This window comes from Pungitius pungitius, chromosome 21 (assembly GCF_949316345.1).
Source record: "Pungitius pungitius chromosome 21, fPunPun2.1, whole genome shotgun sequence".
NCBI lineage: Eukaryota > Metazoa > Chordata > Actinopteri > Perciformes > Gasterosteidae > Pungitius > Pungitius pungitius.
Genome location: NC_084920.1, coordinates 14844262 through 14957151, shown reverse-complemented (window position 1 = coordinate 14957151; position 112890 = coordinate 14844262). Strand labels below are relative to the sequence as shown.

General features: G+C 47.5%; 7 protein-coding genes and 1 long non-coding RNA gene across 15 annotated transcripts in view; 5 read left to right on the top strand and 3 right to left on the bottom strand.

Annotated features, from left to right (window-relative positions):
- Positions 1 to 500: 500 nt before the first annotated feature.
- Positions 501 to 3921, bottom strand: cdk5r1b (cyclin dependent kinase 5, regulatory subunit 1b (p35)). Of its 2 annotated transcripts, none has more exons than XM_037464715.2 (2): positions 3415 to 3921; positions 501 to 2425 (listed from the first exon to the last, which is right to left on the bottom strand). In XM_037464715.2, the coding sequence occupies exon 2, from the start codon at positions 2196 to 2198 to the stop codon at positions 1290 to 1292; it is 909 nt and encodes a 302-aa protein (XP_037320612.1). In that variant the 5' UTR covers positions 2199 to 2425; positions 3415 to 3921; the 3' UTR covers positions 501 to 1289. The 2 variants fall into 2 exon arrangements, with proteins under 2 accessions (XP_037320612.1, XP_037320613.1); XM_037464716.2 differs by having other exon boundaries at positions 501 to 2422.
- A 731-nt stretch (positions 3922 to 4652) lies between these two features.
- psmd11b (proteasome 26S subunit, non-ATPase 11b) lies at positions 4653 to 11856 on the top strand. Its single transcript, XM_037464197.2, has 13 exons — positions 4653 to 4796; positions 5912 to 6013; positions 6133 to 6329; positions 7815 to 7872; positions 8087 to 8281; positions 9087 to 9231; positions 9324 to 9384; positions 9500 to 9562; positions 9772 to 9897; positions 10063 to 10098; positions 10195 to 10246; positions 10350 to 10492; positions 10584 to 11856. Exons 1-12 carry the CDS (start codon positions 4706 to 4708, stop codon positions 10490 to 10492), a joined length of 1269 nt encoding a protein of 422 aa, XP_037320094.1. The 5' UTR covers positions 4653 to 4705; the 3' UTR covers positions 10584 to 11856.
- Positions 11857 to 12575: 719 nt separating this feature from the next.
- Positions 12576 to 25184, top strand: LOC119213121 (vesicle-fusing ATPase-like). Of its 3 annotated transcripts, none has more exons than XM_037464172.2 (22): positions 12576 to 12691; positions 13744 to 13829; positions 13918 to 14014; positions 14645 to 14684; positions 15543 to 15709; positions 15927 to 16034; positions 16294 to 16369; positions 16843 to 16998; positions 17844 to 18043; positions 19230 to 19395; positions 19473 to 19547; positions 19656 to 19843; positions 20228 to 20323; positions 20427 to 20583; positions 20709 to 20842; positions 21116 to 21182; positions 21299 to 21378; positions 22641 to 22775; positions 22978 to 23091; positions 23833 to 23888; positions 24036 to 24093; positions 24633 to 25184. In XM_037464172.2, the coding sequence occupies exons 1-21, from the start codon at positions 12680 to 12682 to the stop codon at positions 24070 to 24072; spliced, it is 2247 nt and encodes a 748-aa protein (XP_037320069.2). In that variant the 5' UTR covers positions 12576 to 12679; the 3' UTR covers positions 24073 to 24093; positions 24633 to 25184. The 3 variants fall into 3 exon arrangements, with proteins under 3 accessions (XP_037320069.2, XP_037320070.2, XP_062416112.1); XM_037464173.2 differs by lacking the exon at positions 12576 to 12691 and adding an exon at positions 12702 to 12803; XM_062560128.1 differs by lacking the exons at positions 12576 to 12691; positions 13744 to 13829; positions 13918 to 14014 and adding an exon at positions 14060 to 14352.
- A 2538-nt stretch (positions 25185 to 27722) lies between these two features.
- Positions 27723 to 44548, bottom strand: LOC119213387 (proto-oncogene Wnt-3). Its single transcript, XM_037464637.2, is given in 6 exon segments — positions 27723 to 28027; positions 28030 to 28284; positions 28287 to 28296; positions 29634 to 29899; positions 32263 to 32504; positions 44088 to 44548. Coding segments are annotated over 6 exon segments (1062 nt in total). The 5' UTR covers positions 44168 to 44548; the 3' UTR covers positions 27723 to 27818.
- Positions 41301 to 44609, top strand: LOC119213388 (uncharacterized). 2 transcript variants are annotated; one of them, XR_009942882.1, is made up of 4 exons: positions 41301 to 41424; positions 42471 to 42678; positions 44054 to 44170; positions 44589 to 44609. It is a non-coding gene; the product is annotated as an uncharacterized LOC119213388 (long non-coding RNA). The 2 variants fall into 2 exon arrangements; XR_005119895.2 differs by lacking the exon at positions 44589 to 44609 and having other exon boundaries at positions 44054 to 44181.
- Positions 44610 to 49284: 4675 nt separating this feature from the next.
- On the top strand, positions 49285 to 55938 carry ormdl3 (ORMDL sphingolipid biosynthesis regulator 3). Of its 2 annotated transcripts, none has more exons than XM_037463809.2 (4): positions 49285 to 50496; positions 51163 to 51444; positions 52180 to 52331; positions 53315 to 55938. In XM_037463809.2, the coding sequence occupies exons 2-4, from the start codon at positions 51271 to 51273 to the stop codon at positions 53448 to 53450; spliced, it is 462 nt and encodes a 153-aa protein (XP_037319706.1). In that variant the 5' UTR covers positions 49285 to 50496; positions 51163 to 51270; the 3' UTR covers positions 53451 to 55938. The 2 variants fall into 2 exon arrangements, with proteins under 2 accessions (XP_037319706.1, XP_037319705.1); XM_037463808.2 differs by having other exon boundaries at positions 51160 to 51444.
- Positions 55939 to 68257: 12319 nt separating this feature from the next.
- LOC134107864 (ciliary rootlet coiled-coil protein 2-like) lies at positions 68258 to 70120 on the bottom strand. The gene has a single exon (XM_062559896.1). It carries the CDS (start codon positions 69991 to 69993, stop codon positions 68434 to 68436), a length of 1560 nt encoding a protein of 519 aa, XP_062415880.1. The 5' UTR covers positions 69994 to 70120; the 3' UTR covers positions 68258 to 68433.
- Positions 70121 to 82856: 12736 nt separating this feature from the next.
- LOC119212913 (thyroid hormone receptor alpha-B) overlaps positions 82857 to 112890 on the top strand; it is a 54408-nt gene continuing 24374 nt past the window's right edge. For 2 of the 3 annotated variants that reach the window (XM_062559898.1, XM_037463782.2), the window contains exons 1-2: positions 82857 to 83401; positions 104277 to 104328. The gene's annotated coding sequence lies outside the window, so the exon portion shown is untranslated. The remainder of the gene's footprint in view (positions 83402 to 104276; positions 104329 to 112890) is intronic. The other variant, XM_037463783.2, reaches the window with a different exon arrangement.

Sequence of the window (112890 nt, the reverse complement as noted above, 5' to 3'; positions counted from 1 at the left end):
AAGAATTTCCCTGGTAAACAAATAGCCTATTTTAGCAAGCAGAGCTAAATAAACTAGTGTCACTTGGTTCACAGCATTCTCTAATGCAGATGCAGTTAGTTTACAAATCAAGTAAAAAGAAGAAAAGTAACGGTTGTTCCATCCGTCCCGGAAAACGCTGTAAATTTGCATGGCACACGTGCAAAACATTACATTTCTAAGTTTTAAAAAAAAAGAGAGAAAAAAGCTAAATCAAAGAAAACTTGTTCCATAAAAGCAATAAATAAGCCGCCATCGGTGTGAGCCTCTGGTGGAGTAAAACATCCATTAACTTGATTTTTTTGTCTAGAGGAAAATAAGTGGGTCCTTCTGCACACACTCATCATACATCCTCTGGCCTTTGAAGTCCCACAATGCAGTGTTTGCCTCTTGCCTCCCCATCGGATAGAAGACCAGTTGTGGAGCCACAGACCGAAAACCCACGAAAATATGGATCCAGCATATTGATGCCCCCCCCCCCCCCCCCCCCCCCCTGCTGCTCTTTCAGATATGCATCGCTGCAACGGAAACAAAAATGGAGGGGAGGTGGCATTTCCCGAAGAGCCAGAGTTTGCAGCTGGGGGGGGGGTGATGGTGGTGGCGTGGGATAGGGGGGGGGGGGGGGGGCGCCTGTGATGTATGAAGAAAGCTAGTCAGGCGATAGCCGTCACCCTCCTGCAGCATAGGCAGTGCACATGGCGTGGTCAGGCAGTCAGAAGGTCACCGGTGGGGATCCTCTCCACATTCAACGCCGTAGATGCTTCCTCTGCTAATCTCTGTCTTTCCGCCTGAATTGTTGTCTTTTTGTGTGTTTTTCTTAAAAACGTTTTCTGTTTGTCATCTTTCCGTTAGCAAAGGATTTACCCAAGTCTGGCATTTTATTTAAATATATATAATTGTTTAATTTCACTCTCGGGGGTTCACAGAAAACACCTCCTTTGCTAGTTGGAAAATAGAATTTGGCCTCGATAGTAATAATAGCTTCAAGAGGCTCGAGAGTGCTTTTGCTTTTTAAACCCTACGGCCCTGTATTTAGGTGATGATTACATTTGTTATCTCCCCAACATTGTCAACCTGTGAAAATCACAGAGCCCCCCCCTTAAGATTCCTTCCCCCTCGATGTTTAGTTGTTATAAATATTAAATATTTGTCATATAATTAACCAATAGCATCCCAGATAATCCTTCAGACTTGTCAAAATGCCAGACTGGAGTAGGCCCCGCCTCCCCTGACCCGTCTGCCCCCACCCCCCCTCTCCTCCCTGCGCCCCCTCACCGGTCCAGGCCAATGAGCAGGCGGCTCCTCTCCTCCTCCTTCTGGCTCTCGTTCTTCAGGTCGGCAAACACCTGAGTGAAGTAGTGCGGGTCAGAGTTGATCTGGAGCATCTTGGCGCTCATCAGGTTGATGATGGAAAGGCAGCGGTCCCAGAAGGTCTCCTTGGAGCTCTCCACCAGGAAGGGCTTGAGAGGGTAGGAGATCTCGTTGCCCATGTAGGAGTAAGACAGGTAGAGGCAGGTGAGCAGCACGGCCTGCAGCTCGTGCTCCGTGGCCACCTCGGAGGAGACCACGTCCCGGCAGAGCATGTAGACAAAGACCACGTTTGCGGGGGTGATGAACCCCTGGTCCTGCCACCCCTGGAGCAGCAGGGAACGGTCCACGCTGCGCAGCCACAGCACCGGGTCGGTGGGGGAAAGGTGCTTCAGCCTGTAACAGCGCCGGCACAGAAACTCCCCGAGACAGCGCAGCAGCTCGCTGGTGGAGGCCTGGACGATCACCCTTTTGGGGGTCCCGGGGACTGCGTTGGAGTTGGTCAGCGGGGCCTTCTTGACGGACGACACGGCGTTGTTGGAGGCCTTGGTGAGAGCCGGGGTGCTCTGATCCTGGGCGAAGGTGGACAGGTTGGCGCACGACTGCGACTTCTTCAGGTTTTCGTTGTTCAGCTGGGTGACATTGTTCTGGTAGTTGCCGTTGGGCTGCACCTTCTTGGAGCCCTTCTTCTTGGCCGACACGGCTACGATTCGCTTCCACGGGAGCACGTTGATGAGCGAGTGGCGCTTCAGGTTCTTGTCTTTGGCGTTCTTGCTGTTCTGGACGGCCGTGTAGTGGCCCACGGTGGCCGGCCCATCCTCAAAGAGGGCCGCCTTTCGGTAGCTGGGCGACAAAGACAGCACGGTTCCCATGGTGACTGAGGGTATGCGTCCAGGGGCTTCAGCCGCACTGGGTCAGAAGAGGGTCTGCCAGGGGGAAAGCCTCTTAATGCTTCAGGGAGCAGCGAGTCCCGGGCTACAGGCTGCCGCTGCAGGGCCTGGGCGGAAAAGGTTCCTCTCTGAGGGGATAGCGATCACCTCGACTCAAAACTGCCTCTGCTGGATTTCAGCCCTCTGTCTGCGGCTTCCAATGCCCGCTGCTGCAAGAAAAGATCAATAATCAGAATGCAAATTACCAGCGAAAGCATCTCATACCCATGGATGTTTGCAGAAAGAAAAAAAATGTATTAGAGATCATATTAGATCTTTCGTTCAGCTGAAAGGTCAGATGATATCACGGTTATCAGCCCTGTAATGGTCTCATGAATGTGTGCCTGAGCGGCTTATCTGACCTTACCTCAGGCTCATTAGTGCTATTGATCCGACCCAGTAAGTGCAATGGATCAGCACATAGCTTATTCCAATTAATTCCAACGGTATAAATCCCTGCCAATGATCAATGATGAATGTAATAAGCATTGTAACGTCAGATGCATGTGTTGTATGATCTGCTGCAGATCATAGGGAATACATAATAACATCCATTTTAGAAGCAATTCTAGTCCACACTAAATCTAATGCCTCTGCGGCAAATTCATGAAGATCCCATAACTAGGGAGACATATTTTCATAGGCAATGGCCGACGAATCAGAATGAACCACGCGCCACCGCTCTCCTCTAAAATGGAAGACATAAACACCTTAATAACAGGTGAAGGTCGCGTGTGGTGCACATTAGAGCACGAATCCAAACGACATCATCGAAGAGACTCGAGAGTATTCGTCCGTGCTGCGGCACAAGCAGACCACCGATGGATCCGCTCCATCCCTTATCGATGTGACTCATCGGCGGGGGACACAATTCCACAACACCAGCTTTTAATGGGACTTCGCTCGGCGTGAAATGAAGGGCGCTCTCCGCGGTGCTGAAACGGAGCGTCTGCGTCCAAATGGAAAAGCTGCGTGGCCACGAGAGGCGGTGGTTTGGAAATGAAGGAAATCCTCATCATTCCGTGTAATCCGTTGGGGGTTTTTTTACGTATTGACATATTTTCCTCATTGCGCATTATCCGTTTTCATATATAATGGTTTAACGCATCTGCGTTTTTCGGTACCGATATGATCAAAATAAATCACGAAAGAGACTCACCAGTTATCCTGCTCAATGAGATTATAATCGCGCTGTGCCGACGATGCTTCGTGGTATGTTTTAGTTTGTTTTCCTTACAGGTTGCGATTAAAACACATAACCATCTGAAAAAAAGAAATGAAACAATGAAAAAAAAAATCCAAGACGAGGCACCCTATAAAAAAGAAGAAGCAAGCGTTGGATGAACACGCCCGGTGTCTTCGGTGTGCAGACGATGGGAGGCAGTTGTGCAATGGATGCTCAGATGAAGATGTGCTCCTGGTCCTCCTGGCCGAGAGAGATGCTGCGACGGGCTGATGTGTGGCGTGTTTGTGTGAGCAAGGGTTGACGCAAAGGCGGTGGTGTGGCGCCCCTGTGCGCTCGGTGCGGGGGTGAAACGACTCCGCCTGTATGCGGCCGAGCACATATAGTATATGGCGCATATGAAAACATGCCACCGTGAACGCTGTGAACTCCGAGGCTGTTACTTTCTCCCTTAGTGCCACTCTAATCAGCCCCATTTATCTGTAGGCGCTGAAGGGAGTCGATGGTTCTAGCAGATATACAGAAATCTCAGTCTATTCCTGTTAGTGTGGTATTTTCTTTTGTCTTTGGTACAGAAATTATTTTTTGCTGTCTGTGCATATATTTGCGTATACTTTATCAAATATAAATATGAATGGGATTACCAAATAAAAAATCCTATATATATATATATATATATATATATATATATTTTTTTTTTTAATATATTTTTTTACAATTTATAGACTATTTTTTATTTTCTGTATTTTTAGATGCTTTTGAAATGGAATGTTATCTCTAAAACTATTTGATATTGCCAAAAAATATTGGCTTTGCAAAGTTCTGAGGCCTACCTCTGCGATAAATGTGGGTACAATAACAATTAAACGCACGAGACATACCGTAACCTACAATTTATCTCATTCGCCGATGCATTTTAAATAATTGCAGAATATTGATTGGTTATAGAATTAAACAATTAAAGCATGATTTAAAGATTATTATCTATCATAACGGTTGGTCCACATTCATGGTTTAATAAGCTAAATTCGTCCTATTACTATAATAACAGTAATAACAGTGACTACTTCAACAAAGAAATGCATTTCCACACGGAAATAAATCAACTGCGCACCTAAAGCAGCGTTTACGACCCTAATTGCAAAATGACTACATTTCCCATATGCTTATAACTCCCAGCATGCCCGACACACGATGACGTCACGATACGCTAGGTAACGTAGTCCCGGCACGTAATTTTCATTCAAGCAGCATTTGAATAACGAAGATGGCGGCCGCAGCAGTGGTTGAGTTTCAGAGAGCTCAGTCTCTCATTAGCACGGACCGCAACGCATCAATCGACATTCTCCATTCAATAGGTAAGGTGTTTGGCCGAGGATTCGCGATGGACACGATTCATCCGACCACCGTAGTTAGCGATTTCTCGGTCAGTGTCAAACGGCCGAGGTTAGCATGCTAGCTAGTGGCTTTCAGTAGCAAGAGCCGGTGGTGTGCCGTGCTGACTCACTGCTGAACGGTGGACAACGGCCACTATTGGTGGATGTAAGCGAGTTAGCGAGTTAGCAACTTCAGGCCTGGGCGTAAAATATGTTAGTAGTTATCAGTAATGTTATGTTTTGACAATGTAGTTTGTCATTGTGGCGTGTCATTGCTGTTTCTAAGCTGACTAACTACCACTAGCTCAATTGAGGACTGTCATGTTAGCATGTTAGCTATTGTGGCTAAGGTCTTTAGCTTGTTGTTAAAAGCTCTTTCGTCAACACAGTAACACACAATTTCAACAACTTCTACTTATTAATATTAATGGGACATGGTATTGTTAATCGGCCAGTGTACGCTTGTGTGTGAATGGTTGTGCTAACACGACGGAATTGAAAGTGTATCACGATATAGAGTAACGTTAATGGCTAACGTTACAGTAAACAGGTGTTGTAATCCCATAGGCATCCCTGCGCTCAAACTGCCTTGTCACTTCAGCCCAATATCTGTCAAGTTGTCAGTCTTTGCGGTTTGTTTTCCTCAAGTATGACCGTCGTGACAAGCTATCGATTTCTTCTACCCTGATATCAATCGGACAGAAAAGGTGTATAACTCCATGATCGTATAACCCGTCACACATACAGCTGAATTGTTGCTTCGTTGCGCATTATTTAGTATTGAGTACAATATATATGTATTTATTACATTCTAAGAGAACATTACAATCATTCATTGTAGACCTAAATAATATTTACAAAAAACGTAGTTGTTGGTTTGAACCATAGTTTTCAGATGATTCTGTGGACCGAATATTGAGTAATAGTGAGATGATATAAATATGACGGATGATGCAACAACAACATGGTTGGTAAACAGTCCAGGCTTCGCTCTACGTTAATAAGTGATTTCATTTTGTCATCAGGATATATTGCATTCAGTGAGAATACCATTTTTAATGTGTTACTGATGACAACTTGTTGCCTTTCTTTAACAGTGAGAAGAGATGTGCAGGAGAACGATGAGGAAGCTGTCCGGGTTAAAGAACAGAGTATCCTGGAGCTGGGGACACTGCTGGCCAAGACGGGACAGGCTGCAGGTAAACATTAAACTTTGATGTCCAATACTTTCAAACTAAGTTTACAGTCAACCCAATGGAACTAATGTCATATTTATACTTTGCAAATATTTTATCTGTGTGTGTGTGTTTGTCTCCAGAACTCGGGGGTCTGCTAAAATTTGTGAGGCCTTTTCTGATTTCGATCAGCAAGGCCAAGGCGGCCCGGCTGGTCCGCTCCCTGCTGGACCTCTTTCTTGACATGGAGGCGGCGACGGGGCAGGAAGTTGAGCTGTGCCTTGAATGCATCGAGTGGGCCAAGACCGAGAAGAGAACCTTCCTTCGACAGGCTCTGGAGGTACACCAGTCCAAAATAACGTTCAAAATGCAACCAAATTTACTTTATGTAGCTTAGTATGCCATACTGTATTTTCTTAAAACAATCCAATATTGGCACGTCCCACTGCTGGAATCCCACAATATGGGGCGCTCTTTTCCTTCTGGAAACCATCACTTCTTCAACTGGGTAACGCTCATGTACTAAGTAGAGAACACCTGCGGCGGATATCGCTGAGCTGTTATTGCGTAGTTTGATGATGTTGTGGAGGCAACATGATCAGGCTATCAAAGGTTTTTGCAGAAACTTCATCATCAAGCATCAGCATCAATTATGCAGTCAGAGCCTTTTTATTTGCATTTAAAACCTTGATTGAAGATGAGGCAGAACTATTTGATTAAACTCCCACCAGCTGATTTACAATGTCACCCAATATTGAGATCACAATTATTTTTCATGATTACTCATTCATTTTAGGGACATTTGTTTAAATGAACAATAACACTGCTTGGTCTTTCATTGTTGTGCTACATTCTGGCTAATGTACACATGTGCGCTCTTCAGGTGCGTCGTGGGGAACATGTTATGAGGGGTGGTGGTGGTAGTAATAGTAGGGAAGGAGGGGAGAGAGAGATATTGATCTACTTGGATCTGCCATAAAACATTGTTGTGAGGAGCAGCCTTTCGGGACGTGTGCGTGTTTGTTTTTTGAGGCCAATCTGGAGATAACATGAGATCAGTTTGAGATATGTAATGAAGCTTTCTTTTTCCAAAGCGTTGGTGCTGAGCGTCGGGTTCATGCATCACCCTTCTAAAAACAAACAGAAAACAATTCTCATCACACTTGCTATTCAACACTTTTTAACACACATTGTTGTCGTCCACAGTGAGCAGTAATGGAACGCTGCTTCACAAGGCTGCATTTCAAATCAAATGATTATTGTGTCACAGTTGTTTCACCTTTCAACGAGACATTCTAGAAAGTGTTGAAACGTGTCTTTAATTTAGCAAGTTCTTTCAAGAAGTTAGCGAGTGGCATTTCGACATCCCGCTTGTTCCCAAAGGATTGATTCATAGCGCTTCACATCTCAAGAGGGCTCGCTGAGACGTATCTACTTCATCATACGAGTCTCAATGTCAGCAAAGCTATTTGAGCATCTTTATGTTTGCTTCAGTTACTTGTAGACTGAAAATGAAATACTGCAGCTATAGCTGACGCAAAACATCTTTTCTCTTCATATGAGATTCATGTTTTTGCTCCACGACCATTTAATGTTATAAACTAAACTTTGTTTTGAAACCATGGGTTGTGTGGGAAAACAAGGTTGTAAATGTGTCATGTTTAGGGCTTTAAAATAAGTTGTATTTGCTAGTGTTTCCTACATTTGGAGGTTTTAGAGTTCATATTACGGGTATAAGTTCTTGATCCTGGTAGCTTTTTGTATTTCATGTGATTAGATTAGCACGGCTGCTCTGTTTGTCTGACAGCTTTCTCCCTCCTTTCAGGCACGACTGATCTCGCTCTATTTCGACACCAAAAGATACCAGGAGGCCTTGGCGCTTGGTGAGTGTTTGGACACAAAATATCTATCTTCTGCTTCAGAGACTTTCCAGATTCATGCTTCTGTACAAAGGGTTAGAAAATGTGTTTTACTTCTATCAAGAGGAGAGAAACAGCACATAGCAGCACTGCAACTGCACATTTCCCATCTAGCGGGTTAGTTATTGCAGCAGTTAAAGTCCGTGGCATTAACTCCCGTCGGTTCTGTTTCCCACAGGCACCCAGCTGCTCATGGAGCTGAAAAAGATGGATGATAAAGCTCTCCTGGTCGAGGTCCAGCTGCTGGAAAGTAAGACGTACCACGCTCTTAGTAATCTGCCAAAGGCCCGCGCAGCCCTCACCTCCGCCAGGACGACCGCCAACGCCATCTACTGTCCTCCCAAGCTCCAGGCAGCCCTGGACATGCAGTCAGGTCGGTTCCCTACTCTCACTCTGTGTGTGTCGGATCAGTGGGAAACGGAGTATGTAGTTTTCACAGTATAAGAATTGCTATTTTTACAATAGGCGTTTCCAAATATGTATATTATTGAAAAACAAAACATTGGTCACTTTTTGCACTGACCCTTTGACCCTCCTACATTCGGTCAATTTACTACTAGTATTTGTGAAACTGCCACTGGTGGGCGCCAGGCAAAATGATGTGCAAAGCTCAAATACTAGTCATTTCTAGTTTGATGATGTCGTGCAGTAGTTAATATTTCTCATCCTTTTGAATGGAGAGACAGTTCTGCTTGTATTTTTCTATTATGCTTATCATATTGATGATCAATTGTAGTTTACAAATATTAAAATTGCATGCAAATTGATTGATGCATCTGCTGTAGCAGAACAGCTTAAGTCAAAGACAAAATGCACAGTCTCCTTTGTATTCAATTAGCGGTGAGATAAAAAAAAAAGGGATCCAATTCCAATAAAATCTTCTGTACACGCTGCTCACCGGAGGGAGCTTTCTCTTTCCACTTTACACTTTTGTGGTTGCCATGTGAAACACAATCACAAAGTATTACGGTGGGTTTGTGCATCATAGTTAATGTGAGACTCTTCAGTGGCTTGAAGAGTATGACGTGTGTTCTGCAGACTCGGCGCATTTTATGCCGATGACCCTCTCAAAGCCACGCAGTTCACCAGTGTGACTGCAGCAGACCTATGATGGTGATTATGATGTCACGCCGCGGATTGTGTTGGCCTGGAGATGATCACTGTTGTCTGTGTTGCAGGGATCATCCACGCAGCGGAGGAGAAGGACTGGAAGACGGCCTACTCCTATTTCTTTGAGGCCTTCGAGGGCTACGACTCTATCGACCACCCCAGGGCCATCACGTCGCTCAAATACATGCTTCTGTGCAAGATCGTCCTCAACTTGTGAGCAGCGCTTCCCGCTTAAACCGCTAATCTCACTGAGTCTGTGTGTGTGTGTGTGTGTCATTGATGTTTCTCTTCCCTGACTCTTTCAGACCCGAGGAGGTCCAAGGCCTAATCAGTGGGAAACTGGGGCTGCGACATGCCGGCCGACAGGCAAGTAGCAAGCTTGATTCTTTTCATGTCTTTCTAAAATAAGAGTGATATTAATCTCTGCTTTCTTAGTGAGTTGGTGTCTGTGAATTGACATAAATCTTCTGTGTCCCTCCAGACCGATGCGATGAAAAGCGTCGCCCAGGCCTGCAAGAACCGATCATTAGCAGACTTTGAAAAGGTAAGAATCCTTTCAGCAGAAAGGTTTGTCCTCTGCTCCTTGTCTTCCTGAGGGGTCAAATCTGCTGCTCACACAGATGTGTACATATCTTCCTTGATTATAATTTTTGATGATCCAGAACCTTTTTTCCCCAAGTGTTGCTCAAACCTTTTTTCTGGAGTCTGCTTGCACACAAATGGTCTGACTGGTCGTAAATGTTTGTCCTCCAGGCCCTAACGGAGTACAGAGCAGAGCTGAGAGACGATCCCATCATCAGCACTCACCTGGCCAAGCTGTACGACAACCTGCTGGAACAGAACCTCATCCGAGTCATCGAACCCTTCTCCAGAGTACAGGTACGAGGAGAACTAGGCACCGTGAGGTAATGGAAGTATGCAGGAGAACCTTTTAGTACCAGGTCCTAAATCTTTCTCTCTCCCCCGCTCTGTGTTTTGTGAATCAAATGGCAATCACAGTTTGGAGTTGGATCATATTTAATCTTCGTCTCTCACTGTTTTCAGATGGAACACATATCGGGTCTAATCAAACTGTCAAAGGTATGTGTATTTGTAGTCAATCAATTTATCCTCAGTTTTGAAAATCATCATATACATCTCAATAAATGAGGGTTGTTATTATTTTTCTTTTCTTAGGGGGATGTTGAGAGAAAATTATCACAGATGATTCTGGATGAAAAGTTTCACGGTAATTGATCCTATGAACCCGAATCCCAGAGGTGTGCACGTGATGGGCGGGATAAGAGTCTTCGTCTCACCGTGATATGTTTCTGTGACACGTTGTCCCTCAGGCATCCTCGACCAAGGTGAAGGCGTCCTGATCATTTTCGAAGAGCCCCCGGTGGACAAAACGTACGGCGCGGCTTTGGAGACGATTCAGAACATGAGCAAAGTCGTGGACTCACTTTACAACAAAGCCAAGAAGCTCACATAGGTAAGGAAAGTGCACTTGACAAAGGGGCTGAGGGCTTGTTCTCCCTGTCCTCTCTTCAGTCCCCGCTAAACGTGTCGTCTTTGGTCCTCAGAGCTGCTTGCAGTGCGACGGAGGATCTGTGTGCGTTTGAGCAGCGTGTGTAACATTTTAAGAAGGGGGAGAGCGGCGAAGAAGGTCCCACGAACTGCAACAAACAGAATCTCCCCCCCCCCTCTCCCTCCATGGACAATTTCATCACTTCTCTTGGTTTTTTTTGTTGTTGTTGTTTGTTCCTCCTCCTCCTGTTCATTTTGATATCTCTTCAGGATTCTGTATAACGCTCAGCGGCCAAATCAGGCCATCAGGGATTATTGTACAACCACAATAAAAAAAAAGACAAGATGAAAAGGTTTAAGAATACATATATGTTTATATCTGCTACAAGGTCGGGCTCGCCAAGCCTTAAGCTGACTTCCTCTGCGTTGACCTCTGACTCTGCTGTCAAGATCTTTGCTCCTCGTCTTTCAGAAGCACAGCGTTTTTGGAAGGTTGGGAGTCTCTTTAGGAAACTGAATCTAAGTGGAAGAGCCCCCAACCCTTTTTTTTTTCCTCACCATATCGACGCCAACCGTTAAGTCCCTTAAGTCTGTATTTCAGATACGTATTAAACTTAGTTTTGTTTTTTTTTGGGTTGTGTTTTTGTTAAAAAAGGAAAAATCCGATTGTTGCCACATGTCTGCCCGCCGTGCTTATGTAAGTTTGAAAACCGACCCGGATGCCATTTCACCACTAGTGCCACTTTTTGGGCGCTTCGGTTAGCCTCAGTGTTTGGGTGCGACATGAGAGAGAGAGAGAAGAGGGGTGGGGGGGGGGGGGGTGGTAGTCATCACTTTTGTGCGTTACCCCCCAACGAGTGATTCTCCTTCGTTAGTTCCTAGCACTAGTGTGGTATGCTAGTAACCAAACAATTTGTATGGTTTTGATTTGGGTTTGATCGTTTTTTTTTCCTCTTATGAAGACATTTTCAAAATAAATTTTGTATTTTAAGGATTTTTTTGTCTGGGTTCTTGAAGGAAAAAAAGAAAAGAAATGGCTGATGGTAATTTAACGTAACTCGCGCAGCTATGTTTTAACAGGGTGAGGCGGCGAAGACGGGATTCACGTGTTTGCAGAGTGTCTCTGAAATGCGATAAAGAGTAATTGCAGTGTGACCCCCGAAAATGTATCAAGTAAAATCGGAGGGAAGTTTTCAACTCGAGGAACTGTCCTCTGACGCTATGAAATACAGAATTCACCCGAGAGTCTCTTCATCTTACTGCTGCTATCTTTGTCACTAATTTGAAAAAGCAACTTGCATCAAAGGGCATTAAATCAATTCAAACGTACAGTTTGGAATTGTCTTTTATTTTGATTTGTGGGCATGACCATGACCAACATGTTTTTTGCAAGAGGGTAAAAGAACATCTGTGGGTCGCAGGGTGTAAGCTTTGCACTCAAATCCTTTTACGTTTTAGCATACCGTTCAAACCAATGGTACACAGTGCAGGATTTATTAAGTAATAAAGGCCTCAAACATTTCATTAAATATTTCATGCTCACTTTTTGTCCACGACCGTACAGCCTTTCACTCCGACCCTTTTAAGCATCGGCAAAATATATTTTACATCTGCTTTCTAACTATAACTACCTTTTATCTTTCGCATTACAATTTTGAAAATGTTAATGCTTCACAGATCTCCATTTCAACATTTGGATTATTAAACTTTTCTGTGTACAAATATTACATAAGTACTCAACATATTGGTAGAATAATTTGTGTATAAAAAAAACGTATAAATGGCATAAATACATTTCAGTATTCTACTTGTTATATTATTAGTATTACAAGTATTTCCGGTTTGTGTTTTAAGGAGTTATTCCTTAAATTCACAAATCTAAAATAGTGCTAACTTTTTTAAATTTTATTTTATATTAACGTTAACATTGTTAGAATTTGGTGAAATCAAGATTTGTTGGATCTGCGTTGTCACATTTGTACGCGTGGTACTCGCTACACGCATTACGTTTCTTGTGCGTGATGACGTCTCACCACGTCGGTAGATCCCGCCTCCGAACACGTCACTTTCTCGTTCTCGCTGTCCTGTCAGCGTCGGGTTTTATGTTGAGTTGCAATTGAACCGGAGTAAAACGACTAAGAAAAGTACAAAAATGACCGAGCGGGTGAGTTTATTCGAAGCGAATATTAAAACGTACACTCACGAAGAACTCCCGGCACTGTGAACTGCACCCTAACGTGTACTTTGAGGACCGAACGCTGTCTTTTTTTAAACACGTATGTATGTAGCGAGTAGAATCAGGTGTCACTCCAAACTTCGTAGGCAGCCCGGAAGTAGAATGGAGCATCTTATGACCACTGCTAGCATGTAGCACTGTTAGCATTGTTACTCTGGGTTTCAACTGATTAAACCTCTTAACAGCTACAGGCACTAAATTGTATTATTGCCATTAGCTTTATGAAGTTGGACATGTTCCCACGGGAAGAAACGTCACAATTAGCTTTTAAAAGGTTTGACGTTAAATCACTCAATCAATGAAGGAAGGAAGCGTTGGCGGCTCGTGTATCTTTAAAAACCGGTTACTTGTTAAACTATTCTTGGTTGTTAGGTTTCATCTTTTTGTTGTTTTGTTGCCTTCTCTTGTAAATTCAAAGCAACACTTTCCTCTTCAGCACACTGACAAGAGAGTTGCTCTTGCATTCTGATCAATGCACAACTTTGATCCACGGCTCGCGTTTCAAACTGCAAATTGTTTTAGTGTTATTCAAATAATTACAAAAAATAAAGGTTTGTTGGGACCAGAGGAAGAAAACATGAATAAATATCAGGTCAGGTTGTGTGGCACCTGTTCGTCAACCATCTGTCCTACAGCAGCCGATCTAATGTGTCGATGACGTGTTTCATGTTTTTGAGAACATCTATAACACTCATTCATTCAAACTGGTTTAAATCCGAATCTACACACTGGGATATTCTGGTGGGGCAGACTATTTTGACTTGTTAGGATTACCAGCTCAGTAGACCAGGAGAGAAAACAAGTCGCACTTAGAAAATAGAATTGATCACCCGATTTTAATGCTCTCTCTTAACCCCTTTTAAGCCTTTCAAAAGCAATACCTTTTAAGGGGCCAAAAAAAAAACCTTGAATGGCTCATTTTCTACTTCCTAAAGTTGGAGTAGCAGCTTCAAAAATCACACCCTTCTGTGTCTTTTCAGATGATGCAAGCGGCTCGATGCCCAACGGACGAACTCTCGTTGACCAACTGCGCCGTCATCAATGAGAAGGAGCCCCAGTTCGAACAGTGAGTGGGAGGACCGGTGACATCTGAGGGTCACGCCACCTCTGCGCCACACTAAATCCCCTTTTTCCAAATTCTCATCTCTGCGCAGGCACGTTACCGTGCGCAACTTAGCCCGCACGTACGTGTTCACCTTGAAGAAGCACCCCAGCGTGAGCCCCGGGACCATCGCCTTCGGCCTGCCGCAGGTAGGCTTCAGTGTCACGAGTAGCGTCACGAGTAGCCAACAATTGTTCCTCAATGCGTTCTGTTCTTTCAAATAAGTGATGTATTTTCTTAACAACGTACTGGTGAACACATGCATGGTGTTGAATGTAGGCATCAGTTTTTACTTTTTTAGTCCCCAAAATTCCATTCAAAATGAAAATACCAGTATGTGAGGTGATATTTTTAATTCAAGATGTTCTCTAAGCGCTGTGTCGTGCTCTTTTCATCTTCTTTTTGTCTCAATCTGTCTGTTACTGCTCTTTTTTTCCTTGTTTTTTGCCTGCTCTTCCTCACTTGGGCAGCCCGCCACGGCACAAAGGTACTTCTGTAACCTCCTCGAGACGGTCTTATTTCTCCACAAGAATTACTCCGTGTTGTCCATTGACTGACTCATATTTGACGTGTCAAAAACGCAGCTTGTGCAACCAACCCCTTGAAGAACTGAGTGATGCATTTTATTGTTGTGACATAAGACCACGTTGCAGAGGAACGTTACGCTGATGTCTCCGAAGCATGTAGCTGTCCCTTGTTCTGATGTCTGTGTCCTTCTGGATTAACGTAGCGGTGACGTGTGACGAGAGGAACTAAATCTCTGTTCTTCCTCCATGCAGAGAAAGTGGGCCGGCCTATCGATTGGACAGGAAGTTAAAGGTACGCTTCACGTGTCAAGTGCACGACTAAACAAATCCCACAATGAATTGCTCCGACTCAAAGGTGCCGTCTGATACTTTTTTATTCCTCTGTGACATTAAGCCACTTTGACCGTGTTTTTAATGCACAAAATAATCACTTTTTTACCCTCAAGTGTATTATATTTCACTAATACACCTGTTTGCATGCAGCCCATCATGCTGTAATGTACCATCATTTGCAGATGCAAGAGCAACTTGCCAATTCATTTTATTTCTTCTATGGGAATATGTACAATAATTTTAGCAAAGAAAAGAAAACGGCGTGCGGTCCCTGCGAGCCGGACAGACTTCGGATTGTTCTACGATCGTTCGGAGCCTTTTTGTGATTTTCAGGACCACTCGCCGGTTTGTGAAGGCTGCACCCCGCGGGTTACCAGCTGTATGGGATGGTGGTGGGGGGCACGAGGGTGGTGTGGCTATTATCAAGGTGTCAGCCGAAGTGGGGGGGGGCACACGAGAGGCGGTGTAACAATGCGGCCGAGTGGTGTCACTGCACATCTGTCTGAGCCACTGGCCGGCGTCCAGAGAAAGACGAGAACTGTTCCTTTGATGAAATATTTTGATGCCTCCAAACGACGGGCCGCCATCAAAACGCTGTGTGCTCATCGGGGCTTAGACGAGGGAGTGAGAATATAATCCACTGAGTGAAAGAGCCGGGAGGCCGCCTTCGTCTTTCATGACAGTGTCTTTGAAAAAAAATTTTTTTTTTTTATACAGCCGTGAAGCAGCTTTTGTATCACTTGCTGATAAAATTCCAGATGACTTTGTCTTATCTCGAAACCTCACCGCCTATGTTGTATTTTTTACCTCTTTCCAGTAACAAACTACAAGTTTGACAAGTCCAAACAGTGTATAAGCAGCATGACGGTGGAGATTGACTTCCTGCAGAAGAAGTGTGTGGACAGCAACCCGTACAACTCCGACAGCATGGCCACAGAGTTCCTCCAGCACTTCAACAACCAGGCCTTCAGCGTGGGCCAGCAGGTGATCATGAGGGCTCCATCCAAGCCATCTGAGCTTCTCTTCCTGTTCATCTCATACGTTTACAAGGAAATGAATGAAAGAATGCAAAGTGTGTTCACAGTAGAAGCACCTTGCATTAATGTGCCTTCATTTCTTTGTGAATTTTACTCTAGACTCGTACAACTTTGTTCCATTTTTTGTTGTCATTGAGTGGTTTTTTTTTCTTCTCTTGTTCTAGGTTGTGTTTAGTTTCAGTGATAAGTTGTTTGGATTAGTAATAAAAGATATTGAGGCCATGGACCCGAGCATCCTGAAGGGAGAACAAGGCACTGGCAAGAAACCAAAGGTATCCGGCAGACGATTTTTGTGATGTTTAGTGCCATTAGAGGCTTTTATACATGAAAATCATTGATTTATTATTCAATTGTTTTTGTATATTTTAAAATTTATTTTTTATATTATTAAATATGTTTATGTGTGTGTGTATATATAAAATTCTCAACTCAATATTTTTTCCATACATTCATCCCATAGTTTGATTGAACCCAATGAATTCTGTGCTGTAGTCTGATGTCGATTGTCACCTGTATGGTTTCTCTCCTCAGATTGAGATTGGGTTGTTGCTGGGAAACAGTCAGGTGATTTTCGAGAAGTCAGAGACGTCATCCATGACTCTGATTGGTGAGTGTCATCAAAATAAAGTCATCCGCCTGCACCATCCGAGGTAGAGATCATTTCTAAAGAAAGATGAGCCTGCAGAACGAATCTCCTTAAAGCCACAAGGTGGCGCACTTTACTCATCTTTCTTTTCATTTGTCACGACATCCGTGTCCATCGGACGAGCAGGTTACCTCCATGTGACATATTCTACTTGTATGATTATTGCAATAAATCATTCAACCTGTCACTCAGGGACAAGGATTAAATCTTGACGTTACCAACAATATAACAACAACAATATATCAACTATTTAATTAAAACAAGACGAGCGAAACAGGTTTTTCAATGTATTTATTTTGTCTAATCTTTATTTATTGAATTAACATATTGTGACGATATGCTGCCTTTCTGTAAATCACCTCAAGCTTAACTTTTCCCGTGTTTTCTTCTTCTTCTTCTTTCTTTTTTTTTTTTTTTTTTGTTGCACCCTCCAGGGAAAGCCAAGACCAGGGAGTCCCGCCAGTCCATCATCAGCCCGGACTGGAACTTCGAGAGGATGGGCATTGGCGGCCTCGACAAGGAGTTCTCCGACATCTTCCGCAGAGCCTTCGCCTCGCGAGTCTTCCCCCCCGACATCGTGGAGCAGCTGGGTGAGTTTCTCTTTCCTTCTCTTTTTTTCTGATTTTTTCTTCTGATTTATAATAAGCAACCACTTGCCCGAGATTGACAAACACACACACTCGCCCCTCGAACCCGGCGCGCGCTGGTTAGCGCGGCTAAGCTAACTGGCGGCGCGGCGGGGGTCCGTCCGGAGACCTTTCAGCCGGGGTGTCGGCCAGCTGGCCGGCGTAATGAGATTGCCGGGCTGCGATAGCGCGTCCAGCGAAAGGTAGAGCTGTAATTGGCAGGCGTGGGGAGCCCCCCTGAGAGCAGGTGCTGACAGGTGTTTTCTCTTCTTTCTTTTTTTTCTTTGTGGTGCAGCAGAAGTCTGAGAGTTTCACCTCGTCTCCCCTTTGCTCCCAGAGGGTGAAGCAGGACAGACGGACGCTTCAGTGTTTTCTCTACCAACCACATTAGTTTATTTTTTTTCCTTTTTTTTCTGCAGCCTTGTTGAAGCCCCATATCCCCCCCCCCCCCCCACCCACCTACCTGCCATCCTTCAGCAGGCCCAAATGGCAGCTCAGATGGTTATCGTGGGCCTCTCAATTAGTCTGAGCCAAATGTCATTAAGCAGGTGCAAAAGGCCATTAAAAGACCTACAGTGTAAACCTGAGGTGGGGGGGGGGGGGTGCAGGCGCCACACTTGATCTTTACGGAGGAGAAGTAAAACAAACTGGCAGCAGAATGTTAGTTTATTTGAGTTTGCGTATGTATGTGTGAGCGCAGATACCATTTTGCCTTGTGTGAGCTCCTGCACCGGGTTTAACTTCTCTCCCTCTCCTCCCTGTGTGTGTTGTGTGTGTTTGTGTGTGTGTGTGTGTGCGCGCTCCTCCAGGCGGTAAGCATGTGAAGGGGATCCTGCTGTTCGGACCCCCGGGCTGCGGTAAGACCTTGATGGCGCGACAGATCGGCACGATGCTGAGGGCCCGCGAGCCCAAGATCGTCAACGGCCCCGAGATCCTAAACAAGTACGTCGGGGAGTCCGAGGCCAACGTCAGGAAGCTGTTTGCGGACGCGGAGGAGGAGCAGAAGAGGGTGAGCGGCGGAAGCACACACACACACACACACACACACACACACTTTATACATTCAAACAACTGCACTTCTGAACTTCATCGGGGACCCGGAACCTTTTCAGGAACTCGTACTGTTGGGTCTAGATTCAGTTTTGAGGGTCAGACGTGGTGCTCTCTGAAGGTACAGGGGCTTTGTGAGTGTCGTTATTTTAATTCGCCCACTCATTCCCAACTCATTTAGTGTTTTTGTTTGGATTGTTAGTTACTTTCTAAAAGCAGAAATTAATTACTCTCAAAGAAGATTCACGCTCAAAGTTTTCCTTCTCCAGTCGCTTCGTCCGGTTTGCATCTATAAGTAAAGTAAATTCAAAATGATTCAAGGAATATTTAGTACCAGGACTAGAAATGACCGGGAAGTCGTTAACTTTCAAGATGTTTTATTATGTAAAATAAAAACAACAAAAAGCCCAAACGGTGTTGCTGACTTAAGTCTGTTTTCATATTGACTCCCAGATGCGTCGCTCACACCTGCTTTGACTGCTTAACTTCTTAAAGTTTGTAAAATAAGAAAAACTAATTTCTCCAGGAGAGGAGAGATCTGCCCTTTAGCCAGACGTAGCTGTAATAACTGGTGAAGTTCTGGTGTGTGTGTGTGTGTGTGTGTGTGTGTGAGTGTGGACGTTTGTGCATTGAAACCCAGCAGTGATGGTCTGTTTGGATGGAGAGACACTAACGTTGAGCCTCACTCTTCACCACCTAATGAGGGGCTGGGCTGCCTTTGACCCCCCCCCCCCCCCCCCCCCCCCCCCACCCTCCAACTAGACCTCCCTCCCCACACACACACAAACCGTCCAGTGTGTAATAAGGACAGATCCACACCTGCTTTAAATGCTACGGCTGAGTCTGGCGGTCTGTAGATGGAGGGATAACCCCCCACCCTGCTGATCCCTCCCCTCTTTTCCATCTGGCTCTCAGTCAAGGGTCAGTGTTGGTTTTCGGGTGAGGATGAAAGATTAAACATCAGCTATGTCCTCGTCTTCATTATAGACACGGTTATATGTAGTAATACTGTCATTGTCTCTCTTATCCAAATGTACATGTCCCAGACTCTGAAATCTGCTTTAAGCTCCTAGTGTGTAAAGGACAATAGTGGACGACTCATATTTCTTTGCCCCCCCCCCCCCCACTCCCTTCTGCTTTCGCAGCTCGGCGCGAACAGCGGCCTCCACATCATCATATTGGACGAGATTGACGCCATCTGCAAGCAGCGCGGCAGCATGGCCGGCAGTACGGGGGTCCACGACACCGTGGTCAACCAGCTGCTGTCCAAGATCGACGGCGTGGAGCAGCTCAACAACATCCTGATCATAGGTGCTCCTACGGCCATAAACCCGCACAGGCTCTCCCCCGCTCTGGACTCATCCCCTCTCACTTGGTTTATCCCTCAGGTATGACCAACAGGCCCGACCTGATCGACGACGCCCTGCTGAGGCCGGGCAGGCTGGAGGTGAAGATGGAGATCGGTGAGAAAGTGTAGAAAGGCACCCGATTTTAAAACGAAGGTCTTTTTGTTTCAAGTGTCACACCCGCGTGTCCTCCTCCCTTCGCCCCCCCCCCCCCCCCCCCCCCAGGGTTACCGGATGAGAGGGGCCGCATCCAGATCCTCCACATCCACACCGGCAAGATGCGTCAGAACCAGCTGCTGGCCGCCGACGTGGACATCAAGGAGATGGCGGCGGAGACCAAGAACTACAGCGGCGCAGAGCTGGAGGGCCTGGTCAGGGCGGCGCAGTCCAACGCCATGAACCGACACATCAAGGTGCTGCCCCGACTCTCCCGGAAACACAACTCGGCCGACTTGTACACTGCTCAGTTACACACACAGACACACACAGACGCAGCAGCAGATATTGGAGGGTGATGATAAACGACAGACAAGGGCCTTACACACAGTGACGTTTCTCTTCACTCCTCCAAACACTTCTTCACTCCTCCTCCTCCTCCTCCTCCATCTCTCCATCTGACCTTTCTGCTCTGAGGGAGTACATTGTCTGCTGACACGTTGCGCAATCTAAACGTGCAATACATCATGTAATGGGTTTCATTAACAGAGATTTGGGAGGCGGGGGGGGGGGGAGGGGAACAAAAGCACCTCACGACCTGCTTGTCGTTCACGTTGCGTGTGTTTGTGTGTTTGTCGCAGGCCAGCAACACGTTGGAGGTGAACATCGAGACGGCCGAGAAGCTGCAGGTCAGCAGACTCGACTTCATGACCTCGCTGAATAACGACATCAAACCTGTAAGTTTTTGCTTGCAAGATTTAACTCTTTTTGGTGCTACTGCTGCCATCTCCTTTCATTGGAAATGCATAATATCTCTCTCTCTCTCTCTCTCATGTGCAGGCGTTCGGCACCAACCAGGAGGACTACGCCAGCTACATCATGAACGGGATAGTCCGGTGGGGCGACCCGGTGTCGGCGGTCCTGGAGGACGGGGAGCTGCTGGTGCAGCAGACGAAGAACAGCGAGCGCACGCCGCTGGTGTCTGTGCTCCTGGAGGGTAAGGACCCTCTCGCACGCACGCCAACCAGAGGCCACGCAGGCACACCATAAATGAGAAAAAAAAACTGCGAACAAAGCGGAAGGCCGTTGGTGATCAGTTCTCTTCTCCCCCCCCCCCCCCAGGTCCACCCAACAGTGGGAAAACGGCGCTGGCCGCTAAGATCTCGGAAGACTCCCAGTTCCCCTTCATCAAGATCTGCTCCCCCGACAACATGATCGGACACTCGGAGATCGCCAAGTGCCAAGCCATCAAAAAGGTAACTTCACAATGTAAAAAAAGGCTGTACCCTGCTGCTTTAAGCAGAGCTGAGGCTGATGGGAATAAAAATCTTACACACTTTTTAAACTACAGTCTGGAAGGCCTCCGTTCGGGTCCTCTTACCGCTCTTGGCCATAGTTAAATTATTTAAATGATTTTTAAATCCTCAAACCGCCACAAGGAACGTGACAACAACTAAATCACCAGGTGTTTACTTTTTTTTCTGCTCACCTGAACCAGTTTTGTACTAATTCCCCGTGGTATTTGACAGATATTTGAAGATGCCTACAAGTCCCAGCTGAGCTGCGTGGTCGTGGATGACATTGAGCGGTTGTTAGGTACGTCGCCGCAAGGAGGCGGGCAACGGGTTCAATTACATTTCAAAGACGTATTTTTTTAATTGAATGAGACGTTCAAGTTAAAATGCGGATGTTCCTGTAATCCCTCTCATCAGACTACGTCCCCATTGGCCCCCGCTTCTCCAACCTGGTGTTGCAAGCTCTGCTGGTGCTGCTGAAGAAGCCCCCCCCGAAGGTAACAAGCGCTTTTTTTTTTCTTTTCTTTCAATAATGGCGGTCCCAGAGTTTGCAGAAAGAGGGCAGCAGATCTTCTGCGAGTGCTGCGAGGAACCGTCGGAGGTCTGAGCGTGTGTGTGAGCGTGTGTGTGTGAGCGTGTGTGTGTGTGTGTGTGTGTGTGTGTGAGTGTGTGTGTGTTTATTAACGAGTGTTTTGGGCCTGGCCCCGTTGTGCTCTCATTGAATGGTGGTGGTAGGGACCCATTTCTCATAGTTTCTTTGGTTGTTGTGTGTGTGTGTGTGTGTGTGTGTGTGTGTGTCTGTTGTTGACGGGGGTTTGTGAATGAGAGCACAGCCCCACTATGTGGCTGCATGTGCATGAGAAGTGGCGCTGAATGCCTGGCTGCGGCGCTCCTTCTGGGGTTGTAAAGCGATGGGCCCAGCGGGGTGCCCGGGGGGGCCGGGTGGTGTTGGTGGTGGTGGGTCGGGGGGGGGACGCGGAGGAGAATGGGCTCTGTGAGAAGAGCAAGGACCTGGCAGCGCCGCCGCCTGTGTGGCACCTCATCTGCATGCAGCATCGCAACCCCCCACGCCATGGGGGGGCAGCCGGCAGCCATAATCCCCCTGTCTGCTCGCCACTCCTCTGCCTCTCCTGCCTTCGCCTTCTCCTCCTGGTCCTCCTCCAAGTTGTCGGCTTAGCGGCGCTACATTTCTTTTGGCTTCTCCTCTTTCTCCGCTGCCCGTTGTCTCCCGTGGTGCCGAGCTCTGTTCAGTTTGTCCCGTTATTTTCGGGTTCCAAAAAAAAAAAGAAAAAAAAAGCCCCGTCCAGCCTGGGAGGCGGAGCGGCGTTTCCTCGAGAGCTTCTACTGCGATATCAGTCATCTCGTATGTTGTATATAAGCCACGCTAGTTCAATAAATGAATAGTCCCATCATGAAGTACTTCACAAATTAATATTTTCTCATTGAATTAAAAACTTTATTTCAAAAGTGACCTGTATGTATCTGGATTGATGATTTTTGGAAAACGATGGCCGATTGACATCATAAACTGACTAAAAGTCCTTCCTCTGAACAAATGTCACATCCAATACATACTTGGAGTTGGATGTTATTTGACTCACTTCACCCAGTTTTCTGTGTGTCTGTGCCGTGGAATCAAAAAGCACAGAGTTCTTAATCCAGATGATGATGATGGTGGTGAGAAGAAAGCAGCTAAAGAACAGCAACAAATAAACAAGAAGGAACTTGCACCCTGAGGTCCCGTCTGCTTCTCCTTCAGGGCCGCAAGCTGCTGATCATCGGCACCACGAGTCGTAAAGACGTCCTGCAGGAAATGGAGATGTTGAATGCTTTCAGCACCACCATCCACATTCCCAACATCTCGAGGGGGGAGCAGCTGGTGGAGGCCCTGGAGGTACCACCCTCACCCCCCCCCCCCGCCACACACACACACACACCTGACATTCGCTTTACCGTGCGTTGCTTCTACGTGGACACACACACACACACACACACACACACGAGGCAGTTGAACTGTTCCCAAAGACATTTCCCTGGTTTGCATAATGAACTCTGAGGACTCCCCCCCCCCCCCCCCCCCCTCTGCGTCCCTGCAGCTACTTGGCAGTTTCCAGGAAGTGGAGCGGGCCGGCATAGCGAAAGCCGTGAAGGGCAAGAAACTGTGGATCGGGATAAAGAAGTTGCTGATGCTGATTGAAATGGCCGTGCAGGTGAGGAAGAGATCATTTGGGGTTGTTTTTTGAGCCGTTCTGTAAATAAAGAGCCGAACCTTTTGAACCTGTCAGGAAGCAGCTCTCCTGTGTCATTGTTTAAGTTCACGGCTCTGGTTCGGATGCCACATTTTTTTTTTTTTTTGTATATATATATATATATATATATTTAAAAATTCATCTCTGGAGGCGGTGGCGGGCTCGCGGCTGCAGAGAGTGACCCGAGTCTGACAGTTAATTTCTCGCCCTGACGGCGTGCCTGTGGTATGTCGATGGTGTGCACCTCCTGGTTGTTGGGGCTGGATGCTGTGTAATTGCTGTGGTATGCATAAATGCAGCCATGTCCTCCCCCACTCTGAGCCTGAAGAAGTATGAATCTGTGTTTGCCGAGACATGCTGCAAGCAGCCGCACACACACACTCTTTATCTCTTTTCCTCTCATTCCAACGTTTCAGCTCTCATGTCTTCACTCTGGTAGCTACAGGCAATTCCAGCCTGTAAGTTATTGCATAGGTTGCCATTAATTATAACCCCCCCCACCCTCTTTTCCACAATCCCTGCACGTGTGTGTGTGCGCTCACAAAGTGGAGCATGAACTCCAGGACCCGCTTCTCCAAACCCTCAGAATTTTAAAATTTAAATGAGCCGCTCGCACAAAGATTAAAGAACACTTTTACCCTGTGAATGAAGTAACTTTTAATGACATTACATGCACCGAGACGTATTCTGTTCTATTTAAAGATGGATCCTGGCTCCAGAGTTAGCAAGTTCCTGAGTCTGCTGGAGGATGAGGGAGCGTAAGTATTCTCCAGTGACACCACGCACACATCTGCATCCCACCAGTCCATCTAGTTTTTAATTTTCTAACTGTTTACATTTCGATTATTGCATCAGGTATGATTAATGATAGACATTTTGTCTTTGCCCTTTTCTTCCCCCTGCAGACTAGAGCTTTTTAGTTCCAGTGGAGCGACGTTGTAAAAGAAGAAGCATCCTTCAGCGGTAAGAAGGCTGTGATGGTGGTTTACAGTACTGCTTCCTGTCTGATGTCCATGGTTAACTTAAGATCTGTGTACTGTACCTGTCTGATGTCCATGGTTAACTTAAGATCTGTGTACTGTATTTGCATGTTAAAAATGGACCAAAGAGCACCAAAGGCTAAGCGAGCCTCGTTCTAATGTGTTTTAGCCTCTAATCTAAAATAAACCAGTGCCTGTCACAGAAATACTAGCTCACGTTTATGGAAAATGTGCTTTACTTGTTCTTTATGCCATATTCCTTTGCGAGGCTTTGCGTGTTTAACTCTATGGATGACTTTTTAATTTTGCGCACTATAATCACTGAAAACAATGAGAACAAACGCACAGCGCCATGGGGGGGGATTTCACAAAATAAGATTAGAAAGTTCCTCAGATAACTGGGGAAGCCATTGTCGTCTCCCCCCCCCCCCCCCCCCCCCCCCACCCCCCCCCCACATGTGGATAGTGGTTCCAGGAGACATTCCTCCTCTTCTTTTTTTTTTTTTTTTTTCTTTTTTAAAGTTATCCGGGTAATCCGGCTCTGCGAGAAGCTGGTCCCAGCAGGACGGGCGGCCCAAGGTGACAACGAACCAACACAAAACAACAACAACAACAACAAACAACTACTCTTCAGCAACTTCTCAAACCCGCAGCCGGAGGTTCGCCTCCTCTCATCCCCGCCTCCTGAGACGCGCCGAAGTGGTTAGCGCTGCCTAAAAATAGTCGACTACACAGGTGCTCTCCTGTGGCGGCACGTCTCCTCCTCCGCCCCCCCCCCCCCCAAGTGAGTTCCCATCCCCGAAGCTCCGTTCCTGCAGCAGGGCAGAACTTCCTCCTCAGCACCCTGGGGTACATGGAACTTCACACACGCAGAAGCGGCGCTGCGTTTTCCAGAAAAATAGTTCTGTAACCTCCATGTGACGCCCCAAGAATCACTTTGGGACGTTATATATAAATATATATTTATGTAAATTTACGATTTAGAGTCCTATCTACAGCATCTAGACGCTAATCTCAACACAGTCTGTTTATATCAGACACATTTGTTTTTTGTATTCTGATCATTCCAAAGCCTCCCCCCCTCTCCTCCCCCCCCGGCTACGTTTCTTCTTCTTAACACATCGTGTACTTGATCCGCTTTGACCTTGTCTTTTTGTATTTTATGAATAAATTAATTATATTACTACTAATAACAAACTCTTTTTTTATGTGAAAGGATGACGTGGCCTCAGACCCTCATGCTGCTCTGAAGAAGTGTTTTTACGCTACAGGACTACAGTAAAAATCAAATATAAATTTCTTCCACGGTTGTTTTAATAACCAAATGTTCCTGCACGGCGAGCTCATCGCTGTCTTTTATAATCATAATCCAACGTAATCATCCCGTAGTGAGGTGAAGCTGCTCAGACACACGCCGTTAACCTCCACAGCGTCTACTGCTGTTGCGCAATAATCCAAAGCCAGGGTTTAAAAAGTAGCTGCAGAACGCCGTGTGTTAACAGATTAATTCAATACACGATGTGACGTGTCAATGCGTCTCCTCATAGTGCGTCCTCTAAAATGCAACCACTGTGCAATTAACAGCCAATTCCCTAAATATAATCCATGTTTTTGTACTTTATTGTAAGTAAATCCCATTAAAACACCAAAACCACTTGTTGTCTCCCAATACAAATATGAAGTTTAAATTTTTCTATTCATCGACATTTAGTGCTGTAGTGAAGCTGCAGGACCGTCTATCTTTTCAAAATGAATTGTGTGCGCTCAAATTATTTAGTATAATAGTATAAGTCAATTTGTTCACAACAATAAATGTCCTTTAAATGCCTTTGAGTGTAAATGTAGGGTAGAGATTAGCGTATATGTGGACTAGATATGTAACTATATCATTTAATCTGAGCACTTCATGTGAGTGTGAAGATCTGGCTACAAAGCAAAAAAAACACCAGACAGTTTTGTTCTTCAAATATATATAATCTTAGTTCAGTCATACAGATATATACATTGTATAATAAATAATATTTATAAAAACAACATTTACGATTATAAAATAAAAAGGGAATTATTCACTTTAAAACATTTGTACAAAACTTTGGATATAGCGGGAGAAGTGAAGGGACTGAACATCGGGTGGTCCCAGGTGATGCTAAGCTAAGCTAACGGGGGGGGGGGGGGGGGGGGGCTCCGTCTGTGGTTGACTTCGGAGGAGCGGGTGAGGAGAGTGGAACCTCGCCCAGTTTGTTCCACCGCGGTAAACAGTCCGGTCCCTTTTCCATTCACTTGTGTGCCCACACATGCACACACACACACACACATGCACACACACACACACACACACACACACACACACACACACACACACAAATGGACGCACGTTGCACACATAAGTTATCTGGCTCTTGAGGAAGTTTCCGTGTTTTTTTCTGCTTAATGTTCATGAACTGGCGGCCTTTTAAAGAAAAATCAATTTACCTCAGTAATCGAAACTAGGATTTAAAAAAAAGGTGGAATTAAATTACAGAATTGTCCTTTAAATATCTGTAAAACCAGAAGCTGGTTTGTGGGTGTAGGGAAGGAAAGGATAAAGGAAGGGCGTGGAAGCCAATTTGGATGAAAGGTTTTCCTCTTCAACGCACCTGATGATTGTTAAATTTAAAAAAAAATTGATCTCCCTAGAATCCCTTTGCTCTTGAACCCAGAATTAAAATGAATAACGCTGAAGCTTGACTCGCGTCGTGGTGCATGAAAACGGCCTTGAACTTAAACGTGGGAGCGCGTTGCATCACGAGGGCGCAAAGCCGCCAAGAGTTTGACCGCATCAACAATGCTTCAGATGTTAAACCTCCAGGAGGCGGCTGAACGGAGACACAAACAGACACACACACACACACGCCTGTGTGGTTGTTGGTGGAATGGAGCATGCTTGTTCACACACATGCCGCATACCTCCAGCCCAATGGGGATATTTCAGTAATGCAGGACTATAAAAATCAAGACTGTAGCATATATATCTTCTCTGCGTTGACTAGTGCGGTCGAGTCACTGTGTGTGTGTGTGTGTGTGTGTGTGTGTGTGTGTGTGTGTGTGTGTGTGTGTGTGTGTGTGTGTGTGTGTGTGTGTGTGTGTGTGTGTGTGTGTGGGGGGGGGGGTTGGGGGGGGGGGGGGTCAGTAGTTTATATAGGAACGGGTCCTCTCAGTTCAGTAGTTACAAAGTGATGGGCTCCGGCTGTTGGAGCTCGGTTTAGTTCCAGAACCCCCCCCCCCCCCCCACCCCCCTGGTCAACTAGCCAAGACGGGCCAGAGAGCTGAGGGTTTAGTTAGAAGAGGAGTTTTTTTTTTTTTTTTTCAAAAGCAAATAAAGTTTGAGAACTTATTTCTTTTCTGTTTTTTTTGTTCTACTGCATTAACAGGTATAAAAGTGTTACTGTACATGCAACACACATATTGTGCTGCCATGAAGGGGGGAAATAAATAAGGACAATGGAGGAAAACAAGGTGTCCGCGGCCGACGTGCCATCAGGGCCTTGAGTGAGTGAACGGATGAAGGAGTGAGTGAGTGAGTATGTTAAAGAATGTTTAAGTGTTTTGAAGCAGGGAAGTCGTGCAGGGAGGCTGGAGCGTGGGGGGGGTGGAGGTGGGCGCAGCACTCGTAGTCCAGCGATCAGTTCTCTCCCCCCCCCCCTCCCCCTCCCGCTCCCCTTTCGGGCCTCACTTGCACGTGTGCACGTCGTAGACGCGCACGCACTCCTGGCAGACGACGTAGCAGCACCAGCGGAAGACGCAGTGGCACTTCTCCTTGCGCTTCTCGGTCCGCGTGTTGTGGCCGCGGCCGCAGCACAGCAGGTCGCAGCCCTCGATGCCGTGCGACGACGCGTTGCAGGCCCGGTCGCGCGTCCCGAAGGAGCCGGTCTCCGGGTGGGCTCGCAGAAGTTGGGCGAGCCCTCGTAGTAGACCAGGTCGCGCTCGGTGGGGTGCTTGAAGAAGTTGTACTTGACGCGCAGGGTCTCCACCCAGCCGCGGGACTCGCGGTGCTTCTCCACCACCATCTCCGAGGCGCTGTCGTACTTGTCCTTCAGGTAGTCGCCCAGCCTGCGGAAGTCGGGCTGCGCCCACCAGCACGTCTTCACCTCGCAGCTCCCCGACAGGCCGTGGCATTTGCAGCGCAGCTGCATGTGTCCAGGATGGTCTGGAGGAGAAAACGCAGGAGACGCTTTAGGACACTTTGTACAAAGGTGATGATGCAGCAGCACATTTAGGGCCTCTGGAGCGCAGATGAAACTTCCTAAATCCACAGACCTCTTCCCACGGTGGATCCGTATGTTCAGTGTTCCCTAAACTGAGGGGGGGGGCGTCTGATTGTTACTCTCAAAAGGGTAGATTCCTTACAAACGGTGCTGGAGACAGGCTTCTGTCAGAGTTTTCGGTCAGAAATTGACAGGAAATGATGTAATGCCGACTGAACCAAACCGCTGGAGACTTGCCGAGGGGGGGGGCAAGAAAAAAACAACACGCCACTGGTTGCAATTTAGTGTCATGCAGCGGGGTGAACTTCAGAGCCGCGTCCCTCTCTGAAGTCCTGACCTCGCACCGCCGGCTTATTGCACCTTCTCGCGTTTTTGATTTCTGTTTTAATTCAACGGCTATATTTAGCTGCAGAATCCCCCCCCCCCCCAGCTGGGGCGAAACGCAGTTGGCAGTTGCACCTTTGGCTGAAGAAGAGAGATAGTGAGAAGAGGGGGGGGGGGCTATGACATCACTTTGTGAGCTTGTCATCCCAACATCAAGACCCAGAGGGCCCCTAGGGGACGGGGGGGGGGGGTGAGGTGGCCAGGTGGAGAGGAGGCTCCTGACTCCCGCCGTCTCCCCCGGCTGCTCCTGTGCGCTCACATCAAAGGTCTGGCTCGCTGCCGTGTGGTCCCCCGTCTGCCCCTCAGCGAGCTGCCGAGCGGTGACAGCAGCCAGTGATGTTTTAAGTCCCCCCCCCCCCCTCCCTTGCTCCTCATCCTCCTTCTGTACTCAGGTTTTTTCACTGTCAGGGAATTTTTTCATTGTGATGCAAAAGGCATGAAAGGAGCGGTGCGGAGCTCAGATCAGTAATTAACCAGTCAGTCAAAGTCAAGTGCTCACTTTTCGGGGGGGGGGGGTGGGGGGGGGGGGCGGCTCAGACACGCACCTATTTAGCTACAAACCCATGATGCAATGTGTGCAGAGGTCATCTGACCATCTTCTTCTTCTTCTTCTCATCACAGACGAGCAGCGCCAGGCTTCCATGTGCACTCGCGTGGCAGCCATGTTGAGAGCCAAGTGTGTGTGGGGGGGGGGCGGGGCAATCAGAATTTGTGTTTGAATGTGTGCACGGAGCTCTGATGTTCACCCCATCTGACACTTACACCCCGCCTACAGGAAGCCCCCCTCTTAGTTGACTAAACTGTGGATTGAGATTACTTTAGTCGACTTGTTGCCCTCTCTCTCTCTCTCTCTCTCTCTCTCTCTCTACCCCCCCCCCCCCCCGGCGGCGCCTACCGAGCGGCCCGCCTCGTTGTTGTGCCGGTTCATCGCCGAGCGGGCGTCTGGGCGGTTCTCCCTGGCGTCGGCGAACTCCCTGGACACCAGCACGCCGAACTCGGCGTCCTCGCTGCAGCCGCCCCACTTCCAGCCCTCGCCGGGGGGGCCCTTGTGGTGGGAGTCGCAGCCGCACATGGTGGACGTGCCCTCGGCGCAGGAGCGCGTCACGGCGAAGGCCACGCCCGCCGAGGCTATGGCGTGGACGAACGCCGACTCTCTGGTGGCTGGAGGGGGGGGGGGGAGAGAGAGAGAGTCAATCTTGTGTTTCACACGGACTTTTCAACACAAAATGTCATCCTTGAGGAGCCACATTTGCTCCCCGCTGTGGAAAACCTTTAACCCGCCCCCTCTATTATTTCACAATATGCAAACATGTGGCGTGTGGTCCCGGTCCGCTGGGAGGAAGCGCGCCCCTACGCGGAGCGGCCCGCGAAGCGCCGTCCCCCCCCCGGCCCATTGTGGTCGTTGTCAGGACGGCCTCGCGCTCAGTGGGATCCCAGTGACCTCCTGTCATCCCTGAGGTGTGCTGCTTTGCATCTGGATAGTGTTTCAGGAATGCTGGTAACCCCTCCCCCCCCCCTCCCCCCCCCTGCTCATTGCCCAGGGCCTTCTGGTGAAACCTAGCGGTGTGTCGGCCCGTTTCTTTTTTTTAATTCTTTACGCCGAAGGATGGAGTTACGCCTTCTTTTGAAGGCAGCCGCTTACGACGTAACCAGACACCCTTTGTTTCACAATCAGCGCGCACTTAACGAGCTCGCCCCCTTTACGCGAGCTGTGTAGCAGACGCACAACGCAGACACGCACAGCGGTAGCCGTAGGGCGGGCGTCTGAGATACAGAACTCTGTGAGTCTGAGTTTTTTATTTTAAATTTGTACAAACACGACCGGAGAATTGAACTCATATTTGTGAGACCACAGTGGCTACAAAAGCCAAAAATTCCACAAGGTTTCTTCGCTGCCAACGAGGCTTTCAAGACCCGATCAGAACCGAGTTCACCAGCCACAAACAAAGTAAACTGATGTTTGGTCACATTTCCCCCCCCTGACTTACTGAACCCATGTCTTCACAGTATGATGTTTGATTAAAAAAACGTATTTTACTGTCCCGCTCCCACTAAACGTTTACTCTAAATCCCCAGCGCACGGTTGGATGGAACTCCTTCCCCAGGACCGGGCATCCCCGCTCACCCTGGCCGGCCTCGCCGGGGCCCTTCCACAACGGGGGGGGGGGGCCTGTGAGCCCTTGGCCCCCGGAGCTCTGGCCGATAGCCACGGCTAGCGCTGCTCCTGCTACCTGCTGGGCCCATCAATCCGCCTTTGTTTCCCTTGTGTCACACTGTATTATCCGCACAAAAGGGCCCCAGCGACTCGCGCCCCCACAGCCCCGCTCGGCCCGGAGCTGGCATTCCCTAAAACTCCCTAAACTCCAACGCCGCCCCTCCGCCCCGACACCGTGAGCTGAAATCCCAATGCACCACCACGGCACCTCAAACCCCCCCCTCCCTACCCACCCCCACTTCCTCCCGGCGTCCACCAACGCGCAGCTTAAGGTGGCTCGGGGCGGGCGGTGGGTCGTTAGCTCTCGCTTCCCTAACTCCAAACTTTTCAATCCACCACTCCCAAAAAGCGAGACCCGTCCTTGCTTCCCTCCTTCCCTCCTTCCTTGCTTCCTTCCTTCCTTCCTTCGCTTCCCTATCCCAGCCAGCCGGGCTCCGGGGTTGGGAGAGATCCCCTTTCAGCCTGTTTTCATGACAGAGTCAAAAGGGCGTGTGAATGGGGCGTCCGTGGGAGCCGGACTGTGTGAGGCGCGCACTGGTCTCCTCGCACAGTAGGGGTTGAGCGGAGCCCCCCCCCCCCCCCCCGGGCCCTTTTCTATTGCCTGTAATCTCATTTGGCCTCCCCTCTCCCTTTTATTTGACTGAGGAGCTTGGACTGCTCACACAGTTGGGCCCGGGATCCCTTCCCCTCTGACGGGTCGCGGCGATTCATTTCCAATCAGTGGCCTCGCTCATCGCACCTAAACGTCTACCTTTCTGTAATTGGGGGGCCTCGGGGGCCTCAGGCGGGACACCTGTGCATGTTACTTTGTGGGATTCTCTAAATCCAGGATATCGTACAATTAGTATTCTGCTCACAAAGCGCCTGATGGATGTCTCCAGTGTATCAGCTGTGCTTGTCAGGCCCTGTTGACGGATGTTCGCCACGTTGACCCTCTTTCATGTACGACAGTGTAAACACGGTCGGGGGGGGGGGGGGGGGGGGGGAAATACTCTGAAGACAAATGCTATGATGGAGGTAAAGATGGGATGGAAGTCAAATAATGTGTCGGAGCTTGTACCTGCGCCCATTTCTCACTGCAGAGCGAGAGAGGTGTATATTATTGTAATTGCCCCGGTTAGGCGTTTGTCAGCAAAAGCCCAGAGAACAGTGCTGGGCCTGAGGGTGTTCGTTTTGTAGCAGCTTGCAGCAGCTTCAGCCCTACTTTTTATACAGTAGTGGTTTGGCACGGATGGGTTTGAATCCCCAATTTATCTCCAACTCCCAAGCCGTGGATGCATGGGTGCGCCCGGCGGAGCGTCGAGTTCACCTTTATCCAGCACGGGGCCGAAGATGGCCAGGTTGTCCTTGATGGTGGTGCAGTTCCACCGTCGGCCCCTGAACTGGTGTTGGCACTCCTGGATCCCCAGCTTGACCCCCTCCGCCACGCTGGGCATGATCTCGATGTAGTTGCGACAGAAGCGCAGCTGCTTGGGCACCAGGCCGGGGATGGAGCCGCAGAGGATGGGTTGGGAGCCCAGAGACGAGTACTGCTGCCCGAGGGCCAGCGACCTGCGACACGGGGGAAAGTGAGAGTGAGTAGTGTTCATGGCATAAGGAGGGATAATATTTATTCATCCAGAGAGGGACTTTTTTCCAGATTTATCAACATTTTTACATATATGGAGGCTGTTCATTTGGGGAGAAGTTTCCTACCGCTGATTGTGTTTAGATATTTACCACTTGTGATATTTGGCTTCTCTATATATATATATATATATATAAATAGACAGATACATCTATATATACACGTCTCTCATTGTAAGGTGTTGAAAAAGCCTTGTTGCTACGATGTCATTGAAATCTGTGCTTTCCCCTGAGCAATCGGGTTTCAGCTAATTGACCGTAATGAATACTGCGTGTTTTATTAACTTCAGTTTAATGTAGTAAACTCAGAGCTGCTGTATATTTGTGTTGCCTCCCCCCCCCCCCGCCACCCCCTATAAGGTGGAGGGTTTACAGGCACACTTCAGGGCAAGGATACAAGCTATTAGCTCGGACTCTTTAAGTGTTTCCACTTGTTACTAAACGCAGACCTGCTGATCTCACAGATAACACACGAAGAAGCCCACCCCCCCCCCCACCCCCCCACCCCTCAACCCCTCTCTCTCTAACATTGAAGCACCTGCGTCTGCAGCTCCACCAGGGAGCTGCGGCTTCTCCTCTGTAGCTGACTGAGACGACACGTATGACGGAGCTCAGAGTCGGAACGCCACACCTGAAGCGATGTGCCTCAGCGGGAGGCTCCATGCGGGGGATTAATCACCCCGACGAGACAGCCCGGATCGGCGCGCGATGCCAGAAATCATTATGGTTTCATTTAGGTAATTCATTTTAATTGCTTTCTATTTCTCTTTAGATAAAAAGTGCGAGAGAAAAGGGAGAAAACACGTTGGCCCGTGTTTTGACAAGCTTTCTGAGATGACAAGCTCCAACAGAGCTGTGAGGGTTTCTCCCACAAGGCCGTGCGTTTACAGACTCGGGTTTCTTGTTTATTTATCCGACGCGTTTCTGAAGGGGTTTGGGGGGGGGGGGGGGGGGCGCCTCGTTCTCGCTTCACAATGGGATGTGTCGGCGGACATCGCTGCGCTGGAGGCCGCAACGGGTTCACGTGAGGAACAATCGACGCCAATCAGATCAGAGCGCTGCTCGGGGATAAGCTCAGGACCCCCCCCCCCGCACCCCCCAACACACACACACACACACACCCCCTGCAGGGCGCAACCCAACCGCGGCAGCCGCTGACTCTGACTGATGAGTGCGGCGCAGGGCCCCACCCCAACACAAAAAAGTCATGCCATTGAAGTCACAGGAGGGGAACCCCCTTCTACCCCTTTGATCGGTTCTCAACTCATGGGCGCCGTTGCTCTTTACATAATGCTACAACTCAAAAAACAAAAGAAAGAAAAAAGCCCCCCCCCGCCTCATGGCTCAAACATGTTGTTGATCTCAGGTGGGTATTGCTCTCGGGTATCACGGCCTGCACATCGGAACATGTGACTGAGTTTGTTTTGGTTTTCGTAGCTGGTGTAATGGAACACGTGATGATTGCATCATCAGCCCGAAAGACGCTTGTGTTTGTCGGCTTCCTGACGCACAACAAACAATTCTAACGTTTCAGCATGAGACGACGCTCCCGCGCGGTTTAAACAAGCTGTCTCGTGTTTCACATTCAACTCAATGATTCAAACTATTAAAAAAATGCAGTTTTGATGATGGCGTGCAGTAATCGCATAGCGGTCATCGGTCCCAATGACGCCGACAATAACCGAGTGTGTTGCTGACTTCACTCCGTCTGGTGACGGAGTGACTAAGGGCCGATAATCACACTGTCTGCCGGCGTGGTTTCTGCCCATCGGTCTCTCAGCTGTGGGACGGAGCAGAGCGGCGATGGCGATGCCCCTGCACACGGGGGCGTGGGTTTGAACCTCCTGGTGTGCCGTGCTCTGCAGCCACATCAGTCGGTTCGCTCACGAGGGAAAATCTCTCCTGTCCAAGTGAGACATCGCTACGTCTCTATTCGTGGGCGGCTAAACCGCGTACCCACCACCATATATATAACAGACATCCTGGCTTTCCCAGTGAATTTTTGATGGAATCAATTAGCTAACCGCATGGGACTTTGTGGTGGACATCGCATGTTTAGACTACAGGCCGTGGATCTGCCAGCCTATTTGTCTTGGTTTGCAAAGGATGTGCCTCACTTGATCCATACGGACAGATGAAAGGGGATATTTTTTTTGGCTAGGTGATAATGAAAGTCTTAACCCCCCGAGGGGTGATGAGGCGTATCGTGCTAACAGACCCCCCCACCCTCCACACACACGCATGCAAGTGCGCCACATGTGAGGCGTGCTGATCCTGCCTGCTTTGCCTGACTTCTGGGAAGCCACAAGCAACGTGTCTGAACCGAGCGAAGGGAGCTGCAGACGCGGAGACCTCCGGAGAGGCAGAATGCCGGGGGAATCCGCTGCAGGGGACGAGGCGAGCAGCAGAGCAGCAGCAAGCGGCAGCGCTTAGCAGGTGCATGCCCAGGCAGGTCCATACGAGGCCTCCACCGGCCTGGGGTGTGGAGGGAGAGGGTGGTTACGGCTCGGTTGGGGGGGGGTTCTCCGTTTTTCTAAACTGGTGTGGTGTGAGAGTACGACGGTGCCGCTGGAAACCACAGAAACTCACACTGAAGAAACAAAGGGATTCCACCACACACCTCGCCGAAGGGTGGAAATTCACACAATCAAGACCGTAACGGTGTCAACAAAAAACGTCGACCGCTCCCAGTCCAACAAGATCCACATCACAACCTGAAACAGAGTTGGAAAAGTTACAGCATCCTACATGTTTTGAATTTTTTTTTAAAAATTATAATTATTTACTATGAGCGAGGAATCTTGTACTGTCAGAAATATGTTGCGGTTGTTATTGTGGGAGGTCTGCGTTACAGGGGGTCAGTGTATCGCAAGTATCTGTGTCAGGCAAAGAAAGTACTACCAGGTGACCCTCTGAAACCTGTTGAGCAGAACATGACACTTGACCTCGATGCCTTTGGCCTCATGGCCCACAGAAACAGTTGGAAGTTCATGACCGGGGTTCCCATACACAAACATCTGAGAGGATTCTTTTGCTCAGATTCTACTGACATGCAATCTTTTATATATTTTGTCAGACATGCAGCTCTTCTTTTAGAAATGTGAATAAAATAAGTTGAAATTTATTTCGGGAAACACAACATAGGCCCATTGTTTTGGTTCTGGTCCTACCATTGGTGTATTACATTGACAAGATTAGCATGGCAAAGGCTTGGGAGCTCCTCACGCTCTTCATTGCAATTGTGTTATCGTATACAATGATCTTTTAATTTAGGTTTTTACTTTGTGGAATGCATGTTATTTTAGAAGTTGCTTAGGCTCAGAATGCACATCTCATTTTGATTTTAACTCACACCAATAAGCTTTTGCAGCCCTCCAAATTTATAGATTTGAATAATTACCATAATGTACGATGTTATTATTATGTGTTTTTATTTCTTTTATTTTATACTTTTTCATGTTACAATAAATATTGATATTTTCTTCAGTTGCACCAAAAACGAGTGGTGCCATGTTTGCCATCTTTCGCCACCATAGGGTCTCTCATCATTATCTTATATTGCAGCTCATTGAGATATTGTTTTAATTTGATAAAAGTCGTTGAGGAATTCCATCTTCGCGTCGTCAAATCACCAGTAAGTGTTTCTTAAACGACCTGCTGACTTTTTAAATCAATATAAACACTTGGACGTTTTGTATTTACCCTCAAAACCGAAGAAGAAGAAGAGCTAACGTTAGCATTAAACGTTAGCTAACGTTAGCATTAAACGTTAGCTAACGTTAGCATAAACGTTAGCATGGCGTACTCCAGTATCACGTATCTTCGATTTAAAACATGATTCATGCAAGACGACAGCTGGGTAAATAATGTCTTGCTTTAAATTGAATTATTCAGCACTTTTTCGTTGTCAAGTGCTTTTATCGCAAGTAACGTTAGGTTTTTAAAATGTTGTCCTGCGCTTCCGCAGACAGGGCTCTGACGTCAGAGTAAACACAACGTAAGGTAACTTAATACTTGTTTTGTTCCTGTTCCTCTGCTTACGTACAAGTGTGTTAACAAAAAGTTAAAATATTATATTACCAGTCTTGCATTGCAACAATTTTATTAAAGTAGAAGTAGTTATTTGCCTAATTTATGTACTTCCGAAATGCTCCTGGCTTTGTTGTTGTTGGTTATCATTAATAGTTGATGAACATAAGCAGCGTTTTGATGTTGAAGCTGGTTATTACGGTGGCCGAGAAGGTTCAGACAAATACAAAAGCAACAACACAACCGCAAACGCCACAACACAACACGAACGCCGCAACACGAAAATACAAAAGCCACATCACAACCGCAAATGCAACAACACAACCGCAAACGCCACAACACAACACGAACGCCGCAACACGAAAATACAAAAGCCACATCACAACCGCAAATGCCACAACGCAACACGAACGCCGCAACGCAACCCGAACGGCGCAACACAACACGAAAGCGAAAACGGAAGTAGCTGCCCACGGGAGCGAGCGTATTTTGGAGGAACGCCCACGGGAGCGAGCGTATTTTGGAGGAACGGAGCTGGAGGATGCCAGATTGTTTAAGAAGTAAGTGAAACATGATTCCTTGCGGCTACAGTTAAAGTAAGGAATCATGTTTCACTTACTTCTTAAACGATCTGGCATCCTCCAGCTCCGGTGTTACGTGCCGACTGGGTTTTTGAACCTACTGGTTTGGCTACGCGTGCGTGTTTGTTTTGCCCCGACAGTGGCAGATGTTGTCTGCCTCGGTCACCTGATCCGTCACACATTCGCAAACATATTTCTGAAAATGTTCAAAATGCATCCCATATCCAATGCAGCGATTATGATTGTATAAGTGAGCACTACATCACTGCCACGTATAAAGAAATAAATAAAAGAACATACGTTTATTAAGTGATCGCCACAACCTGGATTCGAACCCGCAGTCGAGCAAAATAGCAAAACTTTATAAGACAGCGGCACTACGCCGTCGGCCAACCGAGCTGTCAAATGCCGCTACTGATTTCACTACTTATCATGAAATTGCAAATCGTCAGTGGCAAGAACATCTTTTGGTTCAGGGTGAGCCAAGACAACTGGTTTTTGGTGGCGTAGCGTGAAATACATAGTTCTGTCAGGTTTTCTAGCACATTGCCCAAGTAGGATTACTCTCTTAATAACATCTAAACGCGTAGCCAAACCAGTAGGTTCAAAAACCAGTAGGCACGTAACAACGGAGCTGGAGGATGCCAGATTGTTTAAGAAGTAAGTGAAACATGATTCCTTGCGGCTACAGTTAAAGTAAGGAATCATGTTTCACTTACTTCTTAAACGATCTGGCATCCTCCAGCTCCGTTCCTCCAAAATACGCTCGCTCCCGTGGGCAGCTACTTCCGTTTTCGCTTTCGCGTTGCGTTGTGGCTTTCGTGTTGCGTTGCGGCGTTCGTGTTGTGTTGTGGCATTTGCGGTTGTGATGTGGCTTTTGTATTTTCGTGTTGCGGCGTTCGTGTTGTGTTGTGGCATTTGCAGTTGTGATGTGCCTTTTGTATTTTGTGTTGTGGCGTTCGTGTTGCGTTGTGGCATTTGCGGTTGTGTTGTTGCTTTTGTATTTGTCTGAACCTTCTCGGCCACCGTAGGTTATAGATGTAATAGATGAATTCATTTAAAATGCACATTTCATATGCTTCTTGTGCTTGCTGTGTTCAATTGAGGTAAATATACCCCCCAAAATATAAATACTAAAACATAAATATCGGATTGTTTTGCCTCCGCTGGAATCAATGGACTCTGAGCATCGGGCCACAGAGGCACAACATTTAATACACGTTTTAGGTTCAAGTTGTTTTGACTGAAGTTTTTAGTGGCTCATAGTTCAGAACAAATTGGAGCGTTGAAGTGGCGACCAAAGTATGAGGAAGAGTCGAGGGATTAAGAGAGCCTGTCACAGTCCATCCCTCAAAAGTATAGCGTATTCCCCAGGCGCTGTTCAGAGGCTCATGGAAACCTGCATGTGTGTACAAAGGCAGAGAGGACTGCATGGTTGTGTTGCTGCTTGTGCGTTCCCTCTTCCAACAAGGTCATCACGCAGACAGATAAAGGCGAGAGGTGGAATGCCATGTTTGTGTTGCTCATTCTGGGCAAACATGGTTTAAAAAAAGCGCTAATTGCCCGCCCGGATTGGCACCTTTTGTTGCAGGACATGCAGAAAACTGTTGAAGCATAATGATATAATTAAAAGTTGGAACACTCTCCAGGCTGCTGCTTTCAGGTCAAGAGGAGACTTGGATCTAATGATGTATAAAGAATGAGAATTGGGTGTGTGCAGAATGAGGTGAAATATGAACTTTCTATACATATATATATTATCAGTCGCATGACTAAATAGAATCTAGGGATTTGAATGCTATGTTGTAGAAAGCAGTAATTCTTCTTGGGTGATATAATAACACTGTGTCCCCGGCTGCTTTGCTGGGGGGGGGTGTTAAAGTGCCTTGATGGTGCGAGTTTGAATACAGGAATATTCTACACATTAAATAGTGTAAACTTGTTCTCAAAGAAACCGCACGCCGCCTTCTTATTTTTTTAAGTAACAAATTTGATTGTTGTTTCAGATTTGATGCGACGCCTTTGCATTCCGATGCGCTCCTGCCACTGTCTGGGGATGTGTGCCAGTCGTTCTCAGCCCTGTCTGAGCAAGTTAACTTATTTCATTAAAGAGAAAATTAATAAGTTTGCTTAAGCCGTGTGTTGCGCCTGCAGCGCCGAGTCCTAAGTGCATTCTGTCACCTCGTCTGTGAGAGCGGGGGCTCCTGGGAAGCACAAAAGAAAAATCCCTCTGCTGTGACAGACTGCGAGAGCACTGTTTGCATTAAACTCCAGTCTACCCCTAGTTTACCTCTATGTGTCGACGCCGCAGCTCGACTTGTCAGATTCGCCCCGAGGACACTGATGTGTTGCTAAATGAGGCCCCGGCGGAGCAGTTGAGAACATTGCCATCGGAACTTCATACGTAGATCCCACTGCAGGGACCGTGGAGAGACACATTCGAAAAAAAGAGAGTAAGTGGGCCAAGGAAAGTTGCCGGCTTCGCCCCGAGGATGGGGCTTTTCCTGGTGGAGGGTGGAATGCAAAAAAAAAAAAACTCCTGTCTGTGTTTTGTTGTCTTCCCTTTTGCTTTGGCACACTTTTGATTTGTAGTCCGTCAGCTCCCGGCTGATCAGATAAAAAATGACAGGACCCCTTGGAAAAAAAAAAAAAAAAAAATGTTCCAACCTGTTCTGTCTTTCTTCTTATCCCCCCCCTACTCCCCCCCTCCCTCTCTATGAGTGGAGTTGGGACAAGGAGCCCCTGCAGTCACGAGTATGCAGACGTGAAGACGGGCAAACTTAAAAAGAGAAGCTGAGGAAAGCTCCGCGTCCCGGTGCGTCCGCAGGTGGACACAGCTGAGCCCCATTCGTTTGTCTTGAAGGGACCGAGCCTGTTTGAATGGGAGTCTTTGGGGCAAGGGGGGGGGGGCTTGTGTGAGCGAACCCGCAATTCAAACAAAGTGCATTTTTTTTCCCCTGCCACCGCTCATCAGGGGCAGCTTGTTGGCACCGCTGCATGAATTGTCAGCAGCAATGCATCCCATGCGAATCATAACTTGCAGCGGGATCCTCTGGAATCCTTCCGTTGTGCGTCTGGAATCTGCGCGTGGCCATTCCCCACCGCAGCGTTTTTTTGGGACGTTTTCTAAAAGCAGCAGAAAAACACAACGTTGCTCCTGATCTCAACGCGCTGTGGGGATCCGGAGAGTGGAAAAAATATCGCAATATTAAATTAGAAACTATTTAATTGAATTGCAACACAGCAATAAGGAAGTGGGTTCATTTTAGGTGCATTTTAAATATTTTTTCCTCACAATCAATGGACAAATTGTCCGCCCGTCCTCTCTACCTTTCCCTCCCCTGACTGCGCCCTGATTGGTGGGCCTGGTTGACCCGGTCACTGACCCGAGGGCTCTAGCTGAACGCAGGTGCGAGCAACACGTCTCTGCCGCTGACCCCTGCGCGTCAGAGAAAATGCTCTCTGCCAATAATGAACCTCTGTAAAAGGCCGCGAAGGTGAGATCCAACCAGGTAATGAAGACTTTAAGAACTGCGTGTATGCGTGTGTGTGTGTGTGTGTGTGTGTGTGTGTGCGTGCGTCTCTACACGTGTCCCCAGGGCGACATCTCTGCCTCTGGCCGTTCTCCCTTTGAGGAGCTTCCCCGGCCGGTGTTTTACTGCGAGCTAATGGCCGTGGAGGAGGACTTTGTCATTTCCTCCTGGAGCTCCGCTGTCCCTTTGATAGCGTTAAGATTAGAAACTCGTCCCTCGCCTCCTGTTGAAATTCCAGCCTCCTTTGAACCTCTGAGCGGACGGCGTCGCCCCGCATGCCTCTTGGGTGACGGCGGTCCAGTAAGGCGAGTTGGGCGCGTGAGTCGTCGCATTGTGAGGGGTGATGTTCTTTTATGGTCGCCGTGTTAAAGCCACACCATGGTTTGTGAAAGAGTGTTGCGTAATCATACGTGTTTCAAAGGTATTTCCCTCCTCCATTTTTCACTGTGGATTTGACTTTGTTTTTTCTCTTTGGCCTCTTTCCTTAAATTTGCCCATGACTCCAGCCCTGTGGGGGGGTGGGGGGGGGGGGAAGCTCCGTTATAAATGACATTCTTCTGGACTCTCCTGCTCTCTCTTCTCTACCTAGAGAATAAAGGCCCAACATCCTTGATCTTTTCACACGAGGCGGCGCAGGGAAAATCATTTTAAGTGATCCCCTTTGCCAACGGTCGGGGTTGAAGATTGGATTGAAGATTGAAGGTAGGGGGGTCGGGGGGGGGGGGGGGGGGGGGGGTCACAGTCAGATAATGACATTCCTGAGACCCGGAGATGGACTCCAGAGCCCCATTTAAGCCGCTCAGGCTGATGTGGGAGAAGGTCTGTGTGTGGACCGGGCCGTTTGATAAAAATCTAGATGCTCTGAGAGATGCGCCGCTGTTTAAAAAAAAAAAAAACTCCACAAGTAGCCCTTCAACGCAGCAAAACACAATATTAGTCAGGAAGCCGTATTTAGGGATTATGCATTTGGAGCATTTAATTAAAGAACGTTATGAAATTAGAATAACTTTTGGAATACATTTTTATGCTGGATATTATATTAGTGTTTATGTGTAATACCTACACAATTGTGGCTCTGCACTTTTAAATGTTAGTTTAGTCTATTTGCTATAACACAACAGTAATTCTAAGAATTGAAGATTCTTGGGAAGACTTAAATCAAAGGTGAGAATCTCCCCACTTAAAATTGAAGAATAAATCGGTGTCCAATGTACAAAATCTGCAGATGTCACCGTGTGATAACAGAAGTAAGAGAATAACACTAATTGCATTTAAAAAGCCGAAATGGCGGCTTTTAAACGATAATCAATGCTGTCGGAGTGAAATCTGCCAAACTAATGCCGTGCTGAAAGTGACTGTCATCACTTGCGGTTTCTGCAAGGAACGCGACAACAGCGTCGGCTTAAGCTGATCCGAGAGCAGCTGGAGATGCTGAGAAGGCCCCTCCCGCGCATCGTAGTCCAAGATGTTCTTTAGCTTCAATGGTGAGACCCGGGACACAGCAATAAGTCCCGAGGACATGTCCTTTCGTTTCGTGGTCGGCGTTGTTAGATAACAGGACGTGAGTCTCAGGCTGCTGTCTCACCACTAACATAAAACATCAAAAATCCCTGCAATCATTCGCTCGGCCTCCTTTCAAGCCCACCTCATCACTTTGCCCCGGTGTCTCTGCTGCACCTCAGCTGCCTGAGTTATGTCTTCTCCGTTCTGTTTTCAACACCCCCCCCCCCCCACCCCCCCGTCTAAAGAAAGGCAGTGCTGCCGGGCATGAAGCAGTCAGAGGCCGCCGATTTACGGCCAAACGGGAGGCGAAGGGAGGCGATAGGAGCCAACAGGAGCCTTCCAGGGGGGGCCCCTCGCCGAAACCCGCCACCCCGCTGTTTTTTTGCGATGCCAACCATTGCCGCTGCGTGACACCCATTTCCCAGCACCCACCCGCACTTCCCCAAATCAAAGGTAGGTGCCCATTGTTGAGGTTTTCGAACATTACACCGGTGTCATGCAAGCCCCTTGAACAGAACAGCTGCGGGTAATTCACACACACACACACAGACAGAGAGAATCCCGGGCTCTTTTGTCGCTGCTGTCTGACGGCTCCTGCTGGAGCGGGGAGCGGGTGTAAAGTCCTCTCTGCCACTAACACTTGAGCCCCGTGGCCTGTGTGCTTGGCAGCTGTCTGCGCTGTAAGTGAAACCAGAAGATGCTCGCGGTTTGGACAGCGCCGAACCCGGGACCCACGAGCTACCCGGGTCCCCGCTGAAAGTGCAGTAGCTCTGACGAGTATTGTGTCGCGAGCCAAAAAAAGAGCTTTGTCATTACGTGAGAAACATCTCTCCGAAATAGAAGCTTTATGTTACAAAAGGAGAGCAAGAGCTATGAGGTCAGCTGCATGTGGCTGAATCTTTTATGAGATAAAAACCTCTACATTTCAGTTACTGGTGCCAAAAGCAATCTGGGATCATTTGAGAAAGAATGAAAAAAACCCTGCGGCACCTTAACATATTGTCTCCTGACAAATCCGTAACGGAGGAGGTGGGAGGGGGGGGGATTGAAAAGCAAAATTATATGCTTAAAAAAAGCTGATTAATTGCAGCTGATTGGCCGTGGCACGACTCACATTTGTTATATTTCCCTCCCAAGAAATCCTATACAAGTTTATCAGAAATAGATTTTTTGTGTTCAATGCATGTCATACATCCCCCCCCCCCCCCACACACAAAAAAAGAAGCAGGACAAAAAAAAGACAATTTCAATTGCAAATGCACACGGCGTGTTTTGGGGGCCGGGGCCCGAATGCAGAGCGCTGACGCACAATAGCAAAAGAAATGACGCTGATCTTATAAGTCGTGATGGTTTAAAATGACATGGGGGGACTTCAAGTAAGAAACGGGACCTACTCTGGAGGCTTTGTTGGGTTTTGCTGAGCGACGTGAGCGCTTGTCATCGTCCTTAAGCGTGTCCACCATTTACGTAACAATCTCTGATCCCGCTGACTTACACCGTCGCGGGGTGGGGGGTGGACGACTCCTCACGGCGCCGTTCGACAATACTCATCAACATGGCAACCACGTATTCTAATTTTTAAATAAATATAAAAACAAATAGCCTCCCTCTTTGCATCACAACACACGCGATGTGATAAATGGAGCCGAGTGTGGGACGGGGGGGGAAAGAACGGCGAGCCTTTTCCGTTACACTGGTATTTGAGGTTAAGATTCTTTGGCCTGGGCCGGAGAACATTTTTCCACGCAGTCAACTGAAAGTGCACATTGTGCCCTCTCAAAAATGATCATTTGACCCAAACCCCCCCCCCCCCTCTCTCTCTGTACAGGCTCTGATGCTGAAACTGTGGATTTTGTACTCACCACCAGATGGGATAGCCTCCAAGCACCCGCGAGCTGGACAGCCACACACACATCAAATATCCAATCTGATACAAATCCATGAGGTAAGCCTGGCGGTGTCGGTTTGTGTGTCTGTGTGTGTGTGTGTGAGAGGGTTTAAAAAAAAAAAAAAAAACAGATCAATAAATAGAAGTTCCAGCAGGCAGCGAAGAAGAGTTTTCCACGAATGGAGACGCTTTAGGGCAGCTTGATTTGTTGAATGGGGGGGTGGGGGGGTTTAAAATGATATTGGGAGAAAAAAAAATAAAGAAAAGATCTTCCTACTGTTTTCCCCCCCTTTTCTTTGTGCGTCTGTCTCCTGGTAGTGAAGAGAATAAGTGTCTCTCACACACATGCACACACGCTCCTACCCGTCCTCTCCTTCCCTCCCTCTCTCTGAGCTTCTTCCCTAAGGTAGATGTCTTTCCCTCCCTCTCTCTCTCTCTCTCTCTCTCCCCCCCTCTCTCTCTCTCTCTCTCACAGGATGCCTCATCCACAGGCCCAATATTAAATGGGGTTGGGGGGGGGGAGGGGGGTGGTTTGGAGATGTCAGTTGGCAAGCCAATCACAGAAGATGGCCTTAGGTTACGAAAAAAAAAAAAAAAAAATATTATTCGTTCCCATCTGTCAATCACACGCCACCCCCTGGTAATGTGGAAAAGAAAGGAAAGAGTGAAAAGAGGAGGAAGGGGAATCAGAGAGAGAGAGAGGGACAAGGAAAGGTAGAGTAGAGGTGTTACTCAACTTGTTTCATGTGATCATTGAGGGGAAAAAGTCCCTAGGTAGGTGAAGGGATGAAAGCCAGAGGGGGAGTTGTGCCTTGACTAATTGATCCGGATATACTTGAATACTGTGCGCACACACACACACACGTCAACACACGCACAACCTACATCCCTCGCGGGGGACGTATATTGTGTGAATTTTCTAAATTGTTGTCCGCCTGGGGGGGGGGGCACATATAAAGAGACACAATAAAGCCATAAACCGCGGCGGCGGGGCCAGGCAAGGCATGCAGGGCCTCCAGCGGCCCAAAGGCGACACATTTCTTACTTCGGCACTATTGTGATGGTGTGGGCTGTGGGGCAAGGGGGGGCGGACAGACATTGCCGGCCGAGGGAGGAGGGCGTGACACGATGGACTTAGCTTGGAGTTACCGGCGATTCTCTCTCTCTCACAAGGAAGGTGATGCGAAGGACAGATGCGAAGGGAGGGGGGGGGGGGGGGGGGGGATAGAGGAGACCTGCTGCTAGCCGATAGCCCTTTAGTGAGGGGGTGTCCGTCAGGGAAGGGGGGGGGGCACCAGAGACCCCTTCACCCCTGTATACAGTTCACACTTCACTCAGCATGCTGTTTAAGAACAGGGGGACGTCTGTGCTCAGGTTGTAGTTTCTTTCTTCTTGTGCTTGAAGGGCTTTTTGAAAAGGTTGTTTTAAAAGATTTGACTCATCACTGAACACATTGCAAGTTGGAGCAGATCCATCACCTCGACAGACCTCATGTCGAGGGCCTTTAGGAGATCTCTTTCACGTTCTGGATCCTCACACATCTTTATCTTTATTGATTTCCTCCTGATTTGATGGCAACAACAACAAAAAAGAAGTCATTTTCGTGGCTCGAAAAGAGCACAATTACAAGCTGATGCTTTGTTTGTTTACGTCATTGATTAGGTCGACGCAATTTGAATGCCACAATTTCAATTCATGGTCTTATTTTGGATAAATGGCATAAATCTTTTTTCTGGTGATGCAATATGCAGAATTGAATAGTCATTACAGCCATTACTGGTGATTATTTAGAGTTTAGATAAAGTTCCAAAATGTTTTTTGTCCCTCTGAATTGATTTTAAATTATTTTAAATGGTTCAGCCTCTGCTTCCGTGAGACTTACTGTTGTTGTTTGTTAAAAGAAGACAGACAGATTTCCCCTTGACTGGTTTGGCTTAAGATACAATTTCCACACTGACAGACTTACAACTGCAATCTCCTCCACTATTTTAATATTTTGATGATAAAACATCTCTGTTTTTTTGGGGGGGGGGTTGCAAGAGAAGGACTGAGGGGGCTGGAAGGTCGCTCAGCAGGGGCTGGGAGACTCCAGTGCGCACCGCGGGGGAGAGAGCGCACTGACCGCAGTCTGTGGGTCAGTAGGTCCTTCACCCCCCCCCCCCCCCTTCTGTGTTTTATTCCTCCGTGACAAAGAGGATCGTGAAACAGGCAGTGACCGAGCAGCATGAGGAAGGTGTGTGTGTGTGTGTGTGTGTGTGTGTGTGTGGTGGGGGGTGGGTTCCTCCCAGCCTCTGAGTGTGACAACACTTGATAGATACCTTGATGATGTCTAGTCCTCGACATTCTACCAACGACTGCTGATGTCTATGCGTCGCCTGGACGCAAGCACGCCGCCGCGCCGCGTCCCGTCACCGAGGTCGTCGCGTGTTACGGCATCGCCAGCAACGCGCCGAGCTCGACGCCGTGCAGCCCGGAAGGAATCAGTCTGAATCTGAACAACGTAGAGAGAGAAAAAAGCCGTTTTAAGGTCAAGAACATTTGCAAGTCGATCCTGAAACGACGACAAAACCTCTGCAGAGAAAAATCTGCGTGTCTGCAGGAGGAGGGAGTGTGTGTGTGTAAGAGTGTGTGTGTGTGTGTGTGTGTGTGTGGTGTGGGGGGGGGGGGCACACACACAGCAGTCCCCTACCGGGCCAGTTTCTACGGTGACCTGAGAAAGGCCGTAAACAGGTCCGGCTCTTTCTCAGGCCTAATCAGCGTACCGCCACAAAGGAGGACATGTGTTCGTGCCCCCCCCCCCCCCCCCACCACCATTCCTCCACCTCTCAACTCTCCCCGCTCAATCCGACCGGCATGGCCGGACACAGTGCAGCCAATAAAACCAGGATTAGGAGGGTATCTACACACACTGGGGCTGTAGCAAAAAAGTTTCTGAACACGCCCCCCCCCCCCCCCCCCCCCCCCCCCTCTCAGGCTTCTTTTAATCCCTCTTGCTCCTTCCATCGTTCACTTTATTTTGCCTGCTCCCGTGTTTACGTGTTTCCCTTCGCCTCCTCTTTTTCAAAGCCCTTGCTCTGTAAGCTCTTTACACAAAGGGACGGGGGGGTGAGGGGGGGGGGGGGTCAAATCCCCAAAATTACTCATTTTGCCGAAGCAGCAAAAAAATTCAGTGGCTATTTATGTGTGCATGGATGGATTTATGTCAATTCACGCTCCTCCACTTAAAGTGCAAAAAATTGGGAAATTTCCCATTCGAGGTTACACGACCGCTCCTGCCTCCGTGTGAAGTGATAGATTGATGCCGATCGCCGGCCGTTTAAAATAAAACGGCGTCTGCGCAGGAATTGCGCGGGGTGGGGGAGTGGGGGGGGGGGCGCTTTGGAGGTCGCTGGCCCAAAGACGGCCGCCTCACCTCAGAATCCTTCGCTAATGTGTCCTGGAAATGGGAGAGTGTCGGGGATAATATCGACGCCTTTGTTAGGCCTTTTTAAGACGGGGGACAAAGACGACAAGGAGCCCCCCCCCCCAATAAACCTTTTTTCATTAGAGCAGCAAACACTTCATCCATCGGCTGTGTGAGGGGAAGCTCTGTGAGCCGCTCAGAGAGGTCCCACAGGGGGGAAAGAGCCTAAAACCCCTCGGCGGCCTTCAGCCGGACACCGAGGCGGCCTAATTAAAGGCCACTTAAGCCCCACAATGTGCAGCGGCGCAGGTTGGAGTCAGCGGGGGGGGGGGGGGTCCACCGCCCGAGAAGGACCGAATTCATGGGCACTCGTAAACAAGGGGAGTCCGGGACGGGGGGGGACAGAGGAGGGCTATGTGCCGGAGACTTTGTTCACACAAAGATGAAGAGTCAACAGCCTCCCCGTCCCTCACCCCTCCTCGGCCATCCCCCCTAATAACCACCTTCTTCAGAGGAGCTGCAAACACAATGCCGTCCCACTCCCCTCCTTCTCGCTCTCAATCACTGTTGGGACAATGAGGGGGGGGGGGGGGGGGGGGCGCACCACCACCTCCATCCTTCTGCCCCTCCCTACCCCCAAACAGACACTTCTTTTATTGAAATTCTTTGGTGTTCTAATCCTCCGCTTCCTCCGGGGGCCAATAATGGACTCCCTGCGTCAGCCTTTTCCAGCGGGGCTATCATCCAAGCCTGCCTGGGTCACAAGTCCACCGCTTCCAGCTCGCATCCTGCTCCTCCGCTGGCCCCACGCCAGCCCCCCACGCCGCCGCCCGTTCACCAAGATCACAGATGTCTGTGGGAATTTAAAGTAAATAACAGCGGCTAACATGGGCGACAAGATGTACAATAAATGCTCCATATGATACAGTATATTTAGTCAGATCCGTCTCCATCAACAACCACAGTGCAACCAAAAAAGGTTTTCAGTATGGAGAGGAATGGCTAAATGTTAATTATAATATAATAATTGGTTCCTCTGTAGATGTTTAGCACTTAAACGTTGGTAGACGGTGACACCTTCTGGTCAAACCCCATCAGAGAGCTTTCCGTCTAAATGGACTCGGGGTTGATTGAGCTCTTCTCTCAGTTAGAACTCTTTGGCCCCTCCAGCAGCTTGATCAAGATCGAGTGCTGGTCATCCTGCAAGTCGCTTTACAAGTACATCGGCCAGAAAAGGCCAGAAAATATTGGCTTTGCATATGTTGTACGGTTCTATAAAACTGGAGCCGCATGAGCAGCTTCTGTGTGTAAATGAATACATGTGCCATTACGTTATTAAGACTTAATTCAAACTGCTTTTGTCCAAGAAAAAGTGTATGGTTTCTGACTGACAATTTCTTAGTGCTGAAATGTAAAGAATGTACACCGGTTGAAATCTCTAAGATACGTGCTGTTGGTTCTATCAAGGATATAGGTGTCGTCTGAAAGGTTTATCCAAAGTGTAGAGAAATAAAGTCTCTAATGCTCCTCAACATTTATGCTGTGGGAAACACTAGGACTATTAAGATTTTATCTTACCACTGGGACCCGAAGGTTCCTCCCGTCGGAGATTGGGTTCTCGCTCCTGCCTCTTTTTACCTGCTTACACGTTGACGACATCCTGTCAATGTGACACGTGTATGCGTCACCCCCCCCCCGGCCCCCATTCTGTGGTATTTTTTTATGTGTTTTTGCCCATTGTTCTGGTGCCAGCAATGATCTCACAGCTCTGTCGTGCACAGTTCGCATATGAACAGAGCTCTTGGTTTACAAAGCTACTACGGCTAAAGTACCCGAGGCCACAAGTGCTCTGGCGGGCCGGCCGAACCCGTCTCATGCCACTCATCGCAGGGATGCCCTTAGAAACAGTGGGTGTCATGTGACATTACAAACAAGTAGAACACAGCTGACCCCTTTGGCCTCGGGCTGCTATGGGCCTAAATTCGTGTCAAGGGAGGGAGAACATGACACTGTTGATCTTTGATTTTCGGGCCGGGCTATTGGCCTCGGCTATGTCTCCTCTGTACCTGGGTCCATTGGTATTTGTTTCGTACTTTGATGTCAACCCGAGAGCCACCAGAGCCACTGGCTGTTTTAATTCAACATAAATGACGTCTGAAGAACAGTCGTCGACACATTGGCATGTCGACTGAAGCAGAAGATGTATTTCAATTCACATGGTCACATGGTCCAGAATGTCCACAATTAAGGGATCTCCTAAGGAATCGCTGTACTTATTCAACTATCACCAAATTGTTTGCAATGTATTATATTGTATGTGCTGCAGTAAGAGAAAAAAAACTCTTAAACATAGGACTTCTTTTCTAAATTTTAACATTTTTTTATTGCCTACGGACATATGTCATTCATTCATATTATGTGACTAATTAGAATTTCCATATATATGTATTATTATTATATATTTTTTATTTTTCTGCCGTATCCTTTACTCCCGCCTCCGCTGTGACGTTGAATTTGGGGCGGTGCGTGATCGACGTTCTGCAAAAAAAATGCATCCGACGCCAATAGGCCAGCCTTGGCCACGTGACACGCAGCAGCCAATACGGGCAGGATAGGAAGCGTAAAAAAAGAAGAAGCTCAGCCTCATACTAGGGCTGTGCAAACGAATAGCGGTGACGTGACGTCATGAGCCGTGCTGTGTTGTCACCAGCTGTTGTCTGGAAAACGAAGGGGGGAGAAAAAAAAAGTGTCCGTGTCGACACGAGCGCACCCGCGTACACGTATAGACACACAAAACACGCACAGCTGCTCGCTTCCGAGCCGAGAGACGGTACCGGATGACCGGCGGGAAAGCACCGGAGCCTCCACAGTCCGCCGGTGCTGGTAGAGCCGTTACGTAACCGAAGGCATCGATGAGACGACGGTGATAACGGACCAGTGCCGATACAGGTCGGAGTTGAAGACATTGCCCTCCTCTGCTGTGAGTATACATGTTTGTTTCCTCGCGTACATGTGTGTACATGTGTGTACATGTATGTAAGCACATGTATCTACACACGTCTCCACTCCACTTGTAGGTCTTTGTAGCCACGTTAAGGGTCAGTATGCAGCCATGAGGCAGCGTACACCAATGACCAGCTTTATTTTGTTCACCGTGAGCAATCACTTGCTCATTTCCAGCCAGATAGGGACTTGTATGCAGTTTTTCTTACTTTAAAACAATTAAAATCTTAGTTTAACCGTAGTTACACGTTTTACTCCGTTTATAACGTGGTCGGTCAAAATGCTGCTTTCTGATTGGCTGGCAGATTCCTCTTTAAAAAAAGACTTGGACATGTACTGATAATGAATAAGTTGTGTTGACAGATTGTGATAATTCAACTGAAGCTTTTATTGTATATTTAGAATTTAATCATTTCATGGTATGTATCACCATAAAACATACGCATCAATCACTGCAACTGAAATATTAAATATTTAACTGATGAAAAGCTATTTTCATACAATGACCAGATTATTTTAACACCTTGAGCACCTTGAGTCACGAGTAAATCCAAAATTTAAATTAAGTTCGACACTTCAGCCATGAATCTTTATAATCCTGTCTGATCAGGTTAGTTCTCACTTTCTGTTTATCTTGCAGCAGACTCATTGTGGGTTCAACCCCATCCGGCCACGTCGCACCGGGCAGCAGGAGTGCCCCCCCCCCCCCCTCTCCCCGCCAAGGCTAAGCGCCACCACCAGCGCCGTCGCCATGAACGTGGGCACGGCGCACAGCGAGGTGAACCCAAACACCCGCGTGATGAACAGCAGGGGCATGTGGCTGTCCTACATCCTGGGCATCGGCCTGCTGCACGTCATCCTGCTCAGCGTCCCCTTCGCCAGCGTGCCCGCCGTCTGGACCCTCACCAACCTCATCCACAACCTGGTCAGTGATTCACGGGGTCATTCGACTCACTGACCTCCCCAGGAGAGAGGAGAAGTCGAACTTGTTGTTAGTCACCTTGTTTCGGCCAGCATTAGTGGGGGGAGGGGGGGGGGGGGGGGGGGGGGGAATAATTAGTGACTAATGGGTAAAGTATTGAACACGCTCTGAATTCTCTCATCTAAATATTCAGCCGTGTGGGTGTGTAAGTATTCTAGATAACACTGTGCTACTCTTCACATGTGTCACGTGACACAATAAGAAACAAACAAGGTAAAGAATCCGGTTTAATTTCTTTCCAGGGTTTTTTTCATAATGGTTTGATAATAGTGGAGCCTGTTGGCTGCATTTGTTGTCCCCATATGTCACTTAGACAAGGGCTTGACAATACAGAAGTTCAAGTTCGGTACAGTTGGGGTCAGGCCACTTAAAACACCCTTTATGTTACATTTTAGGGAAGATTGTGTTTATGGTTGACAAAGACAAATATCTATTGCCCTGACACACTTGCGTTTTGCCTCTTTACTGAAGTATCGGATTGTCCTTTGGCCACTTTGTAAGATAACAGAAGCAACATTTGTGTTAAGTGTATTTAACAGTATTTCATATATTTCATCATGCATTTTTCCTGTCCTGAGAACACAGCCACTTGTTGACTGTCGGCTTCCCGCTGTTTCTGGGCCTCTTGAGTCCCCCCCCCCCCCCCCCATGACCGCATTGTGTTTTCTGCGTCCGCAGTGCATGTACCTCCTGCTCCACGCGGTCAAAGGGACGCCCTTTGAGACCCCGGATCAGGGCAAGGCTCGCCTCATGACGTACTGGGAGCAGATGGACTACGGCGTGCAGTTCACGGCTTCGCGCAAGTTCCTCACCATCACGCCGATTGTCCTGTGAGTGAACCCCAAGCTCCGCCTTTCGTTGGGCTGACGGATGGATAGATAAGCGTGAATACAGAAATCTGGTGGAGAAACTAAACCTTGTAGTAGGCCAGGTGTACCCCGACCAAGTGGAACATTGGCGGTCCCCCATTGGCTTCCCGTCCACCAGCAGCGCCATTCCACATTCCACCTTTGGCACCCTGTCTGCCTTCCCCTTCTCCTCTGTGCGTTTTAAACAGCAGAGTTCAGTTTACAGGAAGCGCTCTGGTTCCCCCGGGGGTTTATTTTTTTATTTTTTTTACCAGGTGCACATTTTGTTTCCTCCACATGAGGCCCTTATAAGGCGTTTGGTTTCCCCATCGAGCAGCCCCGGTAAAAGGCTGCGCCCCATCACTAAGCGCGTGCCCCCCCCCCAAAGAAAAAAGCAAGCTGTCTGTTTCGGATCGGCGTAGTTTCCTGGCGCCTCTCTCGTCTCGCCAGGCACATCTGTGCGTCTTTGCGACACACATTTTTGGGGCTTGTTCACAAAACGTGGAGCTTTGCAGGAACACAGCAGAGTCGTTTGGGCCTATTTCTGTGCCAGTGAATCATGTCGCAACGTTGTTGTTCAGCATGTGGAAATAGCTGTGTGAGTTATGAGTGAGGAAACTTCTTGTGAAAGATTATTGCAAGCTGAAAGGGGAACCAAAGGCCATTTTTTTATCTGGACTTTACATAACATGATGAAAAAAAACCAAAAAAACCTTGTCCCTCGTGCGCCTGAATCTTGGCGGTGGACAGGAACCGCCTGCTGGTGGCTAGAAAATGATCCACATTTTCAGCTTTAGATAAACCTGCTTGTTTCTGCATCTATTCAATGTTAATAAACACTTATAAGGGTCGCTGTTCCTGGGCTTCGTTCAGGATGTTATTCTACGTGATAATGACTCTGTACTCTTAATACGTAGAGGATGGATAATCGTAACCGATGATTCTCTCATTTCCCTCTGATCCAGGTACATTCTGACCAGCTTCTACACCAAATACGACCGGGCCCATTTCGTGGTCAACACGCTCTCTTTGCTCACGGTGCTCATCCCCAAGCTGCCCCAGCTGCACGGCGTGAGGATCTTTGGGATTAATAAGTACTGATGAGGGGGAAGAAGACGCCCCCCCCCCCCTCTTCGGTGGACCAGCCGAGCGCACGTCACGAGGACTTTTGGATTTTTGGATTTGTGGCTCTGACCGAAGCCCACTGCGGCCATGAGACCAGATACTCTTCTTTCTCACAGACACTTTGAAGAAGAAGAAGAAAAAAAGCGTTGTGATTTGTTCCATTTCTGCTGATGTGTCGCACGCGCATCGCGTGCCGTGTCACACCCGAAGGCTGTAATCAGAAGTTATTTGGTCTCCCAACGCCACGCTTTGCTTCGAGGAGCGAAACAATACTTTAATGACATGGTGCAGGGGGGGAGGGGGGAGGGGGCGAGACGCGAGAAACCCACACGGTTCTATATTTAGAGCCCAGACCGCAGAGTACAGGCGCTTTGTATCGGAATCTGACCACTTCCATATTTGGACTGCCCTTGTCCTGGCTGGTGTCTGCAGGAACACATGATGTCAGTAACAGGACTCTCAGTTTGACATCTGGGACCCGGAGTTCCACACAGACGCTAATGCTCCTTTCACAGCCTCATTGTGTTTGATTGGGTGCAGATGTTGAAATTCTCCCTTCTTTTCCCCCCAGCGCGTCGATGGGATTTAGGATGCATGGAAGCGGCGGTTATACAGTAGCATGTACTGAAGGGATTAATGTCACCGCACCGGCTGCTCTGTATTGGAGTAAGAATGTCTGACGGCAACATAGTTCTTGTTCCTTTTTATGAAAACAAGTGTTTCCTCCATTGCGAGTCCAGTGCTTCTGTGCGATCTTGTTTCTAGCAGCGGAGGTCCGACGAGTCCGTGGAGCGGATCAGAATGTTGATGTAATAATATTAAAGGGGAAATAGGACGCCCACATTCAGGTTCACACTTGTGTTTTGGGTTTCTACTAGAACATGTTTACACGCTTAAATGCTGGAGATCTCTTTGGGCCGATGAAAAGTACAGTTGAAAGAAAAACCGATAAATGTAGGAAACATCAGAGTAATGTTTTGAAACTATGTTGCTGCTGCCTCGATAAGCAAAACGAGACTGAAGGTCTTCTTTCTTTAATGGGAAATATGTTAAATTAGGAGTAGTAGTACCAGTAGTAGCCATAGTAGCATAAAAACTAATATTACTGACGGGGCACAGTCAGTAAGTGCAAATATCAGTCTCATCTTTTGTGTAAGACAAAAGGACATTAAACCATCATCATGTGATTTATGATTCTTCATATGAATTTATCGCTGAACCTTAAACAAGCTCTGTTGTTGTCTGGTAGAAGGATTGATAAAGTGCTTTTAAGGAGCGCTTACTCTCTTGGAAGAAGGTCGATGCGACGCGATGTCTTTTGTTTGTTGATCAGTGATCTTCTGTCTCACCCAAAATACACTCATTTTTAAGCATCAGCTCAAAGCCCTTTCTTGTTTTTGTGCTGTTGTCGTGTCGGATTGAGGACATTTGTCGGATTCAACAGGACACACAAAGCATTTTATATTGGTTTATTAACAGTTAAATGAACAGAGCTCATTGGCACCTTTTATCACCAATAAGTCGTAAAGTTCGAGCCTCCGATAGATGTTACCATACATCTCCGTACCTCTTTTATTTCACACCGGTTGCCTCGACGCCGGCTGCTCCGCTAATAATCCACTTTTATCCCGGCGCTGCAAGCCGATACAGGCGCTGTCTCTGCGTCACGCAACACCGCAGCCTCGTTTAAACATTGATTCAGTGAAAGTAGTGACGAGCCCCTCGGAGTCGATTTATAAACTCTGGTATTAACCATCAGGCAGTTCGACGTGATCACCGCTTGTTCTGTGCATGAGGGAGGCAGGGAAGTGGAATTTATCGATGAACATGAACATCGCAGTTAGCGTTTAAAAGAATCCTTCTGACTCTAATGTTGACGTAAATGAGTAATTCTTCAGTATGACAAAGTTACACAAAGGGGTTCACATAAAACATGTCACTGTGCACCTTCTAACCCCCTTAATGAGTTTACTGAATTAGATATTGCTGCTGTTGGACAAGATATTTAAAAATGTAAATATATATTTTAAATCCTCCACAAAACCTTTTTTTTTTTTAAAGGAATTTATGAGAAAGGGAACATTGCTTTTCTCTTAAAAACGAAATGGCGAGGTTTCTATCTAATATAAGAAGCAGGCATGTTTGTGGAATCATCTCTATTACATTAAAATAAATAAATACCTTTTCCCCCCCCCATGCATTCGCAAAATGTTTTGGTTTTGAGCTTTAAGAGGCCGGCGCCTTAGGAGCTCTGTGGTTCCTTAACGTAGTACTGGAGCAAACACAGGATCCCTCCAGCAGAGGGCAGCAGACCGCTGTCATCGGCCTTAATGTGAAGCTCAAATTATTGGTCTCCTTTCTCTCTCTTGTCTTTGTGTCCACAGGTTTTCTCATTCACTCCTGCGTGCTCATCCACATGCGCGGCCTCGTGCACGTCACCGGAACAGACCCTAACCCCCCCCCCCCCCCCCAAAAAAAACAATTGTTACACACAAATAGACAGATTGTGTAAAAATGTGTACATGATGACTTGTGGTTGGTACTACTGGTGATACTCGCCTCATCAAATCGACAGTATTTATGCCTCAGGAAAACATCGGATATTATGGTAATAATAATGAATTTAAATACTTGATTAATTAACCTTTTTGGTCTTATCTTATATTTTTCAGCTTTTACTTTAAGGTTTTGCATGGAGCAGAGTACTTTTTTTACATCCTTCCACTGGCACTTAAGCACTTGATCTCGCTTCTTTCCCAACTGGTGGTGCGGATGTGCAGCTGACACGGGGGGCGTGACTGCGTGGGTACAGACGAAGCCGCTGAGCGGGGATGCGGGTGGACTATAAATAGAACCACACGACGGTGGGATCCATTAATCATGAGCGGCAGATGCTGCAGGTGGAAGTGATGGACTTTTCTTAAGGTCGCAGCAGGGACGCCGCGTGACTCTGGCTGGATCTGATGTCTGGAGTGGAGGGGACACGGTTGTGCTTTATCGTAAATGTGTATTAGACCACGAATAGTAATGATTTACAAAGGCAGCTTGACTTAATTACTCTTTCAACTCTGTTCACACGCAGCTAAGGTTGCAGCCATAGGCCGCGACGGAGGCGTGGCCGTGGTGTCGGCGATTGTTCCTGTCGCCATCTTGGATTACGGCCCTCGCCATGTTTTCTTTTATGCAGTCAGTGAACGGACGCTACCATGAAAATGTGAAAAAAAAGGCCTGGTGGGACTCTCTTGGAGATCCAACTGTTTTGAGGAGGAAACAGTTTAAGCCTCCAGATGAGGCAAAGCTTTTTAAGAATGATCTGCCCGGGGGGGGGACATACATGAATATTCATTCATTTTACATTATTAACACTCCTTCCACCTCCATCATAAGATTTACGATTACTTCGGTGACATCCGGCGCTTGAATACAGCGGCGCTGCAATTTACATGCGCAGCGCCGCTGTATGAATTTAAGAGGACGCTCCAGAAAGGCCGCCATGAATAAAACACGCCCCGCGCTAAAGAGACGGGGCCTAATTAGCTTTCGCTCCGCTGCTATTTGGCGGCGCGCTGGCGGGTATCTCACCACGACTGAGTCATCGTGAACACTCTTCATTGATTACCTGAGGCTTGCTGAGCATTTACTGCTGGCTGCGGAGTTATTTTTTTGGTAGTTATTAGCTTGTGTGCGTTTTCATTGTCTCAGTCTCACTTTGTGTGAGGGAGAGGAAGAAGGGGGGGGGGGGGGGTGGGAAAACGCGGTCTTGACTGTAAACTTCAACTAAGCAGGGCCACCAGCTCCACCTGTCGGGTCGTGGGTTTTGAAGGCTGATTGATAAATGATTGAAATGTCATTATCTTAAGATTGAAACAAATATTTCTGTGCAATATAAATTGCAGAATGTATTCAGACTTCTTTAAATCTCAATAGATCTTTTTTCTGTTTGGATAAATGTTGAATAAGATGAATAAATGGGGAGGTGTTGAATACGTGTCGGGTCATTTTCCGAGCCGTGAGGTGACTCTGGAGGCCATTTCTCACTCCAGCACTCGTCAACTGGCAGCTGATGAAGGACGATCTCATCTGCTTCCCCCACAGATTACAGTTACTCTCCGACACGCGAGGACAAAAGCTCCCACTGTGGGACATTTCCCAGGTGAGAGGAAGACTCACGACACACTCAGACTGACAAGCCTTCATCCATCTGACCGTATAGTCACTTTTTAATCTCCTTTAGTGTTCTGGGTGGAGAACAACACATCTATTGAATCAGGCCGAGCGGTTCATTTCAATCAGGGGTGGAAGAAGAAGTACTCGGCCCTTTTGCTTGAGTAGAACTAGGAATCCCACAAGGTGGAAATACTTTCTCACTCAATTCATTACATAAAAACACTGGCTTCTCCTCTGTCCTTTAATTACAAGGGCAGAAAGACGAATGTAGACATGGTGCTTTATTCTACAGAACTGACTTGCCACCACAGTGCAGAACTGTGTGTGTGTGTGTGTGTCTGCCTTTTAATCAACACATTAAACTCGCTTCCCAGCAGCTGTGTCTCATCCCATCCCACAACTCGCAGCGTGTGATCTATTTCTCAGAGTCCGCAGCCTTGAATGTCAATTATTTAACTTTAATCATTCTCAATAATAAGCAATACAACGCACTGTTTTAATGTTGCCATTGGATCTCAATCGCTTTGCTTTGAGTGACAAAAGTTCTGAGCTCCTCTTCAATGGCTGATATGCTGAATATTCATATTTTACTCTACAGTGTACAGCCCTTTTTGAATCAAACCCCCCAAGAGCTCAATCCCTTTGACATCCAATTGAATCTGTCTTCTCTCAGAGTCTCACAGACAGCTGCTGCCGGAGGCCATGCAAGTTCTAAAAATAATTAGAGGATGCTTCTACTTTGAACTTGCAATAATTGGCCAACTTGCTTGCTTTATATATGTATATATATATATATATATATATATATATATATATATATATATATATAAACACACACACACACACACACACGCACACTTTTTTCTTCTTTCAAAACAGGTGGGGGGAATCTAATTGCAATTATTTAAACTTTCACCAGATGTGACCCCCATTAGACCACTCAAAGGTGCAAAGTGAAATCTAAGGGGACATCGGCTCGGACTGTATTATAAATCAAACGCACCCATTAAGACTCCCATGGAGAATTCCGTCGTAAGTGCGAGGTCTTCCGTCTTCTGGTATGTAGCATCTTCACGCGTAAGCTCTCCTCCCCTGAGGTCTGATATGTTGCTTCAGGACGAACGAACCTTTCTGACTCAAATGAGCGGGCTTACGGGGAAATATGGCGGCTGCTCGGGTAGCTCGCTAGCTTCGCTTCAATTAGCGTAGCTAGCTAGCTTCGCTTCAATTAGCGTAGCTAGCTAGCTTCGCTTCAATTAGCATAGCTAGCTAGCTTCGCTTCAATTAGCGTAGCTAGCTAGCTTCGCTTCAATTAGCGTAGCTAGCTAGCTTCGCTTCAATTAGCGTAGCTAGCTAGCTTCGCTTCAATTAGCGTAGCTAGCCGCTATGCTAGTTAAATGCCATTAAATCAACGTTAAATATATTAGCATATTCAATAATAATTAGCTAACGCAACGCTACTTTTTTCTATTGTCTAACCGTATTATGAGATGCTATTTTGATTGGCATTATGATTATATAACTTCATAATTTCTAACATATGGGAAACATTAACAGTATAAAATATATCGTTAGTCATACATATTTTAGTATGCAACTGAAACCGCATCCAGCAACTTATTTTGACCTGAAAATTAATTTATCTTTTTATTCAACCTTCATTTAAAACTTCTAATAATCAATGAGGGCATATCTTTATTTCCAAGGATGCAGAGTATGATTAAAACATTGTAAAAATATCCAGGAAATATTAACTCATCACCTCATCAAATCATTGCTTTAATTGGAGTTACAGAAAAATAGTGCAGCATATAAACCATAAGTCGATTTCCTGCGTTGCAGAGTCATCGCCTTTAAAGACTTTAGAATCCAAAGAAAACCAAAGCATGGAATAGTATTACATTTCCTCGTCACTGCAACATCCATTTTACACAACGGATGGCACACATCAGCACAGCAGACATTTTAAGGAGATGACTCAAGAGGGTCACACCTGGTTCTAGTTCATGGTGCTCAATACTATGTATCATCTTAATGAGATGTTCAATATATGGCCTACAGTTTAAGTTATGTGTGTGTGCCAGCCGTAAATATAGAACAATGTTAACGATGGCGTCTGTGTAGTGCAGTAATAAGCCAGATTTCAGGCTTTTCTCCGGCTGATGCGATGATCCGGGTGGAAACTGACCCGGAGCCAGAGCTTTTGGGTTGTTATGACTCAGTGGGACATGACGGCTCTAACACCATGAGCCTGTGAAACAGAAAAATCCCTGCATGGAGAAAAAAAAAAACTGAGCCGTCTATAAATAAGGCCAAACTTTAGCAGTTGTCCATTCTATGGTGGAGATTTTAATGCTTATTTAATCATTTATTCACAGTTATGGACACAAACTGGTGTAGGCCAGCAAGATCGCAGCATTTCGGTTACATGGTAAGAACTTTACACCATAGTTAATTAATTCACAGCATCCCCAGAGGAAATATATAGTTAAATCATTACATTCGTCCTTTCTCATGATCAGGGAGTAGTTTAATTTGTGACGTTTTGATTTGTTTCTTTCCAGAGACGTGACATTTAATGCCTTCACCAGCTGAGCGATGACAGGAAACGGGGGAAGAGAGGTGCACCGAGGGCTCTTTGTTGGCGTCTTGATCCCTCAGCTGCCCGGGGGCGAGTGTAAGTACTGCAACTTACTAAAAAAAACTGTTGGTGTATCTAGATGTCGTTGTTATTGCCTTCCTCATGCGATCTTCCCAAATCTGCGTGTGTAGACCAACCGTTTGTGGCAAAATCGTTGATGGCTCAAAATGATGTTTTGATTCAATGCTTTTAAATGTAGCTCCTCGTCAGTGGGTGGTATCGCTGTGTGTTCTCACGAGGGGATCGCCAGACGCAGGGGGGGGGCTGACCTAACGTCCCGGTGTTGTCTGTGGAGGACGGCGCTTTGAGCAGCCTGGTCTCAGTTACTGTTGGTTCTAATAAAATGCCTTCATTTGAATGTAGCCCAAGTCATCTAGAGCCAGGAGCCGCTTCTCTTTGAATGTAGCCCAAGTCATCTCGAGCCAAGAGCCATTTCTCTTTCTAATTTATAATAGTTCCTAGGCGATGACATGCAAATGATGATCTCGGTAAGTCAACCTGATGATGATCAGGTTGACTCAACATTCCTTTTACTTTATGTATCGTCACGCTCCTCTTCTTCTCCATTTCTTAATGCTCTCAGTTTCCCTATCATCCGTTTCAACCGTTCACCATTTCTCTATTCCCCCCCCCCATATGTCTCTCTCCCTGACCCCCTTTCTCTCCCCCCCCCCCTCCTCCTTTCTTCCTCTTTGAAAGCATTAAGATTTTTTTTTTCCCGCCTGGACTTGAGCTGAGTGCTCGGCTGATTCATGTGAAGCACTGAGGTCAGCCACAGTGGCTTCTGCAGTGATTACCCCCCCCCCCCCCCCCCCCCACACACACACACACAAACACCTCCACACCTCCCCCATTACCTCCCACACTACATGCATCCCTGTAGGAGCGCCTGCCTGCCTCCATTACCTGGAGAAAACCTTCATCACACTTGATGCAATGGTTGGTTTTCTTGTCATCATCTCTTTGTACGTCTGTATTTTCGAGTCCCGCTGCTTTATCTGAAGGATTATTTACACAGTCAAAGGCCCTCGTCACATTTCCTCCCCAAATAATAATATATTTTTTTTTCGCCAAAGATATAACTCAATCCTCAACTGTTGTGGTGCATCACATGGGTGCCTTTTTAATTAGGAAGTCCAAGTTTATTTTCCTACTAAACCGTATTTATGGAAAAATAGTCAATAGACAGAGTGTCTCAAGTGAAATAATGGGAATAACATTTCATTTTGACTTTTATTTTATTACTACATTTACCTCTGGTCTCCTGAGCCATAGTCTCTCTCTCTCTCCTCCCTCCTCATACTGTAAATACCAGGAGATTAAGCAGGAGATTGGGATGAGGTGGTATTGAGACATATATAATTGTATCTATCCTATATCGGCCATCCAGCTAGACCTCCTGGTCTCTCTCTCTCCACCAGTTGCATTAATATTTTTGTTGTTGTTTGTTGTCTTAATATTATTAAGTCACTCCATCTCCTTTCATTCCCCATGAAGCTTGTTTCATGACTCGTATGACATTTAATAATATAACTCGACTGCCTCTCCATCTCAACAATTTTGTGCCCATGGAGTGTTTTTGGTGAAGGATCAGAGAAATCTGTCAAAAACACACAAAACATTATCCTACACAAAATCTTTTTTTAAATTTTCATTGACGTTAGTGGATGTTTTTCCCCATCTAGCCCCTAAAAATTGGAGAATATCTGGCAAATTATGGTTTTAAATCATAGAATAAGTACTTATAACCATTATGAAACAAACCCATTTAGTTTGGTGCCAAAAGTATTGTGCTACAACATGAAGGCTCCAATGCTGATTATAATAAATGAGCTATTTGATGGTCATTTTGCAGTTAGCTGAAGCCCACATCATTATGTAAGCCTACTTTAATAACTCAACTTGAATATTGCTGATTGGTTCCAAAGATTAACTTTTGTTGCATTTGTTTACTAGGAAAATAAATCCATGTGACTCCTACATGATTGATCACTTGCCACCTTTTCAATATTGAAGGATGATATCATCAGCAGACAGATGAGAAGCTTTTTTTTCTTCCTCTTTTTAATAAAACACTTCAGCCCAGTGGAATATTAAAGTCAATATATCCTTAGAGCCTTTCCAAATGCAGATGAGCTATGGTTGTGGGTTCCATTCCATGCGAATAACGGCATCACTTAGCCATAACTGCAGCACTCGTCCTGTCCCAGATGGGACGGTGGCTGAGAGCATGGATAGGGCCATGGGGAGGGGGAGGGGGGGGCGTATGTATTTAAGGCATCGATCCAATACAGCACGATGGGGAGGGGGGAGGGGGGGGGGGGTCAACTGTTGGAGAGGAAGACGTACCGCTGAACCTGAGACACGCGGAATGCCGATTAGCCGCCAACGAGCGGCTCCGCCCATCTTCATCACGCGGCCTCGCTGCCCCGCATCCGGGGGGGGGGGGGGGGGGGCATTAGGGAATCGGGCCCCCGTAATATTTCTCCCCGCTGCGAGGTGATGAGTCACTCCCACAAAGACGCTTATCGATCGGCCGCGGGGCGCCGTGCGTCAGCGCCCGCTAAGTGCCCCCCTCCCCCGTCTGTGTGAGGGGCTGCGAAGCCTGCCGTTATAACTACGGCGCAAAAGAAAAAGGAGGCGATGTGGGATTGGAGATTTTAAGGTGGGACAATTGGGTTGGGGGGGGGGGGGGGAGGTGCATCATTTATTGTGTGTGTGTGTCCTCAGTCTCACTTTGTGCCATTTGCATCATTTCCTCCAGAGATCAGCCATCTGTGTGAAAGACCAGGAGAGCTGTTCTCTGTATCGCTTCAACATCTTCAGTGCAAATGCTCATACGACACCTTTTAGTTTCGGTCCAAACTATTAAAAGGTGAGAATAAAAACACATGGCCACCTTATTTCAGTACAATAAAATGCATGACATGAAATATTCAACGCTTAATGATGGCAACGGGACAAAATTCTTCACATACTGCGGTACTTTTTTTTTTTTTAACTGTATATTTAACGGAATAGTCTGTTCTATCATCGTTTTTTACCCTTGCATTGGCGTTCTTGTATATTTGAACTATCAGAGCATATGTATAATATGTTTTAGTCTCCTTAAAAAAAAAAAGGTTTTGCAGCTGTTCCCGTTCACAGAACAAATCCTGCTACTATCCGCTAACTGATAGACGGCACCTGTGATGATTTGTGCCCATTTTACTATCAATTCTTTGTATCTTTTATCCGGTTTTGTTTGGCTTCCCGCAGAATCTTCAGATACATTTATGTTAGGATGAGAACGGCTTTGGGCTTCACAGTGATTTAGTTTTGTGAGTGAGGTTTGCAGGAGGCTCGGTTACCCTTTTTCCTGGCAATGTTTTTTATTTTTATTTTTTTTATCCCTCCATTAAAGAATGTAGAAGGTTTCCAGAAGAGCCTTTTTTTTAATTCTTTCTGATCATTACCGACGTGTCGCAGCAGGTGTCAGTTTTACAGTAACAACGCTGTGGCTTCAAAGTTCACCGAAATATATCCGAAGCTTCAGAGGCTTCTACGACCGCGAGCTGGTTATTATCCTGCACTGCATTATTTACTCGAGAGATGCGGGAAGAAATCTAAAATGTGCAATAATCAAATCCAGTAAATTACAGAAGGTTTACGTATGGAGAACCTTTTTTAAACGACTTGTATTTGTTGTATTAGTGGAATTTCTGGGAGATTACCTTCCACGGGAAATGAATTCTGCAACCGCAGTGAACTGTCCTTAAACTGCCTCCTGCCTTCCCACAAGGATATCGCACAATACACGTACAATTAAAACAAAACGTCCCAACGTGAAGTTGAATAAAAACATACATTCCCTGTGAGAGAAATTAAGAGGGCCTTCTTCTGAGAATGGGGGGAAATTGATTTTCATAATCCAAAACCAAGAAGAGAAAGAAACCATTGAGGGTAAAGGAGGCGTTTGAGTGAGAGCCGGCTGCCTCTTGGTCTGCGTGCAGAGCGCATGAATACATATATATATATATATATATATTCCCTTTCTGTGGCCGCCCTCGCGTGGCTCCGCCTGCCCTTCCCCCCCCCCCAGCTGTTGCTTTGATATTGGCTTCATGAAATCCGTGTGAACACCATGGACGTGTAATGTACTGCGCGCCACGCAGAGACTCTCTCGCATTCTCTTCTAATCTTTTTCGCGTCCTTTTCAATCTTTTAATCCTCACGCCCTCCAAAGAACTTTTTTCTCCTGTTTTTTCTTTTTATGACTATGCTAGGTGGGGTGGAGGGGATGTAATGCTTTATTCATCTTTTTTTTCCTCTGTGGACATCTGACTGTGAGGCTCTGATGAGGTTTTTCCTTCAGGTGTCCCGATGGTCGGGTTTAATGTTTTGTCCTGCGCTCGCCCCGTCGAGAAGCCGCCTGAACTGACCTTGAGCGAATCGGCATTATATAATAAAAAAAAACAACTTTTAACTCAACAAATCAGTGTGTAAAACTTTTCAATAAATACTCTGAAATAGTTGCCCCATTTAAACTTGCGGTTCTAAACACTTTTATGTTCTGAAAGATGCCTCGTTTGCTTCGATCAGACATTTCTGGATAGATTTCATTTTCCTTATGTTGTGATTATCATGTGTTTATTTTGCAAGATAATTAGGGAGCTTATTCTGTTGCTGTCTTTTTTTATTTTTTTTAGGTTGCATTTTCAGAGGAATTCCCTGTTTGTTTGGGGGATGACGGGCACGAATGTTGTTGTTTTTTGGCTTATTCACTTCAATTGTCTGTCGGTCCCCAATTACAAAGCACCAATACCAATGAAATTCTGGATGTAAACTGACCCATGATGACAACCTTTAGCACGCCTAAGGGAGGATTGATATGCTAACGAGGCTACACGCTCATAATGGATCCTTGGAGTTCTGTGAGTCGACTCAACGAGGGATCGCGTCTTAAAAGTTGTCGCTCTGATGTTCGGCCTTGTGCGTCGTGTCTGTATTGATCGAGCGGTAAACACAGCTCTAACGAGGTTGTTTTCTAATAACCCCCCCCCCCCCCACCAACTTTCTTCACACGTGTTGCATTCGAATCATTGACGGCCTTCGTTGATTTCCGGCCCGCAACTACTTTGAATTTTGAGCGTTGGATGGGATAATGAATGTGATGCTTCAGAGCTCATTTCGCTATTGAACCCCGGCTGGGATGAAGCTCCTGCAGCCTTCACTCGATGGGCAAACGGAGCATGTGGGCGTGAGTCGCTGCGGACTACAGATCTGTCACGGAGCTGGTCTCGGCCTGCTTACGGGGTCCCATTGATTTCTCTTTAACTCATGAAATGATTGAACTGCCCTCATTCCTGGTCAGAGCACCTGCAGGTTCCGCTTTGGGAATAAAAAAAAATAAAAAAAAATAAAGTGTGTTTGAGACAATGGAGAAGCGATTTAAAATAAAAAAAACAACCGAGACGCTGCGTGACCAGACATCTCATTGGAGGCTCTGCGGAGACGCGCACGTACTGCTCTCATTCTGAGGCCATACATCTAAAAAATGTCATTAATCCAAAGGGACTCTGAACACACTGGAGCAAAAATTGTCATTGGCTGTCATGGATGATCACTGGGTATCTCTATTAGTTTTACTCTGAATCACCTGCATGAAAATGACCATTTTTCCCTCTGAAAAACTTGCGTGCCGTTTTCTTTTATACTAAGTGCTTTATTTCTTCGGCACAAACGCTGTCAAGAAGACTCATGAGAACTCTGATTCTGACTAATGGAGGATGTAAAACGGCAAATTAGCGCCTTCCTCCGGTTAGCGTGCCGTCGTGTGTCTCTTTCAGACGTAGTTTATTGGATTTCTCCATCACAAAGCAATCAGTAATTGGTCGCCAAACAATGTTGTTAAAGCATGTTAGAATAAAATGTCATTTGATGCAAACAACATTTGCATTTCTACTTATGATAAAGTGCTCCTTTTGACTACTTATTGGATTCAAAAAACTAAAACAGCTGCTAAGAACTTTCAGAATGAGGAAAATCATGTTAGGATTAAGAAGTCATTCAAGCAGCACTTTCCTTACACTCAAATCAATTTAATGTTTGTGTAATTACAGCCATTCTGATAATGCAAAGCATTGGGGAAAGCGAAAATAACGGCACCATAAACATGACGCTAAAAGCAATTTTTTTTTTTTAAAGTGATTTCCCTGCTTGCACTAAGAGGCAGAACACTGTGCAGCATCATAACAATTACTTGAGGACACGTGTCTCTCCTGCGTGAGAACTTTCCCTATTTGCATCCCCCACTCGGTACGAATGAAACGACCAGACGGTCATGGATGAAAACCTGCGTCCAAGAGTGTTCTTCCCAGGCGGCACAATATTTCTGTCTTACAGGAAATGGATTCTTGCAAATGCACATTGCGCCGAGGAGAAACGCATCCTCCCGTCTGAACATGTGATGTAGGAGCTGATGCTTTTAAAGAAGCCAGTTGCTGCTTTAACGGGCCGCGGCTCATCCGTCTGAGCCTAAGACCCGACTCGTCAAGTCTCCGTGACGCAGGGCAGAGTGGATGCTTGGCGGGTTAATTGGGGGCAGGCGGCGCTTGTTGTTGGTAATGAACCTGCGTGCGGCTCACCTGGCGCCCGGGGGGGGAATCTACTATGTGTCAGTTCTGTGTTTGTTTGATTCAACATTGATTATATTAAACCCCCTACGGTCCCAGATACACTGCTTAGCTTTCACCGTGGTGACCGGCCTAGTTCTACTACTTTTACTGTTATTATAGCTTTTTAATCCACCATTTGTATTGCCCTGCATCCGTTGGTCCGCTGTCGATGACGTGTCTCTGTCATCTGTGAAGCCTTTTGCCCTGCAGCGACCTGTATGACAGGTCGACCGGATGAGCATCCAATCAATACTTTCAGCAAGTCTGTTTCACATCAGGAACGGTGGCTCGGAACGTCAGACATAAAGATACTGGAAAGGGAGAATGATTTTTAAGCTCTATTCAAGGAAAAGTGAAAGCTCCATCGCCAAGGGCCTGTTGTCAGTCATGAAATGCGCCCTTAAGCACCAGATCCTACAGGTGGCAGCTTTAAGAGCAGATGGAAACCAATCTACTCTTCTTTACACTTGTAGAGGCTCTCCGACTCTTGCGATCTCAATCTCCCATGCGTGCTATTTGAGAGACAGATGGGTGAGAGATCTGCATAAACAGGGTCGGGCCCACGTAGCTCCCTCCGGGCAACATCTATGTGTTAATTAAACAGAATACACACATGATTTATTTAGATATATTTATGTGCGATATATGGCAGTGATACTTTAATTCACACATTTCTTATTTGTGTCCTATTATTACGTGATCCGGTCAATATATACTTTTATATCCTTGCTAATCCAGAATCCAGCTCTGTAGCACAGCGCTCCGGGTGGGAGTGCGCTGGCTTGTTGCCGTGGCAACAGAGCCAAGTTAAAAAACTGGCAATCCAAGCCTCGCAGTTTCCCATGAACTGAATTCTTTGTAAACAGTTTAGTTAAATAAATCAATGGGCTGTGAGAATATAAGATGAATGTTAACTTTATCTTTAAAACCAATGATGAACCCCCCCCCCACAGAGACGCTTTTTTTAAAGCTTTTGTTGTTTAAAAGTAGAGGAATGTGTTAGCTGGTAAAGAAATGGAATAAATATGTCAAACAGCTGATTCTTTAAAACGGAGTCCAGTATAAGCCGGTGAACCTCAGCAAAATCATGTGCAAAAATATATTTACACAATGGGCAAACTTTATATTTATATTTTCTTTCTAAAATATGTTATATATAATATTAAACAAATTCTAGTTTGTTTTAGAGTATAGACCCAACACAGGTGGAAGGCCTTATATGTAACTCAACTGCAAAAAAATGTACAACAGAACAGGCAAAACAATTGCAATTATTATTGAGTTTATTTATATAATATCTTGATTCCTTTTTTTTCAGCTGGTGAGTCGTGGACGTCACACTCCTCTGGTTCCCTGGTATTCTCTTCTTTCACCTCCTCAAGGTCAGTCTGGAGATTGTGGCTGACGTCACAATTGGTCTCAATGACCGACTCCTGGTTGGTTGAGGCCAGTTGTTCTTTCAGGTCATCCAGGTCTTTGAAATGTGTCTTCTCCTTCATGGGGTTGATGTTGTCATGCAAGGCCACCTCCTCATTTTCAAGAACGTCTTTCTCTCTGATGTGTCCTCCTGCTCTTGTTGAAGCCTCAAGAGTTCTGTTCTGAGGCCTTGATGGACTTCCTCCTTGGCTTGGAGCTTGTTGGCATGCTCCAGGTTTCTTAAGACCTGTTGATGATTCAGGTCCTCCAAATCGTTCAAAAAGTTCTTCTCTGTCTTGGAGGCATTGTCCTTCATGGTGTTGATGTTGTCCTGCAATGCCACCACCTCCTTTTCAAGAACTTCTTTCTCCCTGATGTTGTCCTCCTGCTCTTGTTGAAGCCTGAAGAGTTCTGTTCTGAGGCCTTGATGGACTTCCTCCTTGGCTTGGAGCTTGTTGGCATGCTCCAGGTTTCTTAAGACCTGTTGATGGTTTAGGTCCTCCAAATCTTTCAGAAAGTTCTTCTCTGTCTCAGAGGCATTGTCCTTCATGGTGTTGATGTTGTCCTGCAATGCCACCACCTCCTTTTCAAGAACTTCTTTCTCCCTGATGTTGTCCTCCTGCTCTTGTTGGAGCCTGGATAGTTCTTTTCTGAGGCCTTGATTGACCTCCTCCTCAGTGTGGAGCTTGTTGGCATTCTCCAGATTATTTGAGAACTGTTGATGGTTTAGGTCCTCCAAATCTTTCAGAAAGTTCTTCTCTGTCTCAGAGGCATTGTCCTTCATGGTGTTGATGTTGTCCTGCAATGCCACCACCTCCTTTTCAAGAACTTCTTTCTCCCTGATGTTGTCCTCCTGCTCTTGTTGGAGCCTGGATAGTTCTTTTCTGAGGCCTTGATTGACCTCCTCCTCAGTGTGGAGCTTGTTGGCATTCTCCAGATTATTTGAGAACTGTTGATGGTTTAGGTCCTCCAAGTCTTTCAGAAAGTTCTTCTCCATCTCAGAGGCATTGTCCTTCATGGTGTTGATGTTGTCCTGCAATGCCACCACCTCCTTTTCAAGAACTTCTTTCTCCCTGATGTTGTCCTCCTGCTCTTGTTGGAGCCTGGATAGTTCTTTTCTGAGGCCTTGATTGACCTCCTCCTCAGTGTGGAGCTTGTTGGCATTCTCCAGATTATTTGAGAACTGTTGATGGTTTAGGTCCTCCAAGTCTTTCAGAAAGTTCTTCTCCATCTCAGAGGCATTGTCCTTCATAGTCTGGATCTTCTCCTTCATGTGGCGAAGCAGAGCATCCTTCGTTACCATCTGCTGATTTCTGGCATTCAGGTCTTTGGACATCTTAACTTTAGTCTTTAAATCCTCTTTATGGCTCCAGTTGGTCTGAAGATGTTTGAGTTCTTCACGGAGCGCTGCATTTCTCTCTCTCTCGAGCTGGATCTCCACTGAGAACTTATGCTCGCTGATTATATGGGACATTTTCAGGTTCTCATATTCCATTTGAACTACCATCTCCTTTCTGGTTTTGAGAGGGCTGCAAACCTCACTGGCGATCCCGAAGGTGTTCATCGTCTCCGGTTCACTTGCCCTCCAGAGTCTCTCCATTTCTTCACGCGCCTCTCTCCTCTCATGCTGCTGATGCATTGATTTAGCTGGGAAACAAGTATACAAAGGTCTTGTACAAATGCAGTTAGTAACTGGTGAACAGTTTTCTAATGATGCAGTCTGTCAGTGATCAACAGATGTGACAAATTTTGTTTTTATTCAAATTTGTGTTTTTCCTTGGAAGTTTCTCTCTGTGAAAATGGTGTCCTGGTGCCATGGCAACCACTGTTTATTTAGGTTTTACTGAATGTTTTTGTTTCAGGCAATACATTAACACTTCAATTAGGATTAAAAACTCAATGATTTTTGCATGACAGCTGATTGAAGATGCCTTGCAATCTCTAGCGTAAAAAAAAAGCCGCCAGATCAACCATTACTTTCTTTTTTTTTCCCAGTAGTGTTTAGCACAGATTGATTCATTGAAATGTTGCAAAAAGCGACTGGCAAGTAACAGTGAAGGATGCCATTACTCATCAGTGCCCTTTGGTATTAGATTGCAGCCTTTTCCGTTTCTCATTATATGATATCTTGGTTACTAAGGGCCTGTTTATTTTTTTTCTTTACTCAAGCATCTCTAAAATGTGTCTCCCTGTCCGTCCCTTCATTCGATGGATTGTTTGTTGCTCAGGAGCTAAGGAGGTGTATTATCTTTTTCAAATCTACAGGACATTATTATTATTACGTACACACAGACCGTGAATAAGAAGTGCATGTGGCCATAGTGATGTCACCCATTGGTTCATTGGTGAACTGACGTTTTTAAAGCTTTAGGTTTGCCATTTTTTGCTGTTGCCGTCTTGGCTTTTTATCGTGTGGTAGCGTTAGTAGTCTGTCAATCACTGTGTAGTCCCGCCCCAAAGCATTCCCTACTTTATGGTCTATTTGCCTCTAAATGGACCATCATTTACCAGATAAGCATCATGCTGTGTTGGAAAAGACTTGAAAACTAGAGATGGAGAGAAATGAGTGAATAAATCAATAGAAAAGCGGAGTCATTTTCTCTTCTATAGGACCAGAGGTATCGCCCCCTGCTGGTCACTAGAGAGAGTTCATCTACCCGTGTTATAATTACTGTGACACCGCTGAGTGGACAGAGAGCCGGTTACCACGTTACTGCTGTTGGGAAATACAACTTACTGATAAGAACAATGCGAGTAATGTGGAGAGAAGCATACTTCCTCAAAGAGCTTCGCCTTCTTTAACTTCCTCCCTTTGTAGTTGTTTTGCTGTGTAGCATTGACTCCATGTCTGCTGGCAGGACTGTGTGACCTTTTATGAATGCAGAATTTGCCAGTGAGTAGGCGGACATGAATTATGAACTACAGAAGTATACGTCGGGCGTCTAAACGATGCTCACTCAGAATGGTTTGGTCGTGAAACTGTGGAGGGACCTCCCTCACTTTAAGGCCCTTTAAGATATTCATAAGGAACGGATGCATCTAATGCCACATTAAATTGGATGGAAACTATAGGGTTCAGACACTGCGGCTCGGTTTCCCAAATGGATGCGATCAGTTCTTGATGGTAATTCAACACACCCGACAGCCCTGTTTGTGTTAAACGATGTCATGTCTCCACATTTGCTGCAGGGAGTTGATCAAATGATTATTTTGTTAAAGGGAACCTCGGCTTCCTGACTCGGGGAGGATGAATTGCATCAACGGCCCGATCCGTCGTCCTCTCCTGTAATTTGTCCACATCTTTTTGTCCTCCGCCGACAATAATGTGGATTAATATTTAATATGCAGAGGGGGGAGGGCGGGGGTGGTGATAATGTTGCCACTGCCCCCCCTCCTCCCCAACAGAGCCTCTCTTCTCTCTTTCCTGCGCTGCTGCTGACTCGGCAGGATGTCCTCAGCTGTTTAGTGGTAACTGAGTGGCTATCAAGGCCCACTTCTTTCACAGGATGCTGACAAACATTATGTTATGGGAATATGTGAGAAGATGCCGACAGCAGGAACAGCTGCTTGGCCCTGTGCGTTAAATGTCGCCTTCATTACAAATATCCAGCGACGGCGTTTCCTTTAATCCATTCAGCGCATCGACTGTTTGTTTTGCCCAGTTGCAAATGTATTTTTCCATTTCATCTGATGCGGCGCTTTGAAACGCTCGTAAATACGCTTCAATCAAAAGTCTGATATTTTTACCTCACGGCGTCTCCATAGCGATGGAGTCACAAAGTGGGAGAAGTCATTTCAGGCATCAAAGACTAAAAGTCCCTTCTAATTTTCTGCATGGACGATGCTGGGTCAGCCGGACAATAACCTCTCCTCGTTGGATTGTTAGTGGCCAAGACGAGCGGCTGCTTTACGTGCGGCGCACACACACGCACACTTGCCGTGTTGCATCATGGGAAAGTCCCGGCATGGTAATTACACAAAGACCGAGTCGATGCTGGGAGAGGCACGAAGGCGTCGACCGGCCTCCTCGGGCCTAATCCCGCTTCCACCCTCTTGACTGTATTCGTCACCGTGGTTACGTAGCTAGCCTTCCTATCCGACCAGGCCGCGTTCTCTCAGACTTTTATTCTTTTTTAAAAACACTCTTCTTTATGAGATCCGTTCGACCGAAGCCGACTTCGACATCAGGCAAGGGGTCACGGCCTGGTAATAAAGGGAGAACCTGACGTGTGGACCTGCCGATCAGCCAGGATTCTATTTTCTCACATTGCCCTTCCCCCGGAATCATCCGCAGAGCCCGCAGTGCCGACAAAACCAATATTAGCTGGAATTATCAGGCTTTGGGGAGGTGGGCGATATTGGAGACGGAGGAGCGAGGCGAATAACGCGCCTTTTTAATGAATTGTCGGATTGTTTTCTGCTGGAGCCGCTGTGTTGAAGCTTAGCGGGCTTTCCGATTTTGGACCAACCGGCATTTTCTATCCCCGTGTCTGGTTTGGGGTTTGCTGGTATTTGGTGTGTGGGGGGGGGGGGGGGGGTTGTGTGGGGGCACTAGCAGTGAGCCTGCACACACACACACACACACACACACACACACACACACACACACATGCGGGCAAACAGACACAAAGAAAACGGTCAACTAGGACACTGCTGCAGCAAAGAATTGGGGCGATATTTTCTTCAGGATTTGTCCCGCCTCTAAACGGATAAATCTTGTTTACAAAGATGTGTTTTGGGCCCTGTTAAGGAGTACTGCAGACATGGGGGGGGGGACACACACGAGTACCTGAACCACCTGACCATCCAGCCGTTAGTGGTGGAGACATTTGACTCAAAGCGTCCTTGTGGTGGATCCTCCGGCTGCAAACCTTAATGTGCAAATGGATTAAATGTCTGCTCCTGTGTGGGGAGGGAACGGCACTGATTGATTCATCGTGGGGCCTGAAAATTAAAGAGCTGTTTAACACCGGCTGATGCGGCGCCGTACAGGCGTTGAGGTGTAGAAATGAATCCGACTGCCTGCAGAAGAGCATCGGCAGTTGCTGCGGCTTGTTACCGTTGTGACTGTGTGGGAAACATTCGCTTTCCTTTTTTAGGATGCTTTTAAACCGATAATAAAATTACTTAACTTTAAAGACCAACCGGTTGCCACCGATATTTTTAGTTGAGGTAATTACATCCCTCCCCCCTTTATAGTAAAGGTTTGCACAATTGCAGTCCCATGAATCTCCTTGAACAATATTCCAATTATTCCAGAATTATTTTGCGTCTCAGTCTTGCCGATGCAAATCAGATGTGGTCATTTACATGAGAACATCCCGCGATACTAAATCTTTAGTCTGTGAATGTAACCACTCCCCCTCACGGTCTCCCTCCCGTTTGACCTTTCCCTCCTTCCTGGAGGTGATTTACACGCTGACATTACTCAGCCACAGCGACGCTTTCTGCTCCCTCCTCTAATCGCCTGCTGGACCTGCTCCAGATCAATGAGCCTTTTTTTCTTCTTCTATAAAGCTCTGCATTCCTGGAGAAACTAGAGGAAGAGAGAAATGGATAGATGTGAGAGAAGGGAATTTACAATATGTGTAATTCCCCCGTTTGGCAGGATGACGTTTCATTGGTGTGATTGGAGGCAGATGCCAAGAACCGGAGCTTCAGACTCAGTGATGGAGGCTCCGAATGAGCCGGGAGGTCTGCAGCGGTGCAGCAGCATGCAGCTTACTGTGTATGTTTTAATATCTCTGCTGCTATTGTTTTATCGTGGCATTAATGCGACGAGTTTACTTTCAGCTCACAAATCTGGTTATTTAACCTATTATTTAACCCGAGGTGGCCTGATTCTAATTGTCTCAGGGAGCCATCCATCAAACGTGCTGCTTCAGAATAACGCCTTTTAAGCAACAAGTTGGTTTTATTGTCGACGTTTTCCATCATCAGTTTAGTCTGCTCATCAGAAAAGAATGGAGGAATTTGTAGGAAATAATAAAATGTTTGTATCCACAGTTTTAAACACGCAACTTTGACCATGAAACAATATCGTGTCAGGTCGCATTGAAGAGCGCCGACCGGCCGCATTCAATCCCAAAAAGCGCGTTGATTTACTCACGGCCACACACGCCTGAAAGGACACCTCTTACTTCAAGGCGTTTCATTTTGGACGGTGAAATGATTGTCATACTAACAAAGGCTGGGGGGGGGGGGAAAGAAACTTTTCAATCATGTCGGCCTCTTTATGTCCGACTCCCAGGCCCTCAGCAATCAGCGAGCCGGCGCATCTCCCATTAACCTCGACACAAAGGCTCGCCTCGGCACGGCGGCTACACCGTCAGCCTTTTATCTGAGGGACGAGGTGACGGTGCAAAGAGATGCTTTTCCTAATCCAGTCTTTTGGGATAAAAGCATCCGGCAAATTTAATATAATGCAACGCTTTTGGGGGGCGGCCATTGTTCACTGGCACTCCGACTGGGACGAGACTCCTTTAACGAGTCAGAAGGTTCTGGGAGTGTTTGTCCAAATCACCGGGAGGAGGAGGAGAGCGAGTCCTCGAGTGTTGGTGTTAACGGGCGAGCAGAGTGTAGTGTTCCTCCTGCACATCACACACACAACATATTCATTCCTGTTGCATATTGTGCATGCGTTGTAGTCAGTGGGAAGCATCGGAGTCTTGCCTTGCTGTATATTATCATTGAAATCCAAAATTATGATTATTTACATAAAACGCGGGATGTTTTAATTTATTGGATATTTTAATGAACATTTTATTATTTAGTACTTTATTATTTGTTCCACAGCAGCTAGTCGTAATAAATTATTTGTTTTATACTTAAAACTGATGCAAAGAGTTACAATGTGTGTAATATTATCGTAATATTGTTTAAATTTCTACCATCCAGCGACTAACGAGCTGAGCCGGCACTCGAACCACAACTTCAAACTCGTCATCCTCAAAAAAAGTCTTCATCAACTTTGCAGCATTTCTTTTTAAACCTCACTGGAGTGAACCCTTTAGCATGTAGGCGCATAAACATCAGGACCAAGGTCCGGGTAAAGTGGGAGGATTCTAAGGACACTTTTCACAGAGGCAGTAGTTTAGTTTTTTTGTGGAAACATGCTCATTTGACTCCTTCCACATGAATACTGAGCGGGACTTATCGTAAATCCTCTGCACCTGCAGCGCTTTGAGCGCAGCCAGCAACCTTGTTCCTAATTCTGCTGGGGTGAATATAATGAGAGGCTTACATTTAAACTCTTGTGTCTGCACCATGAATATGAAAACAGTAAACAGGCTTAGAAATGGCTTCAAACATCAGCGTGGGGTTGGGATGGGGAAACAAATCACACACAGGTGTGTCTGGGCTTTTAACAAACTATCAACCTGTTAAACGTTTATAGTAAAAGGGCTTCCTGTCACTATCCTCCACAGTGGTTAATATTAATAATAATAGTGCGTTTTGTCAGACTAGCTGTCAGAGAAGAACACCCGTATGCTTTCACATCTCAAAGCCGCTCGCTACACAACAAGCAACAAACGCGTCAATCATAACTAGAGACGTTTTGAAGCCTTCAACGTCAGGCTTTTTTCGTTTCCTTGACAGACTCTCGGCTTTTCGGGTGGAGTTCAACTGAGATCTTCAGTGTTAAAACGTTAAAACGTCCACGGTTCTGAATAATGGCCGAATCCTTTACATGCAGCCCGGGCTGCTGCTCCTTCTAATCGGCTCCTAGTGGACGACGAGGCTGAGACCTCCCTACGCCGCTACCGAGCCAACTCGCCCTGCGGCTCTCACGCACGCCAAAAATATCCCCAACCTTCCTGATGCCACGCCAGCTCTAGGGCAGTTTTTTTTTTCTTTTCTTGCAGAGCATACGGGTCTAGTTATGTGCTGCCAGGAGCTGGTTTGCATGAGGCATCCTCCACGTTGCGGTCTAAAAAACACACGCACGCACAGTAGTTGAACACATCACGCGGCCCCCACGCGGGCAACGCGGGGGGCTGTACGTTCCGTCGAAACGTGGCGCCCGGGGGGGGGGCAGAACCCAGGCTGCTTAAACGACCCCTCAAAGATATAAAGCAACGCGTAGTGTTGCTCGCGTGCAGAGCTGCAAGAACCCGGCGCTGCGGTGGTTTGAAGAGTAAACGTCCAGCAGCGCGGCGCCGCCGTGACCCGCCAAAGGCCGACTTTTTTCTTTTTTTCTTCCCCACCCCAGTTTTCGGCGCCGCTTGCTACCACGACCTCCGTCGACCATGAACACACGTGTCGCGTTGCATGCACACCGGGGCTTTTCTCTCTCTCTCTCTCTCTCTCTCTGTGTGTGTGTGTGTGTGTGTGTGTGTGTGTGTGTGTGTGTGTGATTTGAAGCCCGAGCCACGGCGCCAAACTACCTCCTGACTTGGTGCTTCCTCAGATGTAGTTCCACGCGAGGCGTCGTGGTCTACAGGCGGATTCAAACGCGGCGTCGACACATCAAACGACTCGGCCGCCATGGTGTCCGCCAACTCATTCATCACCTCGGGAAGAAAAACACACTATTAGCAATAACCGCTACCCCCGAGCAGCCAATCTGAGACGCCTGTATCTTTTTTTTTTTTTTTTTTTACCAGCTGTTCTCCACATGACGTCTCGTGTATTCATCACAGGAACGGAGGAGCAATTTCTACATGGCTGCACGTTAAAAGCAGCCGGAATGATGTAAATGTAATATGATCCATTCGGTTATTATTCACAGCTACGTTGTCCGTGTGAGTGAACGTAACGATCCTCACAAACCTGCTTCTCAGGGAAAGAGGACATTTCAGATTCTTCTGCTGCAGTATTTCTTCTTCCTTTTTAATAGTGCTGCTGCACGTAGCCTGAAAAGATGATCATTTATTGTCTTCTATGGACCGCGTTTGTTTGTTTGGACGACCACATACACGTCAACCGTCTTCTGTCTTTGAACTCTCATATAGGAGTGGTATTGATTTTTTTTTTTTTCTTCACAAAGGACTGTTAAAGAAATACCGAAGTGATGTTTCCGTTTCCAGGAGACATGTTTGATTCTCACTTTAAAGCCACTGTTCTCTCATCTGGCAGGCGAGGGTTTTAAAGAAAGGCAAGTTGTCAGTAAAAGACATTTCACCTTAATAGTGGACTCACTGTTTTCCAGGTGATTCTTTGCTCTATTTATCAGAGCATTGCATTTGGACGTTATAGCACAGAAAATAAAACCTTTTGATTCCTTTGTTTGTTTTGCCAAAAGCCCCCTTTCACTGTTTAGAAGAAGAAGAAGCCGTTTTTATTTTTATATATTGCACATATAGTAAATAGTTCTCTGCATTTAACCCGTCCCACACAGTGGGAGCAGCCGGGGTCGCAAAACACCAACCCTGCGGTTCCCGGCACACCCTCTGTACTCCATGCGCCACGGTCGGTTTAGTGTTACCTACACAGCTCTTCTTCTTGTCTTCTTAGTCCCTGAGTGCCTTACGTGTGTGTGTATCTGCACAATAGATGGAAACTTGGCACGTGGTTAGGCTCAATGTTTGTGTGAAAGGAAGAAAGAAAAAAAAAATTCAATAAACGGATTTTCTATTAGAAGAGGACATGGGGGGGGGGGATAACAGCCGGGGCCCTTTATTTGGCAGCCACTGCTTTTCATGCCTCCTTCTCCTCCACCACTCGCGTCTTGTTCTCAGTGGTTTGGGTAAACTAAGATTTTTTTAGTTTTTTTGGTTTCAAAGCAATGATGGAAAAGATGTGAAAGCTGTCCGTTCTCACCACAATGTGTTATGATGTCTTAGAAGGGCCATTTGAAGACAAATCCCCCCCCCCCATTCAGCTACCATGTATTAACATGTATGTGCTGATGAAGACGTGGACTCTACAGGGAGACTTGTAATCAAGAGGCAACTGCCTCCATTTAGCTCACGCAGCGTAATTACTGCTGCTGTCAGAAGCGGGCTGATTGCTGTGAACAATGGGCCGATGAAGGCAAATTGAATGTAATGATACTGGTAGTACTAAGTGTGCGTAATGGTACTTTTTATGCCTATTTATACATCATTTTAGATCTATTTTCTCAGCTTATTTAAGTGGAAAAAATGTGCTGGCTATTTATTGATTGTATTTGGAGCCGATAGAGACGTCTTACAGTAATGATTCTTCTCTTGGTTCACTCATCAGGCCTCCTAGGCCATGCTCCATCACAAAGTGATTTTAGTGACAAAATGTGAACCCTCAAAATCTAAAAAGCCGCTGAGGAAATGACTGAAAAACATCACGTTTTTAAAAATCTGGTTTTTGTGGCCGAGATTAATGGGATTAAAGATTAATATTTCAGTTAGATCGGAGATGCCGAGGCCGAGATGAAGAGAACTTTTTCCAACTACTTCCACCTCAACATGTGCCCTGCAGAGGGACACCACTGTGTCCCTAAAAGAGGGTGGTTTGGAAGACCGGAGATGAGGGCACAGCAAAGATTTCTGCCTTGAACATGATCAAATGTGTGGTTTTAAATTCAAAACGCACGCTTTCTAAAGTTATTACTATTTAATTTATAAGATTTAAGATTTATTTGTGATTAGTTGTGACTAATGAATTTCAAAATGTGCAATTAATTCCTGAAAAATCCTGTGGTTTACTCATCTTCAGTGGATTCATCCACAATAATGAAATAATTACATCAATTACTGTTCCTCCATCCTGATCAACCCAACGCTGATGACAAAAAGAGGGGAAAAAAGGCCCATAGGAGCAACTTGTCCTTCCCTCACATGGGCAGTGATTTGGTCTCCCTGGGGACTTGAAACATTCCCGTGTGTGCATCCGACTCCTCTCACACCAAACATGGCCGCGCCTCCTCGATGGAGCGCCGCGCCTCCTCGATGGAGCGCCGTGCCTCTCAAAGAGTCTTCCCCCCCACCCCCCGCTCGCGACCGGGCCACATCCATTTTCATTACACTTCAGTTCTTCCCTGCCGCTGCCAACCCAGAGGAAAAAAAAAAAAGTATTTTTCCCGCACAGAGCCCCGGCTCATAATGAGATTTGAGGGACATCAAAGTGCCTCTTCTCTGCATCTCTGGAGGAGGTAGAAGACGAGACACAGACGTCCCGCGATGACGAGCGCGAGTCGAGCTCGGCACAAAAGGGCCCGGGACGTTTTTCAGCCCGCTGTTTTCATCTAAATTCATACGCGCATCATGTTGTGATGATTGGAAAGGTGGCGGGGGATGAAACAGTGCCGGCCACAGGTGCAGTTATGGATGTGTTGGTGAACATCAAACGAAGAAGAACAGTGGTACGGCGTGCAGCGCCGTGGAGGATCTGCTTTGATAACTTCCTCTTCAGGCCGGATTAGAGGCTTCATCAGTCCCGTGATGTGAGTCCGGCTCAACCTGAGCTCCGTTGCCATGTTAACGGGGGGAACATACAATTACAAATGGTAGCTTAGTGAGGACATGGACTACTTTCCATGATAACCAAGTGGGATTTGTAATGTCAGAGATGATGTTTGAACTTGATAAGGCAGCTTCTGTTTGTCGAGCTTCAGTGGTTGATCTCCAATGAATCATGAACATAGGAACTAAATCCTCAGCCATTGTAGAAAGTTCACTGCTTAGGTGGAAAGTTTGACCTGCTGGTTGCACCACATAAGAGGGAAACGTCCATAGGGCCGGTACTCTGGGGACCTTTTCAAATATCTGCAACGTATTCCATGGCTATGAGTTTAAAATAACTAAAAGTAGCAAAAGCAAAGCTTTGTTGTTGGGAGGACGAGGCCATCTCTCTGTGTCGCCGTGCTGGAATAGCAAGTGACAGCCACATGTGTCATGGCTGTGGAAATATATGAAACTTGGAGCAAATTGCGGCTATTTGATAAAGCGTGCTGTGTGTCTAGTGTGTGTGTGTGTGGTTTGTTGTGGTGAGTCAACTACTGAATGGATATGGCGTGTGGGGGTGTGCTGCCTTCAATCTGAAGGACACACATTGACGGACATAATCTCCTCCATTCTGCGCTTTGAGTTCACTCGGAGATGCGATTCTGTATCTACCGCCATCAAAAAAAATATACAGGACATGATTGCTTATTTAACCGATCATTTATGGGTATCTGACTTTGAAAACCTACTTACCATACACACTATGTAGCCCGCCCACGGTGAGAAACCATGGCAACCACAGGCGAGCGTCGTGAAATTGGTGAAGCCGTTTTCTTAATTTGTGTTTTATTCCATTCGCAGCTGTTCGGGGTCGTCAAACTAGAATGAATTTCATTGACGCTTTACAAGAGAGACACCAGCGGCTGTTTAGGAATCTCACGGTGATTATTGCACCGGATTAACTACAAATTGCCACGTAACCTTCAACCCGGTGTTGAGCTCGCTTCAATCACCAGAGGACTTAATCGGGGGCTCCATCGGGTGCCGGAGGACGGGCTGCAGGTGGGGCGAGATCCATTATTCAGAGGCGAACCTCTCCGGTATCGACAGCCATTTGTTGGATTACCTCTCACTTGTTTGTATTCGGACTAAAGAGGGGGGTGGATGGGAATTGGTGCACGTGGGGACAGAAGCAGCATGAAGTTTAGAGCAGGGGTTGCTGCTGCTACGTCCATCACATTCCAAACAGGCGTTTGAAAGTTGTTGTTTTTTTTCATTGGGAGGATGTGGTGGTCAGAGGCCACAGGTCTGGTCGGGGGGGGGAAGTGGCACACAATCAGGGAAGCGGTCGGGAATACGGGTGCAAAGGATGAGGAAATGAAGGGGCAGCAGAAGGGAGGGGAGGGGAGGGGGGGGGGGGGTGCCTCGGGGGACCTTCTTAACCACATTACCTGAAGTGAGGTCACTTCTTGTTTGTGGGATTTGATTTTATCCACCTTTCAGTTATCAGCTTTCAGGAGTCGTTCCATTACTTTTGTGATTGGGAAGTTGTAGTAAAAATGATAATGAATGAGACCTCTTGGCACCAGCAGCACGCTGGACGATCGATCATTGCACGTGTTTTGGGCAAAAAGGCCTCTTAGGTACATCTGCTTGTTTTCACTATCTACTCCTATTCAGCAGCGTATCGCATACATTTTTACATAATCGTTTCCTATGAACAGAACGAGTGGAAGATGGGCAACAAAAATCCCATTTTGTTTTGGCTAAAGGAAGAAAAGGAATGATAATTCCTCCCGAGGGGGAACGCCGTCTACCTTCAGGGCGATTATGGTCCCCTAACTAAGTGGTCCTTTTTAACCCTTTATAAAGCACTTAACCCTAACCCAACTGACAAAAGATGTCGCCCTGCCGACACTCTATCCAGCTTGAATACGGTTAACTACACTTAAACGGACGGCTTTGTGATGACCCAGCAGTAAAGGTCCTGTTCCTCTTCCTCACGAGGCTGCTATAATGACGAAGAGCAGCGATTGAGGGCGGTCCATCAGAATCAAAATCGAGGGCAGAGCTGTGTAACATGTGAAACCCCCCTTTGTCCTCTTTGAGTGGATGGAAATATGTGTGAAGCCACCCATCTCTCTCTCTCTCCCCTGTCAATGTCATTTAAAAAGCATCAAATGTAAATGTCACACGTCTCACTTCTGGAGATGGTTTCACATTCACAGGATTCACAGGTTTTTCGTTGAGTATGTTTTCTGCCTGGAGACCGAAGGACGGATGCAGGGAGTCGTCCCCTTGAACCCTACTTCATAGAAGGGGACAGTCACCGGGTCTTCTCGCGCTGCCCATTTGATGCTTTTTAAAGGTTCCTTTCAAAATAACTGGGGAGTATTATCTCCTGTCAGTCCATGCGTAGAATAATAAATGAGGGGAATGATTTTGTTTATCCAATTTGGCTGCAACAGAGTAATGCACATTGTTTTTAGAAAATTCAGAGTGAATCGTACCACTGTGGGGACTGAGAGTTACGGTTCATCAGATTTTGGTAATTGATCAATTATTTGGGGCATTTGTGACTGTAAAATTAGCGGTGACACTTTAGCAAGCTAACCGGCCAGCGGCTACGTGGGCGGCGCGGTGATGAGCGGCCTGTTTAGAGCCTCAACATTCTGAGTTTCACTGGCGTAGATGCGACTCTAATCTAGTCTAATCGGGGTTTTTTTGCCTACATTTGGTAGGAACTGTAAATAATAACATCAGATTATGGCTTTAAAACATGTTTTAGGTGTACAGTTCCTCCTAAATTTACTTAAATCGGTAATTACTGGGTTATACTGAAATATTGATTTGATTAAAATCATTCCTATAATCCAAATAAATTAAAATAATTTAAAAAATGTATATATATAAAATGATCCTAATGGTAAAATCAGCTGTTATAGAATGTGTCAATAATCTTAAATGTGTCATTTAATAGAGATTTAGTCGGTAAATACAAAAATGAAATTATTTAAATAAAATCATTTACATAATATATTGACTACGTGACGTGGCAGGGGAGGGGGTTCATAAATGGGGCAAGCGGGTTCGGGGGGGGGGGGGCTGTTACATGTGCGGTGCTTTGCTGTGGTGCTCCTGCAGAGAGCGGTAGATAGTTTTAATACGCGGATCTCCTACTGTACGCGGAGGGAGGAGCGTCCGTGTACTGTTTCTTTTTCTTTTTTTTCCCTGTGTGCGCGTGTGTGCTCTTGCGTCTGTCTGTGTGTGTGTGCGTGCGTGCGCGTGTGTCTGTGTGCTTGTGCGTGCGTGTGTCTGTGTGTCTTCTTCTCCCGCTTGCCGCCGCAGCCCGGGCCAAACGCAACTAGAAGGCAACACGCACATCAAGAGGGAACCAACTGCTCGTTTCACACGACAACAACAACAACAACAACAACAAATACTAACACACACATCCAGAAAGTGAGGGAGGAAGAGGAAGAGGAGGACAGCCCGCGCGCAGCAGCTTTTAACGGAGCGGACCCGGGCTTTCGGAGCGAGAGGTGGGGGGGGGGGGGGACGAGACGTGGAGCCCGGCGCACGAGGAGAAGCGCTGCTGACTTTTCCCCCGCTTCACTTCCGACCGCATGCTCTAAGAAGAAGGAGAAGAAGAACATCAAACCCCAAACTGGTGACCCAGCCACGGTGAGTGTCCGCCTCCACGGCGTGGTTAATGCGCGCGCGTGAGCGTGTACGCGCAGTTGTTGTTTTGGTGGGTGCTAGCCCCGGTAGCCTCGGCCGCTTTTGACAGGTCGGATCGGGCGGCCAAGCTACCGTCGCGCCGGGCCATGCAGCGCGGAGGAGGAGGCGGCGGGCCGGGCGGGCGGGGGGGGGGTCCGAACGTGTTGGGACGCGGCCATAACTGTTGACGCGCGGGCCCCGGGTCGGTTGTCATTGGAAACCTGCTCAGCGGTCAGATTTGTTGAGCCCCGAACTTGCATCCGTGGCTTGCAAGCTCTCGAGCGCGCGCGCGCGCGCACGTCAGCCGGTGGGACGGGATCGATACAAGATGACCAGCTGTGATGCACCCGTAACGAGTTGGTGGAGCAGGATGCAGAGTTCAGTTCAGCCACTTGACCCGATCCCCGTTTTCTCCCGGAGTATCGATGTTTGTTTGTGTTTATCGCATTGATCAAGGTAGTCTAGTCTAATAAAGAAATCCCTCTTAATCAAAGTCAGCCTGGACGGCATTTAGACTCATTCATTTTTTTTTAGTTTTTATTGCCTCGTGGTTTGTGCAGACAAACGACCCACTCGTCTCAGATAATCATTGTCCGAGACTTTCAATGGACTCCTGCCACAAATGATCAATATCAGGACACAGTGTACAATGTGCACTGCATTATAACTGTCCGGGGTCGGGTATTGAATTAGAGCGAGCACCCCATCGGGCCTCTCTTTCTGTGACCCCGTCTTTCTTCCTGGCCTCCTCTCTCTCCCATGGCGGGGCAGCAGCGCTTTATGCTCAGACACACAGTGCTTGCTTATATAACCGGGGCTGTGCAGCTGATGTCCTGGCCTGTATCTGCTGTATAATGATGTCAGAGCGGTCTGGAGAGACAGAGGGCATGCTGGGTAGGCCAATATGTCAGGAGCTATTCTGAACCGAGTCTGGTGAGTGGGCTGATCCGGGGGGGGGGGGGGGGGGGGGGATTTGCTTCTCCAGCATCCCCTTCCTTCCTCTCGCTTTCCCCTCTCTCTGAGGATGCAAGTGGAGACACACAGTCAGTTAGATGTGCGTTTTGTGTGCGTCGGTTTGAGCCGTGTGACCTGATGCGTCTCAGCCACCGGGAACCTCTTCAACGCGGCAGGTTGTTGCACTGAGGGAGCGGCTTTCATTGAAAAGGTTTCAGGCATTTTGTTACTAGTCGGTGGGGGAAGGGGGGGTTCTGACTAATTAGATTACAGCACGGCCAGAGACTTGTAGGTTGTTTTGAACAAGAGGTCATCGGATCGTCACGGGTCTGTGCGGCGCTGTGCAGAAGCAACATACACAAACAAAGCCATCTTTGATCTTTACCCAAAGAGCACGAGTATGTAAACCGGGCTCTTTGTGCATCCGGAGATCCGATCAGATATGCACCGGGCGGCTTTACAGATGATCGCGTGTCTTTTATTCGTGCGCCCCCCCCCTAGTGGAGTTTTTTTGTAGCGAATGAGATCACGTTGGCCCGGAACTAGTCACCGCCTCCTCCTCCTCACAAACATCCTCCTGTTGCACCACATCCAGCGGCCGATGAGCAGCACGCCGGACGCCTCCGTGTTTATCGGCTCAGTCGACACTTTCACCCGAACCGGTGCCGGTTCCGCTCACTTTCAGGGTTCAATCAGCTGCGCTTCAACCGGCGACGACCCAATAGATCGGCACATGTGAGCTTTTTCAACAGTTTAATATTCCAGCTGTAGCAGGTTGTATTGATGCTATTACTTACCAAATACCCTAATCTGTTCTATTTGATTACTTTAGCAATTAACGACCAATAAGCCCGTCATTCTGTTATTTTTATTATGGATCATGGACTCCGTAGCTTCATCTTCATCTATTTTGTTTCCGCTTGTGCCATCAAGCACGGCTTTTAAATATTTACCCTCATTGAGATCTCCTTCACTCTCATTTAATGTTTTCTCTGCTGACTCTGCACGTCTCGGCCCCGTGTACGCTTCCCTCTTTTGGGTCTTTTGTTTGAAGAACACATGTTGACGTTGGCACCTGTTCACGTCTTCAGGGATGCATTCATAGATGTTTAATATATGTATAATATATATATATATACCTTTTTATATAGAGACCTTTTTGTAGGCCATCAGTTGGGACTGAACCAGCTGATATTAATTTGCACTGACAAGGGTCTGGATTGCTTTTTAATTACTGATAGTTTACCTTTTTGCACCTCCCTTTCTTCATGTGTTCAATACTTTTTCCCTGTGTCATTTCACCTTATTACCTTACCTTTCTGAACTTCTTTGTTTTGGTTTCTTCTGTACTTATGTATTACTTGGGTTGTTACCAACATCTGGTGAAAATTTCATGTCAATAGCTCCTTTGGAAATATATTTTCTGAGAAAAATGGTGACGTGTTCAGTACTTATTTTGACCCGCTGTATAAACCCCCCTGGACTCAAACAGCTCATATCCCCATTGAGTCTGAAAAGTAAATCATATTTAAACAAGAAAGAGTGACAAGAGGTGTGCAATGGTTTCTGTGTAAGTACGGCAACACCCCTTGGACAAACCCCAGTACAAACCACTATAATCCTACATCTATTAGTAACCATAACAATTAGTCCTGTTTATTTTTGGCTACACTCGCAACTGGCCCTTCATCAACGAGAGCACTTGGCACGGAGGCCTGGGAGGTTTTTTTTTAAATTCCAGGGTGAATCAGAGAGCTTTAGACAAGTGTGTGTGTGTGTGTCTCTCTCTGTGTGCGCCTTACTTGATGCGGTGGAATAGAAATGAAGTCATTTCGCCTTTTGCAGATGTATTAAACAACTGGTTGCCAAGACGATAGTGGCTCCTCTTCTTTTCTCTACTCCGTCATAAGCGCGAGGCGTACGGCGGGGTTCCCTTCATGTGGATTTGAGATTAAACCGGCAATAACACTTTCAGCATCGTTGCCCCCCCGGGGGCAGAAGATAATCAGAGTTTAATCAGAGCTCCCAGGAGGAATCAATATGTGTGGTTATGAGTTACTCCGCGTGTGGGCATCTGCAGTGAGAGAATGTGAAATGAAAATGAAAGATTTACTTAGGCATCAAACGTCATTGGCACTAAGGCTGTTAATAATGCTAAATAACATTATCGAGAATCATCCTTTGCTCAAATTATTCATTCTTTGAAAAATATTTTTAATCAAAAAGTAAAAAGTCCTTCAAGAAGTAATTCATGGGGAAATAAAGCAGTAGATCTAAAGCAGTATCGGTGTATTTACATGCTTCAAACGGGGTGTTTGAGCTTTTGGTTTGAAAAGTGGTTTGTAATGAACTCTTTGGATCATCTTCTGAAATCTACAGTTTGCAGTAATATAAATTACGGTTCTTTGTGCATAGAACACAATCGACCTTCCTCCTAAAAGTAAAGGTAGTCATTCAATGCTGTTAAAACCCATCTGATCAGAGGCCAAACAATAGATGTTATATGCCGCTTCTCCTTCATGCTCCGACACACTGTCAGCGCAGCTAATAAATGACTCTGAGCAAAGAAATGCTCACAAAAGCGCACAATCCACAAACTGGCCGACACCCAAGTGTTCATGGCTACTCGTGTGCGGGACACAGGTCAGAGTTCATAACTGGGGGGGGGGTCAGAAGTGGACCTTCTTTAATATCCAGACCGGCTCGATGGCCTCTGTGCTGCTAACGAGGGTTTTGAGATGATCTGAGGCTTTTGTCATGTGTCGCGCTTCAGTTTGGATGAACCATAAAAAGGGTATTTCCTGCAAAACTTTGCCCTAGTAGCCATCGATTATAAACCCCTTCATTGTATATAAAAAAAAGTCCGTTTCTCAAGACGTGTACAGATACGTCCTAACAATAAATAAGTATCTGGTATTTCTATACTATAGTTTACCCACTATAATTACCCATTGAATAAAGATGCTACTTTGGCCTTATTAAGGCCTCAAAGCACTGATTTACTGCGGGCCGCTTCCTCCACGGGACGACGGCCTGGATTCGGGTCACGTGTCTGCTTTTCCTCAGCGGTGGAGTCCCAGCTCAGCTCTGTCCTGACTGGGGCCAACCAGTGTGGATGCATGCGTGAGGCAGAGGAGGAAGAGCCCTGTTCGTGTTGTGACTGTCCGTGAGGTCAGAGGAGGTGTGACTGGAGGTGACCCGGCTGAGCCAACGTCCCACATCCCACAGCTTTGTCACGCCGGACCCTCTGCTTTCCTTCCTCCGATTATGTTGTTTGCTTTTCTTTTGAGAGAAAGGTATTGTCGGGAGGGGGGGGGGTGGTGCTGTCTGTGCGGTTGGTTTACACAGAAAAGTGAGGCGCGGTGGTATGCCGAGGGGCATGCTGGGAACAGGAAACCTTTTCAACAGTCGCGTCGCTCAGGAAGCGCGAGATGAAAATCTATTTATTAGTCAGCTTCTCTTTTATCTATTACCTCACATTTCATGCACACAGCCGGTTCCCCCGGTTACGCAAACATCGTGGCGTTCACACATTTGAGCCGTTGGACATGTGATTTTGAGGCGTTGATTAAAACACGGCGCTGTTATGCTATGAAACCGGAAATGTGCGACTGCAGTGAGCAGACCAATAACAGCCTTGCGGGGGCTGCGTGAGGCTTTTTTTCCACGCTGGTCTAGAAAAATCGGTGGATGCACGCAAAAGGCTCCTGCGTTTCTTTGAAAACACAGAACCATGTCGCTACATGCAGGAGGTACAGCGACAGACCAGAGATGCACCAACACGCGGTGGAGCTGCGCCTGTTTGGAGGGTTTTCGCGAGATCAGAAAACGATATTTATCGCAAAGTCTGTCGAGCCTCTGGTGGCAACACTAGCTGCCGCCACAAGCTAACGTGCTAACTAGCTAACTAGCTAACAAGCTAACTCGCAGCCCAGCTGTGAGCAAGTGGTGACCAGCTGTTTGCTGCTTTTTCAGGGGGTCAATGAATTAATGTGTTTACTTGAAAAGGCAATACCGTCGGGGGGGGAGGGGGGGGGCGTGAAACCTTTGCACAGATGCCAACGACGCGGCCGGCGTGCTGTTTACTCGTGGACGTTTACACGCAGGTGGAGATGTTATCAATCAGGCACGTACAGACCCCCCCGCCCTCAACACACACACACCCCCCTCCCTGGTGCGTGGTCTTTCTCTGTGTTTGCTTAGCAGCTTACGGGGGGGGGATATACACCGAGGCACTCGGGGTCATTTCTTCTTGTGTTTGTACAGCTCCGTCTAAACCGTCTGGAGGATTCAACCCAACAGCTTCCACACATCCAAATCCATCTAAAGCATCGCTCTATCCATGCTGTTGTGGTGAGAAAATGATTAGTGAAGATATTGTGAAAGAACCCCCCCCCCTCCCCTCCAGGCTTTGAGCCTCGGGGTCGCGTCCCTGACCCTTGTCCGGGTTGGACGGACTCCAGCCGGTCTCCCGACTCTCACATCTGTAGCCGCGCTCTCTCTGCCAAGGCAGGAGCGCTCACTCTGTTTGTGTTTGCGTGCCAGAGGAGGGGGTTGGGGGCGGGGGGGGGGAGGAATAAACACATCGAATTAGATCGAGGAACTTGGCACAAAGGAAGAGATTCACGGGTTGTGTGTTTCGCTGCGATTGATTCATGTAAAAGCACAACGTTTACAGCCCGCTCCTTTTCCTTCTGTTTTTCCCGTAAGGCTGTGTGTGTTTTAAATTGGAGTGTGTTGGCAGACAGGAGGGGGTGACCCCTTGCCCCCCCCCCCCCCCCCCCCCCCGCTCCCCTCAGGTTCTCTGTAGCATGTCAGCTCTACTGTACTGGCTGTGCGCGGCTCATCCCACTCAATGTGAATGCATTCAGCAGTTCATCAGTTCCCTAAACGTTGACACTGGGATTTCCGAGCTTCTTAACATCCGTCAGGTTCCTTTTGATTTATATTTTAGTCTGATTATTAAAGGGTCTTTTCACACAGACAACATATCTTTCTCACTCACTTAAGTGCTTTGTAGCCATGCAGTCTTATTATTTTAGTCAGAGATTTAATGCAGTATTACTCTGCGTTTTGAACATTTTTTTCTCTCAGCAGCAGCACTTTCCTTAATAGCCTTCCTATTAATAGTCGTAGGTGTGTAAATCTTCGTATTGCCTCCACGTGCACGAGGGATCCCCAGTGAAAAATGCAGTGTCAAGTCTCACCGAGCCGTGTTTACTTACTGCCGATCCGTCACATTAAAAGGGTTCAACGGAATACTGAGGCTTTTATTGTGAAGCAAACAGTCCTGGAGGCTCATTCTGTTACCCCACGTTTTCTTCTCTGTTCAGGTTTTTGAAATATCTTCCTTAAATGAAGTTGGTTTTGGTTTTTGCCTGCACATGGTACTCTGTGGCCCCACTTGAGCATGTAGGGACAGTGGAGCTCGGTGGAGATTGAGTTCAGTGACACAGATGTGAACACAACGTTAATGTGCAGCAATGCTACCAGGGGACACGTCCCCTCATCCCCCCTAAAGCCTCTAATTAAACTTGAGTCAACCCCTCATCGCGGCCCTAATGCGTCTCAATTTCAGGCCCTTCGGAAATGTAATAAATATGTATTTAATGTCTTGGCATGTAACAGCTGTGAACCCATTTTTATAATTAGAAAAGAGCACCAGTGTATTTCCAGCCGGTGAATAATTGATTATCGGGAGCACAACACGTACAGTACGCCAGCATGTCTCCCAGTAACGCACACATTTCCATGAAAGCCCACACAGAGAATATCAAATGGAGGCTCACTGTACGTCGGGAGGGGGGCGGCTTCTTGTGTTTCGGTGTGTGCACGTCCGGGTCCTGTGGCTCCTCTCCAGTGACTCAGAGAGAGAGAGGTCCTTTACTGTAGATTAGAGGCAGGAAGGAAACTAGAGCGAGAGCCGGAGAGCGAGAGCAGAAAATGGGTCAGACATCAGAGACCCGGTTCCTTTCCTCGGTTTCATTCTCTTCTGCACTTTCTTCTTCTTACTTTTCTTGCTTTCTCTTTCTCCCATGCTTTATATTTCTTCTCTCCCTCGTCACTTTTACCGGCCAAGAAAAAGTGCAGAGAGGGGGAGAGTTGTTATGCTCGGCATGTCTGCAGAGGATGGGCTTTAATTTGGACACGGCCCAGCCGATCAATCTCCACATTGGCTCAGTTACATTCTGAGCGTGAGTGTGAGTGTGTGTGTCTGTGTGTGTGTGTGGGTGTCTGCGTGTAACAGCTAAGCTTTTAAACTATGCAAACCTGCAGGTTGCTCTGAAAGTAAAGCACACTCTGAATTAATCTCCTGTGGAAATGACTCATTCTTTACACAGAGCCATGAAGGAACACTGCATCGGATTCGACCTTAACGGAATGATTTCCTAAAAAGCCAGAAGGACAGTTGGTTGTGTGTAGTGCCTCGAACCCCCCCTCCCCAAAAAGTCCCTCATCTGATCTGACATGACTGATGTAGACGTGTCTCTGTATATACTAGGCTGACACACATTAACACACAGACATGTGACATGTGCACTGATTTATATTTAAAACATGCAAATGCACGCTGGGGTCTAGTTTTGGGGAGACAGTGTTATCTTACAGGAGAGATTTCCTTTTTTCATTGTGAAGACTAAGCTTTGCTACCTGACAACAGGAAGCGTTGGTCGGCATACCCATGCTCTGGGGGGGGGGGGGGATATGCTTCATTAAGAATAAAACGGCTTTGTTTGTTTACTCTCCGCGTGGTGAAACCAGCAGCCGGGTGGTTACAGGAAACATGCCTCCTCTGCTTTTTTTAAAAGAGGGGCTTTATGTAAACAGCTCATCATCCTGAATACGAGGCAACTTTTCTTATTATTGAAAATGAGAGACAAGACAGAACGCCTCGTCATTTATTTTTGGATAAAATCTAGCAATGAGGTTACAAACCTGCAGCCTTAGCATTAAAGGTTAGCCAGGCTCTGTCCAGCCACATTGTCTGGCCAATCCTTAAAAAAAATAATGTTGTATTCTGGGCCGTTTGTCTATTTTTCTTTTGCCACAATGTGTTCGACAGAAAGGCGAAGTATTTCTAGTCGGCCTCATGCGATTGATCCATTACGTGTCGTATTCTACACCTTTCAACGTCGCGTTCAGGTTCAAAACAGCCCGACACACTTCAAGGAACCAGACGCCAGCTAACGTGAGGACACTTATTTTCATCTGTGTTTAAAAAGGTTTATTTCATCTTAAATGTCGTCCAAATATAAGCAGAAGGAACCTAACTTGCCACCCTGAAATAGAATAGTCTTCAAAAACTGATTGAAGAGGATGACGAGTTTTTTGGAGTAAAGCCGAGTGCTCCAAAGAGAAATGAGGAAGTCCGTGTAGATCTGAGTTGTTACAGAGTCTCGCTGTGTGAAAACGTCTGCACTATTTGACTCATTAAAGGCTGCAGGTTTTATCTGCAGACGTTGATCAGTGAAGCAGCAGAAGTTGTGAGTCAGAGCGTTAAAAGGCCCCTCTGTCCCTGTTTCTCCCGATAACGCCGCCGTCGAGCGCCTGGGCTCCTTCGAGAACAAGAATTGGCTCATTATCTTCTCGGTGCAGGAGGGGCGTGGCCCCCCCGATATGTGCCCTCCCGCCAAGTCAGGTGGAAAGGTGAGCGCGGCGTGGTGCTCCTTGGCTGATCACCAGAGAAACATGCAACGGGGGGGGTAGAATGTATCCAGTGATCCAAAGACACATGCTGTCATTATGGAAGGATGTGGTCAGTGCGAATGTGTCAATCAGAGCTGGAACAAATGGACTTTGAAACAGCATTTAGCTTGAACTTGTTAGCATAACATTCCCCACATAACTACATGTAGGGCTTATTATTATGTTGTTTTCTGCTGTATCTGTGAAGACATGTTTTTGCTGCAATGCATCTTCGAAGCTTTTTTTTGAATGCTTGTTTCTGTTAATGTTGACGCCCAGTGGAATGGAGTTCAGTTTACTAGGTGCACTTTCTGCACATGTGCACCTAGTCCGAGGTCGCCACGGCTACGAACGTTCACACGTTCCCCGGTGCGTCTCTCACCTTTTTTTTTTTTTTTTACCACGCCGTGCGCTCAGGGCGGGGCTGTCAAGTATCACATCTGCTCCGTCGGTTCTGACGCTATGAGTGTGAAATACAAGCTCCGATCGAAGCCTTCTAAGAGGTGGGGAAAACGTGTCGCGTGAAAGGTGGAGAGAAGCCAAGAAAGATGATTCGTACCCAAAAACCTCTCCCCCCTGCCGATGCATTCCTGAGCAGACACCAGATTCATATCACAACACCGGCCTCAGCCTGGCGTTAGACGCTTCATTTGCCTAAAGGATTAGACCACTAAGCCTTTTAGAGGTAAGCTGGTCACATGAAAGTCGAACTTGCACCTCCTTTGGGGTTTTTCCTTCTGTTGAGCTCCCGAGACTCCTCCCACGTCATCCTTGACTTGGCAACGCAACGCATCAGTGGCCGTGGGACATCTGCGGCCGTCTGCAGGATTTGGCGCTCCTTTCGCTCCCTGTGGAGTGAGTAACCCGACCGCCGTTGCCACGGAGATCGGATCCCGTTATGTACCACACATCCGAGCAGCACCCCCCCCCGCCCCCCCCCCCCCCCATCACGGCAGGAAGGTGTTTTGTGGGGGATCGCGTTTCACCAGTCTGCACGTCTTTTAAATAAATACAGATATTTCTTTTTTCACTTGACTTGAGGCCTCGTAACGCGGGCGCCCTCCTCTCCGCGGACACGCTCGCCATCGACGGCAGCCCCCTGATGGTAACCTGCGCTGTGGGCGCTGGAGTTCTCCCAAAGCGGACCCTCTGGATGGAGGCCACCCGCTCACACGGACAGGTGGGCGCCCGGGGGCCCGCGCGCGTTGACAAAGACGCAACCAAACGGGGACAAATGTGTTCAGACGTCCGCCTTCTGACTGCACTTGAATTCAAACACAGATTATCTGAGGTACTGTTTTAAAAAAACCCTCCACCTGCTCGGGTAATCCCGCCGCACGCCTCTGGACGGCCTCCCTCAGTTTTCTTTTCTTTTTTTTTGTGAATTGAACTCGTCCCGCGCCGACCGGCGGGGAGTCGGAGAGGAGAGACGCGGTGACATTTAAGACGACGGTTGGTTGTCGCCGTGGTAGCGCAGCCTCCTTTTTGATTTCTGCCTCGGTGATCAATGAACAGACTTAATAAGCGGCCCCCCCGGTCCTTGGATGTCTAGACAGAAATGTACTTTTCCATTTTCGTGCCCTGCAAAGAAGAGGTTTCATTCAGAAAGACGATTACCCAGCATGCCTCTTAAGTGACATTTCGGCGGAAACTGAAAATACGGCGTTGACTCGGCCGCTCTACCTGCGTCCCCGGGGGGGGGCGCGGGGAAGGGGGGGTGGTGGTGGTGGTGGGGGGGGGGGGGGGGCCTCGTTCTGTAATCGCCGGTGCAGCATAAAGGAGGTGAAGCGATGGCAGACGGCGCTGCAGCGAGGCAGCGGCTGGTGTGCTGGGAACCCCCCTGCGGTTTTGTGGACAGCTTTCTCATTCACTGAGAGGAAGTGCAATTCTTTTCTTTTTCTTTTTTTTTCTCTGTGCGTTTTCGTCTTAGTGAGAGACGAGCTCTCTGTCTGTGGTCTAGAAGGACGGCTCGGGTGGAAGGCGTAAACCACGCCGCGTGCTCCCAGCTAACGGCAGCGGGCCTCTCGGCGCCGCTTTAAATCGGAGCCGAGTGCTGATTGAGTGCAAAAGCACAAGTAATGTTATTAAGTCGAGCGCTTTTTTTCCCCGATTAGGAAGAGCACGGCTGTGTTTGTGAAGCCGTTGTTGCCTGGCATAAAAAATGAGACAAGTTGACGTGCACCAAAATACAACAACAACAACAAAAAAACAGGAAAGCAGGTTTCTGTCCTGGTGGGATCGCCCTCGGTGACCTCTGATCACAGCTTATCTTATCGCGTTGGGAGGTTTATGTCGAGCGGGCGCCGAGGTGTGAAACCGCTCTGATGAAACACACGACAACAATGAACCACAGACAGGGACACTTTGTTCTCCCCAACGCCATCATTGACGGGGACATTTTTGTAGCTCTCGACCCGGCCGGAATGCGCTTACACCACGGGGCCCTGTTCTAAGTTGCATCACAGAGGCGTTGAACCCGCCCTCTACGTCCCTCTGAAACTCTTAGTTTGCCGTTACGTGTTTCTGAGGTCGAAGGCCGATTGTGTAACGTTGAGATTTCTAACAGCGATGCAGGATGGGACATCTGGAGAATGAATGAATCCTTAATATGAATGTGATAATTATCAACGACTATTTTAATTGATGAGTCATATTTTCAGAAGGAATATGCATTCGATGGTCCCAGCTTTTCTATTGTGGTATTTTTCTGTGTGTTACATAGTATATAAATAGAGGTTTTGGACATTTGGACAAAAATGGATGTGAAGTTGTTTCCAGCATTTAATTGAACGAAATAAGGTGCAGCTGTAGTGTAGAGTTCGGTAGACTCCCCGTCGGCCCATCAACCGCCGATTAACGATAAATTGTCCCACGGAATGCACGACCAGTCAAAATATGAAGAAGCAATGAGAACGAAACGTCCCAATCAAGGCCTCCCCCCCCCGATGCACCGCTGTGTGTGGCCGGTGACGTGGATCCCTCTTCCCCTTTTAAAGGCATTAATCCGGTCACACTCCGATCGGGTCGGCCTCTGGGGAGCGGCGAGACGCCGTGTGTACGTTTCTCCCAGCTGTGTTTACGTCTCGTGGGGGGGGGGTCAGCCCCTCGTTTCCTCCCCCGACGCTCTCCATCTTTTCCCACTGGCGGGGACAGGTGCGGCAGGGAGTGATGGAGCACATCTTTGTATACATGTATAAATGTCACACTGGGATTAGAGGCTGCTTTCCTGGTTTAATGAGGAACGCTGTACAGTAACAGTATAATATATGTAATAGTATATCTCTGAGGGGGGGGGGGGGAGTGGTGGGCATGCTGGCCTGGGTCCATTTCAGACCCCGGAGGGGAAGGGTTCTCTCTGCGAGACTGCTGAAAAGCTCGCGACCCGCTGAGCGTTTCCACAATCCAGAGCTTTTTCCTTGAAGGGTCCGGGGGCCCAGAAACAGAAAAGAAAGAGACACTGGAGACGTTTGAGAGAAAGAAAAAAAAAAAGAAAGAAAAAAGACGAGAGGCCAGAAGAGAGCGGCGGGCCCAGAGACGAGCATTCCACATCCTTTTGTTGCCGGGCCACAAATATTCCAGCCCTCCTACTCCCTCTTTGCCACACAAACAAAGTGAACTTTTGAAGGACTCCCAATAAAAATTTAAAAAAATAAAAATTTGCAAAGCGCCCCTTGAGGGGTCAGGAGCGTTGCCCCCCCCCCGCTGCACGCAGTGGACGCCCCTTTCCCCCCCCCACATGATCCCAGTTCCACTGTGACACTTTAGTGCCGTCTGGTTTCAGTTTGAGGCATGTGGAGGTGAGGAGGGGGGAGGGGGGGGGGGGGCGCGGCTTCTCTCTACACCGGCGCCGCTAAAGACGCAGGCGGGGGGGTGGGAGGGGGGAGGAGGAGGATATTTTTTTACATATGCGCTGGCAGTAAAGCCGCGCAGACAGGAGATGGCATGTTTAATGTGTACCAGCTGTTTGATTGATTGTTTAAGGTGATGATGTTTTTTTTTTTTTTTTTTTTTTTTTTAAGGGAGGGTGACGGGTGACACCCTGAGTGATGAATAATATCCGAGCGGTACAGATGACTCACTCCGCCGTGCATATTGGTCCCGAATGACGTGTCCTCTCCTTTTTAATGACTCCGGCTGCTTTTTTTGATGTTCCTTTCTTTTTGTTGTTGTCATCTTGATCTTGCTCCTCTCTGCCAGCTGAGGCGTTGTCTCTCTCTTACTGAATTGTCCCTGTGCCTTTTGGCAAAGCGCCGTGTGTGTGTGTGTGTGTGTGTGTGTGTGTGTGTGTGTGTGTGTCAAAGTTACTTCAGCTGAAACATAGATAAATATTAGCTTATTGCAGAATGCAGACTCTAACAAAATGTTTCATAAGACGCACACAAGGTGATGTAAGAGGCTTCTTGTTCCACATGAGATAAGGACAGTGGTCTCCTAGGTGAAAAGTCCAGGGAAGAGTTTGTTTGAAATGTTATTTTTAATGTGGCGTTCTGCGTCACGTCTTTATGAGTTTGTGTCCTGCATGTAAATCACTCCCCACAACAATGATGAACAAGGTCACCGAATGTGTCCTTGTTCATCACTGATCGCAGAAGGCTGCAAGTATGCAGGTGTGCTTGTCTCTATACGCTCGTGCATGCAGCAGGGGGAGGCGACTGCAGAGGCTTGCCCGTGGGGGGGAGGAGGGGGGGGGGGGGGGGGGCGTGGCGAGGAGAGGCCTGTGTTTTATGGAACATACTGTGCTAAGCTGCGCCGCTGCAGCAGCGAAGGTGCTATAAATAGAAAGTGCTGATAAGGAGGAAGAAAAGGGGGCTCAGTGTGAAACGGACTCACCGAGCCGGTTCCTGTTTGAACACTCGGGGGGGGGGTAAACGGGATCACTGTAGGTCCAGGCTGAGTGCATGCTGTCTCACATTTCTGTGTCTGTACGGAGTTGATGAGTTCTGAGTCGAGGCTGTCGTAACATGTGTTGGAGGGAGCTGGTTTGGTCTTAAAGTATTTTTTAAACGGCAGTACTGATCTGAGTTCAGTCAGACCGGATCCAAACATGCTGTGGAAGCCACTGATGTTCAGTTAACACGCAGCAGCAGCAGCAATACATTTCAGTTGACTTTTCTCCTTCACTTTACAGCTGACACTCTCCAGGAAGTCCCTTCTCCCCTGGTGATCCTTAACGCCTGTGGTTTCTGGCGAAGTCGTGGCATCCTTAGAGAAAACAACCTTGCATGTCATTAAAGGTTACGGTCAGTAAGTAATGTGGCCTCATTATAGCTGCTAACGGTCCAGAGGAAGCCGCGCCGTTATGTTTCTTTTTCCTGGCGGCGGCGCGAGAGACAAATCAAAAAGCGTCTGACTTGTTCTCTCTAAAAATGAGCGGTTTGCCCTCTGATCTGGCGGTGTATGGGTGGAGGCGGGGGGGAGCAGGGTCAGCTCTGCCTCAGATGAAGGTGGAGCTGCAAACACGGATGGGAGGATCGACCAGCCGCCTCCGTCCCGTTGTTGTTGAAGGGCTTCTGTACAGTAGGCGTCATGGCCCGGCGTCCTTCAGTACCTCCGGTGGTTTTTATCCATTCCTTCCCTTCTGACCTTTCACAATAAAAGCCCCAGATGTATAGACAGCGTTTTCCAGAGTCCATTGAGTAGCTCTCAATGGTTCAGGCAGGGCAACAGTTTACCTCGGGCCTTGAGTAAAGTGTTGAATGTATGAATAGTTAGTAGATCGTGTGAAGGCTGCATGAGGCCTTGTGCAGCACTGGGTAATTCATTTTAAGGTGAGCCTCAGTGGGCATTTGAAAAACAACCCACAATGAAAACACGACACAAAAGCATCGCCACAATTCCGTCACATCCAGCGTCCAATGAGTCCAGCGGCTCAGAGCCCCGAAAGCAACGCGCTAAAGTGCTCGTTAAAGTGCACGTTAAAGTGCACGTGCCACCGGCGCCCAGAATGCAGGTGGCTTCTGGGTAAGTGCTGCAGTGGAGACGGGAGGTACGAGCCCTCTTTTTACGACCTTGTTTTCCCCATTTTTTTTCTATGCATGCTTTGTCTCCCCCCCCCCCCCCCCCCCCCCACACACACACACACACACACACACACACACACACACACACACACACGTGCACCCCGGGGTCAACATGTGGGGTGACAGATGCAGAGTGAAGGGGCCCAACGGTGCTGCAGTTGATTTAGGGTTGTTGAATGTGAGCCAAAATTCCTGAAGGAACACTGTGTGTGTGTGTGTGTGTGTGTGTGTGTGTGTCATCTTTGCGATCTAAGAGCATCTGTTACATCAACAGCGCTTTATTGTGCGGTGAATTAAATCAATGCAATTCCATGCCGTGTTTTTCCATTTTAACGTGTATTTACCTTGAACTGCTCCCATATTTCGATGCATCACAGATAACTCCCTCTGGATGTCACAACAGAGCGAGTCTCTGGAAGCCAAGACTCCGTTCATATTCTGAATCAAGAATTTTTATTGTTAGCCACAATGCTGTAATTACCCAATTTAGAACGACTTCAAGATGTGAAATTACAACATGATGAGCATGACAAGCTTTTAAACAAACAAATCATTTATTGGGTGAGACATGTCAACCAAAGTTGCCCCGCCCTTCAGCGTAAATTAATAAATCAACATCTTGTTGTATTGAAGACGACTTTTACAACGGTTTACTGAACAAACAATCATTAAACAAAACGCAGCTTTACGCATCTTTCGCACTGGTTTCCCTCGGTAAAAGGTCACATGTGACATGTGGTGAGTCACATGGTTTTGCTATTGTTATTTTAATGCTGGGTTGATAAATAGTCAGCAATAGGTGTGCGTGTCATTTAACGAGTTGTTCCAGATCGCATCCTATAATTTACTTCCTTGTGTAAGAACATGCACGCGATGATGCATGTTCTTAAATGAAAGGGTAAACATTAAAAGGTTAAACGTTTTTTTCTGTGGAATCTGCAGCATCATCAGGCTGCTTCTTGGACCTCATCACGTATGTTGGGAAGGCACCAACTAAGGGCCCCCCCGCGGTGCGCTGGGTTGTGTTTAGTGACACAAAGGAACCGTCGGCTTTAATTATGGAAGAGCGCTGGGCTCATGGCTGCTGCTCCCATTTCTGCTTCTTTTGATATTCCTTCCATCTCCTCCCCTTGAACGTGGGGCCCTTTGGAGCCCCCCTCCCCCCCCTCCCTCCCTGCACCGGGAGGAGAGGTGGACTAATCCACCGAATCAAATGTGTCATCTACTCTAAGCAGGAATGAATAGGCTCTCGATTACCACTGGCCACTAATCGCATTGAGGCCCCGGGGTCCGAGGGCGGCTGATTTAATGTCCCAAACTGTCGTGACGCACCTGTTGACCTTCTTCCTTCCTTTCTGCTGTGGAGGGAAGCTGCTAAACATATTCATGGATGGAAAAAGATGGAGCCCAGTTGATTTGAATGAATTTTTTTTTTTTTAGAAAGGGTGCAATCAACGTGTGTAGCTGAGATACCCGCTGAAATATACAGAAATACAGTTCAGAAATTGCAAAACCGCAACCATGGTATCACCTCTGGTCCTTTTTTATGTGAGGTTTTTGCATTTTTTTCCATCGGAGACAGAAATCCGTCAGTCACCGTGACTTGGTTCAGGTCCGTCGGCGCCGAGTCGCTCTGGGATCAGCGGATGTCTCTTGGCTCGTAGAGAGTAATAAATAGAGATGGAGAATAAACAGGAATCCGTCGGGTGTCGTTATCTCAAATCTTCAGGGCAATTAAAAGCGCTCCTCGTAACGGCTTGAGAGACGGAGACGTCTTCATCTGACAGCCAATGGCGCTGCGGCTCAGAGGTTCCTGGCGGCGCCGCAGCTTTAATGTGACTAGAATGAGAATATTGTTTACATCTCCAGCTGTTTTTGATATAACAAGGCAGAATAAGTGGATATTATCTTCCATTCGTGTTATTTTGAGAAAAGCTAAATGTGTGAGACTATTGGACGACATCACATCCTCCCCCCCCCACCTCAAGTTCACCCCCCCCTCCCTCCCTCCTCCTTCTCTCCACAAAAGCGAAGCTATTTGCAGCTTGACCCGCAATAAATTCTCCTCTTGACAAGCCCTGTTGCATTGTCTCCCTGTCCACCATGCCCCCCCCCCCCCCTTCCGACCATCCAGCTGGGGCGGCCTCTCATCAACGAGTCCTTGTGTCTCTTGGACGTTGTGTCCCTGGATCTTTCCGTCTTCGTCGCCTCGCTCCTCACTGCTCCTGCTCCTCCCTGATCTCTGGTGGCTCATCATCTTCCTCCTGAGTGCATCTTTATGGCCGCCTCCCTCCACCTTTCACCGGGGGGGGGGGGGATTAGGCCGGCGCCCTTGAAGTGACCGTGCTGTCACCCCCTCCCCCGCTCCCCCCGCCCCACCTCTTTTCCCCGGGCTGAAGACATTGACACACAGATGGCCTGAAGGACGTTTACTGTAATTTGTGTGTGTGTGTGTGTGTGTGTGTGTGTGTGTGTGTGTGTGTGTGAATTGTTTAATCCACAGTACGTGGTCTGAGTACGACTTGCATCGATTGCAGATGGGCAGCGCGGATCCTCCAGAGGGAAGCTTGGCGCGTTTGTACCGCCTGCCGTGTTGCCTGGGCGACGCCGCTAAATGACCTTAGAAATAGGATGAGAATTTAAAAAATGTATCAGATCCTCCTCCACGTTAGAAATGAATAGTTGATCTGTGGGTTATATGATGCACTCGTATGGAGGACACAGATTGCGTAACTCTCTCTTGGAGCCACCATCGGCTCTACCCATTAATGTTATACCCTATTTTGCTGTGGGTTGCTGGGAGAACGTCGACATCCCGCCTCCTACTCCTCCCCCCCCCACCCCCTTTCAAAGGAGTTCAAAAGGGTCACGGGATGTTTGATCTAATTTACTACTTATGCTGATTTAGTGAGCCCGGCCAAGGTTAAGTGTAATGGAAGGGGGGAGATGGCGTGAAGGCGGCGATGAGGAGGATCTGGGAGATTTATGGCCGCTGCAGTGCCGCCTGTTTTTCATGTGAACTCTGCAAAGTCACCGCTCCGTGCCCGGGCCACTACGGACGCAATAATACCCATGATGCAGAGTGCACGAGCGCAATCTTGGCATGACGTTTTTTGCACAGATTAAACAATTCCCCCCCCCGAATCACCTGATCACGCCTCGCCTTCTCAGGACTAAACAACCCACTTTAAAACACCTCAATGTGTTTTTCTGAAGGCAAACGACGCGTAGAAGAATCTGCCGCCAATGTCACGGTTGGCGATGATGTCCTCGCAGTTCTAGTAATCGGAGCCTTTTGTACAGTATGTGCAGATGATGCATTGCGCCCCCACAAGCTGGAGCGCTTTCCCTTCGCCAGGTTTCGCCCCGCGTGCTTCTTTGGTCTGCGCCGTCAGAGGATCTCTTTCCCCCTGAGGGCCGGAGAGCGGAGGCAGGATCTGATCTGTTCCATACACCATCATTCATAGTCCTGACAGGCCAGCAAAGTTCCCCACACAAAAGCCTGCAGTTCAAAGCCTCCCGTTTGCCAGCAGAGAGGGGGGGGGGGGGTGTGCTGGTGAACTTTGTGCCCACTGACAGGATCTACCCTCAAGATGTTTTCTGTTCAGTGTTCTTCTGACGCGGGGAGACGTCTTTCTTTTAGTCTTCCTCAAGTCCTCTGTGGGTATTTAATCAGGTGAGCACCAGTGACCTCAAACACAAAGCAGTGAATGACTATGAAGCCTTTTAATTTGCACCAACTAATGATTGTCTTCCCGGTTGGATTGGTGTAAAAGACAAAATAACAGCCTCTGATCTCGTGGCGTACTGCTCTGAGGGCTTGCAGTCAGATTGTTAAATCCTAATGAACTGGATTCACAGAGGTTTTACAGCCCCTCTTAAAATATATATTAGGACTTGTCGCCGATGTCGGGCAGGCTTGGTCAGATTCAAATTACTCAATTAGTCGCAGTGAGCAGGAGCCTCAGTATTTGATGGATCTCATCAAAGCCTCCTCTTTTTTTCGCGCGTTGCCAGCGGCAACAGCCCGGCGCCGCGTGCGTTCAGGTCCGTCTCTTATCACGGCCTCGATGTAATTGTTTCGAAAAATTGGCACAAACAATCTTCGATTTGAAGGCTGGAGATGCCTTTGGGGAAGTTGACCAGGTTACGAGGTGCAGTTTGACTGGTTGCTCGAGGCACACAGTCACAAAGCTGTCATTTCATTTCTTTCCGGAACACTTTCCAGATCGTTGTAGATCTGTTGGATAATTACATATGACTGTTTATTGTCATTGTTGTCATGCCTCCTGCTATGCAATATTGATCATGACTCAGTTTCTGTTGAAACCCCCACAGGCTGCTTTACCCGCAGCAGCCTCCGGCCGCTTCTTTCACGGGAAGCGGGGGCGTCGCTCTGTCGTGACTTTCTTCAAGGCGCATCAGCAGTTCTTCGGGTGTCATGTGGGGCGACGCCGGTGGTGTGAAACCTCCTGGCTCATAAAATCATGGTCGGTGTAAAGAAAAGAGCAGGTGATTCTACCTTAATGCGTCTGTGGAAGCTGTGGATCGCCCGTGGTGCGTGCCCTTAGGATGGGCTTTCGATGCACACTTGCGTGGTGGCTATCCAGTTTGGTGCAAATATAGCACAGGCATGTGATCCCCTGCCAGACTGAAGCTACTGAAATCCAAGTTGACACAAGACACCCCGTCAGCGTGTTCACAGCGCCAGCAGAGTATAGGAAAACACGCACACTTAGATTCCACAAAATGCAGCATGAACATCAGAGGCTGTTGCATTATTTACATAAATTATACGATTTTTCTAGGAGTGGTCCAAGCAGTGCAGCTTGTGAGTTTTGGACATCCACGATGTTGTGAATGTCCCCAGGGCCAGCTCGAGGGTTTCGTCCCTTCAAAGTCACACGAAGGATGAAACTCTCGGTGGTTGTTACGTTGTCTGTTGCCATCCAGCCACTCCCTGACAATGAAATGGACAAACCGCAACATGCTGCTGCTGCTGACGACTTGATTCCAGCGAACCAGCTGCCGGATTCCTGGCTTTGAACAAAGCAACACGGTGACAGAGAAACCCGTTTTTTGAGAACATAATTAGCTTGGCATTAGCTCCGGCAGGAGGGCATCGAATGGCCGCCCCTCCACAGGCGTTTTATCGCTTTTTTTCTTCTTTTCTCTTTTCTCTGCCCGCGTCCAAAGGGCCCTCCGGCTAATTAGAGGCTTTGCCGTCGGAATTTCACCGCCACAAAGGAAGCTATTGATGTCGGCGGGATGAGGAGAAGGCCCACTGGCCTGACTTATCGAAAAGGAAGACACTTCACCTTGAAGGTGCTGTGCAGAGCGCTCAGCCTTCTGGCTGCGGCTGTGTCAAAGCAGAGGGCAACTTATCCATATCAGATCCATATCGGGGCACAGGGCGAGGTATTGATATCGGGGTATTTGATCACAAAATATGTAAATATTTCTTTTTTCCTCGCTTTGTCAGACGGTGAGAGACCTCGATCTATAAAACTATCCATTCATCTCCATATGACGCACCCACCTGACTCAGCCGATACCGGGGTTTAATTAATGTGCGTATGGGAAACATTTGTTTCAGCATTTTTTCAGACCAAATGTAAACTCATAAATACGTAACCATTCATAAAATGTTTCATTAAAATGATGGATCAGCTCCATTGTCACTGTTTTTGAATGAATGTTGGAGCCAACATCAAATATCAGCATCAAAAACAGATTCTTAATGTTTGGCCAGAGGGGAATGTGAAATGTATCGTGTACATTTACATCGCCTCCCAGGATGCAACCCTAGTGGACACGTAAATTAAAATGTCACATTTAATTTTCATATTAAATAACACGGCACAGGCACTCCCCGATTTCACAACATCCACTCGAATGCCTCCCCCCCCCCCCACACACACACTTAATAGTGTCATAACAGTGCGGCTCTGTGTCAGGAATCAGGAATATCTCTTCCTCGGAATAAAGCGCGCCAGATAATCATCAGGTGTCATAAGTTGCAGGGAATGTGGATCAATAGAGAGCCAAGTGTAGAACTTTGTGTTGGCACAACCAGTCTTCATCACATTATCGCAGCCGATTATGGTTTTCGTTTGAGCTCAGCCCTTTTTGTATAAGCTGCCCACCCTCCCTGACGATCCTCTCTCTACTCCTTCCAGGGCGGAGACAAAGACCCGGCGCAGGAGGCCCGGAGGGATCGTTGAATGACTGGTAGGTCACATGGTGGGTGGATGTCTGCGGACTCCAGGTACCACTTTAAATGTATAAATGAACATTGGCGGGACAAATTCCTGAATGTACAGGTTTGCCCCTGGAGGCTGATATAAATATATTATTATATTTACTCGATTAGTAATACTGAGGATAAAATGCGTGATGCTTGTTGCACAATGCGTCTTCAGCAATGAACTATTGAGTGAAATGGCGCCTTCTCCTCTCACCTCGCCGCACAGCTGGAGCCACCAGGGCCCAGCGTAAATGTGGTTTGATCCCACTTTAGTCCCTGCAGCATCAGGGGAGCAGGAGAGCTTGGACAGATGTTTGGGCGAGGAAGGCCCGGAAGGTCAGGAGAGGTCAGGAGAGGTCACATCGGGCCCAGAAGAGCTTCATGGTAGGGCTGTTATGGGGTATCGGGCATAACGCGTCGATTGACGCACCTGGCGAGGAACCAAAGTTCCTCCCGGGAAGCCGTTTATCGTAAGCCAGTCGCAGAACAAAAGCGAGAGCAGAGCGGGACGCCCCCCACCCCCCCCCCCCCTCGCGCAACATCAACAACATCAAAGGGGCGGTTGTGTGTGAGATGAGGACGTTGCGTCGGCAGTTGAACGCTCAATGGGAAGTTAGGGAAAGTGTGTGTGTAAATTTGCATACTGAAGTGTTTGAAATGTTCCCCTGTGAACAAAACCGAGGATATAGTTGAAGTCCGGAGGAAGAGGAGGTTGTCTGTGTTTGACAGTTGCACTTCGCCCCCGTCGACATGATGAAAAGAATCATGTCCATGAGCACGTGGGCTCATTTCTGATCAATGGAACATGTCTCGGCTACCAAGTCCACTTGTGATTGTATGAAATCTATGGACCAAACCGGACTGAGTTTGGACCTCTAGTACCATAACATCAGTATTATTTGCTGTCAGTAACTGGGACCCTCTCGGGGGCAGAGGGGGGGGGAGGCAGTAACAGGCGGCTGTTCTTTTTTGTAAATAAGCCCCTTTGTTAAAGTTGTTTACGACGCCGTTGTAAACGTTTCAGGTCCACACTGTTGACCTTTGACCCCTTTGCAGTCAGAAAGGTTTGTGACCTGATTCAACCGGGGTAACGGTGGCTTTATGTGTTAAGCGCGATCGATTTTTCAATTATTAAAATTCATTTTTTCAGTTACGATGTCGTTGGACATGTGACCAAATGCCAGATTATTGTGGTTTAACCCATTTTTTTTAATTGATTGTATGACATTATCCTCTCTTTTTGTCCCCGGTGGGTCACGTCTTCCAGTAAAACTTTCACTCACGTCACGTCACTAAGTCGCTGCAGTTTGTCCGATCAACATGGAGGTAAACGAACGATTAGAAAGGAACCGCATCGCTGCCTCCGGGAGCCGTGGTTCCAAAAGCTGTGTCTGAAATATCGCATTCAAATACGATAAATCCCACAGCAGAGCTACAAAGTAAGTGAGGCTGCTGTGGGATATTTTAGAAGGTGGCGCTCAGCCACAGGAAGTGCTTTTCTCGGAGCAGGAAGCGGCGGTCGGCGCAGACGTTACACTCACATTTTCGGGTTCTGGGGTGGCGTACAAGCACGCGCGCACACACACGTGTGTGTGTGTGTGTGTGTGTGTGTGTGTGTGTGTGTGTGCGCGCACTTGGCGGCTGTGTGTCTGCTGGTTGGGGTCGGAGCCGGAGAGGCCGGAGGGGAAGGGAGGGGGGGGGGGGGGGGGGGGGGGATCAGTCTCCCATCACGGGCGTGGAGGCGAGCATTCTTTAACACCTCGTAAATCTCACCTGGCGCTACAGGACCGCTGCTGACATAGCTGCTACACACGCACACACACACACACACACACACACAAACAGCTCATACGCGCATGTACAAACTGTGTAGCATGCGCTTTTCTTTTTAGTGCTGCCACATGTGTGTGTGTGTGTGTGTGTGTGTATATGTTGGGTTTAATTGCACACAGGCGGTAAATTATCAGACTGAGAGGTGGAAAAATACGGTGACGAATAATCCGTCACATTTCACCCTTTTGACACGTGGAACGCAAGGAGAAGAAGAAAAGTTCATCTCTGCAGTCAAAGTCAAACTTATCCCTCCTCTGGTTTGTCCCTCTTTGGGTTGGTTTTCACCCATCCTGTTTGTTTGGTGCCATGAGGAGTCATCAGGCCTCTCTTTATTGTAACATTCTGTAGAGGCAGCACAATGAGCATGAATCTAATATTCATCCGTTTTTCACAATTTTTTAAATCAATGATATTTATTCTTCTTCTTCTCTGACACTGAATTGGTTTATTTGTTTGGTGACTTTTGATTTAAAACTAATAAATGGTTAACAATAAAAGCTCTTGAACTGAAACACCCAACGGGGTGATTGACAGCTGTTATTAAGGGACCCTGGCTCTGATTGGTCCAGTACGGGTTTTAAGTATGACTTTAAAAAACAACGAAATGGCTAAAAATGTAATGGGACGAATTGAATTGAATCCCAGAAGGACATAAAATGAGTTTGGTGGGCGCTCACCCCAGAGATGACCGCCGTGCTCTGCTGCCACAGATGCCTTTTCTCCTGCCATATTTTCTTATGTTTGTCCATGTCAGCTCCCACTGGCCCCACCCCTTTTTTTAGAACTTTTTTTTTTTTGTGCCTCCTTTTTGGCCCTCTATTCTAGTACCTTGTTTGCATTGATGAGCTGTTTTGCCTCTCCCTTTCTCTCTCTCTCTCTCTCTGTCACCTCAACATATACATCCCACGTGCAGGCTGCAGGCCTCACACTTTGTGGAAATTCTCTCTGCCCCGACAGATAGATGTAACCATGGGGCAAATATGTCTAGACTACGTGGAGAGTAAACGGGGCTTGTTGCCAGGTCGCCGTTTGAAACCAGCAATCAATTCTTGGCCTTTGATGGCGAAGCGGCTTTTTAACACATTACTATTTGTTGCGTTGGTTAAAAATAATGAGGACCAGTCAAAGGTAGCGCTTCGCCCATGAATCCGTTTTTCAGAGGCGGGGTGGGGTGCGCGGTTCCACTCGCCCACAAATGAATGTGCAAATTGTTCCAACAGACAAAGGAGCCGGAGGGAATGAAATGAAAAAAGGAAGTCTTTGAAAGGGGGGGGGGGGGGGGTTTGGAACCAAAGTGAGTGTCATCCGTGCAGGTGGACCGACGACCTTCTACAGCGTCACTAATCTAATCACTCAAAATATAAAGGAGTTCATATGTAAGGAAACCCAAAGCAGAGTTTTGAGGATCAATGGGAAGGGTGGGGGGGGGCGGTTGTGTGTGTGTGTGTTAGTTGGAGTCAATACACTACAGTGAGTGAGTTGATGGTGATGAAGGATCATTGATGTGTTCTTAATGGAACTCAATGGCTCAGAGGAAGACGAGATACACACACACACACACACACACACACACAGAGACAACGCTTAATACTTGAGTACTTCTCATGGAATTTAAAATAATAATAAACAGCGCCCCCCCGTCCTGCGACGTTGTACTGGAAGCTTCTCGAGCCTTTAAGGAAAGCGGCCTCATTCTAGTTGAAAGACTGGTTTGTGCTTTCAGCTTGTAAACTATTCCTGATCCCCCCCCTATCCCCCCCCAGCTTTTATCAGCTTTACCAACAGCTGATTTGCCAAGTGAGTGCAGTTCAATTCATTTCTATTTCCCAAAAATCCCCCATGTGCCTCAGAGGGTCCTCAGGCTTTTCTCCCGTGACCCTCGCAACTGTAACGGGGGGGGGGGGGTGGGGGCTCAAGTAGAGCAACAGAGGGATCCTTCTTACAGGATGGACAGAAATACTGCCGATGTCATTTGTCCAAAAGGAATTAGGTGAAATAATAACCGCATCTATCTGGTATTTGTGGTATAAATGACATGTATGACAGCAGCAGAATAATAGTTTCTAAAATGATAGTAACAGAGGAGTATTTGGAATAAGGAGTAATGGAATAATGATGATGACGATTGAAGCATTAATAATAGCTAGTAGCAACAGCAGAGTGACTCATAATAATGATGGAAGCAGTAAACTCCCAATTATTCAGTCACCAGCCGCGGCGTCTTATTGTTGAGCAGCGCACTCTGGGGGGGGGGGGGGGAGAACCTCCACTATTTACAGTGTGTGGGTGTGTATTTTTGCAGCCGACATGTGCTCATGTGCAAATGTCATTGGCGTGTGTGTGTGTTCTTCTACAGTTTCCAACACTCCCCCCACCAGGACCTCAGGTTTGACAGAAGGTAAATATTCCCACACTGTATTTCATCCCAAAGCGACGTGTGTGCATCAGGAACAAATATTTAAAACCACACATTGGAGGTAAAAGCTTAAAGAAATCCTTGTTGCACAGCCAAATCACGTCTTGGTTCCCTCTGCTTCTATTAGATTTATTTTTTTCCCCCCTGTCAACACACACGTGCATTTCATCTGGTCTCGAAGCTCCGCCGGTGACATCAGGGGCACCTACAGGACGGGTCTGTCCCGAGGGGGGGGCGGCCTGGCCATCGTCCCGTCAGTCAGCTTGTAAACGTCAGCAGAGGGTCGGGTGAAACGTTTTTTTTAATGCCGCTCGGCCCCCCCGAGAGGCAGAGCCTGTCTTCGCGGTGCGGGCCGGTTCCGCCGAGGTCCGATCTGCTTTCTTTAACTAGCAGTTACCCTTATTTGGGTGGCGTCTGGTCAGAGTTTATTTAGGCTGGAACGCTGATCCACGTTTAGTAGTTTCACATGTTGCTTTCTGGAGGATCGCTGGTTATTGGGTCTGAACTTTGGTCGACAATTTTGAAAACAATAAACCCGGCGTTGCCTTAGCTCTTGTTTCCATTACGGTGTCCAGCGTCTCACAGGGACAGAACATAAATCTGATATGGAGAAGCAGTAATAACTTTGACATTGGCATTTTTCCCCAATATGCTTTTAAAAGTTATTAAAAACATTGATCAAACTCATTTCAGTCCACGTTGGACTAGATGTTTAAGAAAACATCTAGTTATGCTCAAGGCATTTTGAGTATTTCATGCAATGGTGCAGCCAATGAAGAAGTTTTATATGCGTACAGATACGGCCGGACTCGACCCTGTGACATTTCCACTTGAGTTGCCTCTGCGGCAGGAATCCTTGAGAACGCACTGTATATGTTCTTTAGGCTCGGCCCGCGAGTGATCAAGCGCCACTCGGCGCTCCGGCTCAGCTGCAGATTCCGCAGACTCTGAACTGTGCACATGGCCCCGGACACGTTGGTACCACAAGCCACTCGTAAACCACTAACACTCGTGGCTAATGATGTGGAGCATTGGAGCCCACCCACGGCAGCGGGTCTGGTCCGCTCGCTATCTGTTTGATCAGCTAATTGGCGCCATTATGAGCGGGAGAGAGACCCGAGAGACCCGGTAAGAGGGTTTAATGCAGCGAGGCACCGGGCTCTTTTTTCCTCTCTTCACCGTCCCTCTTCCTCCATTCCTCCTTTTCTTCTTTAACCCTTGGCCTCGGAGCAGGCTCGCCAAAAGGTGAGTTATTGAAACAAAACGAGCACTGGAAACTTTGGAAAAGATTAAAGTGGCCTTCAGACGTAAAATTTATATCCTAAAGAGGCAGTCTGCTTTTCATCATGTAAAAAAATAGACAAAATGGGAATATTGAGGGGGGGGGGATTACTTTTATAACCGCTACATTTTGAATGTTGTTCCGTGTTGTGTGGATTGTGTCCTTGTGTAGAACCTCATTTTACTGCAGCAGGGTCTGTCCGAGCCGCACAGTCCTGGTTCTGGCAATGCGGCCTGGCTCAGCGCCGTGGTGTCCTTTTGGCTTCTAGTGGGGGGGGGGGGGCGGAGGGCTGATGCACATTCTGGGGAATCTTATTTTATCATAATCCTTCTCTCCGATGGTCTCGTTTCATTGTGAAGGTCGTTGGCGCCGTTGATTTGGACTACTACTTTGGACTGCGGGCCGTGTGGCTTTGGGACGAGTTGGTCCACCAACTCTGGTCCCGGACTCAAACACCCCCGCTGCGATACATAAATATATCTCATGTGCTTCCAATGACCGCGCTCCGCCCGCCACGTGGCAAAGCTCGCTGCCACCTCTGGAGCGGCTCGCAGAGCGCCGCCTCGTTTCCTGCCTCCTGGAGTTCGGCCCCGCCCCTCGTGGCCTTGAACCGTGACCTGTGTCGAGTGACTCTGAAGCGACTTCACTAAAAGCGGGGGCGCCTTTAGCAGCTTTCCGTGCCGTCGGCGTCGCTGCGTTCAACCCGTCCCACACAGCGGGGGAGCAGCGGGGCGCGGCTGTAAAAGGCGCCTTGCTCAAGGGGACGTGGAGCGGCCGGGGTTCAAACCATCGACCCCACCCAAGACAGATGTCGTTTGTTATGGTGAGTTTTCTTTAGCCGGCCCGTCCAGTTGTTTTCGTTGGATTTACTCTACGGGTCAGGGTTGGAGTTCCGCCCCCTTGTGAGCCGCCTGCTGCTGCAGCAGGTGGTAACTCATCGTATGAGACTGAAGTTTAGAATTTCAACTCTAAGCAGCGCAAGCCCCAAAACCTCATCTAGTTGAAGCGGACCATTTCCTTCACCACCACCTCCCTCGTTCTGTGTCCGCGAGCTGAGTGTGTGGTTGAGGTGGGGGGGGAGGGGGGGTCCTCTAGGAGCCAACCGCACAAAGAATGAAAAATACTGCTCGGGATTGTTACAAAAAAAACTTCTTTGACCCACAGGAGTGATCTCGGGGTTTTCATTTCCTGCTCCGTGCTGCACGCCATTACTCCCCCCCGCCCCCCCCCCCCCCCCTTTTTTTTTTTTTGTAATGGGTTCCTTCTCTAACGCTTCTGTGCCTCTGACACCACGAGGTGTGTTACCATCGATGAAATAGCAGTGGAGCGATAACGCGTGGTCTGCAGGTGTGAGCGATGCATCCTTCCACCTGTCCTCTTCCCGTGTGTACCTGTGTGTACGTTACCTACAATGTGCCACCAACCTCACAGAGAGAGAGAGAGAGAGGGGGCGTGCCGGGGGTGTACCGCCTCCAGCCAATGAGCTTGCGGCTCCACGGGGCAGGAAGCTGCGACTTCCGAACGCGCGATCTCGCGACATCCAGAGCGCTGAGCGGGAAAAGGAGGAGCCGCGTAACGAGACCTCTGGCGTTCCCCCCCCCGGCGCTGCTCTTTAACTCCCCGGCTACGGTTACACAACGCGAGGCGCCGCTGCACGGAAGGGCCGCGAGGGGACGGCGCCGAAGGGCTTTGGAGGGTAGAAAGGCACAGGTGTGCACACGAGTTTTAGGAAAAACGCAAAAGGAGAAACTTTACCCGCGTGGGCGGGTGCTACACATTTTTTTGTGTCACCTTTCACAGTGTGAGTTGCACACTGAACACGTGTTCCCCCCCCCAAAACTCCTCCGTTTCTGCTCATGGACCTGCACACACACGCGTTGCGTTGTGGAATCAACATTGTGTGACAAAGGAATCAGGCGGAGCGGGCGTCATTCGGGAGGGGGGGGGGGGCGGGGGTGATGTGATCTACGCCAGGGAACGAGTGAAACGCAGCCTCCCACCTCGGGGGGGGAAACAGACGCCGCCTCTGACATCTAACACCGGCTCGGTCCAGGTTGGATTCATTAGCGCCGGTCCCACGTTTATATATATATATATATAGCCTCGGTTATATGAGATGTTTTTTTTCTTCTTCTTTTTACCACCACATTTTCGGTCACTGAAGTCGGATCCAAACAGAGCTTCTGATTTGTTGTCCGTTAACTTGACATCGACCTCCAGACCGATGGTTCTTAATAAAGGAGCCTTTTTTTTGCACTATAGAAATTCCCTCAACCCTCTCAATATTGCATTTGTCCTACATTAATCGGGAACAGCTTGTTCCCAAGTAATGAGGGGGGGCGATTTTGCATCGAAGTCACGTAGTGAGAGGTTTGGGGGCTGCAAGGCAAAGGAGGTGAAATCTTGAGTCGGTGCTGTGTGCAGGGACAACGTCGGCTGCAGGGTCCCTGCTGTGGGCTCGGCCCAGTTCACATTACGGGAAATTGATTTATTGGCTTTGGTTTAATGGCTCAGAAGGAAACATCCACCGTGGATACTTCCATCTTGTTCTTCCCCTTGTGTCCACGCTGTGGTGGAATTGTGCTCTTATGCGTGCAGGGGGGGGGACAGAGGCGATCAATAGCGGCGGTAAACCAACACGTAGCGCCTCGGGGGGGGGGGGGGGGGAGAACCCAGCACAGCATTCAATTAACCGGAGCTGGTACACACGAGACAGGGCTGTGCTGCCCGTGCTCCACTGCTTTAATACACATGTCCCGCCTGCAGGCTTCTCCCCCCAAAGGGCTCCAACACTGTGGAAACATAGATAACAAACCCATACGTGGTTACTGTGTGTTTGAGATCATGCATCTTTGACCCGTTGATGTCTGAGCATGTACTGTAGCGTGATTCACGATAAGAAAGACACTGAGAGCTCAGGTTTGTCTTTTTTTAAAATCTGGACACGCCTAAGATTTGTTTAAGGTGGGGCGCTTGTGGCGTCTATAATGCCGCCGTGGAGAGGGTGTGTATCTG

Coding starts and splice junctions, on each gene's coding strand:
- cdk5r1b (XM_037464715.2), bottom strand. CDS start 2,198: ATGGGAACCGTGCTGTCTTTGTCGCCCAGCTACCGAAAGGCGGCCCTC.
- LOC134107864 (XM_062559896.1), bottom strand. CDS start 69,993: ATGCATCAGCAGCATGAGAGGAGAGAGGCGCGTGAAGAAATGGAGAGA.
- LOC119213121 (XM_037464172.2), top strand. Junction 15,710..15,926: donor CCTTCAGCGTGGGCCAGCAG/GTGATCATGAGG, acceptor CTCTTGTTCTAG/GTTGTGTTTAGTTTCAGTGA. Junction 19,844..20,227: donor CCATGAACCGACACATCAAG/GTGCTGCCCCGA, acceptor TGTTTGTCGCAG/GCCAGCAACACGTTGGAGGT.
- psmd11b (XM_037464197.2), top strand. CDS start 4,706: ATGGCGGCCGCAGCAGTGGTTGAGTTTCAGAGAGCTCAGTCTCTCATT. Junction 6,014..6,132: donor CAAGACGGGACAGGCTGCAG/GTAAACATTAAA, acceptor GTTTGTCTCCAG/AACTCGGGGGTCTGCTAAAA. Junction 7,873..8,086: donor CCAGGAGGCCTTGGCGCTTG/GTGAGTGTTTGG, acceptor TGTTTCCCACAG/GCACCCAGCTGCTCATGGAG.
- ormdl3 (XM_037463809.2), top strand. CDS start 51,271: ATGAACGTGGGCACGGCGCACAGCGAGGTGAACCCAAACACCCGCGTG. Junction 51,445..52,179: donor CCAACCTCATCCACAACCTG/GTCAGTGATTCA, acceptor CTGCGTCCGCAG/TGCATGTACCTCCTGCTCCA. Junction 52,332..53,314: donor ACCATCACGCCGATTGTCCT/GTGAGTGAACCC, acceptor CCTCTGATCCAG/GTACATTCTGACCAGCTTCT.